The sequence below is a fragment of the Mustela erminea genome, chromosome 9 (genome assembly GCF_009829155.1).
Source record: "Mustela erminea isolate mMusErm1 chromosome 9, mMusErm1.Pri, whole genome shotgun sequence".
NCBI classification, from domain to species: Eukaryota; Metazoa; Chordata; class Mammalia; order Carnivora; family Mustelidae; genus Mustela; species Mustela erminea.
The window spans coordinates 113137445-113272995 of record NC_045622.1 but is presented as its reverse complement, the minus strand read 5'-3'; the positions used below and the strand labels follow the sequence as shown (position 1 = coordinate 113272995).

General features: G+C 64.4%; 3 protein-coding genes across 8 annotated transcripts in view; 2 read left to right on the top strand and 1 right to left on the bottom strand.

Annotated features, from left to right (window-relative positions):
• MUC5AC (mucin 5AC, oligomeric mucus/gel-forming) overlaps positions 1-25255 on the top strand; it is a 29971-nt gene extending 4716 nt beyond the window's left edge. For 2 of the 5 annotated variants that reach the window (XM_032358323.1, XM_032358322.1), the window contains 47 exons: positions 44-161; positions 417-555; positions 746-856; positions 1367-1436; positions 1514-1651; positions 1737-1901; positions 2149-2243; positions 2632-2758; positions 2932-3187; positions 3266-3318; positions 3644-3744; positions 3916-4067; positions 4202-4340; positions 4526-4636; positions 4727-4906; positions 5608-5847; positions 6015-6171; positions 6699-6827; positions 7025-7187; positions 7565-7608; positions 7697-7885; positions 8419-10251; positions 10492-10553; positions 10842-10985; positions 11130-12476; positions 12621-13967; positions 14112-15286; positions 15671-16622; positions 16791-17445; positions 17739-17947; positions 18325-18499; positions 18774-19024; positions 19108-19291; positions 19697-19904; positions 20194-20372; positions 20745-20832; positions 20937-21040; positions 21234-21265; positions 21678-21849; positions 22167-22268; positions 22490-22527; positions 22903-23025; positions 23113-23211; positions 23567-23686; positions 23902-23965; positions 24080-24194; positions 24584-25255. In XM_032358323.1, the coding sequence (XP_032214214.1) occupies positions 44-161; positions 417-555; positions 746-856; positions 1367-1436; positions 1514-1651; positions 1737-1901; positions 2149-2243; positions 2632-2758; positions 2932-3187; positions 3266-3318; positions 3644-3744; positions 3916-4067; positions 4202-4340; positions 4526-4636; positions 4727-4906; positions 5608-5847; positions 6015-6171; positions 6699-6827; positions 7025-7187; positions 7565-7608; positions 7697-7885; positions 8419-10251; positions 10492-10553; positions 10842-10985; positions 11130-12476; positions 12621-13967; positions 14112-15286; positions 15671-16622; positions 16791-17445; positions 17739-17947; positions 18325-18499; positions 18774-19024; positions 19108-19291; positions 19697-19904; positions 20194-20372; positions 20745-20832; positions 20937-21040; positions 21234-21265; positions 21678-21849; positions 22167-22268; positions 22490-22527; positions 22903-23025; positions 23113-23211; positions 23567-23686; positions 23902-23965; positions 24080-24194; positions 24584-24923 (12995 nt within the window). In that variant the 3' untranslated portion in view covers positions 24924-25255. Of the gene's footprint in view, positions 1-43; positions 162-416; positions 556-745; positions 857-1366; positions 1437-1513; positions 1652-1736; positions 1902-2148; positions 2244-2631; positions 2759-2931; positions 3188-3265; positions 3319-3643; positions 3745-3915; positions 4068-4201; positions 4341-4525; positions 4637-4726; positions 4907-5607; positions 5848-6014; positions 6172-6698; positions 6828-7024; positions 7188-7564; positions 7609-7696; positions 7886-8418; positions 10328-10491; positions 10554-10841; positions 10986-11129; positions 12477-12620; positions 13968-14111; positions 15287-15670; positions 16623-16790; positions 17446-17738; positions 17948-18324; positions 18500-18773; positions 19025-19107; positions 19292-19696; positions 19905-20193; positions 20373-20744; positions 20833-20936; positions 21041-21233; positions 21266-21677; positions 21850-22166; positions 22269-22489; positions 22528-22902; positions 23026-23112; positions 23212-23566; positions 23687-23901; positions 23966-24079; positions 24195-24583 lie in introns of all 5 variants that reach the window. The other 3 variants (XM_032358324.1, XM_032358325.1, XM_032358326.1) reach the window with 3 other exon arrangements.
• Positions 25256-39871: 14616 nt separating this feature from the next.
• On the top strand, positions 39872-70989 carry MUC5B (mucin 5B, oligomeric mucus/gel-forming). Its single transcript, XM_032358328.1, has 55 exons — positions 39872-40008; positions 42079-42150; positions 42583-42633; positions 42927-43188; positions 43309-43423; positions 43557-43647; positions 43916-44022; positions 44773-44974; positions 45397-45522; positions 45611-45728; positions 45816-45954; positions 46269-46379; positions 46631-46700; positions 47043-47180; positions 47513-47677; positions 47919-48013; positions 48897-49023; positions 49280-49535; positions 50129-50184; positions 50270-50370; positions 50452-50603; positions 50908-51046; positions 51128-51241; positions 51886-52065; positions 52457-52696; positions 53390-53546; positions 53728-53856; positions 53957-54101; positions 54191-54234; positions 54314-54511; positions 54707-55147; positions 55247-58293; positions 58378-59217; positions 59575-61338; positions 61422-61589; positions 61863-62093; positions 62787-63897; positions 64029-64213; positions 64441-64612; positions 65277-65533; positions 65756-65942; positions 66046-66271; positions 66350-66528; positions 66597-66666; positions 66882-66982; positions 67286-67317; positions 67595-67775; positions 67943-68047; positions 68139-68176; positions 68660-68776; positions 68943-69029; positions 69127-69249; positions 69492-69537; positions 69690-69798; positions 70191-70989. Exons 1-55 carry the CDS (start codon positions 39939-39941, stop codon positions 70393-70395), a joined length of 13992 nt encoding a protein of 4663 aa, XP_032214219.1. The 5' UTR covers positions 39872-39938; the 3' UTR covers positions 70396-70989.
• Positions 70990-83999: 13010 nt separating this feature from the next.
• Positions 84000-100451, bottom strand: TOLLIP (toll interacting protein). Of its 2 annotated transcripts, XM_032358316.1 has the most exons (6): positions 100278-100449; positions 92802-92951; positions 91037-91219; positions 89967-90119; positions 89133-89223; positions 84000-86469 (listed from the first exon to the last, which is right to left on the bottom strand). In XM_032358316.1, the coding sequence occupies exons 1-6, from the start codon at positions 100308-100310 to the stop codon at positions 86255-86257; spliced, it is 825 nt and encodes a 274-aa protein (XP_032214207.1). In that variant the 5' UTR covers positions 100311-100449; the 3' UTR covers positions 84000-86254. The 2 variants fall into 2 exon arrangements, with proteins under 2 accessions (XP_032214207.1, XP_032214208.1); XM_032358317.1 differs by lacking the exons at positions 89133-89223; positions 89967-90119; positions 91037-91219 and having other exon boundaries at positions 86410-86469; positions 100278-100451.
• Between the last annotated feature and the right edge of the window lie 35100 nt (positions 100452-135551).

Here is a 135551-nt window from a genome sequence, read left to right as displayed (position 1 = left end):
CTGCCCGGCACCTGCCCCGTCCATGGCCTGCCTGCTTCTGCAGGGACAGTGTTCGACGACATCGGCCAGACTGGCTGCATTCCGGCATCCCAGTGTCCTTGTGTGTACAATGGGGCCACCTATGCTCCGGGGACCAGCTACGCCACAGACTGTACAAACTGGTAGGACCCCAGACCCTCCTGCCTACAACCCCGGACATGGCCTGGGACGACTCAGGGGCCGAGGCCCAAGGGCTGGCTGTCCTCTCTTCCTGCGGACCCCAGGCGTGCCCAGGGCTCTCCACGCAGACACTGCCAGGCACCGGTCTAGGCGGGGATGCAGGTGGGCCTGGGCCGGACCTGTGTCCTCCGGCCAGTGCACAGGCTGGGGCTGGATGCCCCCAGGGGCGGCACACGCGTGGTCTCTGCCATCCACAGCACCTGCTCCAGAGGCCAGTGGAGTTGCCGGGAGCTGCCGTGCCCAGGCACCTGCGCGGTGCTGGGGGGCGCCCACATCTCCACGTTCGACGAGAGGCAGTACACGGTGCACGGGGACTGCAGCTACGTGCTGGCCAAGGTGCGACCTGGGCCTCGCGCCTACCCGGCGGCTTTGGGCCACGGCCGTGCAGCTGGCCCACCCCTGCCCGGGCTGCTGGGTCTGCTGCATCTGTGCCCCAGCTCCCAACGCCACCCCACAGGGTGTCCAGGGGTTAGAGGCGGCCGGGGGCGGGTGCCTTTGGGCAGGGTGTGAGGACCCGTGTCTGTAGCCCTGTGACAGCAGCGTCTTCACTGTGCTGGGAGAGCTGCGGCGGTGCGGCCTGACGGACACTGAGACGTGTCTCAAGAGCCTGACGCTGAGCCTGGACGGGGGGCACACGGTGAGAGCAGGCCCGGGCGTCGGGGGGCACGGTGAGAGCAGATGCCAGTTGAGGGGAGTCTATGTCCCTCATGGCAAGTGACCTCTGCCTAAGCCCTTGATCCTGGCATGGCGGTGGGTGAGCGGGATGTGGGCTGAGGACCTTCCGGCCCACAGGCCTCTGCATGAGAGTCCCCAGACAGAACCACTCCGGGAGGGGCACCGGGGCCTCCACACCCGCCCCACCAGCCCTGGAGGGAGGGACCAGGGCTTCACTGGAGCCAACTTCCCCTGTCCTGGTTTAGTTTTATTTTTATTTTGTTTTTCCAACTTCCCTATTTCATACAATCACTTGGGTTTTTACCGGAGAGAATGCTCGGCCCTCCAGGGAAATGTGGACAGACCAGCTGAGCCTGAGGCAGAACTTGGCTCCTCCGTCAGCCCCTCCTCGTGGGAGCTTGTGGCCCTCTGGGGCAGGGGTCCCGCTGGCACGTGTCCTGGGGCCACCCTGACCTGCTCCCTGTGCTCTCAGGTCGTCACAGTCAAGGCCAGCGGGGAGGTGTTCGTGAACCAGATCTACACCCAGATGCCCGTCTCGGCAGGTAAGGACGTGGGGCCTGCCCCCTTGGAGGGTCCCGGCCCTCCCAGCCCACTGAGGCCTCGTCCCCTGTGTCCACAGCAAATGTCACGCTCTTCAGACCGTCCACCTTCTTCATCGTGGCCCAGACCAAGCTGGGCCTGCAGCTCGGGATCCAGCTGGTGCCCGTCATGCAGGTGTTCGTGAGGCTGGGGCCCGAGCTCCGCGGCCTCACCTGTGGTAAGAGGGGCTGCCCGTCCTGGGAGCCGGAGCCCACTCCCGGCAGCTGGGGCCCCCGGCGCCTCATGCCGGCCTCTCGCCGCAGGCCTGTGCGGGAACTTCAACCAGAACCAGGCCGACGACTTCCGGACCCTCAGCGGCGTGGTGGAGGGCACGGCCGCCGCCTTTGCCAACACCTGGAAGACCCAGGCCTCCTGCCCCAACGTCAAGAACAGCTTCGAGGACCCCTGCTCCCTCAGCGTGGAGAATGGTATGGGGGTCCCCGCGGCCACAGGCCCGCCCGGTTGCCGGTGACCCCAGGCCGCAACATCCACTCTGGCCTGGAGGAGGCCTTCAGGGGCCAACTCACCAACGCGTTTCCCAGTGTGGCCATGGAAACTTCTGGAAGAAGGGAGCCGTGTGTTGTGGGGGTGGTGAAGCCTGCACCGGCGTGCCTGCTGGCCACAGCAGGGGACGACTGTCCGCCTCGCTGACCGCCCTTGTTGCTCTGTCCGCAGAGAAGTACGCTCAGCGCTGGTGCTCCCGGCTGACCGACCCCCGCGGCCCCTTCGCCCAGTGCCACGCGGCCGTGAACCCGGGCACCTTCTACTCGGTAACGCAAACCCACCAGCCTCTCTGCAGCTGTCCTCGGGGCTTCTCGAGGGTCCGGCCTGGTCCTGAGGTCCAGAGCTCATCCGTGCCTCCAGCCCTGTAACCAGGCATAGGGTCGACGACCCCTGAGGGCTTGTGGCCCACCAGGCCCTGGAGTCCACATGAGAAATCAGTGGTGGCCGAGATGCTCTGGGGTCCGAGGGCCCGAAGGGCTGGCCCCTGCCGGGTCCCCGAGAGGAGGGGCCGTTGTCCTTCCAACACCCGCCTGGAGGGGGCTTGTCTGCGGAGGGCGTGGGGGCCCCAGGTGCGGGCTCGGGGAGGGTCCTAGCGGAGCCGGGGCGGCCGTGTGGGGGACGCTCACGGCGTGTGGGTGACGGCCCCGCCCCCAGAACTGCATGTTCGACACGTGTAACTGTGAGAAGAGTGAAGACTGCCTGTGCGCCGCCCTGTCCTCCTACGTGCACGCCTGCGCGGCCCGGGGCGTGCTGCTCCGTGGCTGGAGGGACGGCGTGTGCGGTGAGTGTCCCCACCCCCCAGCAGAACACGTGCTCCTGGGCCCCTGTCCCCGGGCGGGGCTTGGAGGGCTGGAGTGCCCGGCCTGGGACCCTGACGCAGGGGCAGGGGGAGGCGGGGGTGGGTGATGGCAGCTGCTCCGCCCTGACTGCCTCCTCATGCCTGGCGTCCCGCAGCAAAGCCCATGGCCACCTGCCCAAAGTCGCTGACCTACCAATACAGCATCAGCACCTGCCAGCCCACCTGCCGGGCCCGGAGCCACGAGGACATCACCTGTGGCATCAGCTTTGTCCCCGTGGATGGCTGCACCTGCCCCAACGGCACATTCCTGGACGAGGCGGGCAAGTGCGTGCCGGCCACCAGCTGTCCCTGCTACCACGAGGGTTCTGTGGTCCCCAACGGGGAGTCACTTCATGAGCGTGGAGTCATCTGGTAAGAGCCCCTCCTGGATGGGGCTGGTGGGCAGGGCGGCTAGGCCGGGGAGACCCTCTGACCACCCTCTTGTCCCAGCACCTGCACACAAGGCACGCTGACCTGCATCGGAGGCCAGGTTCCCACTCCAGGTGAGTCTGCGGGGAGGGAGGAGCGCTCGTGATCTCCAAGTTTCTGGGGTGGACGGCCAGACCCCCACGTCAGTGTGGCTGCTGGGTGTGGGGGGTTTCCCTCTTTGGCCTGATCCGCGCCCCCAGGCACGCCACGCATATGCACCATGAACACATGTACACACCGTGGACACACGCGCCCCGCACACACGCACGTGCATCCCGCTGGCCGAGCCCCAGGCTGGCGGCACAGACTCGGCTGCTGGGACACGCCATGTGCGGCCGTGACTCTCAGAGCCAGCCTGGCGGTGGGTGGTGGGACCCTGAGCGGCCTCTAACCCCGCAGTCTGCACCCCGCCCATGGTCTTCCTCGACTGTCGCAACACCACGCCGGGGGCCTCCGGGGCCGGCTGTCAGAAGAGCTGCTTCACTCTGGACATGGACTGTGTGAGTGCCCTTTACGGCCTGGAGAGACCGCGTGGGCATCGGCCCATGTGCCCTCGTGGGGTGGTCCTGGGAAGACCACTGCCTGAGGGCTCCCTGGGCTCAGTGCAGGCCGTGGTGGGGGCTCAGCGGTCGACCCCCAGCCCACTGAGCCGCGTCCCCTGCGCCCCACAGTATAGCCCCCAGTGTGAGCCTGGCTGCGTGTGTCCCGACGGGCTGGTGGCCGACGGCGAGGGCCGCTGCGTCGCTCCGACGGACTGCCCCTGCGTGCACAACGAGGCCAGCTATCTGCCCGGCCAGACCATCCGGGTGGGCTGCAACACCTGGTACGCGGTGGGGGGGCTCCCTGCCGTGGGGGGTGGGACCCCGGCCTCTAGGACTGACCACGGTCTCGCAGGGACCTGCCCCACCCCCATTCCCCACGCCCAGCTCGGGCCTGACTGGTGCCCCTTGCCCCCAGCACCTGTGAGAACAGGAAGTGGCGGTGCACAGAGGAGCCCTGCCTGGCCACCTGCGCCGTGTACAGGGATGGCCACTATGTCACCTTCGATGGGAGGCGTTACAGCTTTAGCGGGGACTGCGGGTACACGTTGCTTCAGGTACATGTCCCGGGGGCTCCCTGGTCCTCCTGTGACCCCGCGGTGCAGCTCGGGGCACCCCAGCTCCCAGCGGCAGGACAAACCCCCACCTCTCGGGGCACCCCCGCCCCCAGCGGCAGGACAACCCCCCACCTCTCGGGGCACCCCAGCCCCCAGCAGCAGGACGACCCCCCACCTCTCCCCAGGACCACTGCCGCGGCAATGACACCACTGGGACCTTCCGCGTCGTCTCTGAGAACGTCCCCTGCGGTACCACGGGCGTCACCTGCTCCAAGGCCATCAAGCTGTTCCTGGGGGTGAGCGGGCGGCCGAGTAGGGCTGGGCCCCCCTGGAGGGACGCCTGGGAAATCGAGCAGGCACAGGCCTGAGCGACCACTTCTGCGCAGAGCTTCGAGCTGAGGCTGAATGAAGGCCGCGTGGAGGTGCTCGAGAGGGGCGTGGGACAGGAGCCCCCCTACTCCATCCGCCAGATGGGCATCTACCTGGTGGTGGACACTGAGGCCGGCCTGGTGCTGCTGTGGGACAGGAAGACCAGCATCTTCCTCAAACTCAGCCCTGAGTTCAAGGTGGGCCCCCGTCGCCCCCCCGGAGGGCCCGCTCTCGCCCCAGACCGTGCGGGGCGGCAGGACAGACGGCAGAGGAGGGAGTCAGCGGGCAGGCAGGAGGCCCTCCGCTGCCTGAGCCATGTCTTGTGGCTCCCGGGACACCCTCACAAACGCGGGGCTCCTTCTCGTGTTCTGGACCCTGGAAGTCCCATCCAACTGTTCCGGGGCCCGCTTCCTCCGGGGGCTTTGAGGGAGGACCCCACCTGCCTCCTCCAGCTCCTTGGGCCCCAGGCGACCATCCAGCCTCGTGTAACTGTCCTCACTCCTGTGTGTGCCCACATGTCCTCAGGGTCACAGGCCCCGTGTCATCAGCCCACCCCCACCCAAGACACCCTCATCTCTGCTGGACGCCATCGGCAGGGGCCCTATTTCCACATGAGGCCACACTCCTGGGTCCTGAGTCAGGACCTGTGCTGGTCTTTGGGGAACACCACGTAGCCTACAGTGCTGCCTCTCCTGTTCCCTTTCCTCCAGGAGGGGCACCACCATGGCCCCGTGGGCTGAGTGGGGCCGTACATGCTGAAGGTGTACTTGGGGACCCCTCCTCCTGGGGGTGGACGTGGGCCCCAGGGGAGCGAGTGGGGTCCCAGGAGGCAGGGTAGGAGGTTCGGGCCCCTCCGGCACATGCCTGAGCCCCCCGTGCCGCCGCCCCCCGTCTGCAGGGCCGGGTCTGCGGGCTGTGCGGGAACTTCGACGACAACGCCGTCAACGACTTCACCACGCGGAGCCAGTCCGTGGTGGGCAGCGCCCTGGAGTTCGGCAACAGCTGGAAGTTCTCCCCGGCCTGCCCTGACGCCCCGGCCCCCCGGGACCCCTGCACCGCCAACCCGTACCGCAAGTCCTGGGCCCAGAAGCAGTGCAGCATCATCAACAGCGCGACCTTCGCCGCCTGCCATGCCCACGTACGTGGCCCTTCCCCGGGGACAGCAGCTGGGGGCCGCCGTTTAGACCAGCCCATGGTCAGCTGCTGCCCTGAGCTCTCGGGGACGCCACCCCAGGCTGGGACATACCACGGGCCTGGCCCCCAGGAGCCCCAGCCCCCGGATCCGAAGCCTCTTTCCCCCGCCAGGTGGAGCCCACCAAATACTACGAGGCCTGCGTGGGCGACGCGTGCGCCTGCGACTCGGGGGGCGACTGTGAGTGTTTCTGCACGGCCGTGGCCGCCTACGCGCAGGCCTGCCACGACGTGGGTGTGTGCGTGTCCTGGCGCACCCCGGACACCTGCCGTGAGTGTCCATGACACGTGGTTGGGAGGAGGGGCCGTGGGGAGGGGCAGAGGAGTGTGGGGTCAAGGCAGGTCAGCCACGGGCTGGGCGGGAGGCCATGGAAAGCAAAGTGGAATGGGGGAGTGGTGGAGGGTGTGGTCAGGGGAGACGTGGCAGAACATTCTGGAACTGAGAGCGCTTAACAGAGCCCCTACCTCCCACGCTGTCGGACACTGGCTGGACTGGGGTGTCGCTAGGGAGCTGCTCCGGCCAGAGCCCCCACCCCAACGGATGGCACCCCTGAGAAACCAGGGGACCTGCGGCTGCCTCTGACCATGGCATTCGAGGCCCCGTCTGGGAGGCACAGTGGAGGGAATGGCTTGAGAACAGCCCATGAGATGTGGGGGAAGGTCAGGGTGCAGGGGGAGCTTGCCTGGCCCGCGTGGGTCCCCGAGGCTGTCTTCCCGAGGGCAGCACTCTGCATGGGGCCGCCAGGTGGCTCGCTCCGGGTGGGAGCTGGCCCACTGAGCCTGCCCGCTGGCCCACAGCCCTGTTCTGCGACTACTACAACCCTGAGGGCCAGTGCGAGTGGCACTACCAGCCGTGCGGGGCGCCCTGCATGAGGACATGCCGGAACCCGGGCGGCCGCTGTCTGCACGACCTGCCGGGCCTGGAAGGTGAGGGCAGGGGCTGATGTCCGGGGGCTTCTGGCTGGGCTGGACGCGTCCCAGCCCCTCAGGGTGCCTTTGTGGGTACAGCTCCACGCGCCCACTGTGCCGTGCGCGAGGCCTGGGGCGGGGGGCTGAGCCCAGGCCACGGTGGGGAGGTGGTCAGGCAGGCAGTGTGGCCGGCACTCAGCCTCTCTGGACCGCAGGCTGCTACCCCAAGTGCCCGCCTGCGGCCCCCATTTTCGACGAGGACCGGATGCAGTGTGTGGCCACGTGCCCGACCCCACCCCCGCCACTGCCCTGCCGCGTCCGGGGCAAGTCATACCGGCCTGGCACGGTGGTGCCCTCCGACCAGAACTGCCACTCCTGGTGAGCCGCAAGCCCACGGGGCCTCCTCCTTCAGACTGGTGGGGGTGGTGTCACAGCCTTGAGGTCCTGAGGTCTGGCTGGGAGCCTCCCTGGTGCAGAGTGGGGGTGGGCAGCCCGACGGGTGGCGGGGGTTGGGATTGAAGCAGGAGCTGAGTCATGACGTGGAGCAGAGGCCTCGGAGAGGAAACGGCTGTCAGAAAGTCACCGGGGTGTGTGGGTGTCAGACGCCCGCCTGCATCACTCAGCGATCGGAACGGGCTCCCGGAGTGGGTGTGACCTCGGGCTCCGTGTGCCCCGGCTGGGCTGCGGGATGACCCCGGCACGGCAGGGGTGCCCTACACCCACCCCCCGGCTCACTTCCTCCCTCCCGCCACTAGCATTTGCACCGAGAACGGCGTGCAGTGTGCCTACGACTCTGAGGGTGAGCGGCGGGGGGCCTTCCTGGGGTCTGGATTCTTGGGGTGCCCACCTCCCCCCAGCCTCTGACGTGCCCGGGCTTGTCCTCACAGCCTGTGTCTGCATCTACGACGGACGGCACTTCCGACCGGGGGATGTCATCTACCACACGACGGACGGCACAGGGGGGTGCCTCTCTGCCCGCTGCTCCGCCAACGGCACCATCGAGCGGGGCGTCTCCCCCTGCAGCGCCACCAGCCCCGCCCCACCAACCACCTTCTCCTTCTCCACGTCTGCACCCGGTAAGGCAGACGCACGGGGGCACCGTGCAGGGCTGTCTCTCTCCCCGAGAAGGCAGGAGCCTGCCGTCCCTGGGAAGGGCCAGCTCAGCCCGTCTCCCTGGCAGGACTGCTGTCCTCAGGGCCACAGTCAGGACTAGGACCCCCGGCAGAGGGCGGAGGCCGGCCTCTGGGAGGAGGTGCGCGGAGTGTCAGGCACCCTGACTCCTCTCCCTCCTCTGGGGCATCCTAGAGCCTCATCGGACCTTCCCGCAGGAGGGCTGGTTCTGCTCAGGGCCTGCGGAGTGGGCTTTCCCTACCTGAGCGCCGTTCACCAGCTCATTCAACTGCTGTGGGCTGCACGTGCGCCCTGTGCCACGCGTGTCAAAGGGACTTGGTGCTCCCACTCCGCCAAGCTCCGTCGCGAGTGGAGATAGCCGCACAGATCGACATGGCGAGGCCACAGGCAGCTGGTGGGTGGGGGCAGGGACAGCGGATGAGGGGAGGTCCCGGGACCCCTCGAGACTCAGCCCTTCCGCCTTCTCTTCTGTCCTCAGTCGTGAGCTCAACACGTCCGCCCCGCACGTGCCACGACTGTGGCAAGAGCACAGTGCCCACGGGCACAACCCCCGGCACCACCGTCCAGCCCCACCAGGCCTGTGGGGAGGAGTGTCAGTGGTCGCCGTGGCTGGACATCAGCCGTCCGGGCCGAGGCACCGACAGCGGCGACTTCGACACCCTGGAGAACCTCCGCGCCCATGGGTACCAGGTTTGCACGGCGCCGAAGAAGGTGGAGTGCCAAGCTGAAGGGGCCCCCGGGGTGCCGCTCCCAGTCCTGGGGCAGCACGTGGAGTGCAGCCCGACGGTGGGCCTGACCTGCTACAACCACAAGCAGACGTCAGGGCTCTGCCACAACTACCAGATCAGGATCCTGTGCTGCTTCCCCCGGACCTGCTCCCCCTCCAGCAGTCCGGCCCAGACCACCCTTCCTGCAGCTTCAGGGAATACAGAAACGGGGCCCACACGAGAGGTTAGCGGGGTCTCATCTGTGCCGACAGAGCACAAAACATCCCCAGCCACGGTAGCTGCAACTGGCACAAGCGTTCTCTCCACAACTAGTGAAACACCTGCTCCGGGTGCTACTGCACCAGTCCAAGCGACTGCTACAACCACCCCAGGTACCCCTACACCTGCCCCGGGGACCACCACGACCCCACCAGGCACCCCTACACCTGCCCCGGGGACCACCACGACCCCACCAGGCACCCCTACACCTGCCCCGAGGACCACCACGACCCCACCAGGCACCCCTACACCTGCCCCGGGGACCACCACGACCCCACCAGGCACCCCTACACCTGCCCCGGGGACCACCACGACCCCACCAGGTACCCCTACACCTGCCCTGGAGAAAACTACTCTCTTGACTCTGACTCCGATGCCAATTTCAACAACACACGAGCCTTGTTTGAAACAGTTGTGCACATGGACCCACTGGATCGACAGCAGCTACCCTGAGCCGGGTATAAACAGTGGAGATTTTGACACTTTTCCTAATTTGAGAGCCAAAGGCTATAAATTCTGTGCAAAGCCCAACAACGTGGAGTGCAGGGCAGAGTTCTTCCCGAACGTCCCACTCGAGGAGTTGGGGCAGGACCTGATCTGTGACAAGAATGTGGGGCTGCTTTGCCTGAACAAGAATCAGCTTCCCCCAATCTGCTACAACTACGCGATCCGCATCGAGTGCTGTGAGCAGGTAGATGTGTGTACGAGCACCCCACACGCCGGCTCTTCGGAGGTCACACACCCAACCCCGAGGGACACGGAGACCCAAACACAGCGGACTCGAAACACCGGAATTCCCTCGTTGCCGACACAACGTGGCATTGCCAGCTCGGCGCCTGTGCACCTGGCAGCCAGCACCACGCCGAACACATACGGGGTATCCTCACCTGTGACTGTTACCTGCCAGCCACAGTGCACGTGGACCAAGTGGTTTGACGTGGACTTCCCGTCCCCGGGACCCCACGGAGGAGACGTGGAAAGCTTCAGCAACATCATGAGAAGGGGAGAGAAAATCTGCCGCCGGCCCGAATACATCTCGCGGCTGGAGTGCCGGGCCGAGAGCCACCCCGAGGTCAGCATCGAGAAGCTGGGCCAGGTGGTGCAGTGCGACCTCAGCAAGGGCCTGGTGTGCCGGAACCGGGACCAGGGTGGCAATGTCGGGATGTGCCTCAACTATGAGGTCCGGGTGTTGTGCTGTGAGCCCCCAGAGCACTGCACGACACACAAAACTGTCACAGTCCCTCACACCCCAAGTATGAGCCCCACCAGCCTAACTGAGACCACTGTCCACCTGGTGACTTCCCACTCAACCTCTGTGCCAACAAGCAGTCCAACCTCAGTGCCAGAGACCAGCTCGACCTCTGTGCCAACAACCAGCCCAAGACCTGTGCCAGAGACCAGTTCAACCTCTGTGCCAACCACCAGCCCAACATCAGTGCCAGAGACCAGCTCAACCTCTGTGCCAACAAGCAGCCCAACCTCGGTGCCAGAGACCAGCTCAACCTCTGTGCCAACAACCAGCCCAAGACCTGTGTCAGAAACCAGTTCAACCTCTGTGCCAACAGCCAGCCCAACCACAGTGCCAGAGACCAGCTCAACCTCTGTGCCAACAACCAGCCCAAGACCTGTGTCAGACACCAACTCAACCTCTGTGCCAACAACCAGCCCAACCATGGTGCGAGAGACTAGCTCAACCCCTGTGCCAACAAGCAGCCCAACCTTGGGGCCAGAGACCAGCTCAACCTCTGTGCCAACAACCAGCCCAAAACCTGTGTCAGAAACCAGTTCAACCTCTGTGCCAACCACCAGCCCAACATCAGTGCCAGAGACCAGCTCAACCTCTGTGCCAACAAGCAGCCCAACCTCGGTGCCAGAGACCAGCTCAACCCCTGTGCCAGCTACCAGCCCAACCTTGGTGCCAGAGACCAGCTCAACCTCTGTGCCAACAACCAGCCCAAGACCTGTGTCAGAAACCAGTTCAACCTCTGTGCCAACAACCAGCCCAACCACAGTGCCAGAGACCAGCTCAACCTCTGTGCCAACAACCAGCCCAAGACCTGTGTCAGACACCCACTCAACCTCTGTGCCAACAACCAGCCCAAGACCTGTGTCAGACACCCACTCAACCTCTGTGCCAACAACCAGCCCAACCATGGTGCGAGAGACTAGCTCAACCCCTGTGCCAACAAGCAGCCCAACCTTGGTGCCAGAGACCAGCTCAACCTCTGAGCCAACAACCAGCCCAAAACCTGTGTCAGAAACCAGTTCAACCTCTGTGCCAACCACCAGCCCAACATCAGTGCCAGAGACCAGCTCAACCTCTGTGCCAACAAGCAGCCCAACCTCGGTGCCAGAGACCAGCTCAACCCCTGTGCCAGCTACCAGCCCAACCTCGGTGCCAGAGACCAGCTCAACCTCTGTGCCAACAACCAGCCCAAGACCTGTGTCAGAAACCAGTTCAACCTCTGTGCCAACAACCAGCCCAACCTCGGTGCCAGAGACCAGCTCAACCCCTGTGCCAGCAACCAGCCCAACATCAGTGCCAGAAACAAGCTCAACCACCGTGCCAGCAAGCAGCCCAACCTCGGTGCCAACAACCAGCTCAACCACTGTGTCATGGACCAGCCCAACCTCCGTGCCACCAACCGGCACAACGTCTGCTCCTACAGCCAGCACCACTCCCGTCCACACACCTGAAGCAACCCACTCCCCTCCTGTGACTGTCACCTGCCAGCCACAGTGCACGTGGACCAAGTGGTTTGATGTGGACTTCCCGTCCCCGGGACCCCACGGAGGAGACGTGGAAAGCTTCAGCAACATCATGAGAAGGGGAGAGAAAATCTGCCGCCGGCCCGAATACATCTCGCGGCTGGAGTGCCGGGCCGAGAGCCACCCCGAGGTCAGCATCGAGAAGCTGGGCCAGGTGGTGCAGTGCGACCTCAGCAAGGGCCTGGTGTGCCGGAACCGGGACCAGGGTGGCAATGTCGGGATGTGCCTCAACTATGAGGTCCGGGTGTTGTGCTGTGAGCCCCCAGAGCACTGCACGACACACAAAACTGTCACAGTCCCTCACACCCCAAGTATGAGCCCCACCAGCCTAACTGAGACCACTGTCCACCTGGTGACTTCCCACTCAACCTCTGTGCCAACAAGCAGTCCAACCTCAGTGCCAGAGACCAGCTCGACCTCTGTGCCAACAACCAGCCCAAGACCTGTGCCAGAGACCAGCTCAACCCCTGTGCCAACAACCAGCCCAAGACCTGTGCCAGAGACCAGTTCAACCTCTGTGCCAACCACCAGCCCAACATCAGTGCCAGAGACCAGCTCAACCTCTGTGCCAACAAGCAGCCCAACCTCGGTGCCAGAGACCAGCTCAACCCCTGTGCCAGCTACCAGCCCAACCTTGGTGCCAGAGACCAGCTCAACCTCTGTGCCAACAACCAGCCCAAGACCTGTGTCAGAAACCAGTTCAACCTCTGTGCCAACAACCAGCCCAACCACAGTGCCAGAGACCAGCTCAACCTCTGTGCCAACAACCAGCCCAAGACCTGTGTCAGACACCCACTCAACCTCTGTGCCAACAACCAGCCCAAGACCTGTGTCAGACACCCACTCAACCTCTGTGCCAACAACCAGCCCAACCATGGTGCGAGAGACTAGCTCAACCCCTGTGCCAACAAGCAGCCCAACCTTGGTGCCAGAGACCAGCTCAACCTCTGAGCCAACAACCAGCCCAAAACCTGTGTCAGAAACCAGTTCAACCTCTGTGCCAACCACCAGCCCAACATCAGTGCCAGAGACCAGCTCAACCTCTGTGCCAACAAGCAGCCCAACCTCGGTGCCAGAGACCAGCTCAACCCCTGTGCCAGCTACCAGCCCAACCTCGGTGCCAGAGACCAGCTCAACCTCTGTGCCAACAACCAGCCCAAGACCTGTGTCAGAAACCAGTTCAACCTCTGTGCCAACAACCAGCCCAACCTCGGTGCCAGAGACCAGCTCAACCCCTGTGCCAGCAACCAGCCCAACATCAGTGCCAGAAACAAGCTCAACCACCGTGCCAGCAAGCAGCCCAACCTCGGTGCCAACAACCAGCTCAACCACTGTGTCATGGACCAGCCCAACCTCCGTGCCACCAACCGGCACAACGTCTGCTCCTACAGCCAGCACCACTCCCGTCCACACACCTGAAGCAACCCACTCCCCTCCTGTGACTGTCACCTGCCAGCCACAGTGCACGTGGACCAAGTGGTTTGATGTGGACTTCCCGTCCCCGGGACCCCACGGAGGAGACGTGGAAAGCTTCAGCAACATCATGAGAAGGGGAGAGAAAATCTGCCGCCGGCCCGAATACATCTCGCGGCTGGAGTGCCGGGCCGAGAGCCACCCCGAGGTCAGCATCGAGAAGCTGGGCCAGGTGGTGCAGTGCGACCTCAGCAAGGGCCTGGTGTGCCGGAACCGGGACCAGGGTGGCAATGTCGGGATGTGCCTCAACTATGAGGTCCGGGTGTTGTGCTGTGAGCCCCCAGAGCACTGCACGACACACAAAACTGTCACAGTCCCTCACACCCCAAGTATGAGCCCCACCAGCCTAACTGAGACCACTGTCCACCTGGTGACTTCCCACTCAACCTCTGTGCCAACAAGCAGTCCAACCTCAGTGCCAGAGACCAGCTCGACCTCTGTGCCAACAACCAGCCCAAGACCTGTGCCAGAGACCAGCTCAACCCCTGTGCCAACAACCAGCCCAAGACCTGTGCCAGAGACCAGTTCAACCTCTGTGCCAACCACCAGCCCAACATCAGTGCCAGAGACCAGCTCAACCTCTGTGCCAACAAGCAGCCCAACCTCGGTGCCAGAGACCAGCTCAACCCCTGTGCCAGCTACCAGCCCAACCTTGGTGCCAGAGACCAGCTCAACCTCTGTGCCAACAACCAGCCCAAGACCTGTGTCAGAAACCAGTTCAACCTCTGTGCCAACAACCAGCCCAACCACAGTGCCAGAGACCAGCTCAACCTCTGTGCCAACAACCAGCCCAAGACCTGTGTCAGACACCCACTCAACCTCTGTGCCAACAACCAGCCCAAGACCTGTGTCAGACACCCACTCAACCTCTGTGCCAACAACCAGCCCAACCATGGTGCGAGAGACTAGCTCAACCCCTGTGCCAACAAGCAGCCCAACCTTGGTGCCAGAGACCAGCTCAACCTCTGAGCCAACAACCAGCCCAAAACCTGTGTCAGAAACCAGTTCAACCTCTGTGCCAACCACCAGCCCAACATCAGTGCCAGAGACCAGCTCAACCTCTGTGCCAACAAGCAGCCCAACCTCGGTGCCAGAGACCAGCTCAACCCCTGTGCCAGCTACCAGCCCAACCTCGGTGCCAGAGACCAGCTCAACCTCTGTGCCAACAACCAGCCCAAGACCTGTGTCAGAAACCAGTTCAACCTCTGTGCCAACAACCAGCCCAACCTCGGTGCCAGAGACCAGCTCAACCCCTGTGCCAGCAACCAGCCCAACATCAGTGCCAGAAACAAGCTCAACCACCGTGCCAGCAAGCAGCCCAACCTCGGTGCCAACAACCAGCTCAACCACTGTGTCATGGACCAGCCCAACCTCCGTGCCACCAACCGGCACAACGTCTGCTCCTACAGCCAGCACCACTCCCGTCCACACACCTGAAGCAACCCACTCCCCTCCTGTGACTGTCACCTGCCAGCCACAGTGCACGTGGACCAAGTGGTTTGATGTGGACTTCCCGTCCCCGGGACCCCACGGAGGAGACGTGGAAAGCTTCAGCAACATCATGAGAAGGGGAGAGAAAATCTGCCGCCGGCCCGAATACATCTCGCGGCTGGAGTGCCGGGCCGAGAGCCACCCCGAGGTCAGCATCGAGAAGCTGGGCCAGGTGGTGCAGTGCGACCTCAGCAAGGGCCTGGTGTGCCGGAACCGGGACCAGGGAGGCAATGTCGGGATGTGCCTCAACTATGAGGTCCGGGTGTTGTGCTGTGAGCCCCCAGAGCACTGCACGACACACAAAACTGTCACAGTCCCTCACACCCCAAGCATGAACCCCACCAGCCTAACTGAGACCACTGTCCACCTGGTGACTTCCCACTCAACCTCTGTGCCAACAAGCAGTCCAACCTCAGTGCCAGAGACCAGCTCGACCTCTGTGCCAACAACCAGCCCAAGACCTGTGCCAGAGACCAGCTCAACCCCTGTGCCAACAACCAGCCCAAGACCTGTGCCAGAGACCAGTTCAACCTCTGTGCCAACCACCAGCCCAACATCAGTGCCAGAGACCAGCTCAACCCCTGTGCCAGCAACCAGCCCAACATCAGTGCCAGAGACCAGCTCAACATCTGTGCCAACAACCAGCCCAACCTCGGTGCCAGAGACCAGCACAACATCTGTGCCAACAACCAGCCCAACCTCGGTGCCAGAGACCAGCTCAACCTCTGTGCCAACAACCAGCCCAACCACGGTGCCAGAGACTAGCTCAACCCCTGTGCCAACAACCAGTCCAAGACCTGTGTCCGAAACCAGTTCAACCTCTGTGCCAACAACCAGCTCAACATCAATGCCAGAGGCCAGTTCAACCTCTGTGCCAACAACCAGCCCAAGACCTGTGTCAGAAAGCAGTTCAACCTCTGTGCCAACAACCAGCCCAACCTCAGTGCCAGAGACCAGCTCAACCTCTGTGCCAACAACCAGCCCAAGACCTGTGTTGGACACTCACTCAACCTCTGTGCCAACAACCAGCCCAACCACGGTGCCAGAGACCAGCTCAACCCCTGTGCCAACAACCAGTCCAACATCAGTGCCAGAGACCAGCTCAACCACTGTGCCAGCAAGCAGCCCAACCTCGGTGCCAACAACCAGTGCAACCACTGTGTCACGGACCAGCCCAACCTCCGTGCCACCAACCGGCACAACGTCTGCTCCTACAGCCAGCACCACTCCCGTCCACACACCTGAAGCAACCCACTCCCCTCCTGTGACTGTCACCTGCCAGCCACAGTGCACGTGGACCAAGTGGTTTGATGTGGACTTCCCGTCCCCGGGACCCCATGGAGGAGACACAGAAAGCTTCAGCAACATCATGAGAAGGGGAGAGAAAATCTGCCGCCGGCCCGAATACATCTCGCGGCTGGAGTGCCGGGCCGAGAGCCACCCCGAGGTCAGCATCGAGAAGCTGGGCCAGGTGGTGCAGTGCGACCACAGCAAGGGCCTGGTGTGCCGGAACCGGGACCAGGGAGGCAATGTCGGGATGTGCCTCAACTATGAGGTCCGGGTGTTGTGCTGTGAGCCCCCAGAGCACTGCACGACACACAAAACTGTCACAGTCCCTCACACCCCAAGTATGAGCCCCACCAGCCTAACTGAGACCACTCTCCACCTGGTGACTTCCCACTCAACCTCTGTGCCAATAAGCAGCCCAACCTCAGTGCCAGAGACCAGCTCAACCTCTGTGCCAACAACCAGCCCAAGACCTGTGTCAGAAACCAGTTCAACCTCTGTGCCAACAACCAGCCCAAGACCTGTGTCAGACACCCACTCAACCTCTGTGCCAACAACCAGCCCAACCACGGTGCCAGAGACTAGCTCAACCCCTGTGCCAACAACCAGTCCAAGACCTGTGTCCGAAACCAGTTCAACCTCTGTGCCAACAACCAGCCCAACCTCGGTGCCAGAGACTAGCTCAACCCCTGTGCCAACAACCAGTCCAAGACCTGTGTCTGAAACCAGTTCAACCTCTGTGCCAACAACCAGCCCAACCTCAGTGCCAGAGACCAGCTCAGCCTCTGTGCCAACAACCAGCCCAAGACCTGTGTCGGATACCCACTCAACCCCTGTGCCAGCAACCAGCCCAACATCAGTGCCAGAAACAAGCTCAACCACCGTGCCAGCAAGCAGCCCAACCTCGGTGCCAACAACCAGCTCAACCACTGTGTCATGGACCAGCCCAACCTCCGTGCCACCAACCGGCACAACGTCTGCTCCTACAGCCAGCACCACTCCCGTCCACACACCTGAAGCAACCCACTCCCCTCCTGTGACTGTCACCTGCCAGCCACAGTGCACGTGGACCAAGTGGTTTGATGTGGACTTCCCGTCCCCGGGACCCCACGGAGGAGACGTGGAAAGCTTCAGCAACATCATGAGAAGGGGAGAGAAAATCTGCCGCCGGCCCGAATACATCTCGCGGCTGGAGTGCCGGGCCGAGAGCCACCCCGAGGTCAGCATCGAGAAGCTGGGCCAGGTGGTGCAGTGCGACCTCAGCAAGGGCCTGGTGTGCCGGAACCGGGACCAGGGAGGCAATGTCGGGATGTGCCTCAACTATGAGGTCCGGGTGTTGTGCTGTGAGCGCCCAGAGCACTGCGGTCACACTTCAGTGACGCCAAGCTCAGCCCCTCCGGAGCATACGTCCGTGGTGTCCAGTGTGCCATGGCCGAGCTCCACGGCTCCGGCCAGCACGACATGCTTCTGCAGCGTGTCCGGCAAGCTGTATCCCGCAGGTATGTGACCCGTGCTTGTGGTGTGGTGTGTGTGCTGCCTTGTCTCCTGCTGTCTGGTCTATGAAGATGCCATTGTTATGGGAGAGGGGTGGGTTGCTTGTCACTGCCTCGGCCACCATCGTCTCTGGGTGCGACCTAGCCATCTTTGAGTATTTCTGCCGTTTACTTCTGAGTAGAAAGGCCTCATACCTTGTCTGCCCCTGGGGTGGATGCCGAGCGTGGAAGTGTCTCTGGGCTGTGGCTCTCCCCGCAGGACGGCTCCGCTCACCCCCGCCTGACCCTTTCTCTCGCAGGATCCATCATTTACCAACAGACTGACCTCGATGGCCACTGCTATTATGCCACATGCAGTCTGGACTGCCATGTGGTCCGGCAGATGGACCAGTCCTGTCCCAGCAGCGTGGCACCTCCTGCCCCGACCACCTCCCAGCCTGGCTCCTCCCCTTCGGCCCCCGTGCCCATCACTACGCAGGGGTGCCCGAATGCAGTCCCCCCAAGAATGGTAACTCCCCATCTGCCCTTCTCAGATGCTGGTGCAGGGACCCCTGGCGCCTTTCCGGGGGTGGAAAGTTAGCTGCGGGTAGGCTGAAGCCGGCTGGCTGTTGGGAAGCAGCCCGTGGTGGTCCTCCAGGGTTGCCCAAAGCGGGCGCCGCCTGGGGAGCCAGGAGTGTGTGCAAGCAGCCGGCGATGGGCGCCCGGCCGGTGGCTGCAGATGGGGCAGCCTGCGGTGGGGTGCGGGGTTGTGTCCGAGCTCCATGGGGCGTGGGGGCCTGTGGGAGAAACAGGGGGGCAGGGGTGGGGAAGGCGGGTCCCATCCCCACTTCGCGTGACTCCTGCTCCCCCCTGGGTCCAAGACTGAGCACTGTCCTTCCCCCACAGAAAGGCGAGACCTGGCCCATGCCCAACTGCTCTCAGGCCACCTGTGAGGGCCACGGGGTCATCACCGTGCATCGGCGCGAGTGCCCACGGGCGCAGCCCCCGACCTGCGCCAACGGCTTCCCCCCTGTGCAGGTGGCAGACCAGGACGGCTGCTGCCCGCGCTATCAGTGCCAGTGTGAGCAGGGAGCCCCTGGCGGGTGGGATGGGCGGGGCTTCAGGGGCGGGCGGGGCTTCGGCGGAGTGGGCGGGGCTTCGGCGGAGTGGGCGGGGCGGACGTGGGTGAGACCCTAGGAAGGACTTCCTGACAGCGAGGCAGGGCACAGAAGGCCCCGGGCCTCCACCAGGGCAGCGAGTGGAATGCTGCCCGAACCCCAGGGCCCCGTGGCCGTGTCAGGTGGGAGGAGGCCCCAGGGGACCGAGCCCCGCGTAAGGCCGGTGCGCGCCCGCAGGTGTGTGCAGCGGCTGGGGCGACCCCCACTACATCACCTTCGACGGCACCTACTACACGTTCCTGGACAACTGCACCTACGTGCTGGTGCAGCAGGTCGTGCCCGTGTACGGCCACTTCCGCGTCCTGATCGACAACTACTTGTGCGGGGCGGAGAACGGGGTGTCCTGCCCGCAGTCCATCATCGTCGAGTACCGGGGGGACCGCGTCGTGCTCACCCGCAAGCCCGTCCTCGGGGTGATGACCAATGAGGTAGGGGACCCCGGGGCGGTGCCCTGCGGACCGGGCCGGCTTGGGGACATGCCTTATTCTGCCTCGTCCTTCACCCTGTGTAGATCATCTTCAACGACAGAGTGGTCAGGCCCGGCTTCCAGAAAGATGGCGTGAGCGTGTCCCAAATCGGCATCAAGATGTACGTGACCATCCCTGAACTTGGCGTCCAGGTCATGTTCTCCGGGCTCATCTTCTCGGTGGAGGTCCCTTTCAGCAAGTTTGCTAACAACACGGAGGGGCAGTGCGGTGAGTCCCGGCCCCACCGGGCTCTGCCTGCAGCTGAGGGTGTCCGTGTGAGGGGGGTCGCACTGGGGGACACCCCTGGGGGCCGCACTGTCCGCCGGGGTGCAGGCTGCCTGAGTGGCCCCGAGCCTGCAGCCGTGTCCGCTTTCCAGCTGCACTGAGAGCACCCGGTCCACACAGCAGAGAGCCCAGCCACACACCTGAGGCTCACACCTGTCCACCCTGCAGGGGAACTGTCTGGCTTCTTGGGGGGAACAGGGAAACGCCTAGGATCAGGTCCCACAGCCAACCCGCCGAGTGCTGCCCTGAGCATCAGGACCCCACTCCCAGTTCAGTGACCCCGCGGCCCACGGGTGGGCTGCGCTCGGCGGTCCCCTGACGGCCCGACACCCGCCCCCCCAACCCTAGGCACCTGCACCAATGACAAGAAGGATGAGTGTCGCCTGCCTGGTGGGGCAGTGGCGGCCTCCTGCTCTGATATGTCCGGCCACTGGAAGGTGACGACACCGCAGCAGCCGTCATGCCGCGGGCCCTCCCCGACGCCCGCCGCAGCCAGGCCCGCGCCCTCCCCAGCCCCATGCTTCTCGTCGCCAATCTGCCGGCTGATTTTGAGCAAGTGAGATTTGGGGAGGGCCCAGGGAGGGCAGCCCCCCAACCTCACCCTCGGGGTGGGCAGGACGCGTGGGCCTGTGGCGGCTCCCGAGGGAGCAGGGTGTTGGAGCGGGAGGGCGGCAGAGAGCCGCGGCTCACTGCTGGGACCCTGGGTGCGGGGGTGGCTGAGTGGGTCGGCTCCTTCTGTCTGGCTGTGGGTCTGGGCCCACGTGCTGTGGTGGGCCGTCCTGCTCGGGGCACGCAGGCCGCGGGCAGAGCCCGAGCTGCCCCCAACCCTGCGCTGCTGGCCTTAGGGTCTTCGAGCCGTGCCATGCGGTGATACCCCCGCTGACATTCTACCAAGGCTGCGTCTTCGACCACTGCCACGTGACCGTCTCCGACGTGGTGTGCTCTGGCCTGGAGCTGTACGCGTCCCTCTGTGCCTCCCGTGGCGTGTGCATCGACTGGAGAAGCCACACCAACCACACGTGCCGTGAGTGCCCACCCGGTCCCGGCGAGCGGTAGCCGCCGGCATGCGGCCAGGGCACGCGGCCAGGGCACAGACGCGCCAGGCGGGCCAGTAGCTGCAGGACTTCCTGGGCCGGGGGAGGGGAGGGGAGGGGCAGGAGGGAGGTGGAGGGGTAGACAGGCCGCAGGGCTGAGTGTACTCAGCTCCGGGAGAGAAGGGAGGAGCACCCCCATAAGGTGCCCGGGGCCTGGAGTGCGGGGCTGGGGGTGGGGCCGAGGGGCCAGCTTCCAGCTGCAGGACAGTGTCCGGCCCTCAGCACGTGCCTGGGGACAGGGCCTGGGAGTTTGCTCTGAGCAGATGCCCTTGGCCTCAGCTGTGGCCTCTCCCTGCACACAGCGTTTGCCTGCCCTGCCGACAAGGTGTACCAGCCGTGCGGCCCGTCCAAGCTCTCCTACTGCTACGGGAGGGACAACGCCAGCCTCATGTACGCACCAGTGTCTCCCTCTGGACCTACCCCGGGGCCCCCAGGCTGGCCTTCTCCTAGCTTGGAGGGCACAGGATAGGCCAGCCCCTCTGCTGTCCCCACAGGGCCTTACAGGATGCCGGCCCCATCACGGAAGGCTGCTTCTGTCCAGAGGGCTTGATGCCTTTCAGCACGAGCTCCGAAGTCTGCGTGCCCACAGATTGCCACAGTATGTTGCCACGGGTGGGGCTGGGGGCCGGCAGGTGCGCCAGCACCAGCTGCCCCCTCGGATCTGGGCTTCCCAGCCAGATGCTGGGGCTTTCTGTCGTGGCCTGGGACTGCCTGGGCCGCCACTATGAGTCCAGTCCCTGAAAGGCTGGGGGCTGCCACTGCCTACCTGTGGCCTCTCTCTTTCCCTCCAGGGTGCCTGGGGCCCCACGGGGAGCCTGTGGAGGTGAGTGTGGCCAGCTGGCGTGGGGGTAGGGCATCCGCTTAGTGCCAGAGCCTCAGACGAGGAGCACAGAGGGGGCTCTAGCTGGATGTGGGGGCGTCCGTACGGGGAGTGCCTGCTCCTGGGGTGGTCCTGCTCCTACGTCCGCTGGGGTCCCTTCCTGCTCCCCTCAGATGCAGGGAGCTAGAGGTGGTCACCCACCTGGCATCCGCCCACCCCATCTCCCACCCCTGAAGCCACTTCCCCCGGTTCCCTCAGTTTCCTCCGGTTCCCCCTGTTCCTCCAGGGTCCCCCAGGGTCCCCCTCTGGCCCTCAGCTGTGGGCTCCCGCACCCCTGTGGTCTGGCTGCTGTTGTGCCCAGACAGGCCAGGGGCCAGCCCCACAGCCCTGGGCTTACACACGTCTCGTCCTGCAGCCCGGCCACACTGTCAGCGTGGGATGCCGGCAGTGCACCTGTGAGAACGGCACATGGACCCTGAGCTGCCGGCCGCAGCCCTGCCCCCTGCCCCCAGCCTGCCCCGCGCCCGGCTTGGTACCTGTGCCTGCGGCCCCCCAGACCGACCAGTGCTGTCCCCAGTACAACTGCGGTGAGCCCGGCCTGATGCCCAGAAGCCCTCGGCTGAGTGCCAGGGGGCACAACCAAGGGGGACCACACACTTCCGCCCCCCACTAAGGCCTCCGCCGGTGACCCCCCAAAAGACAAGCTCTGGGGAGGGTGGGTATGCCAGGAGGACGGGGGCTCCTCTGCCCGGGCTGGCCCAGAGTGGCCTGTGCCCCTTGGAGAGCCTACCCTCTGGGTGCTGGGCCCCGCTGGAGACCCCTGGGTGCAGCACTGGGCTGGGTGGGGGCGGGCGCATGCAGAGCGAGAGCCGGGCCCTGAGGGCCGTCTTCCCGTCCGCCGCAGCCTGTGACACCAGCTACTGCCCCAAGCCCGTGGCCTGTCCCGAGGGCTCCCACCCCATCCTGACCTACGAGGAGGGAGCCTGCTGCCCCCACCAGAACTGCAGTGAGTGCCAGCGACCTCCTGGCGGGCCGGGCGCTGTGGAGGGGCAAACGCACTGGGGGTTCTCTGTGGCTGGGGGGGCGCGGCTGGGGCATCGCTGCCCGGGGCCCGGGGGCCAGCCACCGGGTGACGCTTATGGCCACCGCTGTTCTGCGGGCTGGGGCGTGGTGGGCCGGGCGGAGGGGCGAGGCCGGTCTGTGAGCCCGTGTGTCCCCCTTGCACAGGCTGGAACGTCTGCAGTGTCAACGGCACCTTGTTCCAGGTAAGAGGGTCAGGACCCCGGGGGCATTCGTGAGCCCTCCGGGGACCACAGCCCACAGCCCAGTGTAGCCGAGGCTCCAGGTCGGCCGCCGGCTGGGGCGCTCCTCCGCATCGGCAGGGTGGGCAAGGCCAGCATCCCTCCCTGCCCTCCCGAATGTGATGAGGGCCCCCAACATCAGTGCCCCCGACTGGGCCCTCCCAAGCCTGCGACGTCCCGGGCACCCTGGTCTCCAAGGTGAGGGCTCCGGGGGGCCCCGCCCCCTGCCAGGAGGCGGCACTTAGGGGCACCTGGAGGGCCCGGGCTGCCTAGCGGGGGCCAGGCCCAGAGGGGTACGTTCTGGAAGCTCACCGGCCTCGGCCGCCTGACTCTCCCCAGCCCGGCTCCGTGGTCTCCTCCAGCCTGTGTGAGACGTGCCGGTGCGAGGCGCCCGGCAGCCCCCATTCAGACACGGCGGTGATCAGCTGTGAGACTCAGATTTGCAACACCCGCTGTCCCGAGGTGAGTGGCTGCGGTGGTTGCCCCACACTGCCGCCGGGACCGCTGGGGGTTGGGGGTGCTCAGGCCACACGCCCGCCGTCCCCGCAGGGCTTCGAGTACCGGGAGCAGAGCGGGCGGTGCTGTGGCGGGTGCGTGCAGCAAGCCTGCGTCCTCAACGCCACGGACGGCTCCCCCCATCTCTTCTACGTGAGTTGCAGCTGCTGGGCCTGGCTGGGGGGCCCGGCGGGGGGTTCCGGGGCCACGGAGTGAGTCCTGGGGGAGGGTTGAAGCCACCCTGCCCTGCCCAGGAGCTCTGGGGAAGCCGGGGCGGGGCCAGGTCCCACCCCTGCCTGGACGGGGGAGCTGTGAGGTCCCCAGTGGCCGCAGGGGCGGGAGTGCAGGGCGGGAGTGCGGAACCAGCCGCCCCGGCACACGGGGGCCCCTGGGGAGCCGTCATCGCCAGGCAGGTGCCCGGCCGAGACCGGGAGGACCCCGGAGGCCCACGGGCTGGCGGCCGACACACACCTGTCCTCTCACCGTGCTGGCCGGCTCCTCCTTGCAGCCGGGCCAGTCCTGGCCAGACCCCACGAACCCCTGCGTGACCCACGAGTGTGAGAAGCACCCGGATGGGCTTGTGGTGGTGACCAGGAAGAAGGCGTGTCCCCCGCTCAGCTGTCCTGCGGTGAGCTCCGGGAGCCCATGGCCCCGCCTGGCCCACTGTGGGTTATGGGAGGCCACGGCCAGGGTCACCCGGGGGTGGGGGTGGGGAGCCACGGTTGGCCCTGTGCAGTGGCCGCAGGGGTGCCACTCACCTCTGTGGGGCACCGTCCCCTCCTGTCCATTCCTCCACTCCTGGGCTAGCGGCTGGCCCTCAAGGAAGCCCTCTTGTTGGCACAGGACCAGGCCAGGCTGAGCAAGGACGGCTGCTGTCTGTCCTGTCCTCCACCGCAGCCCCAGAACAGTGAGTGGGCACGTCCACGGGGGGGTGGGCCATCCTGCCCGTCTGGGGGGCCCGGGGGGCCCAGAGGTCCCGGCCAGGCCTGAGCCTTCGCCCGGCCTTTTGTGTCACCCCCAGGGTCAGCCTGCGCCCTGTTCCACGAGCGCCAAGTCCTCCACCAGCAGGGCTGTAGGTCTCCCCGGCCCGTGCGCCTCGCCTTCTGCCGTGGCAGCTGTGGCGACAGTGTCTCTGTGTACGTGAGCCCCTCCCCTGGCCCGCAGGGGTCACAGAGCCGTCAGGGGCACAGGGGGTGGCGATGAAGGGCAGGGGAGGGGGGGAGGGAGCGCTGGGAGCCGCGGGGGCTCTGGGGTGGGCTGAGCCGCTGGTCCTGGGCGTTCGGAGGCCACGGCCTGCGCCCTGGCAGGAAGCAGGCTGTTCCGAGACCACAGACTTGAGGGCCCCACCGGCGGCGTGGCAGGGTTCGCCGTGGCACGTTGGCGGCCTGGTTGGCTGCGGAGTGTTCACACCTGGCCACGGGCGCGGGAGTGTGCGTGGCGATCACACGCTGGCCAGAGGGCCTCAAGGAGGGGTGGTGGCGACACGGGGTGGGGGCCTGGGTCTGACGCGGCCGCCCGCCCACAGCTACTCCCAGGAGGCCAACACGCTGCGGCACAGCTGCGAGTGCTGCCAGGAGCGGCGCGTCTCCCTGAGAAATGTGACCCTGCGCTGTCCCGACGGCTCCCACCGGGCCTTCAGCTACCCCCAGGTGGAGGAGTGTGGCTGCGTGCGGCAGCGCTGCGGCTCCCACGGCGCCCTGGGCCACGGGGCAGACTCGGGGCCTGTGCAGAGCGACGAGGAGCAAAGCCAGGAGGTGGGGGGCACAGGCTGGAGGAGGGGCTCCAGGGCCACGGGCCCCACCAGTGGACTGACCAGCCCTCGTTCTCGGGGCTCCCGGCCACCCCCCTCCGGGATACACCGATAAGGGCATCCTGGCCCCTACAGCTTCGGCTCCAGGGACCCGAGCGCTGGCCCGGGGGCCCGAGGCCATGATGCCCTGCCCACCCACCTTGTTCCTCTTGGGGGTCCAGCGGGCCCTCGGTGTGCGGTGGCCCCGACCAGCCCTCAGGCCACTCTGGCCGTGGGTCCAGCGTGCGTTCCCAGGACTTGTGCATCGCGTGGGGGTCTAACAGGGATGGGCACTTGGACTCGTTGGGCCGGTCCGTCCACCAGGAGGCGCAGCCTTGCTCCTCCCTTGGCCCCGGGCTTCAGGAAATGACCGTCTGGTTCATAAATACACTTGGAGCATTTTGCAAACTGTGGACTCTGTGTGGTTTTTAAGCTGATCTGTGAAATCCAGAGACGGGGTGGGGACAGGCTGCGTGCCAGGGGCTCACACCACACCCTCGGCCGGCCCCAGTCGGGGCACACTGGGGAGGTCCACCCAGGGGCGTCTGCTGCCTCCAGGGGCTGGGGGACGACACCCATCCTTTCACAGAATCGAGGGAGGGAGGGAGTCCTGTGTGGCCCTGCCTATCCCCCAGCTGGACACACTGGACACCAGTAGGCTTTGCATGGCGAAGGAACTTTCTAGAAGAGGGCTCTATCTTTTCCCCACAAGGCATCAGACCCCCTCATCACACACTTGCTGGGTTTGGGGTGTGTGTGAGTGTGTGTGCGGGTGTGTGCGTGTGTGTGCGTGCACAAAAGCCACCAGCATCCAAGCCCTTGCCCCTCCCACGTCCGTCCTGTGACCCCCAGCTCTGCCCTGAGAACCTCCAGGTTCCTCGACACCTTCCTTGGCGGCCCCAGGGGAGCCTCCAGACCACCCCCCTGGCAACATGCAGACCAAAGGCCTGACCCAGCCCCGCAGATGCCCTGGGAGTGTGGACAGGGCTCACCCTGGTCCAAAGACCTGGCCAGAGCAGCCCCGGGGGTTGGGGACCACCCTTTACAGTTTCCATAGGGGACCCACCCGGACAATGCTGCTCTTGCCCCTGGTCCAGGCACACGGCAAGGGGGACCGACCTTGGAGCTTGACCCCTCCTGTCAGCAGTGACCAGCTGGGGGCCGAGGGTTTCCCTCGGCCAGGACCCCGTGACCCCTTGGGCTCAGGAGACCACTTGAGTGTGAGGTGGATGGCCATGGTCCCACAGGGACAGGGTGCGGGCTGTCGACCCCCGGAATGCCCTCCTTGGGCACAGCACATTCTCAGGCCTCTGGCTTTGGGAGCCGCTGTTGCACGGACCAGCTGGCCCCGCAGCAGTGGGCGGCTCCCACGTCAGCACCGCGGACCCCCTGAGCGGCTCGGGTGTCGGAGGGAACTGCCCCTTCCTCGGGGCGCAGGGTGCAGTGACTAATCCTCCACTCCCTGGGAGAGCACCGCCCCTGCCTGGATCTGGGGCTGGTGGCAGGAAGTAACCAGATAGCAGTCCCTGCCGGCCAGTCCAGCCACAGCAGCCCCTGGCCAGCTTATGCAAGCCGTTTCTGGAAAGAGCTACAAGCCGGGTGTGGCCCCAAGGCCACCAGGAGGCTCTTCCCACAGGGGAGGCTCCCCAGGCCACAGCCGGCGGCTACCACCCCCTTGGACCCCAGGCGGGTGTGAGGGATGAACTGTCCTTTCTGGGGTGGGGCTGCGTGACCAGCAGAGGCCCCTGTGGGCATGGGCTGCCCTGGCAGCTTGAGACCCCACCTCCCGTGGCCTCGGTGGAGTCCTGGCCCGGAGGGCCTCCAAGGCTGCACGAGATGCTCATGGCTCTGCCTGGGAAGGGGGTGGGGTGGGGTGGGGGGTCCCACCCTCGTGCATGGGGGGTCCAGACGGGGTGGGCAGCTTCTGCCCAGAGCAAGGGAGGCCAGGGGCTCCGAGAGAAGGACCCAGGATGCTGGGGAGCCTGTGACCACGTGTGCCCCCAAAGCCAGCACCCCAAGGCCCTGAGGCCTCGTCCAGGGTGCGTGGGGGCCGCTACTCCATCTGCTTTGGCCACAGACCTGGGCCCTGGGTGGTGAGTTGGCTTCGCAGAGAGCCCAGGGGGCCCAGGTGGGGGACACAGGGGCCTCTGGGTGGCCGCTGAAGCTTTGGGAGCAGAGACCAAAGAAGGATGATTCTGGGGACAGAATCTGGGCTTGGGGTGAGGCAGGAGGGCAGCGGGCGGGCGCAGCTCCTGCTGGACGTTGGACATACGGGTACTGCCCTGGTCAAGACCTGGGCGCCCATCAGCCCAGTGACACTCTCTGTGGGCAGACGGGTGTCCACCTGGAGGGGAAGCCCCAGGGAGGCAGCACAAGCCCCAGAGGCGACGAGAGCCTGGCTCGGCGGCTGGACCCAGGACGTTCCCTCGGCCCCTCTGGGGACATCCGCAGGGTCGGACCGCACCGCGAACGACCGTCCCGGGGGCGGGGGGATGGCCGTGCCTTGCACAGGGACACGTGGGACAGGGGCAGGACCAGAAGGAGAGGAAGAAGAGTGTGCCTGAGTCCGCTGCCCCAGGGAGCCCGGGCAGAGCCGCCCCGGTGAGGTCCGGGGAGGAAGCTGGCAAACGCATCGTGTCAGAGGTCTTCAAACGTCCGGCACCGTGACAGAGCACAGGGAGGTCACAGCCAGGGTGCACGCGGAGCCTCCCGCTGGCAGGGGCGGGCCCCGAGGGAGAGCCTCCTGTTCCTGGGCCCGGCTGAGCTGGGCAGCGGTGGGCAGAGCACACAGATTGGGGGACGGTCACAGGGGAACAAGGCGGGAAGGGGAAGAGGTGGGGGCTGGGGCGATACGGGGGCCTGCGGGCAGGGGCGGGGGGGCCTGTGTTGGGGCCCGTTGTGTCCGTGGTGGGCCAGGAGAAAGGCGGTCAGGGGGCCGAGTCAGGCCCGAGGGTCAGGGAGGACCAGGCTGTAGTCCTGGGGGGCTTGAGTGAGGGAGCCCTGGGGGCCTGGGCAGAGCTGCCCCAGCCCCGCCTTGTCCTTCAGACCCCACTGCTGGCTGAGGGTGGGCAGCGGGGGTGGCGGCAGGAGCGGGAGGCCAGCTGGGAGTGAGGGCGCGTCGGGGTAAATAGGAGGCCGGCCCGCCGACAGTGGGAAGGAGGCGCCGGGAGGCAGGAGCTCCGCATGGCCGTGCCGCCCGGACCAGGCTGGAGGGGACAGCGGTGAGGGGAGGGGAGGGTGGGCCTCCTGACGGTGCTTCCAGATTGAGGACCCCGGAGGGGACGACGGGGACCTGGGGAGAGGTCCCCGGACGAGAGTGTGCACAGCAGATGTGCCCGACAGCTTGGGAAAACACATGGATGACTTGGGGTTCCCAAGAGCCCTGTTTGGGCCGGGGACGCCAGCCCGCCCAGTGCCTGCCCCCGGGTCTCAGGGGCGGGGCAGGGGCTGCCTGGCGGGGCTGGCAGGGGCTCCTGGAAGGGTTTCCAGGATAGGCTGGAGGAAGACCCACCCCTCTTGCAAGGCAAACAGCTTGGGCGGCCTCGGGGGGGCCCCAAGGGGGCAAACAGCTCCCTGCCTCGGGGACACGTGCCCCACGTCCCACTCCATAGGTGCCCCCGCCAAGTTCAGGGCCACATGGTCCTCCTGTGAGCACCGCCGCCCATCCCCCATGCAATGGCAGAGCTGATCGGGTGCCCTTGGTGGGGGAGGAGGGGGGCCCCAGCCTGTTGACACATGCAGCCCACTGAGGGGCTCCGTCTGAGCAGGGGACGCAGAAACTCCCTGCCTGCCTTGGTCCCAGCCCTTCCTGCTCCCAAGAGAAGCAGTCCCGGGAGCACCCTAGCTGAGCACAGAGCCAGGAGCCCTAGGGCAGCCTGTCCCCAGGGGAGAGGTCCTTCCGGGGCTCCACCCCCACAGCCATTGGCCCGGGCCCAGGAGGCTGTCTAACCTGGTCTGCGCAAGAAGCGGGGGCCTGGGGCTCCTTGGTGGGAGCCTTGGGGGGGGCGCATCTCGAAATAGCCCCAGACCACTGTCCTGCTGTCCCGCGCGGCCTTGCTGTGTCCTCAGCCGATGGCTCCCAAGCTCCCACGGGTCCGCAAGAGGGCCAGTCGGCACTTTGTGGAAACCAACAAGAAGCTGATACCTGTGGAGAGCAGCCCGGGTGTGGGGGCACACCCCCCAGTGGGTCAGGACCTGCCCCAGAGCCCGGTTGGACGCTCTGGACCTCATCCATTGTAGGGAGACCTTGCCTGGTTCCCGAAGCTGACTGAGCTCCCATGGGGATTCTGTCTCCCCACCCATGGTCACCACAGAGAGCTGTCCTTGGGCAGTGTCCACACCTCTATCTCTGGGCATCGGGGATGCTGAGCCGCTCATCTGTGGGCATGTGGGTGTGGGTGTCCCTGTCTGGCCGGATATGCGACATGGGCACAGGTGAGGGCATCAGAGCCCTAGGAGAAGCAGAGCCCCTCCTGCAGAGACACCGTTGCTGGGCACAGCGGCCTGGCTCTGACCCTCACCGCCCCCATACACACAAGTCTGGCTCGGCCTGTGGGCCTCCAGGGGCCCTTCCTGACTGCCCAGACCGTGCTGGGCACTACCCACCACCCCCTGAGCTGGGCTAGCAGTTCCGAGTTAAGGTCACTGACTGCTGACCTGGGGCAGCTCCAGCTTCAGCCTGTGGCCTCATGACCCAAGCCCGGGATGTAATCTCGTGTCCCCCTTGAGTCCCCCCAGGGGCAGCGCGGACGCTTCTAGCCCTGGCGTGTCAGCGGCGCGTGCACCACACCTACTTACCGAGCGCGTTGGCCACATCCCTGACTTTGGGACGTGGCAGGGCCCCGACAGAACACAAGAAAGGAGGGAGCCAGGCACGGGGGATCCCCTGACAGCCTCCCCGAGAGAATGCAGGAGGGCGAAGTCGGGGCAGCTGGAGAGCATTGCGGGCCCTGCGTCCACCGAGAGGAGCGGGCCCCACGGAGGGGCGGCGCCGTGCTGCGTGGCCTCCCAGCTGTGGGGCCTGAGCCAGGACAAGGCTGGCGTGCAGGACGTGGGTGTGTCCCTCAGGCCCTTCTCCAGGTCACTGGTCACTGCTGGGGCCCCGGGGCTGGTGGGGTGGGCCAGAGGGGGCAGTCGGCAGGCGGGCCTGGGTGTGGATGTCCTGGTGCCCCAGCCACCGGGACTGACGTCTCTCTCTGCACGTAGTGGGGGAAATGGGCCCCTTGGCCAACCCTGTGGGCGCTGAGTCAACACTGGGGTTCCTGGAGAGAAGGGAGGGTGTGTTTGCCGACTGACACTTGGCCGTCCGGGCCTCCGCCAGGACGCTGCTGCCCTCCTGCTGTTTGCTCTCCCTCTGCCGTGGTAATCCTCAGCAAACCAGGCTCCGTGGTTTGCCTCTGAACTTCTCTGTCCACACTGGCCCTGCCCAGGCTGGGCCACGCCTGCCCCCCAGTCCCCGGCCGGGCTCTGAGGCTTCCCGAGACCCTGCATGGGGCTGCTGCTTCTCCCAGGGCTTCACCAGGGCCGGGGGAAGGAGCGGGGAGACAGGAGGAGAGGCCCCTGGTGCACTTGCTGTAGGACCTGCCGCAGGGCGGGGCCCCTAGACACCCAGGCTCCCCCAGTGTGCCCACCCGCTGCGGGCTGGCTCTGCCCTGGAGACCGACTGGCCCCCTCCCCACTTCCTCTTCCGCTCCAGGGCTGTCTTCTCCCCGCTGCTGCGGGATGCGTGCCGGCCTCCCTCAAGTCCATGCCCCAGGCGGCAGCCAGAATGGAGCTTTCCGGAGAACCTTTTATTTTGATGTGGTTTCAAGTGTATGGGTAAATCGCAGAGACGGTGTGAAGAGCTCCTGTCTGCCCTTTATCCCGACACACGGGGGTCGGCTGCTCGCTCCCTCGGCCCTGCTGCTGGCCCTCACGTGTGCAGGTGCACCTGCCCACCCTCTACCCACGTGGGTTTAAGAGGCCCCTCACCCCAACGTAGGTGGGTGTGTCCCCTAGAAACAGGGCAGGGGTCACGCTGGGCCGAGTCGGCTGCGACACACGGCACCCTGTAAACCACGGTCCTCAGTCGTCCTGACCCGATCGTGATGGCCGGAGCCGCACCTTGACAGCCCGGGATGGGTTCCAGGACTCCGGGCCCCATGAGCGCCGTCCCTCTTCTCCTTCCGTCGGGGATGTGTCCTCAGCCTTTCGCTGTGTCCCTTGACCTTTTCAAGGGGTGCAGGCTGGGTCAGGAGGTGCAGCACCCCAGTCCGGGTCTGTGGGCCGCTCCTCAGCTGAGACTGGAAAAATGCCCAAGCTGAGGGGACGCTTTTGCTCTCTGTGCGTCACACCTGGAGGGTCCCGACGTCCACTGGACCCACTGCTGGGATGGACGTCCGCCTGCGTCACTGTGGGTGTGTGGGCCAGGTGTCCCCACTGGGAACCAACGTCTCCGCTCGGAGCCAGGCAGGGACTGTGGGAACCATCTGGGGGCCCTGCAGGGGCCTCGCCCTCAGGCTGTCGCCGTGCCCCGTGCCCCGCGAGCCCCTTCCACCCCTCCCGGCTGGCTGTCTTCTGCAGGAGGAGCTCGCGCCTCTTTGCCATTTATCTATTTTTCACCTATTCATTGACAGCAGAACAGGCTCACAAACTTCTATTTTCAGTACAAATCTTCTTAAAAATATAAACCAATCAGGAAACTAGTGGAGTGGGAAGCTCCGTGTGTTTGTTCCCCACAGAAACTGAAAAAACAAGGACAAGTGGTCTGAGCCCACTTGCGGGAGCTCTATCCCAGTCAGAGGTTTACAGAAACCAAGCTTATGTCCGCACAAGGAAAGGCCGTCTTTAGAACGGTCGGGGTTCCCTGCCGCACTCTCTTCTCGTCCTTGACCCCCCCACGCCCAGGGCAGTGGTGGCTGTGTCCTTGGATCGGCAGCCCGGTTCCCCTTCCTCCCCCCAAGCCAGAAGGAGCAGAGACGGTCAGGTCTGCAGACCACTGTGTTCGTCTGCTCTAAGCTGCCTGGTGGGTCCCCAGAGGCTGACGCAAGGAGCTCCCCTCCGTTCGGCTTACTTTGGCACTCAGGTGGCGGAAGCAGCGGGCACTGCTCACACAAGCTGCTGGGGGTCTTCAGACCCGCAGACTCCTGGAGCAAGCAGTCACAGGCGGGGACACACAGTTGTCCCCGTATGGCCTACACAGGGTTGAGGTAGGGCCGTCTGAGGAATTATGACATCTGAAAGCAGGTACGTGCACTCGGGGATTTGGAAAGCCATGACGGAGCTCAGGCAGGGCCCCAGGCTCAGAGTAGCCTACCCAAGCGCTGAAGGACCGTCCCGGCGGTCTCCTCCTGGCCAGGCTGCAAGACCGGGGAGCTCCTGAGAGTCGAGGACACTCTGCCCAGCGTTAGCCTGACACGAGCTAAAGGAACAGAGACTTCAGTGATCACACAGGCAAGGGAGAGTCGTTGTCAACATCATCTGGGAAAGTCTCAAAACAAAGGGACACTTCAGTCCTTGACAACAATGAAAGGAAGGAGGAAAAGAAAAGAAGAAACCAGCAAACAGCAGAGAAGGGGGAGACTCTAACGTCCAGAGCTACCACTTCTAACAGCCACATCCCCAGTGGCTCACAAAGAAACAAGGAACACGCTTATTAAAAGGAACGAAGTCAGCTGACAGACGTCACCCCCGAGGAGGTCGAGGTGTCACAGCTGGCCGAGGAGGACGTTGCAGCCCCTCGGTTGGGAGCGTCCTGAGGGCCAGAGCAAAGCCCGGGCGGCACCGAAGGCCATGAGGACGTCGGCACGTGCACAGGACGGGAATGTCGGCAGACGGACGGACACGAGCACGAGGAAAACCGGACGGGAATTCTAGAGCTGGACCGTGCCACGGCCTAAGGGGGGACTTTGCTCGAAGAGAGGAATGAGGAAGAGGGAACAGGTGGGTCGCCACGGAGGGGCCGACGCACGCATGACGCGGCCCCGGGAGAGACGAGAACCGGGCGGAGACGTTGGAAGAACTCAAGCAGAAACTTCAAGAAGCCAAGGAAACTCCCAGGACGACAAACACAGAGACATCGACACTGACACATCGCAGACGCCCCGGGTCCTGGGTCCTGAAGGCGCCTCAAGACGGGCGGCTGGTCCCCTGCAAGTTCTCCCCAGTGACACCGTCTGCTGACTTGGGGGCAGAGATCTCCGAAGGCAGGTGGCCGTGGATGATCGGATTTGATGTCCTGCAAGAAGCCACGTCGGCCATGGATTCGCCACCTGGCAGGGCTCTCCTTCACAAAAGAGGGGGCGGTTAAGCCATTTCCCTATAAACAGAAGCTGGGGGAGTGATTTATGACAAGCCGTCCCCTACAAGGGACTGAGAGGAGCCCCTCGCGCTGAAAGGAAGGACACCAGACTGTCAGCCAACGCCGTGCGCGGAAGGGAAGGTCCGCGGTAAAGCTGAGCACGTGGGCAAATCCGCAAGTCAGTATTGCCGTGACCTCAGTTTGTCCTCCGCTCGCAACTTCGTACAGGACTTAAGCACAGACGTCCCAAAACAACCACGCAGCTGTGCTGCTGGGCACTCCCCCCAACAGCACGTCTCACAACACAGGGCGGGCGGGGCCGCGTGGGGGTGTGGACAGCGGGCGTCCGCCGGCCGGGTCGGAGCGGACGGTGGAGGTCTGCGGTGTTCGGTGACCCCACGGCCAGCACACGGAGAGGTCTGCACAACAGGCTCAGACGGGAATGGGCAGGGAATAAAAGGACGTCAGTGACAGAGGGAACGGAAAACAGGAGCCAGAAGACGCGCGGGAGACAGACAGACTGTCACCCGGCAGGGCCAGCGTCCTTATCGCTCAGAGATCGTCAGGACTGATTCAAGAATCACCCTCGGAGTCTACACCGTCTGCAGGACACTCGCGCTGGAACTAGGGTTGCTCTGGTCGAGAGCTTAGGAAGCGGCGTCCCCCGCAAACAGTGACCCGGAGAGGCGAGGCGGCCGCGTCTGCCGTGCGAGGTGAACCTCCAACACCAGACGGTTGGGAGAGGCAGAGGAGGGGGCTCCGTCCCGACAGAGACTCAGCTCCCCAGACCTGCAAACACGCGCCCCAGCCGCACGGACACAGCCAGACGCGCCCGGGACAGCGGAGGGGACAGACGGCCATCCCACGCGGCCAGCGACGGGCGGCACGAGCCGGCCGAAGGCTCAGGAGGAAACAGAGGGTGCGCACGTGCGTCTGCCCGTCCCGCCGGCGGCCCACGAGCGCCCTCAACGACGACCCCAGCTCCTGAAGCGCGCGATGGTCTCCGAGAAACTATGTGTTCGGCCCCGAAACAGGTTTGAATCCATTCACAAATACTAAAACCGTGGTGCAGCGCAGGTCAGTCGCGGGAGGGAGAGAGTGGGGGCGCCGGGGGGCACAGCGGCCGCGCGCCGGCTGTCGGCTCCGGCCGAGGCGCGATCTGCGGGTCCCGGTTCCAGGCTCAGCGGGGAACTCTGAGATTCTCTCTCTCCCTCTGCGCCTCCCCTCGCTCCCACTCTCAGTCTCTCCAATAAATACATATTTTTAAAAAAACAAGAAAAAGTGTGAAATTCACAGATATGTGAAAATTAAACAATACAGCATTTAAAAAAATTTTATTTGAGGGAGAGTGAGAGGTAGAGAGAGCGCACAGAGGGAGAGGCAGGAACAGACACCCCACGGCAGGGACCCCACCACGGGGCTCAACCCCAGGACCCTGGGATCACGACCCGAGCCGAAGGGAGATGCTTCACCCGCTGAGCCCCCCAGGCGCCCCGGAACAACACAGTCTTTTTTTTTCCCCCAAGATTTTATTTATTTATTTGAGAGAGAGACAGTGAGAGAGAGAGCGTGAGAGTGGAGACGCAGACTCCCCGGCAGAGTCCCCCAATGCGGGACTCGATCCTGGGACTCTGGGATCGTGCCCCGAGCCGAAGGCAGTGGCTTAACCAACCGAGTCCCCAGGCGCCCGGAACAGCACCGTCTCAACCAACAATGGGGGAAGAAGAGATTTAGGAAAGCTTAAAGTCCGTGAAAACAGCGGAACCCCACACGCCCAGACCTAGGAGGCCCAGCGGGGCGGGTGCTGAGGGGCCGCGGCACAGCCGGGAGCACCGACACGAGGAAGGGTCTCCAGTGACAGCCACACCGCAGCCCCCAAGGCGGCAGCAAGGGACGGGGGAACTGAGCCCCGCGCTTGGGACAGGAAGGCGCTCGCGACGGTCCGAGCAGGGAAAAGGCGGCAGACAGAGCCGCAGAGAAGCGGCACACCCCACAGCTGTTTCCCCGGAGACAGCCCCGGCGAGCGCGTCCACAGGCGAGCAGCGCGGCGTCAGGAGCAGAGCGATGCCGCCCCTGGTGGGACAGCAGAGCGCGTGGTGCTAAGGGGTCCTGCAGACCGTCTCACCAGGCTTGACAACGGGAAGAAACAGACAAATTCCTGGAAACAAAACCTGCTCACGGGACTGAACTGCTTCTTCCCAAACTCCTCCAAACACCGCGGGGGACAGACCCGCTCCCGCCTGGCTCTGTGAGGCCAGCGTGTCCCTGACACCGAAGCCACACACAGACCCGTGCCCGCCACGAACACGGGTGTGCGAGTGCTCAACGAAGCGCCAGCAAACCAATTCAGAAGCGCGGCATTCTGCACCACCACCCAGCGGGCGCACCCCGGAGCGCAGGAACGGCCCCGCGCGCACGGATCTGTCCCCCCGTTCACAGACCGGGGGCACCTGGCCATCTCAGTGGATGCAGAAATGGAATGTGCCGGAACTTCTCGCCTTCCATGGTGAAAACACTCAACAAACCAGAACGAGAAGGAAACCACCGTCGTGAAGGGGCGGATGAGCAGCCGGCCCGATGTCGCTCCCGGCGGCGACGGAGCGCGTGCCCGCGGTGACAGAACGGGACGCCCACGCCCAGCGCCGCCATTCCGCAGCGCGCCGGGAACGCGGGCCGCAGGTATGGGGCGGCGAGATGAGACACAAGGTACCGGGGACCACGCAGAAAACTCTAGAAACTGCACAAAGAAACCGATCAAGCCTCCTGTGGTCTGAATGTGACCTCCCGAAATCCACATGTTGAAGACCGCCCCCCCCCCAGCGATGGTGTCGGCGGGTGGGCGCTCTGGGGGTGACCAGGTCATGAAGGTGGACTCTGCGTGGACCGGGTCAGAGCAGAGCCCCTGGGCCTTGTCCGCTGAGCAGCAGGTCAGCAGTCTGCACCCAGGAGAGCCGTCCTCACCACAGCCCGCCCTTCGTTCACTACTGGGGGGAACACGAAATGCTGTCCGTGTTGTGGAAACTACTTTGGCCATCCCCTAGAAAGCGAAGCACGGGATTAAGACACGATTCGGCGAGTCCACGCCTGGGTCCGTCCCCAACGACACTGGAAGCAGGGACCCAGGCGGATCCTTGCACGGTCGTGTTCCTGTGCCCACAGCAGCCAACAGCTGGAAGCGGCCCCCGTCCGTCAGCCGATGATACGGGAAGTGGGGTCTGGCGTGTTCGCACAGTGCCGTCCTGAGCCCGAGAAACGGGGCCTTCTGACCCCTGCCGCCACACCTCGTGGACATGGCGCTGAGCGGGAGAGCCAGACCCAAGGGGTAGGCACTGTGTGATCCCACTCCTCTGGTCTCTGGAGCCACCGGATCCGGACACAGAGGGGGTGGGCAGGCACCAGGGCCCGAGGAGTTCCTAGGGTTCCTTAGTTCTCTAAGTCCTTAGAGAACTAGTCCTTAGTTCTCTAGTTCCCTAACTAGTCCTTAGTTCTCTAAGGACAGAGTCTTTCTGGAAAGAGAAGGCGATCTGGACAGAGGGCCGCGAGTGTGGGTCCCCCTCACCGCCCAGAACCATCACCCTCTGGTCCCTGCAAAGCTCCCGTGCGGTCGCCAACGGCCACGTGTCCTGAGCTCCATGGGGCAGGACCTTCCTTCTCCTTGTCCAAGTTGCCTCCAGGGCCCGGGGCCGTCCCACCTGGGGCTCAGAATTTGCTAGAAGGAAGGAAGGAAGGACGGGGGACAGAGGACAAGGGAGGAAGGGACCTGCGTGAAGAGGTCGGGGGCTCGCGGCCGCCCCCCGGGGCAGGGCTGTCCTGCGGGAGGCGCTCCACATGCCCGCAGCCTGCCCGGAGGCGGGGGCGGGGGGACGGTCTGTCTCACAGTGGCGATGGCTCCAGGGTCCAGCCCCTTCCTCAGCCTCAGCCCATCCCAGGGTCACTTGTCCCCTCCAGTGGGAGGTCAAGGGCTCCTCTCCACAGCCCAAGTGCCCTGCACAGGGCGGAGGTGCTCAGGGACGTGGGTCAAAGACCAGCTGGGGGCCCCCAGGGCCATGATGGACTCGCCACCTGTTTCTCCTGGACCAGGCTGGTCCCCCGAGTCTCGCGGGAAACACCCTGAGCATGCTGGGGGTGGGGGGGGAGAGAACTCGCCGTCCCAAAGCCCAGGCGGGAGGGGCCTGTTACGCACGTGTCACCTGGGGTCCTTCCCTGCCCCGGCCACCCTCCCCACTGGGGCCACCAGCCTGGACGGTCAGGCTAGTCCAGTAGTCACACCACTGGGCTCTTTGCTCTGGGGAGCACAAGCCCCTGGGGTGTAGTCCAGGGCTGCCAGGGTCCCCGTGGTTGTGGCACACCGCCGTCCGGGGGAGACAGGAGGCAGCAGGTGTGAAAGGCCCCATCCCAGGGCGGTCCGGGGCGGGCTCCGAGCCAGCCAAGCTTGTGCCCCAGGGCCGTGCCCCTGTCCTCCCGCACCCTCCACGGTGCCCGAGGTGCGGCAGCTCGCCCAGCCGCTCCCAGTAAGGCCCGGGTCTTGGTGCCTCTCCTTGCTGCCAGGGTGCAGGGTGCAGGGAGGCGTGAGCTCAGCACCTCCAAAATCCCTTGAGGGGTGGGGCAGTGCGCCTCTGGGCTCTGCACGGCCGGGTCTGTGGGCTGAGCGAGGACAGGGGCGGACCCAGGGCGCACGGGCTTCCTGGCACCGTCCCTGGCGGAGCCTTCCCGAGCTCCGGGGGCGGCCGCTTCCAGGCAGCCGGTTCTCTTCCTTCCCTTTATCTCCGTCCTCGGCTCCGTCAAGTGTGAAGGGGTAAACTCGCTGAGCAAACAGGGCCGGGGCCGCATCCGGGATGTCTCAAGAGCCGTGCCGGCGGCCCCCACCGGCCTCGGCCCGGAGTGCGGCGCAGGGAGGGGCGGCGCTGGGCGGCGCTGGGCGGCCCAGAGCACCTACTGTGTGCCGCGGTGGGCAGCGGGCAAGGCCCCTGTCGTGGGAAGCCCTCCGTCCGGGGTGGGGTGGGGAGGGAGAGACGGCAAACCAGAAGCCCCGAACAGCTCACGTTCAGGTCCCCAGTCCGAGGCTCGTACGGGCAGGGGCAGGGGGCTGGCGGGCCCTGAAGGCCGCGGGGTGCTTGCCGAGTCGGGGGGCCAGGGCGGCACAGCAGAGGCCTGGTGGCCGGGCGCCGCGTGAGGCACGGACGAGAGCCGGAGCTCTCAGGGAAGCCCAGGGAAGCTGCGGGGGCCCTGAGATCTGAGAACCCTCAGGCTAGCCCTCGGGAGGCCCGGAGATCTGCGGACGTGAGTGGGCAGCGCGCCAGGCCCGTCGGCGGGAGCTCCGAGGCCAGGAAGCAGGGCCGGCTCCCGGGGGGTGGGTGCACTGGAGAGGCCCCCGGCAGACCCCGGACCTCCCGACGCACGGCAGTGGCCCAGATGTTGGCCGGAGGGGCCCTCTGCCAAGCAGAGGGGGTGACTGCCAGGCAGGAGGCGTGAAAGCTTTGAGGCAGGTTTGTGCGTGGCCCCAGCAATTCCACTGATGTGAACGGATCCCGGGAAGGACAATGCAGGGGGCCTGGCTGTGCGCATCATAGAGAAGCTTTGGGGGCTTCCCGCACCTCCCAGCCTGGTCCGCCCATGGGCCGCTCTCAGACACACTCTGGCGTGCAGTAAGGGTGCCCAGCGCTGTTGCTGGAGCCAGAGAACGAGACACCTGCGGTGCGGGTCAGAGGGGACAGCGAGGCTGAGCCAGACGCTGGGAGAAGGTTACCATGTGGCCCTGCCAGGCCAGGCCAGCCAGCGAGCTGGGATTTCGTGGCTCCCACTCAGGGCGGCACTGGGGTTGAGAGACCCCCCAGTCTGAGACCCGCTCAGACTGAGGTGACCTCGTCAGCCCTGCCGGGGCCCCCAGGAGCACATCAGTGTGACGACATCAGTCCCTGTGTGGCCTGCCGTCCACGCAGGACCCTGGTGACTCACGGACCCAGAGGGACAGCGGCTTCCTCTGTGCAACCCGGCCTCGGGCCACCTAGCCAGCTTCAGAAGCGAGGGATGGTCAAACCCGCCACGCTGGGGGCTCCTGGTCCTGCCTCGGCCAGGGCAGGCGTGGGACAAAGACCAGCCTGGCGTCTACTATCAGGGCCTCAGTTTCCCCTTAAATCTGAAGTTGGTGACAGAGAGGAGCCCCGAGATCTTCAGGGTCACTGGTCGGCATGGTTAGGGTCTCTGGGCATGGAGCCCCGTCCCAGGACCCCCACAGGCCATGCAGCCCAGGTACCCCGCCCTACACACATGGCTGACCACCCCCTAGCTGAGCAGAAGCCCCAGGGACCCGGGATGAACACCCCCGGCCAGCGCCCAAGGCTACCCGATGGCTGAGGATTTGGCCAGGTTCTGGGGAGGGGCTCGATGTGCGGGATCAGCGTGGGGTCGTGCTGACCACCTCCCTACTGAGTGAGTGAGACACGACCAGGGCGGCTCGGACGGCTGCGTGCAGGGTCCTTGCCCCCCAGATGGGCCGCTGGCCCCAGGCGGTCACCTCTCTCCCTCTGATTCTCAGACGCTGCGGAGGGGCGGGGGAGACTGAGGGCAAGGGTCCTGTGAATCTGGGGCCCAGAGCCGCAAATCCTTCCTCCTCCAGGCGTCTTTCCTGCCTCAGCCCCTCCCCAAGAGCAAACACACGTGGCCACCTTGGGGGGAAGGACGGAGCCCTGCGTGGCCCAGGAGCCGGGCGCCGGGCCAAGGCTTCTTGCTATATAAGCCCCAGGGTCCCCAGGGAGCAAGCACTGGGGCCCACTCCCTCCCGGCCACCAGCCCGCCGCCGTGCCAGCCCCCAGGATGGGTGCCCTGAACGGGTGCCTGGTGCTGGCCTGGGTCCTGGCGGCCCTGCTTTTGGTGCAGGAGACAGGTGAGGATGAGGACCCGGCTCTTTCTCTGCAGCAGGGGAGCCCCGCAGGCCACTCGCCGGGGATCCTCCTCCTGAGAATGGGCAGGCAAGAGCCCGCCCTGTGTGTCCCCACTGGGGCCCTGAGGCTCTCAGCCTCCAGCCAGGAGAAGCTGGGGCCCCCAGGGAGAACCGCCGAGAGGGTGTTGGGGTGGGGGTGGGAGAGAGGCCAAGGCTGGGTGTCTCTCTGGTCCTTGGAGCTCCCCACAGCGGCTCCAAAATTCCTGCTCTGATTAGGGTTGGAACAGCCAACAGGGGAGCCCCATCGAGCCCCCCCCCGGCTCCCAGGGGCTCCCCGGCCCCTCCGTGGCACTTAGCATCTAGGGGAAGCACCACTGGCCCTAATACTTACTGTCAACATGAAAGACACAGCCTCAGGGGCTGCCTGGGTGACACCCAGCAGGGCTGGCCTGGAGCCCTGGCCACTGCAGGCCACCCCGCCCAGTGTCAGCCCTGAGCTCTGCTCCTGTGAGGCCTCCCCACGGTGCGTCCCCCGGGCTCGGGGGGTCCAGGCAGATGGACACTGGCCCACAGCCCTCTCCGTCGGTCGTTTCGTGGCGTGGAGCGGGGCTGGGGGGTGGGGGAGTTCCCCAGAGTGACTCCCAATGGGGTGCCGGGCCCCCAGCCCACTGGGCTGTTCAGGTGCCCACCCGCTGGTTCGCACGGCCCCCACGCGGCCAGGCCCTCCCAGGCTCCGGACTGTGCTGGCCTCGCAGCATGTGCCTGAAGAGTGGCTTCTCCAGCGAGCCACCTCACCCCTGCCCGCTCCTCTCTTGGGGGGTGAACCCTGCTGGGGTGGGCTAAGGCTGCCCGAGAGGAGAGCCCTACGTCGGGGTGTGTACGGGCCGCGGTGCGGTGCACCGTCGGTAGTGGGCGGTCCCCTGGCCCCGGCGGTGCCGACCCGGTCTCGCTGGGTGATTGACTCTGCCCGAGGAGGGCCCCGAGTTGAGTCAATTCTTGTGGAGACGGGGCCTGGATGGGGACGAAACCGGGCCTGGATGGGGAGGCGACGGGCAGGCCAAGCACCCCCGTGACTCTCTGGCTTTTGACAGTGGGGTGCGGCCATGGCTGGCCCCGGCCAGGCTCACGTGGGAGGAGCTGCTGGTCTGGGGTCCAGCGTGGAAAGGGGTAACATCTGTGCCTGTAGGAAACACAGTCCGCTGGGGACCTTGAAAGCCTAGTTCGATACCTGGCCAGGCCCTGTGGTTTCTGTCCAAGGTCCCTGCTGGGAGAGTCGAACAGGAAGCAGAGGCCGTCCCCATGGCCTCCCAGTGCCCCTCGCCAAGCAGGTCGCACCGGGGATGTGGGGACATCGCCCCCCCCCACTCCCCAGGAAGTTCCGTCTTGGGCTGAGTGTGGAGACTCCTGGCAGACCAGAGGGCGGATGTCAGGCCGTGTGAGGGGTGCGCAGCCTGAGCTCAGCAGAGGCGCCGGAACGGCTCGCCGCTGTCTGCCACGGCAGCGAGGGGGCCTGGGGGCCTGGCCACCGGGGCAGTCAGGCTGGTGGAGGAGGCCCCTCCTCCTGGAGGTGCCTGGGCTGGTCTGGAGGTGGTGGGCACACAGGCCCCTGGGGACAGCCACCCTGGCACCAGGGCCCCTGGGCCTCCTGCTGCCATAATGGACTGTTCTAACCCGAATCTGGCTCTGGTCTTGGGTTTCTGCTAAGTCACGCCTAGAAGCCTCCCCAGCTGCGTGTGTCCTTCTCCCCAACAAAGCTGGTCTTTGTCCTTCTCCAAGGGACGCACAGGATGGGGCCGAACCCTCTTCTGGGGTGGCTGGGGTCAGTGGCACCAACGCCTTTTCCTGATTCCGCTCTCTCGCCTGGAGGCAGCAGCGCCAACGGCCGCGTCTGGGCGGGACGAGGCACCACCTGCGTGTGTGGACGGGGAGGCTGGGGGTCAGCACAAGGCTCCCGGCGGAGGCCTCCCAGCCGGCGGAGCCCCGCTTTCCACCCTGTCGCATGTCCATGGGGCCTGCCCAGGAAGGATGGGGCAAGTCCAGCAGCTCAGGGACCCCCATCCCCTTTCCCCGCAGAGACCCAGAGCAGCGTGGAGCCCAGCCAGCCAAGCAGAGAGGCCGCAGAGCACAGCCGGAGGGTGGACGTCGGTATGCGGTCCAGGCTCGGAGGGCGGCGGGTGGCCCTCGGCAGGCAGAAGGGGCTGGGCTCCAAGTGGCCTGGCAACCTGGACGGGGGAGGGACAGACCCCTTTCCACATCGGCTGCATGTCACAGCATGGACATTCTGGATCCCACCTGCCCACAAGAAGGGACGGCAGGGGTCATGGGCCCCGGAAAGCTAAGGCACAGAGCAGAGAGCCCGAAACGCTCACACACGCCCACGCCCACGCGTGCTCACACCTTGCACATGCACGCTCACATGCACACTTGGGGCAGTAGTGTGTCTTGGGCAGGTGGGGAGGGCCCAGGCAGGGCAGCCCCAGTCCTGGGGCTCGATGGGCTGCGTCGGGGCGGCCAGCGAGGAGGGCGGGGGTCTCCGGCCCGGCCATGTCTCTCGTGTGACCTGGCCTCCCTCTCCAGCCTGGAGCATGACCGTCATTCCGCCTGTCTCTGTCTTGCCCACCATGAGCTGTGAGTGGACGCTGCGCACGGCTGGTGGGGGGCGGGGGTACTCACAGATCGGCGGGGGAGCCGCGCGGGCAGCTGAATGGCCCCGGTCCTAGCCGGGAGCCCTCCCTGTGGCCAGCTCTTCTGGGCGCTGACCCCAGGTGCGGGGTCCAGGGGGAAGGGTGCTCAGGGCGGCGAGGCGGGCGAGCGGCCGCCCTCCTGGCTGGCTCCCCTCCTCTCTAGACCCGGGCACGGCCACCGCAGGTGGCTGGCAGGGCTGGTGGTGTCTGCTGGGGCCCCACATGCTCTTCCCGCAGCCCGGAACCCCGCGCACAACGGGCGCGTCTGCAGCACCTGGGGCGACTTCCACTACAAGACCTTCGACGGCGACATCTTCCGCTTCCCCGGCCGGTGCAACTACGTCCTGTCTGCGCACTGCGGCGCCGCGTACGAGGACTTCAACGTGCAGCTGCGCCGCAGCCTGGCCGGCTCCAGGCCCACCATCACCCACGTCATCCTCAAGACCCAGGGGCTGGTGCTGGAGGCCTCCAACGGCTCCGTCCTCATCAACGGGCGGCGGTGAGCCTGGGGCGGGCTGCGGCGGAGCCGGGACTCGGGGGGGGGGGCTCGGGTTGTGCGGGGAGGGCCCCGGACCCTGCTGGACACCCGCTGCGGGACGACCAGAACTTTCCACCCCAGAGAGGAGCTGCCCTACAGCCGTGCAGGCCTGCTGGTGGAGCAGAGCAGCGTCTACGTCAAGGTCACTGTCCGGCTGCTGCTGACCTTCCTGTGGAACAGAGAGGACAGTGCCCTGGTAAGGACGCCCTGTCCCCCACGCCCTTCCTGGCCAGGTCGGGGCGAGCCTCCCAGCCCTGGGGGCAGGGGAAGCAGGAGGTGAGGGCTCGGCCGGGCCGGCTGAGGCTGGACCTGCCCTCCTCTGCCCCTAGCTGGAGCTGGACCCCAAGTACGCCAACCAGACATGTGGTCTCTGCGGGGACTTCAACGGGCTCCCGGCTGTCAATGAGTTCTACTCCCTTAGTGAGTGCCCCCTGGGCTCAGGGTGGGGTCAGGGAATGGCAGGAAGCCAAGCCTGTGGGTCCCTCGGGGGACTGGATGATCCCGAGGAGGCCTGGAGGGGGCAGCCTGGGTGGCCTCACTGAGACACTGGGCGGTACTCAAGCCAGTGGTGCCCCAGAGAGAAGTTCCCGGCACCCCGGGCACGGGCAGGGTGTCCCCCGGCAGCCACTGCCCGCATGGCCCCCAGGGGCCCTCAGCATGCCCCACGCTGAGCACCTCTTGTCCACAGACGCTAGGCTGACCCCGCTGCAGTTCGGGAACCTGCAGAAGCTGGACGGGCCCACAGAGCAGTGCCAGGACCCCCCCTCTTCCCCGGCCAGCAACTGCACAGATGTGGTGAGCCTATGGCCTCTGCTTCCCCAAGGGCAGGGGGCCGCCAGGGGCACAGGCTCAGGCTTCCCAGGCTGGGGCCTGGGGTGTCCAGGTGAGAGAGGGTCTCCTAGCCCCCAGGCGGCCGAGGACACAGCCTCCAGTCTGGAGACCCGCCCTCTCACCGACTCACCTCCACTGACGCACACGCTCTGAGTGTGTGGGCAGCGCACGTGTGTGTGTCCTTCTGCGTGTGCAAATACGTGTCGGCACACATACAGTCCTGCCTGGTGGGGCGGAGCGGGGAGGCCCCGCTTTTCGGGTCTATCTGTGAGCTTTAAGTTAGGATGTGGAGGCTCAGTCCACCCCGGCTGGTGGGGGCGGGGGGCTGCTGGCGAAGGAGGGAGGGTGGGTGTCCTGCTGGGCTTTGGCTCTGCCGGGGCTGCCTGAGGGCCTCCGCCTTCTCTGACTGGCCTCCTGGGTGCTCCCACCGTGAGCAGGTGCGTCCTGGAGCCCTGGCGGGGGCTGGGTCCACAGTCCTGGCTCAGTCCCCAGAGCCAGGCAGAGCTCTGCACCCGGTGGGGGCCAGTCCACGTGGCGGGGGGAGGCTGGGCGGGGCAGACAGATGCACGGGAGCATGGACGGACAGATGGTAGACGGACAGACGGACAGACGGATGAAGGGAAAAAGGAACTTCAGGGGAGGAAGGGGGTCCCCTGGCCTGGAAATGTCTGCAGGGCCCGAGGGTGGACAGTGCCGAGCGTCTGTGCTCCCCAGGAGGGCGTCTGCCGCCGCACCCTGCTCGGCCCGGCCTTTGCGGAGTGCAACAAGCTGGTGGACCCGACTGCGTATGTGGCCGCCTGTACCCAGGACCTGTGCCGGTGCCCCTCCTGCCCGTGTGCCACCTTCGCAGAGTACTCTCGCCAGTGCGCCCATGCGGGGGGGCAGCCCCAGGACTGGAGGGGCCCCGACCTCTGCCGTGAGTGGCTCCCAACAGGGCCAGCCCCCACACTCACAAGGGGTCCCTGGGGGTGGGGGCAGCACCCCTGGGCAGAACATCCGGCCTCTGGCTGGGGACCCGGGATGGGGGGGTTGGTCAGGAGGGTGGGCAGGAGAGCAGAAGGAGATACGTCTGGGGGACCCAGGCTGGGTGCCACGAGCCGAGCTCACCAGAAGCCAGGCGGGCCAGAGGGGGCTATCCGGGAGGCCCTGTGGTCTGGGCTCCCCTGCCTGCCGCCTCACCCAGAGGAGAGCCGCTGTCCAGGCCAGGCGGGGCCCGGCCTCCCAAGATGAGGGGTTCCCCAGGCCCGGATGTAGCACACGAGTGGCTGAAAGTGGAGGGGCCTGTTCACCCCGTGCGTGGGCAGCTTCCTGGGGCCTGACCGCTGCCTCCCCCTGCAGCCCAGACCTGCCCCCCTAGCATGCGGCACCGGGAGTGCGGCTCGCCCTGCGCCGACACCTGCTCCAACCCCCAGCGCTCCCAGCTCTGCGAGGACCACTGTGTGGATGGCTGCTTCTGCCCCCCAGGCAGGTTCTCCTGGCCCCACCCCCCGGCTGCCCAGGTCACGAGGTTCCAGCACCTGACCCGGCCACTCACGATGCCCCCCGTCTCCAGGCACGGTGCTGGATGATGCCACCCACCAGGGCTGTCTGCCCCTGCAGCAGTGCCCCTGCACACACGGGGGCCGCACCTACGCCCCGGGAGCCTCCTTCTCCAGCAGCTGCCGTGCCTGGTAGGCCTTCCGTCTGCCCGGGCCGGGGTGGGGGTGCATGGGATGGGCTCTGTCCCCTCTGCTCACGCCCCCCTGCCCCCTTCCCAGCACCTGCTCCGGGGGGCTGTGGCAGTGCCAGGACCTTCCGTGCCCCGGCACCTGCTCTGTCCAGGGTGGGTCCCACATCTCCACCTACGACCAGAGGCTCTACGACGTGCACGGGGACTGCAGCTACGTCCTGTCCAAGGTGCGGCTCTGGTGGGGTTGGCAGACCTGTCCAGGGACTCTCGGGCCCCCTCCGCCCCCACGCAGGGTCCCATGACGGCCGTCAGAAGGGTGAGGCCCCTCAGATCTCCTCCTGGGGTCTCATCCCCAAGGGAAGCCCCGGGGCTCACACTTACTGGGCCAGGGGCTCCCAGGCCCTGAGACGAGCTGCCTGGAGGTGGCCGCCGGGGCCACGGGCCACCGTGGGCCACCACCCGTCTGCACCCACACGGGGAGTGCTGGGAACAGGCCCCACACGAGTGCGTGCAGCAGCGCCCTGGTGGCTTTGCCCCGCAGACGTGTGCAGGGAGCAGCTTCAGCGTCCTGGCCGAGCTGCGCAGGTGCGGCCTGACGGACAACGAGAACTGCCTCAAATCGGTGGCGCTCAGCGTGCACGGCGGGGACACGGTGAGGCTCCCGCAGGGACCCAGGGGAGCTGGCAGGACGCGTGGGCCCGGAGGACACTGACTCTCGCTCCCTGCTTGCACGCCCCGCCCCCCTCCTGAGTCCCACGTAGCCGAGTCCCACGGAGCCGGAGGTTCGAGGCCAGAGCTCCCCGCCCGGCTCGGCCTCTGCCGGGCTGGCCCCCCGGGGTGTTCCCTGGTCCCCCGAGCAGGCGGGCCCCTCCCTGCACTGACCCGGCCAATTCCTCCCTGCAGGTCATCCAGATCCAGGCCAACGGCGGGGTGTTCGTGAACTCCATCTACACCCAGCTGCCCGTGTCTGCAGGTACGTGGCCCGGGACGGCTGGCCAGGCTGCAGCCGGGCGGCCCGCTCGCAGAGCCTGCACACGGCCAGCCGGGTCCCTTGCTGTTCTTCACGCCCCGGGGCCGTTGCTCAGTATCCCGGCCGCACGCGGGATGCGGTTGGACCCTCGGGGGCCCGGTGCGGAGCACACTCGGCGCCTGGCCTCCCGGGGACCAGGACCGGTCCCTGCCAACACTGCCCACTCCCAGGGCCTGCCGTACACCCGTCTCCTCCCAGCCTGTCCCTGGAGGACCCGCCCCGCCCCGGGGCTGTCTCCACGGCAAGGGCCTCGGCCTGACTGGAGCGCTGTTCCCACCCCCGCAGCCAACATCACGGTCTTCCGGCCCACGTCTTTCTTCGTCCTGGTGCACACGGGCCTCGGGCTGCAGCTGCGGGTCCAGCTGGTCCCGATCATGCAGGTGTTTCTCCAGCTGGACCCGTCCTACCACGGGCAGACGTGCGGTGAGGCCGGCCGCGGCGCGGAGGCACCGGGCCCTGGGCTCAGCAGCAGGCGGGAGGGGCTAGAGCCTGGCAGGAAGTCGGGGCTGGGAGGGAGCTGCTCCTGGGGCTGTGACCTGGGGTGGGCTGGGGAGCGAGCCAGGCCGTCCTTTCGGGGGCAGGCTTTGCCCGTGGGCTGACCCCCTGGAGCATCTGCCCATGGTGCTGGAACCAGGTCTGGGGCCGGCGCCCTCTGGCTGGTCTCCTTGCGAGGGTTTCTGGAGGGAACGCGGGGCCAGCGCAATGGCCCAGCTGGATGCCTCACTAATGCCCCCTCCCTGGGCCTCGGCCCCCAGGCCTGTGCGGGAACTTCAACCAGAACCAGGCCGACGACTTCCGGACCCTCAGCGGCGTGGTGGAGGGCACGGCTGCCGCCTTTGCCAACACCTGGAAGACCCAGGCCTCCTGCCCCAACGTCAAGAACAGCTTCGAGGACCCCTGCTCCCTCAGCGTGGAGAACGGTACTCCCGCCGTCCTACCTGGGCCGGGTCTGGGAGCTGCAGCTTCCATCTGGCCCTGGGGTGGGTGGGGCTGGGGGACCCCACATCTGGGCGTGTGTGCGTGTGGGCAGTAGGGCCTGGGGCCCATAGGCACCGCGGGTCGGCCCCACACGTCACAGCTCTCCCAGGGGCCGGTGCAGGAGGGGCAGCTGCGGGGTGGGAGGCACGGGACGCCACCAGCCGGCTCGCCTTCCCCGCCCAGAGAACTACGCCCAGCACTGGTGTTCCCTGCTCACCGACCCGGCAGGAGCCTTCTCCCGCTGCCACTCTGTCCTCAACCCCGCGCCCTTCCACTCGGTGAGAACCCGGCCCCACTTGCAGCCTCCTCTTGGGGCTCCCCGTCCAGCATGTGCGCGGGTCGCCCGTCCTCCCTGGGTCCCGCAAGCTTGTCAGCTCTGCCACCGTGGGTTCTAGAGAAAGTGCTCTGTCCCAGTCCTGGAGGACAGAAGACGGAAAGCAAGGGGTGGGCCGGGCCACGCTCCCTCCTAAGGCTGTAGACCTTCCTCCTGAGGCTCCTTGGGGCTCCAGGTAACACCCAGGCTTGGGGCCACATCACCCCAACCTTTGCCTCCGTGCCCCTCCCCCGTGTCAGTGTCCAAATTCAGAGCCCATCCTGATGACCGCATCTTAATTGCATCTGCAAAGACCCTGTTTCCAGTAGGGTCATTTTCTTAGGCCCCGGAGGTTAGAACTTCTGCATGCCTTTTGGGGGGACCCCACCCAACCCACACAGCTGGCTCGAGGGCCACTTTCCCCGAAGCTCAGAGCCCACAGTGCCCACGAACGCACCCTCGGGAGTGCATGTCTACGGGTGGAGGGCTGGGCCCGCCTCTGCCCACACTGGGGCTGGCACAGGTCCCCTCTTCTTCACCCCACGTGTGCGCCCCAAGGCGGTGACGTCTGCGGAATGCAGCCGGACTCCCCGGTCCCGTGGAGGCCCCTCCTGACCCTGACCTTTGCTTGGCCTCATGCCTTCTTTCTGCCCCTCCCCAACCTGGCCTGCGCGGTCCCTTAGGGGCCTCTCCTGGGGTCCCCTCCACGAAGCCCCCGCCACTTCCATCCAGCGGTGCTGAGGGCCCTGCGTGTGGCGGAGCGCCCGGCCCCCGGTGGGGGTCCCAGGAAGGACGCACAGGGAGAGGGAGAGGAGGGTCCCTGACGGCCCCCACGGCCCCGCCCCCAGAACTGCATGTTCGACACGTGTAACTGTGAGAAGACCGAAGACTGCCTGTGCGCCGCCCTGTCCTCCTACGTGCACGCCTGCGCGGCCCGGGGCGTGCTGCTCCGCGGCTGGAGGGACGGCGTGTGCGGTGAGTGTCCCCACCCCCCAGCAGAACACGTGCTCCTGGGCCCCTGTCCCCGGGCCGGGCCGGGCCGGCTGCGCGGGGGGGTGGGGGCCCGGGGGGGCGGGCGGACACTCCCACTCCCACGTTCTCAGCGGGCGCTTCACGCTTCCTCGTCTGGGCCAACCAAGGACCTGGTGTCGGGGGGAAACCGTCTTGGACTGTGTGAGCCCCAGCCTGGAGGGACCCTCCGGCCACTGACCGAGTGCTGCCCCCGCCCCAGCCAAGTATGCGAGCAGCTGCCCCCAGTCCCAGAACTACAGCTACGTGGTGGACGGCTGCCAGCCCACCTGCCGCGCCCGGAGCCAGGTCGACGTCACCTGCAGCGTCCCCTTCCTGCCGGTGGACGGCTGCGTCTGCCCCGCGGGCACCTTCCTGGATGACTCGGGCACCTGCGTGTCGGCCGACGCCTGTCCCTGCTACTTCCATGGCTCCGTGCTGGCCCCAGGGGAGGTGGTGCATGACGATGGTGTGGTGTGGTAAGCGGCCAGCTGGGCCCGTGTCCCCAGCCTGCCACTGCCCTGCACGCCCGTGTCCCCAGCCTGCCACTTCCCTGCACGCCCGTGTCCCCAGCCTGCCACTGCCCTGCACGCCCCTGTCCCCAGCCTGCCACTGCCCTGCACGCCCCTGTCCCCAGCCTGCCACTGCCCTGCACGCCCCTGTCCCCAGCCTGCCACTGCCCTGCACGCCCGTGTCCCCAGCCTGCCACTGCCCTGAACACCCGTGTCCCCAGCCTGCCACTGCCCTATACGCCCATGTCCCCAGCGCGCCACTGCCCCCCCCCCGACATCCTGTCCTGAGCCTGCAACACTCTGACCCCCCATGTCTTACCCGACGGTCTCTGGGCCTCCTGGGATGGTTCTGAAACACAGCCGGGCTCCCTGGGAGGGATGCCCGCCCTCCGCCCCTCAGCTGTGCGGTACACAGGGACCCAGCCCCTGGCCGGGGGCAGGGTTCTGAGGGTCCGGTGCCCAGGCGGGATGTGTGTGTTGGGCTCTGGGCAGAGCGCTGGGTGGGGCCCAAGGGGTGGTGGGTGGGCAGTGGGCCCAGCAGGCTGGCCTGTCTCTCGCAGCTCGTGTGTGGCCGGGAGGCTGAGCTGCCTGGGAGCGGCGGAGCAGCGGAGCTCAGGTAGGGCCTCCCGCCGCGCCCGGGCTCAGGGGCTTCCATGGGCCTGGGCTGCGGCCCCTCCCAGCCCAGTGGTCTCCCCCTGCAGGGTGTGTGGCCCCCATGGTGTACCTGGACTGCAGCAACGCCTCGGCGGGCGCGCCCGGGGCCGAGTGTCTCAGGAGCTGCCACACGCTGGATGTGGACTGTGTGAGTGGCCGGGAGAGCGGGCTGCGCCCCAGCGTCCCTGGGCACGGGGGGGACAAGCGCTGACACCATGCCCGTCCACAGTTCAGCACCCACTGTGTGTCCGGATGCGTCTGCCCCCTGGGGCTGGTGTCGGATGGCAGCGGGGGCTGTGTGGCCGAGGAGGACTGTCCCTGCCTGCACAACGAGGCTGTCTACAAGCCGGGGGACACCATCCGGGTGGACTGTAACACCTGGTGGGTCGGGGCCCCCTGCGGGGGGGAGGAGGTGGGGGAGGAGCCAAGGCCTGGCGCTGTCCCCACCCCTGGGAAAGCCCAGGACGGTCCCCTCTGTCCTTAGAAGGTGCCCCTGGGGCCCGACTGTTCAGAGCTGCCACCAGGACCCCTGCCCCTGCCTCACCAGGTGCTGAGGGCTTGGAAGCCAGAGAGAGGCGGGCGGTGGGCCGGTGTCCACACTGCCTCCTCTGCTTAGCCCTCTGCATAGGGTGGCCGGCCAGGGCTGGTCCTGGGCTCGGGGTGAGCAGCTGTCTGTCGTCCTCAGCACGTGCAGGAACCGCCGGTGGGTATGTGGCCACGAGCCCTGCCTGGGCACCTGCGTGGCCTATGGGGACGGTCACTTCATCACCTTCGACGGGGAGCGCTATGGCTTCGAAGGGACCTGCGAGTACACGCTGGTCCAGGTGCGTGGGGGCCCCTCCGTCCCCCGACCCGGCCCACCTGTTCCCGCAGGCCGAGCTCACCCGGACCCCTGCCCATTGCAGGACTACTGTGGGAGCGACGGCACGACCAACGGGACCTTCCGCGTCGTCACCGAGAACGTCCCCTGCGGGACCACGGGCGTTACCTGCTCTAAGGCCATCAAGCTCTTCCTGGAGGTGAGGGGCCCCCGGGAGCCCTGTCCTTTCGTCTGTCCTCCCCTGGACAAGTGGCCACAGCCGGGGCACCTGAAGCCAGAGAAATGCATTCTCTCTCGGTTCTGAGCCAGGAGTCTGCCAGCCTGGGGGGGGGGGCTCCCTCCCGCCTCCCCCGCCCCTCCCCCACGGGCCCGCCCCTTCTCTCCTGTCCCAGGGACGCCTGTGTTTGGGCTGAGGCTCACCCGAATCCGGGTGAGCTCGTCCCTCCCTGACCCCCAGAGAGACCCTTCTTGCAAACAAGACTGCGTTCCCCGCCTCCAGGGCTGGGATGGGGACACACGCTGTGGGCGCCTGTGTTCAGCCCACTACATCGGGGTGCCCAGTTCCAGCCGAGGGAGGTCGGCATTCACCAGGCGGAGAGCCACACTGCTCTCCGGGGACATCACCCCCACTGACCCGTGGCCCCTCCCCAGGCCCTCAGCTCTCCCTGCTCAGGTCCGGCCTCGTGTTCGCCGACAGTGTCGGAAGCCCGCTCCTCCTTGACCCTGGCCTCGCGCTTGGGCCCCTGACCGCCCGTGGGGCCCTTGCCTCAGGCCTCTGGTGGGCTCCAGTCCCCAAGCCGGCCCCTCAGTCCCTGCAGCCGCTGCCCTGTGCGTCCCCCGCAGAGCTACGAGCTGGTCCTGCAGGACGGCGGCTACAGGGTGGTGCAGTGGGGGCCGGGCGGAGAGCCGCCCTACAAGGTCCGGCACACGGGCAACTACCTCACCGTGGAGACCCGCGGCGGCCTCGTGCTGTCCTGGGACCGGAGGACAAGCGTGTTCGTGCGGCTGACGCAGGACTACAAGGTGAGGGCCGGCGGGCTGCGGGCCCTCTGGGCATGGTCGGAGCCCCCACTCCTAGATCTGGCCCCAAGGGGGCCCTCCAGCAGCTGATGAGCCACTGAGGGCTGGGGCGAGTCCGCTCTCCACGCTGGCTTCCGAAGGGCATGTTGAGGCCAAACCGCCCAACAGGCTGAGTCCTGGTCAGAACCCTGCTCATGCTCCGCGTGTCCCCACGCCCGCTAGGCCGGCCCCGGCCTGCCCCCCTATCCGCCTGCCCGCCTGCTGGCTATAGGGCCCTCTGTCCTCCTGCAAGGTCACAGGGCACTACCCTGGAGTCCCCCTGCCGGTCTGGGCTGGGTGTTGTACCCTCAGGCTGCCCCCCTGAGCCCCCCGTGCCGCCGCGCCCCGTCTGCAGGGCCGGGTCTGCGGGCTGTGCGGGAACTTCGACGACAACGCCGTCAACGACTTCACCACGCGGAGCCAGTCCGTGGTGGGCAGCGCCCTGGAGTTCGGCAACAGCTGGAAGTTCTCCCCGGCCTGCCCCGACGCCCCGGCCCCCCGGGACCCCTGCACCGCCAACCCGTACCGCAAGTCCTGGGCCCAGAAGCAGTGCAGCATCATCAACAGCGCGACCTTCGCTGCCTGCCACCCTCAGGTGGGCTGAGGCCCCGGGCTCTGACTTGGGGGCTGGGCCTGCCCCCCACTTCCGGCAGAGCTGGGTCTGGCCTGGGCTGGGCCTCCGAGCTTGGACTGGACGTGGCTGCTGGCACGTGGGAGGTCCAAGCGGTGTGCCACGACACCCCGGGGTCCGGCCGGAGCATCCCCGTGACCGCTCAGCCCCTCCCTTGCAAGTGAGGCTGCGAGACATCCGGACCGCAGGGGCCGCCTCCCGTCCCACCACGTTCCCCGCAGCCGGGCCTCGCGAGCTCCGGGGACTGGCGGTTCTCCTCCGAGACTGCGCCCTGAGGTCCTTCCTGTGACTTTCTCGAGGACGCGGCTGCCCACGCACAAGCGTGATCTCAGGGCGCAGGACCTGCTGCTGACGTGGGCGGCTTAGGAGGGACAGGCTGGTGGCAAACGTGTCTTGGGTCCCCTCTGGGCTCTGCTGCTTGAGGGAGGGGTGTGGTCAGGGGGCTGTCCCCTCACCCCGAGGACACCAGCAGGGTCACGACGGCCGTGGGGAGGGCCGTCTCAACCAGAGGTACCATGTGGGTGTGGTGACGGTGCCAGGCGGGTGGGAGACACGGATCTCGGACGCAGACGTGGGGTGCGTGTGCGGCCGCTCCCGCGCTCATGCAGGGCTGCAGGTCCCCCGACGACGGCTGAGCGGCCCCTCCCCCTCCCCCAGGTGGACCCCGCCAAGTACTACGAGGCCTGCGTGGGCGACGCGTGCGCCTGCGACTCGGGGGGCGACTGTGAGTGTTTCTGCACGGCCGTGGCCGCCTACGCGCAAGCCTGCCGCGACGTGGGCGTGTGCGTGTCCTGGCGCACCCCGGACACCTGCCGTGAGTGGGGCTCTGCTGTGGCACTGAAGGGCGGGCAGGGTGGGGCCTGGGTGCCCAGGGGCGGGCCCACGTCTGGGTGCTAACGGACCAGCCGGGCAGGCCGCCGCGGGACGGCACCAGCGTGCTGAGGGCGGGGCAGGAAGCAAGGGCTGCGCCCTCAGCCGCCCCCCTCCGCGCGCAGCCCTGTTCTGCGACTACTACAACCCCGAGGGCCAGTGCGAGTGGCACTACCAGCCATGCGGGGCGCCCTGCATGAGGACGTGCCGGAACCCGGGTGGCCGCTGTCTGCACGACCTGCCGGGCCTGGAAGGTGAGGGCGGGGAAGGGGCAGGTGGCGGGACGGCTGCCCCGCGCAGTGCCCGGCCCCCAGCCCCGAGGGCGAGTCTCCTCCACGCACTGTGCCTGCCCAGGCTGCTACCCGAGGTGCCCGCCTGGCGAGCCGTTCTTCAGCGAGGACCAGATGAAGTGCGTGGCCCAGTGTGGCTGTTACGACGAGGACGGGAACTACCACGACGTGGGCGCCAGGGTCCCCACGGCAGAGAACTGCCAGAGCTGGTGAGTGGGCGGGGCCCGGGGCAGGGAGCCGGGCAGGGGTGCTGGCGTGGCCTGGCGGGCCCTCAGCGCTTCCCTCTCCTCTTCCCCAGCGAGTGCACAGCCGGCGGCCTCCGGTGCACACACAGCCTCACAGGTAAGGCCAAGGGGCGGCCCCGGGGCTGGGGCCGGGGCTGAGGGCTGCGAGTGAGCCCCGTGCCGGCCCTGTCTCCCAGCCTGCACCTGCGTCTACGAGGGCAGGACCTACCACTACGAGGACGTCATCTACAACACGACCGACGGGCTCGGCGCCTGCTTGTTGGCCATCTGCGGACAGAACGGAACCATCCTCCGGCGGGCTGTGGAATGTCCCGGAACCCCGTCCACAACGCCTTTCACCTTCACCACCACCGCGGTCCCGCTCTCCACGCCAGGTGAGCCTGGCGGACGCGCTGCTGGTCCCGCTCACCCCCAAAGCCTTAAGCCCAGACCCCGGTGACAGTCTGGGCAGAGCAGGAGGTCAGAGCGGGCGTCCTCAGCACAACCAACGGCCCCGGTCACCCCTGCTCCTGGGCATGGCTGGCAGGGGTGCAGAGGAGGCTGACGAGGTCCTCGCCCCCGGCCCACAGGCTCAGTTCCCACCGTCACCACCGTGTGTGTGCGCGAGTTCTGCCTCTGGTCCGACTGGTATGACAGCGGCCCCCCGGAGCCCGGCATGGCGGGCGGAGACTTCGAGACGTTTGTGAACCTCAGGCAGAAGGGCTACGAGGTGTGCCTGGCCCCGGTGAGCGTTGAGTGCCGGGCACGGCGACTCCCCGACACCCCACTACTGCAGCTGGGCCAGAAGGTGGAGTGCGATGTGGCCTGGGGGCTGACCTGCTTCAACAGCGAGCAGAGCCCCCCGCTCTGCCATGACTACGAGCTGCGGGTCCTCTGCTGCAGCTACCTGCCCTGTGGCTCCTCCCCCGAGGCCACGACCACGGCCCTCGGCACCACCACCTCCCCCGGGGCCACGACCACGGCCCTCGGCACCACCACCTCCCCCGGGGCCACGACCACGGCCCTCGGCACCACCACCCTCCCCGGGGCCACCACCACCGTCTCTGGGACCACGCTCACAACCCCCGGGGCCGCCACCTCCCCTGGGATTACGACCATGGTCTCCGGGGCCACCACCTACCCCCGAGCCGCCAGCTGGCAGCCACTGGCCAGGTCCACCCCTGCCACGGAGACCCCGCCGGCAGAGACGACCGTGACAGGGACCTGGGCGTCGAGTAGCTCCCCAGCCTTGGCCACCACCTCCTGCCAGCCCCGATGTCAGTGGACGGAGTGGTTTGATGTGGACTACCCCAAGTCTGAGGAGGCCGGGGGGGACGTTGAATCGTACGACAAGATCAGGAGCACAGGAGGGGCCGTTTGCGAGCAGCCTGTGGACATCGAGTGCCAGGCCGAGAACTTCCCCGGCAGGAGCGCTGAGGAGCTGGGCCAGCGCGTGCACTGCGATGTCGATTTTGGCCTGGTGTGCAGGAATGAAGAGCAGGTGGGCCTGTTCAAGATGTGCTACAACTACAGAATCCGCGTGCTGTGCTGCCGCCAAGACCAGTGCGCGGGGCCCACCCCCGGGACACAGACACTGGCCACTGCGCAGACCACAGGCGGCCCCTCCAGGGAGACCCCACAAACACACACGACGGGAGTAGAGGCCACAACAGGCACTGTCCCCACCGGCCCCCCGTCCAGCCCACGCACAGAGACGCGCACGACCGCAGCAAGAATGTCTCCGGGAACCCTGGGAACGGCCACGACGGCCGCCACCCCCAGCCAGAGCACGGCTGGCTGTCAGCCCCAGTGTGAGTGGACAGACTGGTTTGACGTGGACTTCCCAACCTCAGGAGTAGAGGGCGGGGACTTGGAAACCTTGGACAACATCAGGGCTGCCGGGGGCACGCTGTGCGAGGAACCCCAGAAGATTGAGTGTCGTGCAGAGAACTACCCTGAGGTCAGCATTGACCAGATCGGACAGGTGCTCAGCTGTGATCTGCACACGGGGCTGGTCTGCAAGAATCAGGACCAGAAGGGGCCTTTCAACATGTGCTTCAACTACAATATCCGTGTGCTCTGCTGTCGCCCGAACCCGCTCTGCCCCAGCACCCCCGCCCCTGGGGGCTCCACATCTCTGGGGAAAGAAGCCACAACAGGAGCGTCCACCCCGACCCATGTCCCCTCCCCTGGGGCCAGCCAGGGGGTCCCTGTCTCCACCACCCAGACCCTTCCTTCCCCTGCCAGGACCACAGAGAGGGTCTCCAGCCCCGGTCCCTCTGCCTCCCCGGGGACCCCGACCACAACCACCACCAAGCCCACCTCACCCCGTGCACCCACCACGGTCCCCGAGGTGACCTCCAGACCGTGGACCTCCCCCGGGTCCCCGCCCAGCACGGCCACCTTCGGGACCACGCTGCTCTCCACGCCCCCGCTGCTCAGCTCGGCCACGCACGGCCCGGCCGCCTCATCCTCCACGGGCTGCAGCCCACGGTGCACGTGGACAGACTGGTTCGACGTGGACTACCCCACGCCGGGCCTGGACGGCGGGGACTTCGAGACCTTCTCGGTTCTCCGGTCAGCGGGCCACGACTTCTGCCAGCGCCCTCAGGACATCCAGTGCCGCTCGGAAAGGGCGCCGCACGCGCGTCTGGAGGACCTGGGGCAGGTGGTGCAGTGCGACGTGAGCTTCGGGCTGGTGTGTCGCAACCGGGAGCAGCCGGGACCCCTGCGCTACTGTGACAACTACCACGTGCGCCTGCTCTGCTGTGAGGACGACGGCCGCTGCCCCAGCCCCACCGCCCCTGAGCCCGCCACGCCCTCCCGGGGGACGCCTGTGCCCGAGACCACCAGCTCTCCGCCCGGCACCACCTTGGGCCTCTCCACGGCCTCCTCCAGGGCCACAGTGCCCACGGGCAAGACCGAGACATCCCCACCTGTGACCTCCAGCCACACACAGACCCCTACGTCCCCCATGGCCAAGTCCATGGCCTGTGAGCCCCGCTGTGCCTGGACAGACTGGCTGGACGAGAGCTACCCGGCGCCGGGGGCCTCCGGTGGGGACTTCGAGACCTACGCCAACCTCCGGGCCGCGGGCAAAGCCATCTGCCAGCAGCCGCGGGCACTGCAGTGCCGGGCGGAGGACCGGCCAGAGACACCACTGGAGGAGCTGGGCCAGGTGGTTCGGTGTGGCCTGGAGGATGGCCTGGTGTGCCGCAACCAGGACCAGGCCGGCCCGTTCCACATGTGCCTCAACTACCAGGTGCGCGTGCTCTGCTGCGAGGGCGACGGCAGCTGCACCAGCACCCTGGCCACCACGGCCCTCAGCTCGCGGGGCACCAGCCCGGGTCCGACCCCCGTGCTGCCCACAAGCACCATGGTCCCCAGTCCTCCAGCCCCCAGCACCGGCCGGACCACGAACACCGCCACGTGCCTGCCCACCTGCCGCTGGACCGACTGGCTGGACAGTGATCAGCCCCGGGCCGGCCGCTACGGGGGTGACATCGAGACCTACTACCACATCCGGGACGCGGGCGGTCAGCTCTGTGCGGAGCCCGAGGCCATCGAGTGCCAGGCTGTGCTCTACCCAGACGTGCCCTGGGAGCAGCTGGGTCAGGATGTGCGTTGTGACGTGAACTACGGACTCATCTGCAGGAACAATTGGCAGACGGGGGGCCGCACCTGCCTCAACTACCGCGTGCGGGTGCTGTGCTGCGACGGCCCCGGCCACTGCACCACACAGCCCACCACGGAGCCGGCCACTGCCAGCAGCTCCAGCACACGACCAGCTTCATCAGGGGTCACTAGGCTGCAGACGACGGCAACCATCCCGTCCTCCCCTGAGACCACGCTGGGTGGTCCCACCTCCCAGGCCGGCCCGTCTTCCCCTGGGACAACCCGTGGGGTTTCTGTCCTCACCACCCATATCCTTTCTTCCTCCCCGAGGAACACCCAGACAGGCCCGTCATCCCCTGGGACCACCCTTGGGGTCCCTGTCTCTACCACCAGCACCAGCATAGGCCAAACGTCATTGGGAGTCATTAGGCTGGGGACCACGACCACCCACCCCACCTCCCCTGAGACCACACAGAGATACACTGTCTCCACCACCCAGATCTCTCCTGCCTCCCCCAGGACCACCCAGACGGGACCCTCTTCTCCTGGGACCACCCATGGGGTTCCTGTCTCCACCACCCAGATCTCTCCTGCCTCCCTCAGGACCACCCAGACGGGACCCTCTTCCCCTGGGACCACCCATGGGGTCCCTGTCTCTATCACCAGCACCAGCATAGGCCAAACGTCATTGGGAGTCATTAGGCTGGGGACCACGACCACCCACCCCACCTCCCCTGAGACCACACAGAGATACACTGTCTCCACCACCCAGATCTCTCCTGCCTCCCCCAGGACCACCCAGACGGGACCCTCTTCCCCTGGGACCACCCATGCGGTTCCTGTCTCTACCACCAGCACCAGCATAGGCCAAACGTCATCAGGAGTCATTAGGCTGGGGACCACGACCACCCACCCCACCTCCCCTGAGACCACACAGAGATACACTGTCTCCACCACCCTGATCTCTCCTGCCTCCCTCAGGACCACCCAGACGGGACCCTCTTCTCCTGGGACCACCCATGGGGTTCCTGTCTCCACCACCCAGATCTCTCCTGCCTCCCCCAGGACCACCCAGACGGGACCCTCTTCTCCTGGGACCACCCATGGGGTTCCTGTCTCCACCACCCAGATCTCTCCTGCCTCCCCCAGGACCACCCAGACGGGACCCTCTTCTCCTGGGACCACCCATGGGGTTCCTGTCTCCACCACCCAGATCTCTCCTGCCTCCCCCAGGACCACCCAGACGGGACCCTCTTCCCCTGGGACCACCCAGGGGGTTCCTGTCTCCACCACCCAGATCTCTCCTGCCTCCCTCAGGACCACCCAGACGGGACCCTCATCCCCTGGGACCACCCATGCGGTTCCTGTCTCTACCACCAGCACCAGCATAGGCCAAACGTCATCAGGAGTCATTAGGCTGGGGACCACGACCACCCACCCCACCTCCCCTGAGACCACACAGAGATACACTGTCTCCACCACCCAGATCTCTCCTGCCTCCCTCAGGACCACCCAGACGGGACCCTCTTCCCCTGGGACCACCCAGGGGGTCCCTGTCTCTACCACCAGCACCAGCATAGGCCAAACGTCATCGGGAGTCATTAGGCTGGGGACCACGACCACCCACCCCACCTCCCCTGAGACCACACAGAGATACACTGTCTCCACCACCCAGATCTCTCCTGCCTCCCCCAGGACCACCCAGACGGGACCCTCTTCCCCTGGGACCACCCAGGGGGTTCCTGTCTCCACCACCCAGATCTCTCCTGCCTCCCCCAGGACCACCCAGACGGGACCCTCTTCCCCTGGAACCACCCAGGGGGTTCCTGTCTCCACCACCCAGATCTCTCCTGCCTCCCCCAGGACCACCCAGACGGGACCCTCTTCTCCTGGGACCACCCATGGGGTTCCTGTCTCCACCACCCAGATCTCTCCTGCCTCCCTCAGGACCACCCAGACGGGACCCTCTTCCCCTGGGACCACCCATGCGGTTCCTGTCTCTACCACCAGCACCAGCATAGGCCAAACGTCATCAGGAGTCATTAGGCTGGGGACCACGACCACCCACCCCACCTCCCCTGAGACCACACAGAGATACACTGTCTCCACCACCCTGATCTCTCCTGCCTCCTCCAGGACCACCCAGACAGGACCCTCATCCCCTGGGACCACCCATGGGGTTCCTGTCTCCACCACCCAGATCTCTCCTGCCTCCCTCAGGACCACCCGGACGGGACCCTCTTCTCCTGGGACCACCCATGGGGTTCCTGTCTCCACCACCCAGATCTCTCCTGCCTCCCTCAGGACCACCCAGACGGGACCCTCTTCTCCTGGGACCACCCATGGGGTTCCTGTCTCCACCACCCAGATCTCTCCTGCCTCCCTCAGGACCACCCAGACGGGACCCTCTTCTCCTGGGACCACCCATGGGGTTCCTGTCTCCACCACCCAGATCTCTCCTGCCTCCCCCAGGACCACCCAGACGGGACCCTCATCCCCTGGGACCACCCATGGGGTCCCTGTCTCTATCACCAGCACCAGCATAGGCCAAACGTCATTGGGAGTCATTAGGCTGGGGACCACGACCACCCACCCCACCTCCCCTGAGACCACACAGAGATACACTGTCTCCACCACCCAGATCTCTCCTGCCTCCCCCAGGACCACCCAGACGGGACCCTCTTCCCCTGGGACCACCCAGGGGGTTCCTGTCTCCACCACCCAGATCTCTCCTGCCTCCCCCAGGACCACCCAGACGGGACCCTCTTCTCCTGGGACCACCCATGGGGTTCCTGTCTCCACCACCCAGATCTCTCCTGCCTCCCTCAGGACCACCCAGACGGGACCCTCTTCCCCTGGGACCACCCATGCGGTTCCTGTCTCTACCACCAGCACCAGCATAGGCCAAACGTCATCAGGAGTCATTAGGCTGGGGACCACGACCACCCACCCCACCTCCCCTGAGACCACACAGAGATACACTGTCTCCACCACCCTGATCTCTCCTGCCTCCTCCAGGACCACCCAGACAGGACCCTCATCCCCTGGGACCACCCATGGGGTTCCTGTCTCCACCACCCAGATCTCTCCTGCCTCCCTCAGGACCACCCGGACGGGACCCTCTTCTCCTGGGACCACCCATGGGGTTCCTGTCTCCACCACCCAGATCTCTCCTGCCTCCCTCAGGACCACCCAGACGGGACCCTCTTCCCCTGGGACCACCCATGGGGTTCCTGTCTCCACCACCCAGATCTCTCCTGCCTCCCTCAGGACCACCCAGACGGGACCCTCTTCTCCTGGGACCACCCATGGGGTTCCTGTCTCCACCACCCAGATCTCTCCTGCCTCCCCCAGGACCACCCAGACGGGACCCTCTTCCCCTGGGACCACCCATGGGGTTCCTGTCTCCACCACCCAGATCTCTCCTGCCTCCCCCAGGACCACCCAGACAGGACCCTCATCCCCTGGGACCACCCATGGGGTCCCTGTCTCTATCACCAGCACCAGCATAGGCCAAACGTCATTGGGAGTCATTAGGCTGGGGACCACGACCACCCACCCCACCTCCCCTGAGACCACACAGAGATACACTGTCTCCACCACCCAGATCTCTCCTGCCTCCCCAGGACCACCCAGACGGGACCCTCTTCCCCTGGGACCACCCAGGGGGTTCCTGTCTCCACCACCCAGATCTCTCCTGCCTCCCCCAGGACCACCCAGACGGGACCCTCTTCCCCTGGGACCACCCAGGGGGTTCCTGTCTCCACCACCCAGATCTCTCCTGCCTCCCCCAGGACCACCCAGACGGGACCCTCTTCTCCTGGGACCACCCATGGGGTTCCTGTCTCCACCACCCAGATCTCTCCTGCCTCCCTCAGGACCACCCAGACGGGACCCTCTTCTCCTGGGACCACCCATGGGGTTCCTGTCTCCACCACCCAGATCTCTCCTGCCTCCCTCAGGACCACCCAGACGGGACCCTCTTCCCCTGGGACCACCCATGCGGTCCCTGTCTCCACCACCAGCACCAGCATAGGCCAAACGTCATCAGGAGTCATTAGGCTGGGGACCACGACCACCCACCCCACCTCCCCTGAGACCACACAGAGATACACTGTCTCCACCACCCAGATCTCTCCTGCCTCCCCCAGGACCACCCAGACGGGACCCTCTTCCCCTGGGACCACCCAGGGGGTTCCTGTCTCCACCACCCAGATCTCTCCTGCCTCCCCCAGGACCACCCAGACGGGACCCTCTTCCCCTGGAACCACCCAGGGGGTTCCTGTCTCCACCACCCAGATCTCTCCTGCCTCCCCCAGGACCACCCAGACGGGACCCTCTTCTCCTGGGACCACCCATGGGGTTCCTGTCTCCACCACCCAGATCTCTCCTGCCTCCCTCAGGACCACCCAGACGGGACCCTCTTCTCCTGGGACCACCCATGGGGTTCCTGTCTCCACCACCCAGATCTCTCCTGCCTCCCTCAGGACCACCCAGACGGGACCCTCTTCCCCTGGGACCACCCATGCGGTTCCTGTCTCTACCACCAGCACCAGCATAGGCCAAACGTCATCAGGAGTCATTAGGCTGGGGACCACGACCACCCACCCCACCTCCCCTGAGACCACACAGAGATACACTGTCTCCACCACCCTGATCTCTCCTGCCTCCTCCAGGACCACCCAGACAGGACCCTCATCCCCTGGGACCACCCATGGGGTTCCTGTCTCCACCACCCAGATCTCTCCTGCCTCCCTCAGGACCACCCGGACGGGACCCTCTTCTCCTGGGACCACCCATGGGGTTCCTGTCTCCACCACCCAGATCTCTCCTGCCTCCCTCAGGACCACCCAGACGGGACCCTCTTCTCCTGGGACCACCCATGGGGTTCCTGTCTCCACCACCCAGATCTCTCCTGCCTCCCTCAGGACCACCCAGACGGGACCCTCTTCTCCTGGGACCACCCATGGGGTTCCTGTCTCCACCACCCAGATCTCTCCTGCCTCCCCCAGGACGACCCAGACGGGACCCTCTTCCCCTGGGACCACCCAGGGGGTCCCTGTCTCTACCACCAGCACCAGCATAGGCCAAACGTCATCGGGAGTCATTAGGCTGGGGACCACGACCACCCACCCCACCTCCCCTGAGACCACACAGAGATACACTGTCTCCACCACCCAGATCTCTCCTGCCTCCCCCAGGACCACCCAGAGAGGCCCAACTTCCGCTGGGACCACCCAGGGGGTTCCTGTCTCCACCACCCAGATCTCTCCTGCCTCCCCCAGGACCACCCAGACGGGACCCTCTTTCCCTGGGACCACCCATGCGGTTCCTGTCTCCACCACCCAGACCCTTCCTTCCCCTGCCAGGACCACAGAGAGGGTCTCCAGCCCCGGTCCCTCTGCCTCCCCGGGGACCCCGACCACAACCACCACCAAGCCCACCTCACCCCGTGCACCCACCACGGTCCCCGAGGTGACCTCCAGACCGTGGACCTCCCCCGGGTCCCCGCCCAGCACGGCCACCTTCGGAACCACGCTGCTCTCCACGCCCCCGCTGCCCAGCTCGGCCACTCACGGCCCGGCCGCCTCATCCTCCACGGGCTGCAGCCCACGGTGCACGTGGACAGACTGGTTCGACGAGGACTACCCCATCCCGGGCCTGGACGGCGGGGACTTCGAGACCTTCTCGGTTCTCCGCTCAGCGGGCCACGACTTCTGCCAGCGCCCTCAGGACATCCAGTGCCGCTCGGAAAGGGCGCCGCACGCGCGTCTGGAGGACCTGGGGCAGGTGGTGCAGTGCGACGTGAGCTTCGGGCTGGTGTGTCGCAACCGGGAGCAGCCGGGACCCCTGCGCTACTGTGACAACTACCACGTGCGCCTGCTCTGCTGTGAGGACGACGGCCGCTGCCCCAGCCCCACCGCCCCCGAGCCCGCCACGCCCTCCCGGGGGATGCCTGTGCCCGAGACCACCAGCTCTCCGCCCGGCACCACCTTGGGCCTCTCCACGGCCGCCTCCAGGTCCTCGGCACCCCGCACCTTGCGGCCAGTGACCGTGAGCACCTCGCCCATGTCCGTCCTCACCACCCCGGGGCCGCCTGTGTCTTCCAGTGGGAACCTCACCACGCACTGCTTCTGCCGGGCGCTGGGGCAGCTCTTCTCCCCGGGTGAGTGCAGGAGCCGCCCCCCCCACCCCGTCCTGGGCGCTCCGTCGCTGAGACTTGTGGGTCCGCCCTGTGCCTCCTGAGCTCTCCGGAGCTGACCCTGCCGCGTCGTCTTGGGGACTGTCTCCTCACAGGGGACATCGTGTACAACAAGACGGACGGCGCGGGCTGCTCCTTCTACGCCGTCTGCAGCCCGCACTGTGACATTGACCGCTTCCAGGATGCCTGCCCTACGTCCCCGCCCACGGAGGCCTCCTCGCTGCCAGCCGCCTCGCCCTCCCAGCCTCAGGGCTGCGACCTCATCATCCCTCCCCGACAGGTGCGCCTCCTGCCAGCGGCCCAGTTGGCCGGGTCCTTGTGGCCCCCCTGAGCTCTCTCCGGGTAGCTCTGGCTGGAGGGTGGCACTCGGGGTCGGGGCCGGGACGGCACCGCGGGAGGCGGGGATGCAGGGCCGCACCCCGGGCAGGGAGGGCTCTGGGCCCGTGGCCGGGCTGTGGGGCAGGTTCCGTGGTCCCAGCCGGTGAGCCCTGCGCCCTTCTCTTCCAGGTGAACGAGTCCTGGACCCTGCCAGACTGCACAGTGGCTCGGTGTGAGGGCCACAACCACGTGGTCCTGCTGGGGCGGAAGCCGGTGGCCAGCATCCACTGCGTGAACGGACACCCGCCGGTCAGAGTGTCGCAGGACAACGAGCCGTGTGACTTCCACTTTGAGTGCGAGTGTAAGTCGGGGCACGGTGAGGGCAGAGGGCACTGGGGGACTCGCCGGGGGCCAGGGCCGCGGTGCACAGCGCCAGCCAGAGTCGGTGACATGCGCCACAGCTGGGGGACGGCCCAGGTTTGCGGAGCCCACGCGCACGGCAGCCTCTGTGACTGGATGGGGGCACTGGGTTGGGGGGCTGTGATCCCTGGGTTTCCTGAGTGTCCCTCCTGGAGCTTCCGTGGGAGCACTTCTGGCCCAGCCCCTGGATGGCGCGGGGCTCGGGTTCCCAGAAGAAGCGAGGGCCACACCCGGGGGTCAAAACACCAGCAGGGACCGACTGTCCCTCTGGAGGCTGCAGGGCGGCCTTCCCGCCTTCCCAGCTTTGGGGCTCCAGGGTCCCAGGGCTTGTGGCCACTCTGCTCCTGCAGGGACACCTGTCACTAGGTCATCCAAGATGGCATCATCCTGACGTCCTAAACCTACTGACAGACATGAAGGTCTTTTCCCAGAGAGGGCTCGTTCCCAGGGTCTGGGTGGGGCTGGGGACTTGCGTTTGTGGCCACCAGGCAGCCCACTCCAGGCCCGTTCATAAGAAAGGCAGATGGGACCCCGAGCGGCCGGGGCGCCGCCCTGAGGCGGCTGTTTGCGGTGGCGCCGGGTGAGGGACCGTCCACACCCCACAGGCTCCTGCAGCGGCTGGGGGGGCTCCCACTACACCACCTTCGACGGCACGACCTACTCCTTCGCGGACAACTGCACCCACGTGCTCATGAAGGAGATCCACCCGCGCTACGGGAACCTCAGCATCTCCATGAACGGCTACTACTGCGGGGCCACCGCCGCCGCCGCCCCCTGCCCCCGTGCCCTCAGCGTCCACTACAAGTCCATGGAGGTCATCCTCACCACCCACACCGGCGCCCGTGGGCAGGAGCAGAGCCTGGTGAGCGGCCCTGTCCCGGCATCACCAGGGAGGGCCTGCGGGCGCCGAGGGCAGCTCCCAGAGGCCCCTCAGGCAGGGCCAAGGGCACGCAGGATGCCTCGGGGACCCCAACGTGGCCGACTGGGACCCCAGGCTCCAAGGGGAGCATCTGCCCTTGGGGGGAGGGGTGCCAACGACTCAGGGCCCCAGCACCCCCTCACAGATCCCCCAACATGTCCCCAGATCCTGTTCGACCAAATGCAAGTGGGCTCGGGCTTCAGCAAGGAGGGCGTGAGTGTGTCGGTGACGGGCGCGACCACGATGACCATCGACATCGCTGCGGCTGGTGTGAGCGTCACCTTCGACGGGCAGGTCTTCCACATCCAGCTGTCCTACAGCCGTTTCAGCCACAACACCGAGGGCCAGTGCGGTGAGCGGGTGCTGGGGCGCCTGGGCCACAGCTGCCCAGCAGGGGGGCGGGCAGGGGGAGCAGGGGAGCGGCGGAGGGGTGACTCCGCTGTCCTGCCGCCCAGGCACCTGCACCAACAGCCGGACGGACGACTGCCGCCGGCCGGATGGCACCATGGCCGCCACCTGCCAAGACATGGCCCACCACTGGCTGGTCCCCGAGAGTGGCCGGGAGGGCTGCTTGGCGCCTACCCGCCCGCCCCTGACAGCGGGGACCTCGCCCTCCGCGCCCACCACGCCCACCTCATCCCCATGCCCCCCCGCGCCCCTCTGCGAGCTGCTGCAGAGCCCGTGAGTCGCCCCTGAGGGTCTGGTGCGTGTGGGGTGCTGCCCGCCCGCACCCTGGCCTCTGACCGCCCCTTCCCGCAGGCTCTTTGCGGAGTGCCGCGCCCTCATCCCCCCGGACCCGTTCGTCAGCTCCTGCGTCAGTGACGGCTGCCAGGCCGACGACCCCCGAGCGCCTTGCCGGAGCCTGGAGGCCTACGCGGCGCTCTGCCGTGCCCGGGGCGTGTGCAGCGACTGGCGGAATGCCACCAACGGGCTGTGCGGTGAGTCGGGCCGGCCCCGGGGGCTTTGGCCTCCTCGGCCCACCTGACTCCGGTCTCTGTGTCCCCAGATGTCACCTGCCCGCCCGACAAAGTGTACCGGCCGTGTGGCCCTGCACAGCCCGCGTCCTGCGACTCTAGGTAAAGCCTGCCTGAGGGTCTGGGGCAGTCCAGGAGGGCGTGCGAACCCCCAGCCTCAGGACCCTGGGGCCTTCTGCCCCGTCCCCGCACCCCCCCCAACTCCGGGCCCTGGGCAGCGGGTCAGCCCCAGTCCTCTGCCACGCCCTCTGCCCTTCCCCCTCGGACGGCCACTTCTACAGATCGAGGGTCCCAGGTCCGCCCACCTTGTTTTGCAGGAGCCAGAGCGGAGGGGGCAAGGGGCTGGCGGAAGGCTGCTTCTGCCCCGACGGGCTCACCCTCTTCAACACGCACACGGATGTCTGCGTGCGCGCCTGCGGTGAGCGCCGGCCACGGAGGCCCCACGGAGGCCCCACGGAGCCGCGGCAGAGCCGGGGGCAGGCGGCCGGGGTGGGGGAGGCCCGAGCCGGGAGCCAACCCTTCCTGGGTGTTCACTCTCCCGGCCTGCGCCCGGCCTGAGGGGGCTGTGTGGCCTCGACATGGGGCCCTTGGCAGGAAGAAGAGCCCTGGCCGGGGGTGGGGCGGCCTGGCCTGCAAGGACAGGTCCCAGGGCCCGTGGCCTCTGACCGCTGGGTCTGGGACCCCAGCATGCCCACGGACCCCCTTTCTCCTTCCCTTCCAGCCTGCGTGGGACCAGATGGCTTTCCCAAATCCGTGAGTGCTCTGCCCCCTAGCGTGAGCGGACGCAGGGAGGGCCCTATCTCTGGGCAGCCTGCTCTGCCCGGGCAGCCCCTGTGGGGGACTGGGGTGGGGGACCCCGGTGTGAGACACATTCCCATTACGGGGGTTGCGCCAGCAATGGCGGCTTGAGTGGGAGGCCGAGAACTGACCAGGCCACGCTGAGGGGGGAGCCTTCCCTGCTGCCGGATGTGGCCCCGGGGGCCCCGGCCCAGTGCAGGAGTCTCCAGGGACCCCCACTGCTCTGTTCCAGCCTGGGGAGCGCTGGGTCAGCGACTGCCAGGCCTGCCTGTGCCACGAGGGCTCCATGTCAGTACGGTGCGCCCCCGTGCCGTGCGAGCCCCAGGAGCGGCCCCCACAGTGCGGACGGGCTGGCTTCGTGACCGAGACCAGGCCTCTGGCCAACAACTCCTGCTGTCTGGAGACGCTGTGCGGTGAGCCCTGGGCCCCCCTCCCCGGCCGGAGGGTGACCAGGGGAGAAGGGGGGGCCTGCGGGGCCGAGGATGGGCTGCCGCCGACCTCCGGTGCGCCATGGCTCAGTGAGGGGACCCAGCGGGGACACGGACGGCTCAAGCCCTGACACACCCCGACCGCCCCACAGTCTGCGACACAACCACGTGTCCCCAGAGCCCACCCAGATGCAGGCCAGGAGAGGAACTGATTCGCACCCAGAAGGAGGGTGACTGCTGCCCTACCTTCATCTGCCGTGAGTGGGGCTGGGGGCTCAGGGCGGCGGGAGGGTTGGAGCCCTTCCTTCCCCGCAGCCGGGCGGGTGCTCAGGCCCCCTTTCCTTCCAGGACCTCTGCTGTGTTACTACAACCAAACCGCCTTTGGGGTAAGGGCTCAGCAGCCGGGTGGCTGAGTGGGATGGGTGGCCGTGGCGGGGGGGTGGGGAGCAGGGGCGGCTCGGCCACAGGGGACCTCCACCCCTATCTGCACGGGCCCGGCCCCGCCTGCACCCTCCTCCAGGACAGTGGAGAAGCGTGTGGGGGCTCCAGGTCCTTTCAAGCCACATGGGGACACAGGTGAGGGGGACACGGGGACAGCCCTGTGCATCGAGCGCCTGGTGGACTGTTGGCTGCCCCGAGAAGTTAGCTTCGTGTGTCCCGGGAGCTCCCTCGAGACAAGAGTGTTGGGGTGAGGCCGTGCCCTCCCAGCCCCTCCAGCCGGCCTGGGGTCCTGCCTCTGCCCTGGTCTGTGCTCAGCCGGGGGCACAAGCACAATTCCATCTGAAGAAGAAGAACCCGCTCTCTGTAGGCCTCCCCTTCCCCTACCCAGCAGCAGGGGGGTTCACCTCCACCCTCCCCGTCCGCCGCAGATCGGGGCGACCTTCCCGTCGCTGACTCCCTGCCACACGTGCACCTGCCTGGCTGGGGACAGCCAGGGCCCAACCGTGCAGTGTGAGGAGGACCCCTGTAACAGCACCTGCTCCCCGGTAAGCCCTCCGGGGCTCACCCAGCCCTGGGCAGGGACACGGCGTCGCAGGGGTGGGGGCTGCCAAGGAGGTCGCTGGGTCGTAGGGTGTAGATGGGAGCGCAGGGGGGCCGGGGGCAGGGCCGGGGGCGGGGCCGGGGGACGGTCGGAACCCACCCCTCCCTCAGGGCTCCGAGTACCGGAAGGTGGACGGACGGTGCTGTGGCGGGTGTGTGCAGACGGCCTGCCCCACGGAGGACGGCCAGCTGGTCCAGGTGAGACGGGGCTCGCTCTCAGCCCCTCAGCCCGGCACCCCTTCCCTTTGGCCCGTCTCTGCGAGCCTCCACCCCCCCCCCCCCCACTGCGTTGCAGCCCAGCGAGACCTGGGTCACCAGCCTGGTGGACAACTGCACCGAGTACCGCTGCCAGGTCAGGAACGGGCTCCACGTGCTCATCACCAGGGCCACGCCCTGCGCCAACATGTCCAGCTGCCAGGTGTGTCCTGCTGCTCGGCTGCCCCAGGGCAGGGGCCCCGCCCGGCGCACCCCAGATCCGCGGCCGGAGCCCCCACCGTCTCGGAGGCGGCGCCCACATCGCCTCCCCTGGGAGGCCCCGTCCTTCCCAGACCCACCCCCCACGCCCCCCCAGCGCAGGCACCCCGCCGCCTCGGAGGCCACGCCCACCCAGAGCCCCCACCCCGCCCCCAGCCCGCCCTCTCTCTCCCCCTCCCCCTTCAGGGCATCCTCAGGAAAACGGGCTGCTGCTTCTCCTGTGAGGAAGTGGGTAAGTCGAGGCTGGCCCACCTGCTCTCCGAGCCCCACGCTGCCCTTGGCCCCGGGGACCCCACCCTGAGCGCAGGGCTTGGCAGGGTGGCGCGGGGGCGGCCCTGGCCCGGGGTCCTCAGAGGTGCCCCCACCTTTCCTCTGTCCGCCCAGACCAGTGCCAGGTCCACGTCAACAGGACCATCCTGACACACCAGGGCTGCGCCACCCAGGCCCCGGTCAACGTCACGTTCTGCGGGGGCTCATGTCCTGGACTGTCCAAGTGAGCGAGCCCCGGCCCCTTCTGGGACGCCCCTCCCCCCCACCACTGCCCTGGCTTTGGGCAGGAGGGAGCAGTGGGTGAGGAGAGCCGGGGACGGCGGGGGGCTGGCTCAAGCCCGGGGTGGGCTCCTCCCGGGGGAAGAGGGTCCTGCCCGGGTCAGCAAGTGCCACGAGTGGTTCCAAGACAAGACGGAGCCTGGCGGGGGCAGGTGGGAGCTCAGAGACCCCGAGCCCTGCCCCAGGCCAGGTCAGACACGCCCCTAGTGCTCTGAGGATGAGCTCGGGGCTGCCGGAGCAGGTGGGGGCCATCAGCTCTAGCCGGCCCCGGGAAGCCAGGAGCTTGGGGGCTGGGGCTGGACCGGGCGGGTCCTGATGGCGGCCGTGCGCCTGTAGGTACTCCGCGGAGGCCCAGGCGATGGAGCGCCAGTGCACCTGCTGCAGAGAGACGGAGGCTCACGAGGAGGCGGTGACCCTGCGGTGCCCCGACGGGACGGCCGTCCGCCGCACCTACACCCACGTGGACAAGTGCAGTTGTGCCCCGGCCTGTGTCCACTCGCCCAAGGCGCCCGAGGACAGCACCCCCATCCTCCTGACCTAGGGGTCCACCACTGTCCGTTGCCATTCTGACCCCCTCCCACCAGCCCCCCCACCCCACCTGGAGCCGGGACACACACCGCCCAGCCACCGAGAGCGCGGCCAGCCTGCGGCAGGGGCCCGGGCACACCTGCCCCCTGGGCGCTCACGGGACCTGTGCCTTGGGGGTGAGCCCGGAGGGTGAGGGCACAGTGAGGACCTGCTTGACCGGAGCTCTGGGAGGAGCCTTGCCCTCAGAGCCCCTCCAGCACGTCGTGGCCGCTGTCTGGCCGTCAGGACCTGCCCCTCACCTGAGACGAGTGTCTGCACCGCCCGGACTCGCCCTTCTTCGTGCCGGGAGCCACCGTGCCGGCCGCCGCGGCAGGTTCCTGCTGGCCGCCTCCTGCAGCAGGGTGTGGGCTGGCGGCCGCCGGCTGCCTCTGGGGAGCAGCGTCAGGTCCAGCGTCAGGTCGGAGGGCTGGCTGTCCGTGCCCACGTCTGAACCTGGGCCTGGGGTGACCATGGCTGCTGGGAGGCAGGCCAGGGAGGGGTCGGCGCTCCGCACTCCCTCCGCCCACCCTGTCCTCGTCCTGCAAATAAACACTGAGCATCGTGTACACTTCTTGGTCCTGGTGTCTTTTCTGCCCACGGAGCCCCCTGGGCTTCTCCTCCATCAGGCTGTGCAGCACCCCCAGGACCTGTGTGTCCCTCCCCCCAGGAGTGACAGGTGGGATGAGGGGCCCGGAGGCCCTCAGGGTCCGTCTCAGGCTGTGGGGCTCTGGCTGAGGCCGGGGATGAGCCCGGGGCTCGGAAACGACCCTCTCCATGATTTCGCACGCAGGGATTTCTAAGGAAGCTGGTTCACGGATGTGGAAAGTCTGGGGACCCCACGGGAGGCATGGCCACGGCCCAGTGTGTCCACGCAGGAAGCCGCTGCCTCACAGGCTGGGGGCGCACGGGGAGGAGGGCACCTGGTGCCGCTCGGGCCCCGGGGAGGCTGTCGGGTGCCGCCACGCCTGCGCTCCCCGCCGCGGCTCACACACCACGGCTCACACACCCCCTCAGCTCGCTCTAATTCTGGCCGCCTTTTCTCATCTCCCCCAAGGGCGGGGACTTCTCGCCAGAGAGCTCTACGCACACGTGCTGGGGAGCAGCAAGACGTGGGGAGCAGGTGTGGGGTGTGGCCGACAGGACCCCACACACAGCCCCGGACGCAGAAGGCTCCCTGGCTTTACTGGCAGGAAGGATGAGACGTGGCCCCCGTGGGGAGGGGTGGCTTCGGGTGCGGCTGCCACCTGGGGAGGCAAAGGCGATGCCTTTGCTGGTGGAAGCTGCTGGGGCGGGGCGTGGGGGCGCGTGGGGGGGTCTTCTCCCCTCCCCTGAGTCCCACGACCTGCCTCTGCTCTCAGTGTGGTTCCCATCGTGGGGCCGCTGCGGGGGCTGAGCGCGGAGGGCCTGGGCTCTCTCCAGGCCACGGCCTGCCTTTCCCACCCAGCCCAGGAGCTCTGGGCAGGGCAGGCCCCCTGGGACCTGGCCGGGCTGGCCAGGCAGGCCTGCAATCGCGGCTGGCCGCCCCTCCCAGGGCCGCCTTCTGGAAGCTGAGCCTGAGTCTCCCAGTCTGGTTTCCTGGGGGCTGGGGCCGCGCCCCCACTGAGTCTTTGTGAAACCAGGTGCAGGACAACAGCCTTCCCCAAGCCTCCCTGCCATTCCCTGGCACAGCCGCTCTGCAGACTCATGCAGCCCTCTCCAAACTGAAGTACATCCCTAAGGCCGCGGGGACACGAGTGTGACGGGCCACGGACCAGGGTGTGCACATACCACGTGTGGCCCGTGTCCCGGGGGAGCTCTCCTCCGACCCTGACAGCACCCAGCACACCCATCGTGTGCCATTATTTCTCCCGCTTTACAGAGGGGAAACTGAGGCATGCCATGGCGAAAAGCCTTGCTTCAGCCAGGAGTGAAGCCAGGCCCCGTTGCCCTGGAGAAGGGAGCTATAAAAACCAACACGGGGCATAAAAACAAAACAGTCACTAAACTTCAAATATTTTTAAAAAGAGATTTCTGGTGTCCAGATGGAAAAGTGGCATGTCCTCCCCCACAGGCACAAAATTTGCCATGATAAAGATAGAAAGAAATTTGAAAATAGAAGAGCGAAAACAAGAAAGTGGACCCGACAGACAAGCCGGAAGAAGGGAGGTTTTGGGGGGTGTGCCAGCGGCGAGCAGGGCCCGTGGCCTCAGGGCGACATCTGGATCCACGCGTGACAACAATGACCTCTCGGAACTGAAGGCCTGCGCTCCACCGAGTCCTCGGCGAGCGCCCGGGAAGGTAAAGAGGGTCACGCGTCCTGGAGGGGAGACCCAAGGGCAGCGAGGCCGGGAAGAGCTCGGAGCCGCCAGGGTGACCGGACTGTGTGCCTGCGCCAGCGCGAGACAGGACCGGCGCCCGGAGGCTGCCGCGGGGCACCTCCGTGGCGCTGAGGGCACAGACCTTGAACGCTGAACTCCACAGTCAAGTAAACTATCACTTAAGAATGATAATGAAGGGACGCTGGGTGGTTCAGGGGGTTAAAGCCTCTGCCTTCGGCTCAGGTCATGATCGCAGGGTCCTGGGATCGAGTCCCGCATCGGGCTCTCTGCTCAGCAGGGAGCCTGCTTCCCCCTCTCTCTCTGCTGCCTCTCTGCCTACCTGTGATCTCTGTCTGTCAAATAAAATCTTAAAAAAAAAATTGGTAATGAAAAAAAGGCATTTTCAACATGCAAGGACTCAGAACGTGGGCTCCCATGACCCTGTGCGAGAGACACCGGCGAGCCAGCGTCACCTCTCAGGCACGCTAAGTTCGTGGCTCTAGTGGGCCGCAGCCCACTTCACAGCTAGCGCTTCCCGGCCCTATTTCACAAAACCAGAAATATGGTCTCCCGGGTTATTTCCTAAAAGCTTGACAATTTTGCCTTCCACCTAACTTTTTTTTTTAATGGGTATAAAATAAACACAACATAAAATTTACCATCTTAACCATCGTTAAGTGCACAGATCAGTGGTATAAAGTACACTCGCACCGTAGTCCGTTCGTCCGCGCGTCCACCCGTCCATCCCCAGGATCCCTTTAACTTTGCAAGATGGAGACTCTACACGGGAGGCAGTACCTCCTCATTGTCCCTCCCTGTGGCTCCTGGAAACCAGCCTCAACTCTCAGTCTCTATGATTTTGGTGAGTCTAGGTAGCTCAAAGGAGTGGAATCCGGCAGCATTTGCCGAACGGTGACTGGCTTATTCCCTGGGCCGCATGGCTGGTGGGTCCGTCCGAGTCGAAGCAGGCGTCAGTCTCCCTCCGTCTACGCCGGGCGTCATTCATTCCAGGGCATGTGTGGATCGTGTTCCACTTACCCCGGTCGCTGGGGTTGCTCCCACATTTTAGCTACTGCGAATAGCGCTGCTGCGAACACACGGGTCTCGTCAAGACCCTGATTTCAGTTATTCTAGGGTCGTGCTCAGAGGTCGAATGGCTGGACTGTACGGCAGTTCTCATTCTAATTTTTTGAGGAACTGCGTACTGTTTTCCGCAGCGACTGAATAGGTCTACATCCCTAACAGTGAACGGGGGCTCCAGTGTTCCTACCTCGCCTTGCTGGCTGTCGTCACACTTCGTGGCACCACAGTCAGCCGAGTGGGTGTGACTCGCACTCTCCTGATAGCCAGCAACGCGGAGCATCTTTACATGGCCCTGTTGGCCCTTTCAGATCGTCTTCGGAGAAATGTCTGTTCAAGTCCTTTGGCCATTTTTGAATTGGATTGTTTGGGGATTTTTGTTGTGGAGTATTTTCTGGATGTTCTCTTATCAGATATATGATTTGTATATATTTTCACTCATTATGTGGGTTGATTTTTATTCTGATAGTGTCTTTTGATGCACAAAACTTTAAAACTTTTATGAAGTTCAATTTATTTATTTATTTGTTTTCTTTGGCTAACCCGAACCCTAACCTGTCACTTTGGTGTCCTGAGAATAAATTGCAAATCCAGGAGGAAGAGAGGCACCGTGCAGGTGAAAACTGCTTTACTACCCATCCGGAGAAAGGAATTTTCCTCGCAGAGAGACAACGGCCCGCCGGTGAGCAGCCCCGCCCAGCCCGGGCCCAGCCGGTGAGCAGCCCCTCCCGGCCCGCCCCTTCCTCTAGGAAAGAGCCTCCTTCTCCGCTGTGCTCAGGACTTGCCAAAGGCTGGTTTTGCGGTGGCTTCCTTGTCTCGGGTTACAGGCCTCTGCTACTCCCAAATAAATCCATTTTTTGCCGGTAAAACAACTGGCAGTTTTATATTTTAAGGTTAACAAGACTTTTCTTAGGTTGGGGTAGTTTCCATCTATTCCTGGTGTGTTGAATGTCTTTATCAGGAAAGCGTGTTGACTTTTGCCAAATGTTTTTTCTCCCTCAGTTGAGATGATCATGAGTTTCCCCGCTTTGTGCTGCTGCTGTGGCGTGTCACACTGATGATCTGTGTGCGCTGGACCGTCCTTGCGTTCCACGAATAAACTGCACTTGGTCGTGGTACGTAATTTTTTGACATGCTTCTGAACTGGTTTGCTAGTATTTTGCTGAGGACTTTTGCACCAGTGCAAGTGCTAGATACTGGTCTCGGTTCTCTTTTCTTCCAGTGTCTGTGTCTGGCTTTGCTGTCAGGGGACCGCTGGCCTCACAGAATGAGTCAGGAAGTATTCCCTCTTCTTCAGTGTTTTGGAAGAGTTTAAGAAGCACTGGGATTCTTCTCTACGGTTTCTCTTGGTTGGGAGAATCTTGATCACTGGTTCAATCTCCTTCCTAGTTATAAATCGATTGAGATTTCCCATTTTCTCATGATTTAGTCTTGGTAGGTTTGTTTCGTTCTTTAGTTTTTATTTAAATTCCAGTTAGTTACCATGCGGTTAACTAACGATATAGCAATCCAGCCTGGTAGGTTCGGTGTTTCTAGGAATTTGCCCATTTCACCTTAGTTCCCCGTTTGTTGGCATATAAGTGTTCACGGCACTCTTAGCATCACTTTTGTTTCTGTAGAATCAGCAGTAATAGCCCTCTTTCATTATGATTTCAGTAGTTTGAATCTTTCCTCTTTTTCTTAGCCCATCAAGCTAAAGGTTTGTCAAACTTGTTGATCTTTTCAAAAAAACCAACTTTTGTTTTTCTATTGTTTCTCCATTCTCTATTTTATTGATCTCAGCTCTAATCGGCATGATTTCCTTCCTTCTGCTACCTTAGGCTTTTGTTAGCTCTTTTTTTCTAGTTCCTACGGTTGTAAAGTTAGATTGCTGTTTTGAGATCTTCCTTGTTTTCTAATGCAAATGTGTATGGCTATAAATTTCCCCCTTAGCACTGTTTGCCCTGTGTTCCTCACGTTTTGGTATATTGTGTTTTCATTTCTGTTCATCTCTAAGTATTTTCTCATTTCTTTTGGATTCCTTCTTTGATCCATTTGTTGTTTAAAAACCTGTTGCTCTATGTCCATAATGTTGTGAATTTTCCAGTTTTCCTTTTCTTATTGATCTTCAACTTCATCCCATTGTGGTCAGAGAAGATACTTGTCTTATTGCTAGTTTTTAAATCTGTCAGGACTTTGTCTGCTGCCTCACATATGGTCCATCCTGGCAAATGTCCCACATGCGCTTGAGAAGAATGTGCTGTTGGGTGGGTGTTCTGTGTATGTTGCTAGATCTAGTTGCTTTGCTGTGTTATATGAGTCCTCTGTCTCTTAATCTCCTGTGCGGTTGTTCCGTCCCGTCCACTATTGTGAGTGGGGCACTCAGTTTCCAACTATTATTATAAAACTTTATTTTTCCCTTCAATTTTGTTAGTTTTTGCTTCATATAGTCTGCCACTTGGGACAAAACTGTTCACAATTCTTGTATGTTTTCGCTGTATTGAATCCTTTGTGGATACATACCGTCCTCCTCTGTGTTGTAAAGTTTGAAGGTTTCAGGTCTCCTTCGGTCTGATGTTAGTCGTCACTCGTGTTGTCTTTGCAGGGAAGGTGTTTCCGTCCTTCCCTTGCCGCCCGCTTGTGCCTTTGGCTCTGAAGCAAGATTCTCACGAAAATACAGTGAGTTTCTCATAGACAGCCCATAGCTGGACAGTGTGTTGCTGTCCATTCTGCCCATCTCTGGCTTCTGAAAAGCTTCAGCCATGTACAGTGTTTACCGGTAAAGTGCGCCTTCTGCCGCTGTGGTATCTCCTTCCTGTTTGTCCTTTGGTCTCATTTTGTTGTTTTTGTCCCCTGTTCCCTGCACTGCTCTCTCCTGTGTTTGGCTGATTCTTTGTAGTAAAACATGGGAACTCCCCAGTTCCGTTCATGTATATTCTATAGTGATTTTCTTTGTGGTGACCCTGGGGAAGCATTTAACTTGCTTCAGTTGTCACACTCTAATCTGCGTTTATACCAGTGCCACTTCGGTAACTCACAAAACTCTTCTCCTCGGCAGCCCTACCCCCACCTCCTTCTGGTTGGTGACGTCACAAAGTTACATCTTCATACAACATGTGCCCCCAGCCAAAAGTAACTCTCAGAATGCATTACTTTCTTCAATGTTGTAGAAAGCAAGATTTGGAGTTACAAACTAAACTCAGAGTGATGCTAGATTTTACACTAATATTTTTTCTTTAAATGTATTAGCCTCTTAAATCATGCAGGAACAAAAACCGCGGTTACCAACCGTTGTCACAAAACTATCTTTTTGACTGGCCGTGTGTTCACCTTTATTGAGATCTTTGTCTCTCCATATAAAGTAACTAACATCGTTTTATTTCAGTTTCCGGAACTCACTCGAGTATTCCTTGCCGGGCACGTCTAGTGGTCATGAACACCCTCTTCTGTTTATCTGGGAACGTCTTACTTTGTCCCTCACTCTTGAAGGAGACTGTTCCTGAATATAGGATTCTTGGTTGACAGGTTTTTTCTTTTAGCATTTGAATGTACTGACCCACTGCCTTCTGGCCTCTAAAGATTTTTCATGAAAAACCTGCTGATAATTTGTTGAGGATCCCTTGTATGTGGGGATTCCCTTCTCTCTTGCTGCTTTCAAATTCTTTGTCTTTGGGCCTGGAAGTTTGACTACAATGTTCTTGGTGTGGATCTTTATGTTCATCTTCGTGGATGTTTGTTGAGATTCCTGGGTGTTTATGTTCATGTCTTTCCTCAAACTGGGGAAGTTTCCAGGCATTATCTCTTCAAGTCTTGTCTTTGCCCCTCTCCCTTCGCCTTCTGGGACTCCCACAGTGCGTGTATTGGTCTGCCTGCTGGGGTCCACAGGTCCTTCAGGCTCTGTTCCATTTTCTTCCAGCTTTTCTCTTTGCCGTCCTTGGGCTTGATAACTTCCCATCCTATCTTCAAGTTCACTAATTTCTTCTTCTGTCTGCACAATTCTGTCTTGGAGCCCCTCTAGTGGACTTTTCATTTCAGTTATTGTACTTTTTAAGCTCCAGAGTTTCTTTTTGGTTTGTTTTTTGGTTTCCCATCTGTTTATCGTATCTTCATTTTGTTCAGACATGGTTTTCTTGACTTTCTCCACAAATTCTTTTAGTTGTTTTCAGGTCTCTGTCTGGTGTAACTGAGATCAGGTCTTTTTCAGAGAAGAGTTTCATTGATTTCTTTTTCCTTTTTATAAACCACACTTTCTGGTTTCTTTGTATGCCTTGTGATTTTTTCAGTTCATTTATTTGGGAGGGATGTAGGGAGAGAGTGAGCACAGAGGGAGAGTGATAAGGAGAGGCAGACTCCCCAGTGAGCAGAGAGACTGACATGGGACTTGATCCCAGGAACCCGAGATCATGACCTGAGCTGAAGGCAGAGAAGTAACCGAGTCACCCAGGTGCCCCTGCCTTGTGATTTTCTTAGTGGACACTGGACATCTGAGTTGAATAATGTTTTTTTTTTTTTTTTAAAGATTTTATTTATTTGACAGAGAGACAGAAATCACAAGTAGGCAGAGAGGCAGGCAGAGAGAGGGGAGAAAGCAGGTTCCCTGCGGAGCAGAGAGCCCGACGCGGGGCTCGATCCCAGGACCCTGGGATCATGACCTGAGCTGAAGGCAGAGGCTTTAACCCACTGAGCCACCCAGGTGCCCCCTGAGTTGAATAATGTGGTAACTCTGGAAATCCAATTCTCCCCCTTCCTCAGGGCTGGCTTTTTAAATTGTTCACTTTTATTGTTGCTCTGCACTGTCTCTGTGCAAGGACCAGCCTGACCTGCAAATATAATGTCTGCTCAGGTCTTCTCCGAGCCTTTTCCCAGGCATCCAAGATCATGTTCTAACTTTCCTCCTATCTATAGCTGTTTTTGAACATTCTAGTCTTTAACGTCTGGCTCCCAAAAAGGCAAACAGAGAAGAATGAAGGGAAATATGGGCACTCACCCTCTAAATCCTCTGGAAGTCACTTCCGCTTACGGGGGAGGGACATGTGACGGCAGGGGTGGGCTGCAACACAGATACCTAGCTGTTTGCCCTTCTGCGATCAGAGTGCAGACCCCTGAAATTTGGAGGGCAGGGCCCCTCTTGCCCACCTGTTGCGTGCTGGCTGCTCCAGGAACATGTGCATGACTGCCTGCCCGGGGCCAGGGCTCTGGTGAGTGGCTGCTGCTGTGAAAGCTAACACTGACCAAAACAGACTGTGACGCGCTCTCCAAGCACTGCCCCTGAAAGCTGCACGCCTTCGACAACAGGTCCATCAGAGTCTGCCTGTGCAGCTGTTGTGAGGTCGGGAGACGGCTTCTCACCTGAGGCCCTTCCTGCTTGGCCACCTTCCGGAATCTTCCTGCCTTTGCATTTGGAGTCTGCCCAGAATTGATGCTTGGACGTGGCGCGAAGCCGGGGCCCGATTCCACGCGTTTCGCGTCTAGCCCCGGCTGACCGGCCTCGCCGCCGCCCCGGCCTCCCGCCCTGCTCGGCCGCACCGCGCGCTCCTCGGCCATCCTCGTCCGGACAAGCTGAGTCTCGCTTCCTACCTGAGCAAGACGCCCACTCGCCTTCCTTTGACAAGAATCCCTGACTCTTCTTAGCCTTCTGGACGTTCGTATGCTCAGAATCAACCTCCCTGGTCTCACGAACAACAAAACGCAGGACCCGTGCGGAAGGAGGTCACGGCGAGGGAAACCACCATGAGACAAACCAACGGCACGTGCCACTTCGATCCACGCACACCGTCCGGCCCTCCGTCCCACGGAGCTGCCCGAACGGCTCAGACTTGCTGGAAGCATCTCTCTGAGTTCTCCCTTTTCTTTGTCATGTTTTCAAACATTTCAGAAAGAATTTTTAAACACATATTATCAGCATTTGGGGGACTGTTTTCAGTAGGGATGCTCCTGATAAAGCCAACTTGCTGTGTTCCTGTTCTCTCTCAAGAAGGGCCACACTCTGTCCTCTTCCCAAAGGGGCCGCTGTGCTGTGACTCATCTCGGAGCCGGCCCAGGAGTCTGTGCTGGGTGGGCAGCAGCACAGCCCCTGCCCTGACCACCTGAAGCCTCACACAAAACCCTCCTGTGGCTTTTCTGCCATGAAGACTGCTCTTCAGAAACTAACAGTTCAAACAGGTTTGGGATCATTCTCGAAAGTAAAGATCGAAGAGGTCATGACATCTCAGCTCCCTCAGCACCAGGAAGAGGCCCAGTCCCGGGGTCTGTGCGCCCCCAAATGCTGGGCACCCCGTGCACTCGCATTCCGGAGGCAGCTGGTGGGGCCTTCCCAGTGATGCCCCGGCCACAGCAGGGACATGAGGCTGGGACCGAGCGCTCCCTCCCTTTGTCCACAGGCAGACCGGGCACAGAGGAAATGAGCCGCAGAGCCCGCTCTCCAGAGTCCCCAGGCGAGTCAGCACCTGTGCAAAGATGGTGAGACGACCAAGGACAACGCGTGTCCGTCCAGAAGGTCTAGGAGGTGTGGGAAGGAGCAGGGAGTTGCCAGGGTGGCCAGGGAAGCTGGCCCAAAGAGGGGACCTTTAGGAGAGGCTGGACGGAGCTCAGCATCTATGCAAAGTCCCTGGGGCGGGGCTCACCGCAGTGGCTGGAGCTGGGTGGGGACGTGGGTGGGCCCCAGCCTTGATCCCAGCAGGACAGGACCTCGGGCCATTCTGAACACAGGTGGGACGTATCTCGCCTGAGCAGACGTGAGGCAGACAGAAGGGAGCATGTGGAGGGGAGAGCAGGCCTCCCCAAGCCCTTGCACCCCAGTCCTGCCTCAGCACACGCGCCCCACTCGTGCCGCATCAGCTTCTCCTGGCTGTCCGTCCAGCTGCACCTTCTGCCCCCGGAACCGGAGCCCTCCGGGCTGTGTCCAACACGGCAATGGTCCGTGGGGTGGGGCGCTGCAATCACACACTCCGCGTCCGCGTCCCAGCTCGCGTTCTGCGTCTGAGCTGTCCGGGCCCCCAGAATGCAGGCGGGAGAGTCCTCCCGACCGCCCTGCGCCCCCTCTCCTCCTGCATCTCTGCCTCAGCCTCAGGGTGTGCACCTGCAGGGACGCAGGACACCGAGGGAGCAGCTCAGCGGGGGGCCGGCCTCGTCCCAGCCGCTGGGCGGGAGGGTCTGTTCCGGACCTCTCCTCTCTCTCGGGCACGCAGGTGCGAGGGGCGCAGCACGGGGAAAGAAGACGAAAGCCCTCTGCTTGGATCCGGTCCCCCAGACTCATGTGTGGTGCTGTCTGGACACGTGGCTGTTGGCCAGGAAGTCCCCAGGAAGGGATGGGTGCCCTGTAGAGAGGCCCCAGGGCACCACCTTGCTCCCTCTGCCAAGTGAGGACGCAGAGGGGACGCCCAGCCTCTGCAGCTGTGAGGCGGCAGCGCCCGAGGACGCCCGAGGACATCAGCACGTCTACGGGACACCCAGAACCACCGATGGAAGAGGCAGAGCAGACAGTGGAGAGTGGCAGACGGCGGCCCGGCCCACCAGCCAGGGGCCTTCAGCCGCCCTGACAACAAGCGGCGACAACAGCCAATGCCACGTGTCCAAACAGCTCCGAGGACGCGTTCTGGGCGGCAGCACGGAGGCCGGGGCTGCAGCATGACTGCGCACCGCTGGCTTGGCTCTGGGGTCGGGGCCCCCGCAAAGGACCTCTGTGGTGCTGGGGGAGGAACTGGAAGGTAAGCCCGTGTTCCCAGGACGGCACGCACGAGGGCATCTGCACCGGGAACCTGGGAGTTGCCGACACTGGGACGAAACCGGCCTCCAGAGAGCAGAGGCAGGGGTGACAGGAACCTGCGGGACAGGCTTCAGGCACAGCGGCTCCCGGCGTGCTCCCACGGAACAGCACACGGAGCAGCCTCCTTGCCAGAAGGCCGGCAGCCTCCCCGTGTCCAGACCTGAGCCGCCGGCCGGAGGATGGCCCTGCGATGCTGTGCCGCCAACAGGGGGCGAGGACCCCGACCCTTCCCAGAGGTGCCCTGGGATGAGAGGGGCCACCAGCGTCCCCTTCAAATCGGGGCTGAAGGGGGAGCCTGGGGTGGCTCCATCAGTTGAGTGTCTGACTCCTCGTCCTGGCTCAGGTGGTGGCCTCAGGGTCCTGGGATGGGGCCCCGCGTCAGTCTGTGCTCAGTGGTGGGGGGGGGGGCGGCATCTGCTTGGGGATTCTCCCTCTGCCCCCTCACTCACACACGTGTGCGCTCCCAAATAAGTCAAACTTTAAACAATAAAGTGGTCACGTCCCCAAGCCTGGGACGCGGGACTGGGGTGGAGAGGCCCACCCGGGCTCCCCTCACTGTTCAGTAGCTGCTAGTGCGACAAGGGGGGAGCCCAGCCGTGTGTCCGAACCACGGTGCCAGGGCGCGGCAGAGCCCGGCAGAGCGCAGGCCCTGAGCCCAGGCTGCGACCTGCACATCCCACACCAGGACCACAGGACCACTGGGCTCGTGGTAACAGGCAGGAAGACTCACACGGAGCGAGCCGGCGTCACGCACCCTCCCCATCACCGCCGTCCCCAAACCAGAACCTGGGCGCCCTGCATCACACTCTTCCCACCGGTGCAGGTGCGTGTCACAAGGGGGATGGACGTTTAGCGCCACACCCCGTGCGGCTCACTGGGACTCCTGAACCGAGCCAAGCGTCCCCCCCGCCCCGCTGGGCAGTGTCCGGTCTGCCACCGATCTGTTCAGAGGCCCACCCTGGGGGCCGCGTCCTCACGCCAGCGGCTGTTGGGCTCTGTCCTGTCTCTGTGCAGCCTCCTGGTCTCTCCTCGCACTTGAGGTTTTGTCGGGTTCTCACATTTTAAGTCCCCGCGTGGCACTCAGTTGAGTCTGACACCGTGGCCCAAGGCCTGGTTCTTGGTCATGGCCGCTCCCTGCCTGCACGGTACATCCACCCCAAGCACGCACGGGGCCTCGGAGGCTGAACCGACACCGCGTTCCTCCAGACAGGATGCGCTTCTGCTTCCACCACCCCTGACGGTTCTCCCCCTGCGGGGCTTCCTGGGCCACGACCTGTCACCTCCTTCTGTGGCGGGCTCTTTGCTTGGAGCTCATCGCCGCCAGCGGGACGCCGGCCCCTGGTGGGAGCCACACTGGAGACTGGGCGAACAGAACCAAGTCAGCTCCGTCCGGACACCCAGGACCTCAGCGAACACGGCCTGGCACCTGCCGCGTGCACGTCCGCGGGCGTTATGGCAGACGGACAGACCCCCACGGCCCCACGCTATTGTCCCGCGCAGCCCCGCACCTGCCGGGGGCACTCAGAACTTGGCTCTGCCCAGGAGCTCGGCCCCCCCGGTGTTCAGGGCCCTCCGTCTGGACATGCAGAACCGGAGGCCCTGCTTCCACCCAACGAGCACGCCCGCTTCGCTCTGCTGCTTTGAGCAAAAGAGTCATGTCCAGGGAGCCTGGGCGGTTCAGTCAGCGACACGTCTGCCTTCGGCTCAGGTCGTGATCCCACAGTCCTGGGATCCAGCCCCGCATCGGGCTCTCTGCTCGGCCAGAAGCCACCTTCTCCCTCTCCCTCTCCCCCTGCTGGTGTTCCCTCTCTCACTGTGTCTCTCTGTGTCAATGAAATAAATACAATCTTTTTTAAAAAGTAGTAAAAAAAAAAAAAAAAAATTAAAAAACACCAAAACCCATTCATGGCGACACACAGCGAGCGGCAGCAAGTCGCGGGAAGGAAACACACTGCAGAACCCCACCTTGGGGTCGGGGGTGGTGGGGCACGCAGCCGCCTCCCCTGCTGGCTCCGGGCCACGACACTGGTCCCCGCAGCCCTTCTCGGGCGTGCACACCGGGCGAACGTGCTGGCAGACTCACACCAGCAGCCCTAAGCCTTCTCCCCCGTCTACTTCACGGAAGATTTTATTTGAAAGAGAGAAGCAGAGAGGCAGAGAGCACGTGGGGAGCAGAGGCACAAGCAGGGTCCCCACTGAGCAGGGGGCCCAATGTGGGGCTCGATCCCAGGACCCCGGGATCATGACCTGAGCTGAAGGCAAACACTCAGCCGACTGGGCCACCCAGGAGCCTGTCTCTGTCATTTTAGTCGAGAAATGAAACCCATGCTTAGTATCAACGCTTCGGGTTCCCTCCGGATCCAAGCGGTAGATCGCACCCTGCCTCGCGCAACTGTGCGCGCTCTGCTAGCGACTGTGTTCTGAGCGAAGTTAAAAGCCACTCGGGAACAAACACGGTAAAGATTTGTTGGAGAAGTTTAATTCTCTACTTTTATAGATATCATGTATTAAATTAGAAGGCCAAAAAGCAAAAATATACTTTACAATTCAAGATCAATCCGGACACTGGACCCGACAGAAGCATTGGAAACACAGAGCTCTGAGAATTGTTCCCACCGGCACGCAGGGCTGCGGCCAGAGGGCGCCGCTACAGGGAGGGGAGCCTCCGGAAGGCTGACGGGGAGGCGGGAGGAGTCCCGGCACACACCCACGTTCCGTCCTGGCTGACAGTGTGGCGGGGCTGCCTCTGGTGGAAAGGCCACCGGCCAGCTCACGAAGGCCACCGGGGTCTCCGCCTGGCGTGCACGGGGCCACAAGGCACAGCGGCCCGGCACCAGCAGCCACGCTGGCTCGTGGGAGTGCGTGGTGGCCACGCTGCGGCATCATCGGCCTGTCCCAGGCCTGCTTCAGAGGAACTGCCACGGGTCCCCCTCCTGCCCACAGAGCAGCCACAGGCCACGACCCACAGGCAGGACAGCAGGGCGTGAAGAAGGGAAAAAGGGCCTGACACAACCAGGGAAGGCCTCGCAGGGCGTGGGCTCTGACGTCAGTGCTTGCGAGGAAGGGGAGCACAAGTGACAGGTGGGTCGGTCTCCCGCCAACCGAGGCCCCGCGAGTCCCACCGCGGCTGCTTGCTGCGTTCTGCGGGCGTCCTCACAAGGAGCACATTCCCGACGCGCCCAGACGGCCCGGCAACGGAGAGGCGGAAAGCGTCCGCGGGGCCTCCTGGACACGGGGTCCCGAGCTGCGCGTCTGTGGAGGTCGTCCCCACAGGAGTGCGCTGCATGCCTGCCTGGTGCTTTTGGGTAGAAATGTGCTGTGTGGCCCCCAAGCTGTCCAAACCCGGAACTGGCGCTCCACGAGAAAGCAGGGCTCCCGTGTCCGAGCCAGCGGCCGGCGCCCATCCCCCGCAGCAGTCTTCACCGAGAAGCCTGGCCGGTGCGGTCATCGGGCAGCCTTTCGCGTGTGGATCCCTGATTGTCCCGCGCCTGCCGGCAGCAGCAACATCCTCCAGCTGATAGGAAATGCCCCTGTGCAGGGGGGAGGCGGAACGGGGGTTCACCCCCATGCCGAGCCCTCGCAGGTCCGCGCCATCGGAGCCCATCGCACCCATGGCGGAGACTCCATCTTCGAAGGCAAGCGTGCCGCGTGTGGGCTACGGGCTGCACCGAGAAGTGGCTCATGCTGCTGATTTCCACGAGGGGCCCTACCCGTCCCAGGCCAGGGGCCACGGCCGCCACGCAGCCCACAGCACGGTCCACGCACCTCCTGCCTCCCGAGAGGACTCGGATGTCCACTGGGCGGCCGCTCCTTCCACCCGAAGGGAATTCACGGGACTGCTACAGCGGTTACTTAAATCAACGTCAGTAGTAAGCCAATGGTTCCTGAACACCCTTTAATAAACAAATACAAAGTACTGGAACTACCACTTTTACCCCCAGTTTTAAGGTTCTGTTCCAAGAGTCGGTCAGAGGGGAGCGGCGGCCTCTCGGAGGCCCACCCCACGGAGCTGGCAGGACACACAGCAGGAAAAGGCCTCATGGGGTCCCCAGGCCCGGACAGCCCTGCTCCAGAGCCTGCGGGCGGGGCCGGGCTCGGTGCACCCCGGACCCCGTGCGTTCTGCATCCGCGCCGACCCTGCCGCTGGACTGGCAAGACAGGAGCCCGCCCGCCCAGGACACGGGGGAGCAGCCCAGAACCACACACAAGGAACATCCACGGGAAGACGGGAATCGTACGGTTGCAAGTTGTGAAAATAACCCCAAATCAGCTGTGCATGTTCTACGTGCCTGAAGGAACAGGTCTAGCCCGGCTAGGGAGAGGAGCAGCATGCCACGAGCCGGCCGGGGGGCGGCCACGCGTTCTACAGCGCTGGCAGAGGCGGCGGCTCGCAGAGAGCCTGCTTGCGACAGCGTGCGAGGAGCAGCACGCAGCACTTGAAGACACTCGTCCCCAAGCGGCGGGAGGGCGAGCGTGCGTACAGAGGACAAGCCCCCCGGGCCCGCTTTGCTCCCAGCGAGGCCAGGAGGAGAGCCGCCCACGCCTGAGTGCCGCTGGGCTCGGCGGCCGGCCGGGGACCAACCGCCCACACGCACCCCACACGAGGGGAGGACTGGGACTCCAGACGTCCGAGCAAAGGCTACACGGGGCTCCTTCACAGGAATGGGGGAGGGGCTGGGCCGGCACGGCGGGGGCGGGGGTGGGGCGAGGCTCTAGGACTCCTCGCCCATCTGGAGCAGGGAGTTGATGGCTGCGTCCCTGTCCCCTCTCTGGGCTTCCAGCACGGAGCGGATCACCTCCCGGTCCATGTTGGGGAACATGTCCTGGATGGCCCTCAGGGTCTCCTCGCTGTGGCGGGCCGGGGCGCTCACGGCCGCTGGGGGCAGGGCCACAGGCACCACGCCGGGGCTGCACACCGCGGGCACACCTGCAAGCACAAGACGTGGTTTAGGGAACCCATGGCGGCACCAGCGTCCACGCCGAGTGCCGGCCCTGGAAGCAGAGACACGGGCCCCCCGCCGCGGCCCCAGGCACAGGTCCGGGCCTGCAGCATCCTCCCCTACACGGCACTCAGAGCCCGCGCAGCTGCTCGCGCTGTGGTCCCTTCACACTCCGGATGACGCCACAGAGGCCAACGTTCGCTGACCGGAGGCCACAACGCAGTTCTCTGTCAGAGAAGGCACAGCACGCAGGAGGCCTGAACTGTCCCCTGCGGGCTGGTGACGGTGGGCCAGGCTGCGCAGCCGGTGGGTCCCTCCAACGCCGACCAGCACGGGATCTCCGAGGGCGAGGCGCACACCCAGAGCATCTCTCATGGGCCACGGTGGTGAGACGCCAAGAGCCCAACTCTCCAGTCCGCGGTCTGCAGGGTGGGCGGAACCACGGGGCAGAAGAGCAGCCCAAAGGCTTCCCAGCCACTGTCCAGTGGGCACAGCTGACCGCCACACACCACACACCGGCTTCATGGCCTCCGTGCCGCCCACGCACCGCTCGGCGCACAGATCCCGCTGCACACTTGGCAAGAGCTCTCGCCCCCAGCCCAGGGTTAAGTCCACTGTGGGACGTCCCCCTGCTGGGGGGCAGCACCTGCAAGCAGCCCCCCTTCCACAGACGCACACACATACAACACACGTGCACACGCACACATCTCAACAAGGCTGGGGACGTGGGATGTAAGTTATTCACAGCGGAGGTCACTCTGCAGCACAAGCTTCACGAAAACACGGCGGCGAGCGCGAGTCCCTATTTTTAGGAAACCCGCTGGAGCCGGTGGGCGGCTTGGCCTTGGGGTCCAGGCAAAAAGCTCCTTCCTCTCCCTGGTGACCTCCTGCGAGCAGCTGACTGTCCCACAGCTTACAAGTGTGCACTGAAGAGAACTTCCAAGTTCCCATTTACGCAGAACTCGCCTTTTCCAGAATAAATGTTTTAGGACAAACTCTAAAGGCATTTACGGCGCAAGCTAAGGAACCAAAAAATACGTGTCCTGACAGAGTAGACTGCTGGTTACCCACGGGGGTCCCGGAGCAGGCACACTGTGGCTACGGCGCCCCTAGAAAGACGTCTGGTGACACCCCACCTGGAAACGGGGAGAGCCAGGCCGTCTGGGGCCGTGTCCTGATGAAAGGGGTGCCTGGGGCACAGGCACAGGCCCCCAGGAGGGGCCCTCGTGACGGTGGGGGCCGCGGGGCTGAACCGCGCTGCAGCAAGAGGGTCTGGGAGGGTCCGGCCGTCCCTCCTGTGCCTCTAGGGCCTACTGCCTGCCCACATCCTCATTCTGGACTTGGCGTCCAGAAGGGAGGGTAGACCTTCCTGCTGTTTTAAGACGCCCAGGACATGCGCCCCTCGGCCCATCGGCTGCCTGTTCCTCCTCAAATCTCCAAGGGTGGGCAGTGAAACCCCAATCTCATCCAGACCCTGCAACTGCTGCAGGGAAGGGGCAGGGAGAGCCCCCAGGAAGGTCCTCCGCTGACCTCGCAGAGGTCACAGGCCAGCTCACAGGTGAGCGAGCGCTCTCCCACTCAGGGGGCTTCCGAAGCCGACGACGTGCGCTTGGCTTCCTGAGCGGCCGTGTCCCTGCCGAGACCCCCGTCTCCCGCTCAGCGCGGCATCCTTCCTTTCTGTGAACCTGCCCAGGCTGCTCCGGAACTCCTGGGCCACCAAGGCCACTTCTTACTGGCTGGCTCTGTCACGACCAGGGCTGACACTTCCCCCGTGTCTGTGGGATGGTCCGCGTGGAGATCGGAGTCCACGGCTCTCCCCTCCGAGTCCCGAACCCGTGCGGGCTCCTTGGACGCAGAGGCAGCCTCCTCGCCCACTTCCTTGTGGGGCACGTCTAGGCTCCGGGTGACACGCTGGTCCTGCACTGGCCACAAGTGCACAACGACGAGACCTCTCTCGTCTGGCTCAGTGGACACGGCAGGGCACCCCACACCACCCCAGCCCTGGGCGGCACAGCCCCCGTGCCCCGCAGTGTGCCGCCCCAGCCTGGCCCCTCTGGCACAGCGGGGGCCACCACACCGCCTCGGGCAGAGACCGCGGAGACCCGGGCTCCTCTGTCTCTCTGCCCTCGGCGCTCACGGTCCCGCAGAGCCGGCCCTCGGACGCCCGCACACAGCTCAGCTCGGCCGTTCTGCCCGTTTCCTGGCTGCTCGCGGCGGGAGCTGGTCGAGCCCAGTCACCATCGTGGCCGGAACAGAAGTAAACTGAGGCCGACGGTAACATTTGGAAATTGAAAGACACGAAAGCAACCCCAATGCCGTCACGAGCTGCTACTCTACAGAGACGGACGCGCACGACAGGGCGGGGACGTTAGGGCACCCGCTCACTTCACCTCACAGGGCAGGATCTCTCGTGACGGTAACTACGCTAACGCGTTCAGAGACTACGTTTCTAAACTTCCACAAAAGTTCAACTTGCCAACAGTTTGGGGGTAAAATATTCTGTATCCTAGAAATGTAAAAAATAACTCATGCCTAAAACCAAACCCTCGCACTCGGAAGGATCCTGTGACGAAGAATGGACTTAGCCTGCGCACTGTGCTGCGAGTCCCCGAGGACCGAGGACCGCCCTGGGGAGGGAAAGGACACACACCTGTGATGGGCACGTAGCCGACGCCCTGCTGGTACACGGTGGGCATCAGGACCACGGGCTGAGGCGGCATCATCACGGTGGCCGGCAGCGACTGAAACACACGGAAGACGACCACGGGGTCACAGGAGAACCCAGCACACAGGGAAACGGACACAGCCTGGGGGCAGGCCGGGGCGAGTGCCTGGGCTACGGGGCTGTTCCAGAGTTGTGGCCGACGGACACATCAGAAGGGAACGTGGTCCCCGGAAGCAAACAAGTACTTTCAGGCCCTACAGGGGTAACGCTTCCCGACTGCCTCGAGCACGCCACCCCTCAGTGAACGCAGTCGGGGCTGTGCATTCACATGAAAACGTCAGTCGTGTCATAAAACGTCTGAGAGTAAAATGACACAAATGCTACTACTGCTTTCAAACAGCCCAGGACTAAAGAGGGGGAGCCAAGATCTGCTGGGCTCGGACACCTGCAGGGACCCTCGTGCAGGCAGATGTACAACAGCAGAGACACCACCACCGCCTCGGGGACACAAAGTCCCAGAACCCCACCCTCCCCGAGAGTAGTGGGCCGCGGACCGGATCCGGCACGAGCCAGGGGACCCGAGGACCCGAGGGCCAGCAGCTGTTCCCTCAAACCCCACGTGGTCCTGAGACCCTCCCCACCCCGACCCCGGACCACAGGGCAGGCCCTCTCCGGCCCTGGGGGAGGCCATACCCCGAGGAACAGGCCGCCACACCATGCTGCTCCCCCCACCAGAATGCACACGGTCCCAGTCCCTCGGGAGCAAACGGCCCCCGAGCCGGAGCCGCGCGTCCGCCCGCCGTCCCGCCCCGTGCTCACCGCGTACGACATGACCAGGTTGATCATGCCCTCCTTGTCGTCCCCCTGCCGGCCGCTCAGGCTGTACCACTCGTCCTCCACCTTGCCCTGCCGCAGGGACTCGGGAAGGGTGACGTGCGTCCAGGCAATGCGGTCGTCCGTGGAGAAGGCCCGCTGAGGGAGACGGGGGGCACAGGTGCTGCCGCCGCCCGCTCCCCAGGCGCCCCCACTCCTGAGCCCCACCCACAGCCCCACCCCCCACCCTGCGGCCGGGGGCCCACCTCCTCCAAAAGTCACCCCCCAACCCCACCCCAAGGCCTGGTCCTCCCCGCAACACACACAGGACCCCCAGCCCCAGCCCCACGAAGCCAGGAGGGCCTCCGTCAGCATCTGGAAGGTGCAGTCTGGCCTCTGCCCGCCCCTCGGGATCCCCTGCAGGTCCAAAGCTAGTGGGCACGGACAGAGGAGAGAAGGCCCTCTCCCTGCGAACAGCAGGCCCTCCCTCCTACCCCCGTGTTGAGAAACGGGGAGAAGAAGGAGAAAAGAGGGGCCTAGAAGGCAAAAGAGAGCAGAGGGCACCGTACTGGGCGGGGTCCACCTCAGGCCCTGCTGCCCAACCCCCAGCCCTCCGACCTCTCCCCCTGCCAACCAAGCCCCTGGGGCGCCCTGGCCGGCCACAGCGGGCTGGGCGGCCCCAGGCACATGCCCAGAGGACCAGACTCAGGACGAGCCCCACAGCACCCCTCTGACCCTCCCAGGGACGCCTGGGGGCCAGCAAACGGCACAAGAACCCTGTTCTACCTGGCGTGGGGTCTAAGCCACTCGATGCCTTTGGCTTGGGGACGTGTCTGGGGCTTACGGAAGGGGGTGCGGCCAACACCGTCTCCTCAGAGTGCTGGGTCCCCAGCCCCGGGACGCCGTTTCTGCAGGCAACTGGTCAACAGACCCGTATGGGGCCATGGACTGTGCGCTGCTGCTGGGGACACCAGGACGCCCGTCACAAAGCAATGACGGCCCTGTGTCTGGGAGGGGCCTGCAGCTCCCGGGCGGCCCACAGCCCCGGGCCCGCGACGGGCGGCCGGCCCTCTCACCTCGTCGAAGATCTCCAGGTAGAAGGAGTCCACACCCGGGGGCACCGTGCACTGGATAACCTTATTCCAGCGGGGGTTCTTGGCGCCGTTGTGGGCGGTGGGTGTCTCGTATACAGCGTAGCCCAGGCGCAGGCGGCAGTACGGGTCCATGCGGGTCATGCCGTAATTCTTTGCCAGCTTGGCCTGAAACACAGCAATGTCACTGAAGGGGCGGCCGGTGTCGGAGTGGAGGACACGTGCTCACCCACACTGTTCACCCACTCCGAGTTCCCCAGGGAACCAGGATATGGCCGCCACTGTGTTCCTGGGCTCTGGGTGTCCGGTCCCTGCTCAGGTCAAGGGAGCCATGGCACCACACGGGGCGGCTCCTTCTCCAACGGCCCCGCAGAAGAGGCTGCGGGGCAGGGTGACGGGCAGGCTGTCCTGGGCCCCAAGCCAAGGGCCAGCCTGGAGCAGCGGGGCCGCAACCTCAGGCCACGGGACAGCTGTCGCCAGGCTCCCCATTCGGCTCCGTCCACTGCCAGGGGCTCTGAACCCCGAGGAGCCTGACCTTCAGCTGGACAGGCTGCCTTTGCAGGAAGAAAGTGCGGGCACTGACGAAGAGCGACGGCTTCGGCTGCCTGGGTCTCTGTCCGCAAACAGCCTTCCGAGCGGATGTCACTGCTCCAGCGCCACCGCGGCCCGGGAGAGGAGCACGGCGGCCGCCGCCCACCAACACTGACCCTTCAGGCCCGGACGTGTCTGCCGAGAGGGGCACGAGCAGACACACGTGGGACGGAGCGCCATGCCCAGGACAGAGGAGCCTCTCAAACCTCAGTGACGAGAACACAGCCCAGTGGGATGCGGGCGAAGACCCGCGGGGGAACGTGCTGGCTCTGAGCCAGCGGCCGTCACAGGGACGGCAGCTCAAACCCCAACGAGCCCAAACCAGACCGACCCTGTGCTGAGCCGCACAGCACCCATGCCCCATGCGCGGGCGGCCGACGACACACCCGCCGGGCACCCATGGAGCCCCCGTAGGCTGTGCCATGGACGCTTCCAGCTACAGCGGGGTGGAGGCCGGGCGCGGGGAGAGGGAGGGGAGAGGCGGGGCGCTCCATGGACAGGAACCACCAGGAACGCGGGCGCTGGGGGGCCCAGAAGCACAGCGGGGCCCCCGCGGACAGGGGAGAAAGGTTTATCACGGAGGAAGTGGGATGCCACGGGCCATGCTGAGAGGCCCAGCAGCTACACGGGGCTGGGAGGACAGTGAGCAGGTCGCAGACCTGCTGCTCGTGCAGGCGCACGAGAGGGAACTTTCAGAAACACCTGAGGATCTGCGGTGACCCCGAGAGTGTGGCCAGGTGTCTGGGAGACACTTCCCGTAAGACCCACGGTATTCGCGAGCCCTGACTGTGACTCTGCCTGCCTCCCAGTGACTCCCCTTTCTCCCTGGTTTCCACAGAAAGCCACGGACGCCAAAACCACTTTAGGCCCTGACCATGCCTTTGGCTCTCCTGAGGGTCCGTGCCCCCACCTCGCCAGCAGCCGTGGGGGGCGGGAGAGGCACGAGTGGCAGGAGCACGGCCGGCACACGGCACGCGCCCACCCGCACCCCTCCCTGGTGACCCCGCTACTGCTGGTAGAAGCCTGGGGACTCAGCCGCATCTTTCATCAGATACGCTTCCCGAAGAACGGAGCAGAAAAACCACCCGTCCCCACGGAAAGTGCGGTCCCACCGCCCCCCTTCCCGCCCCCCGTCGCCCTGGGGAGCCCCGGCACGCACCTGCACCACGGTGATGCTGAGACGGCCCACCGTGCCCACCGCCCCTCCGTACTGCAGCTGCTGGGCCGCCTGCGCGTCCAGTTGCACCTGCTGCTGCGCGGCCGTGGGCGTGATGCGGAGGAAGTCCTGCGGCAGCTCGCCGACGTACACCTTCGGGGAGAGCACACCGTCAGTGGGGCGGGAGCCCAGCCACATCATCACCAGGGCCGGGGGCCCACGGGGTCTCCAGCCCAAGCACCTCGAACCAGCCCCCTGCCCTCTGGCAAGGAGCCCTCTCTCAGTGGCCGGAGATGCACACCGGGCCTCTGCGGGGGCCATGGTCGGGGTCACACACGCTAACCCACGTGTCCGCCGTTGGCTTGCTCCGCAGCCACTGGGACGGGCTGCGAGGTGCCGACTGACGGCAGCGGGGAGACGGAACCGGAAGCCTGGATTCTAGCTGTATGGAATCCCACAGCTCAAACCAGCAACGGCCCAAAAGACCCCACAGAGCCCCAACACCTCCCCTTTTTGCCTCCTGCTGATCCCTTTGTCCACGAGGCTGCCTTGCCTCGGAGAGGAGGGGCCAGGGATGCGCCAGACGGTGGACTGTGCGGAGGCCCCAAGGGTTCCCAGGAGCCAGTCGTCCAGGAAGAGGCAGCAGCTACCGCGGGAGCTGGCTGCCACACGTGGTGGCCGCCGTGGACGGGGCCTCCCCTGCGAAGACGAGCAGAGCAAAGCCCCGCGGGGTGTTCGATGCACGGCGGCCTGCATGTCACTCTTCCCAGGCAGGGCAGGCTCAGGCTCAGGAGACTCAGGGCAGAAGGACAGACGGCCCAGGGGGACACAGTGGGCGCAGCTGCTGGGCACAGAGCCCCGTGGGAGGGGGCAGCAGACCACAGCGCAGGGGGCCCGGGTCCTCCTCGGCCGCCCCATGGGGATTCAGGGAGCCTCGAAGGAGTGTCATTTCCAGGAAAGGCCCCGGCGCCACAGCGAGTTGTGGCGAACTGCATGACTGACGGTGGCCACTAGGGACCGCACGCGCACGCACCAAACACCCTAAGGCCTGTGTTGCTGAGGTCCCAGGTGACTCGGTCGGGCAGGATCCCAGAAGGTTCTGCACCCACTGAGGTCACAAGCACCAACGGGAAAGCATTTCTCTGCTGTTTCCCGTCAAACGTCCCCAGAAAGGTCTAGACCCTCTCCTTCGTGTCCCCATCACGGGCCTCGTGTTGAACCTGAAGGAAAGCCACTCCCAGACGCCCGTCTCGGGTTCCCCACGGCCCCCAGCTCAGCACCCGGCAGCCTGGTGCTCCAACTGCTTCTCTCTGCGAAGCAAGCCCCCCTTCTCCTGGCCGCAGCCCACGCGGGGCCGTCTCAGGCGCCCGGGGAGGAGGGCCCCTCGCACGGTCTCTGCGTTGGGAGTGGGCAGCCCTGGGGGCTCATGTACTCGGTCCAGACACAAGGGGAAAGCAGTGGGGCCCGGGAGGCCCCGGGTTGCCAGGTGAGGACGGCTCCCAAGGGGCTCGCAGGTGCCCTTCCCCCAGCGTGCTGCTTGGCTCACCAGCAGGGCCCAGGGCTCGCCCTGGAAAGGAGGCCGCGTGCCCTCCCGCACGGCTGAGACGCTGCGGCTGCCCTGGTGGCTCTCCGACTGACGCCCACGGTCACGCTGGGTAAATGTGCGTACATGCGAACCACACTCCCAGCCAGAGCTCTTCCCAGAGACCACAGGGCCGGACGCCGCCTTGCCAACCGGCCACAGGCCTCCCAGCCTCCGCCCGCAGCGGCCGCGGTGAGCTCGGCCCACTCCCGTGAGGGCCACCTGGCGCACAGGGACTCTGGCTAACCAAACGCAAAACATCAGTGCACACAGGCCGAATCCTCCGTTATTCTGACAGATGACCGCTCCCTGCGCACCACACAATGCAGCTCGGGTGGTCCTGTGGGGACACGCCGTGCCCTCGGGGGGCACAGCAGGGACGGCCACGCAGGTGTCGGCAGTGACAGCGGTGACAGGCCCGGGATCTACTGCTACTTCCCGACCTCCCGTCCCCAGACTGGGGCTTGCAGAACCGCGCCCCTCTCTGCGGCACTCATCTGGGTTTTCTTCCAGGAGAACACACCCTAGAAGGGGCGGGTAAAACCACACTACAGGTCAGAGATCGGGGTGCCCGGGGGCGCAGCCGGCTGAGCCTCGGACTCCTGATTTTGCCTCAGGTCCTGATCTCAGGGTCCCGGGATCGAGCCCCACGACGGGCCCCTGCTCAGTGTGGGATCTGCTCAGGATTCTCCCTCTGTCCCTCTGCCTGGCCCGCCGCGCCCCGGTCTGCTCGCTGACTTTCAGATAAGTCCACCTCAAAAGAAAAACAAAAAAGATCAAACTACTGCTCTTTCTCAACCACTTCTCAACTTTGAAAGCATAACCATGAAATGAGGGTTTTCACGACATGAATTAACAGGGCAAACCAACCACGGGGAGGGACAGACGCTGAGCGCCCCGCCAAGGCCGGCACGGACAGGACAGGGGACGCCAGCTTCCGGAAAAGCCGCGAGGAGGACCCCAGGCCCTGGGGGCTTCTTCCTGCCTGAGGGACAGGCTACAGCGTCCCTGACCAGCAGTCCTCAGACAGTCCAGGTCCCCCGAACAAGGCAAGTCCGAGACGGGCCCAGAGAGCAGGCCACTGAGGGTCCATGACATCCAAATAAAGCCCAGGGCGAGCGGTCGCGCAGCAAAGCCAGTCTCTGGTGACATCAGTGGTGCCCTGCTGACGTCCCCAGTGGGGACCTCCCACAAGGTGCAGAGGCGCAGGAGCTCTCGCACTCTCACAGCTGCTCTGCACCGCGAGCGCGCCAGGTCAGGAGCAAACGTCAACCTCGCTGACGAGGAAGGAAGCCGGAGCACGGAGCTCCTGGTTACGCGGGCGGGACCGCTGCCCCGGGAGCCACCACCAGCTCCGTCCAGTGAGCGGACGCCCACACCTGCCGTCGCCACGAGCCCGTCCACGCAGCACACGCCGGGGACCGGCCCGGGGCCCACACGGGCCCGACCGCTTCGGAGACCAGCGGGGAAGGTCGTCGGGAGCGCCTGCCTTACGCACGGGCAGAAGCTCCGGGCTAATCCCCACACTGAGTCCCGCCGCACGGTGACGGACTCAGGCCCTGCGCTCATCCCGCCTCGGAGACTAGAGAACGCTGAGTCCTGCTCAGAGACACGTAAGGGACACCGGCTCACGCGTACAAGGCGGTACACCGACTCCGAAACGACGTCAACCGCGCACCGGCCGGGGCAGGTGGCCCCCTGGGCCCGGATGTCACCACGGTCCCCGCCGGGTGCAGCTCCCCGTTTCTCCCACGCACACAGTCCGCAGGCGGCGTCTGTCAGCCGAGGAGCCGCAGAGCCGCGCGTGCTCGGCGCACAGTCCCCAGTTAACGCACGGCCACGGCAAGCTGCTTAGGGGCGTCTGGGGGGCTCAGTGGGTTAAGCCTCTGCCTTCGGCCGAGGTCCTGGGATCGAGCCCCGCATCGGGCTCTCTGCTGGGCGGGGAGCCTGCTTCCCCCTCCCTCTCTGCCGCCTCTCTGCCTGCTTGTGATCTCTGTCTGTCCAATAAATAAATAAATTCTTTTTTAAAAACTTGAAAAACTGTGTTTTGTATACATTTGTTAAACAACCCTGAATGCGTCTATTTATAGGTTATAACGTATTAAATGACACACACACAATCAGCGACTTATATAAATACTGAACCAACAAAATCACAAATTCAAAAACTCATTCAACCGTTACTTTCCCAGTAACACATCTGGAAAGTTTTCTTAGTATTTTTAACGAACTTCTAACTTTTGCTTCACACGCGGAAACAGTTTTTAGTGTCCTGCTGGACGTTGTTTCGGCCCCCGACAAGGTGACGGGGTGGAGAACTGTGGCGCGGAGACAAACACGGGAACAGCAGCACCGGGCAGAGCTCCCGTGTCCGCGTCCCCCACCAGGTCCACGGCCACGCGACGCCCAGGGAAACAGGCAGGATGACGCCACGAGGAGGAGGAGCCCCGGCGCAGGCCGCCAGCCGCTGCGAGGCCGGCCCTCGGCTCTGCTCGTCTGAGACCCTGCTCCGCCCTCTGGGGCCAGCATCACCCCTAAGGACACTGGCACTCAGGGCTCCAGAAGCCCCACCGTGGTCCGAAGAGATACCCCAACACAAACGCCTCCTCGGGCCACATCACTCACGCTGGAACCACAGCTGAAAGGGACCAAGAAGGGGGACACCAGAGACAAAGAGAAGCCCTTCGGGCCCTGAGCTGTAGAGGGGCCGAGGGCCAGGCAGTCACAGCTCACAAGATGAGGCGCCCCAACCGCAGGGCGGTGTCTGGCGGGCCAGGAGTCCCAAACCGCCCCGGCATCGCAGGGGCCAGTCGCGGTGAAGGCCCTGAGGGGGACACGTGTCACCAGACTGACCAAGGCCACAGCTCAGCAGGGTCCTATCTCCCAAGCGACTGCATGAGGGCGCGGCTGTGACCCCAGCCTGGCTGGGACAGAATCCTCGCTACACCCTGCAGGAGGGGGCCCGGGCGGCGCAAGAGCCGGGCACCTGCTGCAGGGTGACAGCCGATGGGCCGCGGGGACAGCAGAGGCGTGTGGGCGGGGCAGACGCTGAGAACCCCACTCTGCTCAGAAGGCGGGGCGCCCTCACGGCCCATCCTGACGCCGGGGGAGACCGCAGCGGGGTCCGCGGGAAGGAGGGCCCCGCTCTGTCCGCGAAGCCTGGAGCCTTTCCGGGGCCGGCGGCAGCTGAGCGCAGCGACCTGCGGCGCAGGAAGGAGGCTGGGAGGAGGCGGAGTCACGGCCATGCTGGGCCCCCGAAGCCAGGCTCCCAGCGGGGAGAGGACACCCAAGGAAAGAGGAGGAGGAGGAGCTGGGGAGGAGGTCCAAGCGCAGACAGTGGTCGCAGAGCAAGGAGCGTCTGCGGTCACCTGGCTCACAGGGGACGGCCATTTCCAGAGGGCCCGGGAGATGGGACGCGGGGTACGGCAGCGCTGACCCTGGGCACACCCGTGCCCAGCTCCGCGAGGCCGGAGGAGGGGCTCGGCTCTGCAGTGGCGGGGAGGGCCGGGCCGCCGGCAGGGCGAGCGAGGGGGCCACGGCGGCCGGGGTGCGTGCAGGAGCCCACGGGCCCGCCACGGTGCTCGACAAAGGAGACGCCGCCACACGCAGGCCTGAAGGGAAAGCCGAGTCCTGCCTCCGAGGCCTGGGAATGGACGGGCAGGAGCCGAGCGCGTCCTGACCTCCCTACACAACGTCTCAGGACCAGCGGATGGCGGACCGGGGAGGCCGGCTCTGCAGACCGCTCAGACCGCTCTGGTCAATCCGTGCAAACGGCCCTAAGACACCCGATGCGCCCTGCGCGGGCCCCACGTCGCCGACCCGGCCGTCCCCACCGACATCCGCAAGTCCCACGCGCGTTCACGGCTCACTTGAACTCATACACACGCGAACGCGTGCACCTGAGTCCAGGCTCGGGCGCCCTGGAGCCCAGCGGAGCCCTGTGTGCCACGCGCAGGGATGTGGCCCCCCATCCCCAGCCCCACGCACGCAAGAGCGCGCCCAGCCCCCACCCAGCCGCTGAGCGCTGCCCGGCGCTCCATCACCACCACCCGCTCCCGCTGGGACGGCCGAGCGCCCAGTCCTCTGCCCGCACAGCACCCGGCACCCAGTCCAGGCGGGGCACCCCGGCTGAAGGACAAGGCCCACCAGACTCGAACAACTGCCGCAGTCCTCACAAGGACCGCTGGGCCCGGGGGGGAGCGGGGCGCTGACGCGGCTGTGTGCGGGGCAGGGGCTCTGTCGGAAGCGAACACCGGAGGGACCGGGTGAAACTCGAGCGCCCAGTCCAGCTGCTGCCTGCTGGTCTTTCATCGGGAACGCACCCGCGGGCCTGCTGCTCCCGCTGGCACAGGCACCCCCCCCGACCCCAGCAGCCCCCAGCCCCTCCCCACCGGCCGGCCGGGCTCCTCCTCCAAGTGTCAGGTTAGGTGCCAGGTCCCCCCAAGAACCTTGCCCACCTCAACCACGGCCCCTGACAGGCCACCCCCACGTCTAAGTCAAGAGTCGAGACCCACAGCTCTGGGCATCTGCGTGGCTCCCTCGGTGGAGCGTCTGACTCCCGGTTCCAGCCAGGTCAGGGTCATGCCATCGAGCCCCACATGGGGCTCCACGACCCGCAGAGTCTGCTTGCCCCTCCCCCTCGCTGCTCCTCCCTCTCTCTCAAATCAATAAAAACTTAAAACAAAACAAAAAAAGAGCCACAGCTCTGCGCCCGCGGCTCCCTCCCGCGCTGCACGGTAAGACCCTGACTGGGGCACCACACCCGGAGCTCCCTGTGTCACGCTGCCCCAAACACCAGGACCCGCAACAGCGGCTGAGCACCACGGCACGGGTCCTGCGCCGGCACTCACGACCCCAGCCCCAGACGCCACCTTCCCGGAGCCCCCAGCCGCTGCCGCCCAGCCCCGACGTCACTGCGCGCCTGCAGGTCAGGTCACCGAGGGCACCCACAGCGCGCACCACGCGGCCGCGCAGAGCCCCAGCACCGGCACTAGCGGCGCACGTCGGGCAGACGGGCCGCGCCGGCCGCAGGCGCAGACACCGGCGCCCCGGCCTGGGGCTCAGCGCGGCCGCAGAGCGGAGCGGCCCCGCACACAGGACGGGCGAGCCCCGTGCAGCCTCCCTTCCCAGCAGACGCGGTGCCCGGCTTCGTGCGCGTCTGCGGCGGGACCCGCCTCCGGTGCAGCCTCGGCTCGCGGCGCGCGGCGCGGGAGGCCCGGGAAGGAGCGGCTGGGCGGGCTCCCTCGCTCCGGGCTCGGCCAGTCGCACCGCCGGGGACGCCGCCGGGGACACCGCCCGTAGCTCGCCGCCGAGTCCGCAGCTCTCCGCACGCGCCGCGGGGCCCGCCACAGCCACGTCCCGCGGGCAGCGGGGCCAGCTCCGCGTCGAGCTCCCGCGCGGCCGCGTGCCCGGGGCTCCCCTCCGCCTCAGAAGGGCCGTCCCTCGGCGAGCACCGGGCCAGCAGCCCCGCGACCTCCCGCCCCGCGGCGCGTCCCGAGCGGCTGCTCCCGCGGACCTCGGTCTCCGACGCCCCGGGCGCGGTCCGGGCTGCGGGAGGCCCCCGGCCCCGCGCCACCGAGCCGCCCCCTGCGACGGCACCGCGCGGGGACCACGCCGGCCGCCGCTGCCGCGCTCTCGTCGGCAAACCGAGAGGCTGACGGCGGGACGAGGGGCCCGACGGGGCCGGGGAGCGGGGCGGCCGCGGCGGCCCGGGCCCTGCACCGACGCCCGCCGCGGCGGCCCCACGGGAGGCCCGCCGGGGCCCGCGGGACCCTCCCCGGTGCGGGGACCCACGCAGGGAGCCGGGCCTCCTCGGCCGCCGCAGGCCCCGCCGCCGGCCCCGCCGCCCCGCCCGGACGCTCCGGAGCCCGCCCCGCCCGCCCCGCCCGCCCCCTCACCGGCCCGCGCTGCGTGCTGACGGTGGTCGCCATGGTGCCCCCGCCTCGCCCCCCGGGAGCGGCCCCGTCCGCGACCCTCGGCGCCGGAGCCTGCGACGCCAACTGCCGGTCCTGGCGAAGCCGCCGCCGCCTCGGTCAGCTGACGGCTGGCCCCGCCCCCGCGCCGCTCACCGCGCAGGCGCCAAGTCCGCCCCGCCCCTTCCGGCGCCGCACGCACCCACGCCCCGGCAGGCGCCTGCGCAGTCGCTCTCCACGGGCCGCGGCCCTGCGAAATGCCTCCCGAGCTGGCCGTGTGCGCATGCCCGCAGTGGCGGGCCCGCGCCGGTCACGTGGCCGGGTGGGGCCCGCCCCCAACCCCCTCGAGGCGGCGCTGCCGCGGAGCAGGCGGGGCGGCCGCCGGGTTCCCCACCTCGGAGGCAAAGCGACGGCGTAGCCCTGCCGCTGCCCCAGGTGCTGGGAGTGCGGGAGGCCTCGCGCGGATGTGTGAGCGCTGCCGTCGGGGCGGCGGCGCGGACCGTCTCGGGCAGCACGAGCGCCTCCGCCGCCCCGACGGGCGGCCCCGCGTCCCTCCACCCCCAGGGTCCCCCCGGCCTTGACGGGCGGCGCCCCCACCCATACCGCCGGGTCTCCCACCCCGGGCCGTGGCGGGCGGCGCCCCCACCCCCCGGGGCCTCCACACTCCGCTCCCGCCCCGAGGCCGAGCCCGCGTCCGCGCCCGCTGCGGGGCTCAGAGGCTGCAGCTCCGGCCTCCCCCGGCCTCCGGGGCTCAGAACCGCGTGGGCCGCCGGCAGCGGCCGGTCAGAGCAGAACCCGCCGAAGCGCAGCCCTCGGCGGCCCTGCGCGTTCGTCGCCGGCCTGCGGAGGCCGGGGGAGGCTGGGGGCCCGCGCGCCGCCCCCGCGTCCGCCCCCGCGTCCGCCCCCCGGGCTGTCGCGAGCGGCCGGCCCGCCGCGTGTCGGCGGTCCCCGTGTTCGCCGGAGCAGCCGGGAGTCCCCGCCGCCCGACGACCCGTCTGTTTGCCTGCGGGCCGCGGCGCCCTGGCGCGAGGCGGAGGCTCGGGGCGCCGGTGCAGGACGCATCCGGAGCGCTGAGATCCCCGACGCCCGGCCAGGAGTGTGTCCTCCGACGCCCCGCACAGACGAGCAGCTCGGGCCCGGAGCCCGCGTCCTGGGGCCACTCCTGGTGGCGGTGACCGTATGGTCAGGGTCCCGGCAGGAAGCAGACGGCAGCGCGCGGAGACAGCGGAGTTTAGGGAACCGGCGCTTACGCGGGGCACCGTTAAGCGAGGGAGCCGGGAAGAGGCCCCGTCAGCAGAAGGCGCGGCCTAGCCAGAGGAATGCGCCCCGAACCCCAGGCCTGGGGAAGTAAACACTCCCACCACCCCCAACACGCTCATCTGCAGGTGTGTCCCCTAGCCCAGCCAGGCCCCGGTTCGCGGAGGTCTCCTTCCTGGAGCACAGACACCGCCGGGGGAAGGGGCCGGTGCGCCCGGAGCAGGTGCAGACCGGCCGACGCGCGTCCGAACACGCTCACCGCGGACGCACTTCTCTAGAACAGGAAAGACACGGAAGGAGACTTCCTAGAGGTAGTTAAGGAAAAATTAGGAAACTTTATTGACAGACGCTAAAGAGTCCTGGAGTGCATAGAGAACGGTGTACCGTGTTCATGGATAGGAGCTCAGCCTCAGAAACACGACAACTGTTCCCCAAATTGCCCCTCAAAAGAAATTTTCATTAAAACCTCAGATGGGGGGACACCTGGAGGGCTCCGTCGGGTGAGCCGCTGCCTTCAGCTCCGTCATGATCTCAGGGTCCCGGGACTGAGCCCTGCGTCCAGCTCCCTGCTCAGCAGGAGGCCCACTTCTCCCTCTCCCTCTGCCCCTGCTTGGGTTCCCTGTCTCGATGTCTCTCTTTGTCAAACAAATAAATAATCTTAAAAAAAAAAAAAAAAAGATTTGAAACCCCAAATGGGCTTTTTAAAAGAAATTCAACAAACTGATGATAAATGTGTATGGAAAAACAAAGGCTGAGTAACAGCCGGAACGTTCCAGAAGAAGGAAGAGAAGGAGGCGGGGGTGGAGAGGAACTGTCCCGGGAGATGTGGACACACGGTAAAACCAGCGGTCAAGGTCCTGGTGCGGTGTGGGGGGAGACATTCGCCAGTGGGGCGGAGTATGGGGATGATGCGCGAGACGCCGGCCTGGCTGAGCAGATGGGGGAGCAGAGTGTGGTCCAGTGCGTGTGCCGACCCGGTCCGCTGTACGCGGGGACCCCGCTTCGTGCCGGGCGAGAGAGCCCTCCTGGCTGGGTGGAATCGATCCAGTGCATACTTGATGGAGCCCACGTCTGTGTGACGTTTGGAAAGAGTAACAAGGGGACAAGCTGTCACTCTGCGCTGATCCTTCTGGAAAGACGGGTGCGGGAGTTGGGAGGTGGCCCTTACAATGGGCGGGGAGCTCGTAGCAAACCTCACGTGACAGCAAGGTGTTCAGCAGGCCAAGCAGGCTGGATCGGGGCAGGAGCCAGATGTCCCTGAGAAGGAAGGGCACAGGGATCCAGCAGGAGAGGGAGGCGGGCCAGAGAGGGGGTTTTCAAACCCAGAGTGGGATGTTAGCTGGAATAATGAGCCGTCATCACGGGCCCTTCATGAGCAGAGTGGGGAGGCCACAGAGTGGGGCCGAGAACACGCCTTTGGCTGAATTAGAGGCCAACTGTATTTCCATAGAGAGCACAGGCTGTGAAGGGAGCACAAACTGGTTCCCCTTACTGACGGCTCACGCTGTCTCACAGACCCAATGCTGAATTCGGAGCCTCGGCCCTGTGTGTCCCCTGAGTGGTGTCATTGCCCGTGGGGTCACTGCTCCCAGGCCATTTCCACGTTGTCACGGGAGTCCCACCCTCCCTGGCCTTTCTATGTCCGGGTGTCAATGGCACACATGGGTCTCAACATTTGTGGGGTCCTCTAATGTGTCCAGGAGCCCCAGACAGGCTTTCTGGGGGTGTTGGGTGGGATTCTTGAGAAATAATAATGTTAAAAGAACATTTGGAGTGCTCAGTCTGTGTCAGGCCTCGACCACACGCTTGACACCTGTCACCTTGTGAGTTTGTCCGTTGGTCCCACGGATGGCGCGCCTTCCTCCCCCATGTCACAGATGAGGTTACGACTGAAGGACACATATGTCTGTGCTGTCCACCTCCAACAAGTGACTAGTGCCGACAGCGTACAAACACTTCCCATGAGTCACAAAACTCCCGTAACATGAGACAGACCAGGCAGGTAAGGGAATGGGTGTTGCGAGCTGGCGAGTCAAAGCTTTGACAGGTGTGCGGAGATGCGCCCAAGCTCAGGAATAATAAGGGAGATAATACGACCGTGAGACACCACTTGACATTTACCAGAAGAGTAAAAATTCGGAAGGAAGGGCCAGAGGTCCTGTGGAGGACTGTGCTGGGAAGCTCCGGGGCGCTGGTGGGAAGAGGGGCAGCAGGATGTGCTCTGGAAAAGCGGCGCCACCACACAGGGTAAGCTGTGCTGCTGAGCTGTCCCCGGGGACCCGTTCTGGACGCACGCCACACGGATGCACAAGGGAACGCGTTCAGGCTGTTTGCTGCAGGTTGTTTGTGCGGTGGAAGTGGCCGGCCTCATCGCCCACCTCCAGAAGCGCGCAAAAACCAGACGTGATGGGTATGCACCGAGAATGCTGGGCCACGGGCGGGTGTCCACAGGATGATCCCACACGCTTTTAAGTCCACACGAGTGCTTTAGGCGGCAGCTTTCAGGACCCTCCCGTCAGGCGGCCAAGGCAGCATTCCCGTGACACAGGAGACCAGAGGTGAGCCCGAGGACCGCCCCTGCTTGCCACCTGCAGAGGGTTTCAGGGCCGCTGGGCAGGGAGGACCAGTGGTCTCCCTGAGCTAGGAGACTCAGCCCCGGCAGTGCGGGGCACGGGGGGGAACTGCCCAGAGAAAGAGCGATGGCGTCTGCAACGTGTGCCCTGCGGTCTCCCGCTGAGGACACATCAGCAAACACATGGGATAAACTGCCCATGGCTGGGGAAAGAGCGGCTTGTAAGAATTACAGAGTGATGCCAGCAGCCCACCCAGGGCCTGGACCAGTTCCTCTTCCCAGCAGTCAGAGCAGAAATTCACATGACCGACGGGACCCTGAGTGGACCACCCGGCAGGGTCTGCCTTAGCACCACCAAGGATAAGGCTGGTCGCTTTAAAATGTTAAAGGGATAAAGAAATCAAGGGGATGTAAAAGTTCTACAAGTTTACATGTCCAGTTATAACCCTCCCCTCGATGTGCGGCAGGACAGATGGGGACACAGTAAGGGCATACACAACCCGAACAACACTGCCAAACAACTAATCTGATCGACACAGAAAACTCACGTAACAGTTAAATATGCATTCGTAAGCACACACTGAACATTTACCAGTATAGACTGTATCGGGGGCCAGAAAACAGTCTAAAAGATTCAAACCATACAAATTACATTGCCTGGCCAAAACAGAATTACATTAGACATCAATAAAGATATATATAGAAAATCCCCCCATTATTTGGAAACCAAAAAACTAGCCCACGTGTCAAAGAAGAAATTAAGAAGAAAATTAGTGTTTTGATCTGGGTGAAGATTAAAAACTCGGCCCAGGGTGTTTTGCGGGGGCAGCTAACATGGCATATAGGGGAAATCCATCTCTACATTAGAAAGGAAGGAAGGTCTGAAGTCACTGACCTCAGCATTTACCTTGAGACACGAGAAAAAGAAGAGCAAAGTAAGTACCTCCTAAGCGAACAGAAAAAAAAGAGAAAATAAGCGTCATTGAATAAATCAATGACATAGAAAATAGACCACAGAGAAAATCAGAAAATCAGAAAAAAAAAAAGGTTCTTTTTTTTTTTTTTTTTTTTTTGGAAGACCATAGAATTGATAAGCCTCTGGTCTGGCTGATCAGGAAAAAGAGAGAGAAGACACACATTGCCAATACCAGGAATGAGAAAGTTGGTGTCACTTCAAATTCTACAGATGGTAAAGGAGTGGCGTGGGCCAGTGCAGTCTGAGAAGGAGCAGAGTTCGCCAGAAATCTATAGTCCTCCCCACACTGTGGTGCCGGCACAAAACCAGACGCAGAGGCCAACGGTGCGGAACAGAGAGCCCAGGAACACACCCGCACACACAGGGCGCATTTGTCCGCGCCCGGAAGGCGAGCACACACGATGGGGAGAGGACCGTCCCTTCCACGAATGCTGCTGGGGACACGGACAGCGCCGTGCGGAAGGATGAGACGGACCCCTTCCTCACACCACACACGGAAATCCTCGATGGAGGAAGTAAACACTGGGACCTCCGTCCTAGCGATGCGCGTCTGGACACGTGCCCTCAGGGGAGGCTACCTGACGCCAGAGAAGCCTCGGCAGAACGAGAGGGCCGCCCACGGTTTGGGGGAGGATGTTTGCGAATGACATCTCTGACAAGGGGCCACTGTTTGAAACGTTGGAAGAATTCATACAACTCAACACCAAAGCAAACAACCCAACTGAGAAATGGGCAGAGGACCCAAGCGGACACTTTTCAAAGAAGACGTGTCGACATGGAGAGACGCCCCGCGCCCCGCGATCGACACGATGAGACGCTGCCGCACTCCGGTCAGAACCGCGAAAATCAAAAAGAGATCCCACGTGTTGGCGGGGGTGAGGGAACCTTCGTGCACGGTTGGTAGGGGCGCAGACGGGTGTAGCCTCTCTGGAAGCGGTACGGAGGGTCCTCAAAAAATAAGAAACAGGGAACGCATGTGACCCAGCAATTCCACGACTGGGTTCTTAGGCGGGAAATGAAACGCTAACTCAAAGAGATCCCTGCCCCGTGCTCACCGCGGCATCGTTGACAGTAGCCGAGATACGGAGGCTCCTCACGCGCCGACCGGTAGATGAGTGTGTGAAGAGGATGTGGTACCCGCGCAACGGAACATTATTCCGCCACAGAAAATGAGTGAGATCCTGCCATCTGCGACGACCTGGGTGGACCTAGAGCTTATAGCGCTGAGTGAGGTCAGTCAGAGAAAGACAAACAGCGTATGGTCTCGCTCATGTGGAACTTAAGGGACGAAACAACAAACAGAACAAAACAGAAACGGGCTCCCTGACGCAGAGATCAATCTGGTGGGCGCCGGGGGTGGGGGCGCCACGCAGGGCACAGGAAGCGGTGACACGCTAACCCACGAGGTGACAGGTGGCAGCGGGACCGACTGTGGTGACCACGTGGTATGTCTGCAAATGCCAGGCCACTTTGTCGTACGCCGGAGACAGCACGACCTCGTCTGTCGATGACGCGGCGACTTAGAGGAGGGACAGTGAGCGGGCGCTGTAGGGGACCGCGCTGAATTTCAGTGGAAGAGAATGTAGTGGGAAAATCCCCAGAAGACAAAAATCACCAGAGCTCCCTCGAAAAGAAATAGAGAACCCAAATTGTTCCTTAGAAAAAGAAAAAAGATTTTATTGATTTACTCAGGAAAGAGAGCGTGAGAGGGAGAGAGCGTCTCCAGCAGACGCCGAGCGAGCGCAGAGCCCGATGCGGGGCTCGATCCCACGGCCACGGGACCGCGAGCTGAGCGGAAATCACGAGTCGGGTGCTCCACGGATCCAGCCACCCAGGCTGCCCCCAAATGGTTCTTTAAAAGCCTTTCCGGTGGCTTCGCGGGTGAATTCTGCAAGCACGTGAGAAGGAGGCAGCCTCATCCCTACCCAGACTCTGGGGAGACAAGACGAGGAGGCTCTCCCCGGCCCAGTCTGAGGCCGGCAGCACACTCGCCGCAAAGCCAGATGCGGACGTTGCGGGAAAACTCCTCGGGACCACGATCCCACACGGTTTTTAGCCAGCCGAGCTCGTCCGCAGGCGGACGGGACCGTACGTCGTGACGCCATGGCAGCCTTCTCCGGAACGCAAGGGCGAGGGAACGCCTGGAAATCGTCCTATCGTGTGACTCCCCACAGTGACAGGAGAAGAGCCAGACGAGCACCCGGAGTCGGGAAAGGCATGGACGGCCCCCCAGACCCCTCCTGGATGTCAGCTTTTGGCAAGACAGGCGTAGAAGGGGCGCGCCCACAGTGAAGGACGTCTGTGAGGTGCCCACGGTGGGCATCGGGCCGGCCCAGGAGCCAGGCGAGGGTGCCTGCGCTCGCCGCGTCTATCCAACCTCGTGCAGGGCTGAGTCCAGGCCAGTCGGTCAAGGAAAAGCAACAAGGGGCATCCCCAAGTGAAAGAACCAGTATTTGCTCATAGACAAGATGGTGCCCCCTTGACCCACGAGTCAGTGGTCCCACGGTCCCTGGCCATTCTGCTGGGTTCCGCTCTGTCTCTGTGAAGGCAGCCCATCTGCTGTGCCATTGGGGTTTCTCTTCGGGGGTCCCCCAGCTCCGAGACTCCTCCGTCGGCCGCGTCCGATCTGCGGATGATCCCACCGATGACGGTCTTCGTTTCTGTCCCGGTGGCGCCGCTCTCTGGTGTCTCCTTCCCGTTTTCTTAGGACTGCCTTCTGGCCGCTCGCAGTGCCCTCTGTTCTTGCCCACGGGCGGCCTGGTGCCCTGGAACCCGAGCGTGTTCGTCCTGGTGGTTTCCGATCCCGGGATCCCCGCCACGTCTGGTTCTACGGCTGCCCCGTGTCTTCCAGGAGCGGCTGTGCCTGGGCTGGGGACGAGGTGGAGGCTGCGGTGGCCGGGGTCGGGGTGGGGGGCGCCTGTTCTCAGGACAGCGAGGGGAGGTCAGTCTCCAGTGAGCCGGCCCCCTGGGCCCCGGCGGTCACAGGAGGCTGGACACACGCCGGCCACATCATGGATCAGCAAAGGCCACAAGGTGAGGAGGGACAAACGACCTCTAGAGCGAGCGCAGTTACGATTTTCTGCGGTGAAAGCTGCCAGGCCCGGAGAAGCACGTCTGAGCCAGAGTGGGCCTGGAGGGCCCTCCCTGCTCTGGGGTCCCCGAGCACGGTAGGGGGTGGCCCACCATCTCCGGGTCGCGGTCCGCCCGGCGGGGGAGGCAGAAGGAAGCGGCCGCACACCCCGTACTCTCCCGGCGGCTGGAACGTGCTGGCTTGTGTCCCTGCATCGGTGCAGCCTGGACGCAGGTGAGGCTGGGCCGCTGCCCCCTCCGCCCCCCACAGCCGGCGAGGTCCACCCGGCCTTAGTGCTCCGGGACCGCCTGCACCAGGCCGCACGCCCCGCGGCGCACCGCCTGCCCGGCCTCTGTGCCTGGGGCCTGCTCTGCTTCTGCCCCAGAGAGGAGACTGGGCTGCTTTCCGAGGGCGCAGGACGTGACCCACGCATGGTGCAGAACTTGGTGGCTGGGAAACGTGGTCCTGGCCAGTGGGCTGTGGGTCTGGTGTTGGAAGGAGACCAGGACAGATTCTGGGGGTCGCCTCTGCAGTCCCCTCTGTTCTGCGTCCTCCACGTCCACCACCCCCACCTGTCCTGCTCTGGGTCGCCCCAGTCCTGCTTGTCCCCCCGCCGCCGCACACAGCCTGGGCTGCTTCCCTGCCCCTGCCCCTCCCCGGGCCGCACACCCCGCAAGCCTTTCACTCCGTGCAACTCCATGGCGGTCAGGGCATCAGAATCGTGCGCCCATCCCCCCTCCAACTTTAGGACACTCCTAACCCCGCAAAGAGCCCGCACCCCCTTCGCCCTCACCAACCCCCCGCCCAGCGCCCACAACCACAAATCCTTTCTGTCTCTCTAGATTTGCCTCATTCGGACATTTTCTTCTTGGTAATATCTCATCCTCCAGGGCCGTCCCTGCTGCGGCCAGAGTCAGCGTGTCCCCCCTCGTTCAGGCTGAGGGATCGTCCCCTGTGCAGACAGACCACGTGGTCTACGGCCATGGCCACGGACACCGACCCCAGGCTGTTTCTACCTTTCCCCTGCCGTGAGCGGGGCTGAGCCAGGCGCTCCGAGCTCCCGCTCTCACCCCCGCCTCATTTCTTCCCACCGGCCCAACAGCTTTCCGCGGCTGGAGACGGCACCTCACTTGCCCCTTGTTCCCATGTGCTGTCGTAGGAATGACGTCGCCGTGGCCATGGCAAGTGTCTCCACTTTGGCCTGGACGTGTCTCCATGCTTCTTGGTTTTCCCCACGGCCCCACACCCTTCCCGGGCACCGGCTGGGTGTCCTACAGGGTTAATTCGACTCTGACCGGAGTCTCTGGAGATAGTGTCAGGCCCCACGGGTACGGCCGGGTCCCCCAAGATGGCCCCACTGCAGACGCTGGTCTAGGCTGCCCCTGTGCTTCTGACCCACTGGCTACAAATCGGAGGTTCCCACAGGTCCCCTTGGATTCAGGTAACTTGCTGGAGCGGCTCACGGGACGCAGGAAACCAGCCAGCGTACTAGGTGACGGCTTTATTACAAAGGACATTAGCCGGTACAGAAGAAAGCTGGACGAGAAGATCCGCGGGTGAGGCCCTGCATGCTGAGGGCGCCACGCGGCGGGTTCTCCCGCGTTTGTCCACCTGCTTCTCCGCCTACGAGGCCCTCTCCACCACCCACTGCCTAGAAAACTCCTCTTCCGCCGTCAAGACCAGCTCCACGTCCCCTCTCCGCTCACACTCTGGGCAGCTTTAACGGCTCCCTGGGACCTGGGCTCAGGCAGACGGGGGAACCGAGCTCAGGGGAGCCTCGCACGACGAGGCTCCACGGCAGGTGCGTCCAGGCAGATGCAGGAAGTCGGCTGCCCAGGAGGGAGACGGCGTCAGTGGGTCAGGAATGGCCTTTCCAGAGAACCTGTCAAATCCCGAACTCCTCCCAGAGCCCTGGGCATCAGCTTCCAAAGCGCTAACCGAGTCAGAGATGTTTGGAGGCGCGAGTTTGAACCAACACGACCTTGGGGGACAGAACAGAGAGGGCCGCGGGGACAAAGCCCAGGTCTTCGTTGTTTGGTGGTTTTGTTCCCTTATCTCAGCGATCTCCACCCACGACGTCCACGCAGGCCCAGCGGAGGCCCCGAGATGAGGAGTCACGGGCCCTTGGACTGAGCCAGCCGGGCGCCCCGTTGTTCCTGAGTCACATCCTCACGCGTGGCCCAGGGGAGCTGACCCTCTGGCCGCTTTGTCCCGCTGCGGGGCCGCCCGGCTGGCCCGAGCTCCCTCAGGCTTGCGGAGCAGACGGCTGACTGCCCGGGGGCGAGCCCGCCCCGAGAAACAGCCCTGCTAGGAAGGAGCGTCCCTAAGCTTCCAGTGAAACACGCTGGACCAGAGACAAAGGCAGCGAATACTCAAAACTCAGCACCTCCCGGTCACCGGGCGGTGTCCCCACGGTGCGCGGGGTGCGCGGAGACGCCCCAGATGCAGCCCGAGTGTCCCCTTGCCCCCTCAGGCAGCCGAGGGCCGCAGAAAGAGCCGGAGAAGGGTTAGTGATGCGGATTAAAACACGGAGCAGACGCTCTTCCGGAAAGCACCTTCCTCCAGCCGAGGCGCGTCCATGGGAGCAGGCACGGCGGGATCAAGGGGCCTGCTGCAGGCGGGGGGCCCAGCGGCATGGGGCCCACTAGGACCTCTGGCTCCCTCTCTGCGGCTCCCTGGAAGCTGGGCTCGGCACCCCGGGCTCCAAGGCTCTCGGGGCCCCGCCTGCCACGCTGCTCCCGCCTCCCCGCCCCCCGGAGCGGATTCTCCCCACCCAGGCTTGGGGGACCTGCGGTTGGGAAGATAGTGAGGGGGGAGACTCCCCAGTCCCACCACTTGCGTGTGCGCCTGCCCCCCCACCCCGTCCCTGGAGGTCGGCGGCGCCCTCTGGTGGCGACCCATGGGCACATGCACTGTCCGAGCGGTGCCCAGGGTGACCTGCGGGGACACGCGGCTCTGGTGCAGACAGGCCGTCCGCGGGGACACGAGGGTACATGCGGCCTCCGTGCGGGGAGGTGCCGTGGGCTGGACTCGCGGACCCGGCGGCGCCCACACCACCGTTGGTCCGTTCTTCGGGTGAACGAGGTGTCCCTGGATTCCATGACCTTGTCCGCAGACTCCACTGTCCCCTACGGACCCATGATCCAGCTCCAGGGCGTCCCCTGGGGCGGCCTGTCCCTGTCCCTGTCTGTCTCGCTGTCTCTCAGTGTCTCAGTCTCTGTCCGTCTCTGCGCACCCCCCCGCCCCGCCCCCGACCGAGGTTCTTCCTGGGCAGACGCTCGTTCCCCGGGGGCTGCTGCACCTTCCTCCGGATCTGCCTTCTGAGCCGGGGGTCCCTGCGCTCCTGAGCCCACCCACGGCCGAGGGTCCCGCCTCCCCTGCACCTGTCCTCGCCCTCCATCTGTCCCTGTCCCCTGTGGGCCCATTTCCAGAGTGTGCCCCAGGGCTGGCAGCCGGGAGCCATCCCTGCACTTACGCCCCTCGGTGTCCGCGGGCTGCTGGCCCGCCACCAGCTGTGTGGCCTCCAACGGGAAGCCACGTCCTGCCTGCGTGGCTGAGTGTCTGCAGACTCCCAGCTCCCGCGAGGGCCACGCCACGCCCGTGCGAGCTCCGGCGCGGTCTGCCTCTCGGCGCGCCGTTCCGGGCGTCTCGGCAGGCCTCACTCCTGGCCTCCCGGCCCTGCCCCGTGGGGCCCACAGGACAGTACACGACGTGTGCGATGGGTGCGTGCGCATAGGGGTGCCCGGGCGTGTCTGCACATGCGTGTGTGCACACACACGTGTGGGGGGTTTGACGGGAGCCTTTCAAATCCAGTGTAAGAGGCTTCTCTGTTTCCGGAGACGGCAGAGAGCCCCCACACTGTGAGGGTGAAGGCCACGGCCCAGGGTCACGGGGTTCCAACCTCTGTGCTGACCAGCAGGGCAGATGTCCCCGCGTCCCTCGGCGTGCTCTGACCCTGCTCAGCAGTGACCACGGCACAGCGGTGCTCCCCTGCCCACGGTTCCTCCGGATGCCCCAGCAGGAATTTAGAATTCAGGCAGGATGCAAACCACCCAGCAGCCTCGGGGACCAGGCAAAGCCAGGGAATGCGGTGAGAGACGTGAGAGAAAACGCACAGCCCTCGGCGGTCCCAGAGGAGTGTGCCGGGCCTCGGTTCCGGGGAGGCCTCCAGCTCTGCGGTCGCCGCGCAGGCGACAGACGGCATCGGGACCTGCGCAGAGAGCGGGCTCCCGACAGGAGGGAAAGGACGGTCGCGGCCCCACGCGGACGATACAGACAGTATCTGCGGCACAGATGTCCATGTCAGGGGCTTGGGACGGAAAAGCAGGGACGTCCATCTTGACCGAAGGGGAGCCCTCCAAGAGGACCCGGCTCTCGCAGCCCACCGCTCTGTGCTCCCCCGCGGCACAGAAAGCAGACCGGGGTGTGGACCAGATGCGCTGTCCCAGCGAGCCCCCTGGGACTCTCCGGAAGTGAGGAAGCAGAGAGCAGGTGCCCGGGGCCGGCTTCCCTCACTGCCGAGTTCGACCGTGTGCGTGACCGCGAGAAGGGGAGAAGCAGGCAGAACCCCGTCTCCTCAGGCGTGCAGGCACAGGGCAAGCCGGTGGCCCTGAGTCCCAACAGGCCGGTCCTCCTAGGCCTTCCCCACGCACGGCATCAGGGCGCCTGCTGTCTCGTCACTGCTGTTCCCAGGGGAGGACAGTGACACAACGTGCGGTACCACCCACATGTGGGACAACCTCGGGACCCGGCTGGGCAAGTGCATCAGCTCTGCGCCTGCCCCACGGACAGCCACCGAAGGACCCTCTGGAAAGAAGATGAGTCCGGACTGTTGTCTGAGGACCCGCTTCGCATCTTGCAGGAGACTTTAAGTGCTGGCAATCCAAGTTGCAACACTGGTGTCGACCCTTAGAAGGACCCTGGGGACCACAGCAGGAACGCCGCAGGGAAGCCTGGCCGGGCGAGTCCGCGCCTCCCAGGAGGCCCAGGGCTCGCACATGGGGGAGGTGCCCGGCCTTGCACAGAGCTCCATGCTTCCTAAACGAGCCCACAGGTTCGGAGGGTCCCCTGCAAAGACCCCAAGACGCCATTCCATGCCGACCAACGAGCTGGCGACGAGGTTCTCTCAGGAGAGAATCACGGAGCAGGGACGGAAGCAGCCACCGCGGGGCGTCCTGACAGCCTCCCAAGCCCCCCGTGAGCAGCGGAGCCGGTGCGGCTTGGCGGCCGGTGCCGACCTGGGGGCGCTGGTCGCCGTGGGAGGCCCATCTGGGACGGGGCGGCCTCGGGAACCATGGGGTTCTCAGTAAGCAGCGCTAGGGGACCCCAGTGGCCCTGTGGACGGAGATGACCTTGGCTCCGCTCCAAGCAGATTAGACAGGGAACCAGAAAGGAAGCCACAGGAGCCGATGAAACGTGATGGGGCCTCTTTGTGCACTGGGTGGGGACGGGTGTTCCAGCCTGAGGCAGAACCAGAGGCTGCGGAGGAAGATGACACAGAAGTCTAACTGTATCAGCAAATGCTTTCGCTGCTGGGCAAACCCACCGACAAAGCAGCCGCTGCGGCTTCCCACCGGCGGAGGTTTCCCATCGGCGGAGCTGCCAGAATGGGGGCCAGCGTCCTGTGCACAAAACGTCCCTTCTGAGTTGAGGGAAATGAGCTCAAACACGGGAAGACCAGGCGGGGGGTGGGGACGACACGAGCAGCTCACACACATGGTGTAAAAAGATATGTCTCCAAAGGCAAAGGAAACAAAAGTGAAAATGAACTTTTGGGACTTCATCAAGATCAAAAGCTTCTGCACAGCAAAGGAAACAGTCAAGAAAACAAAGAGACAACCCACAGAATGGGAGAAGATATTTGCAAATGACAGTACAGACAAAAGGTTGATATCCAGGATCTATAAGGAACTCCTCAAACTCAACACACACAAAACAGACAATCATATCAAAAATGGGCAGAAGACATGAACAGACACTTCTCCAGTGAAGACATACAAGTGGCTATCAGACACATGAAAAAATGTTCATCATCACTAGCCATCAGGGAAATTCAAATTAAAACCACATTGAGATATCACCTTACACCAGTTAGAACAGCCAAAATTAGCAAGACAGGAAACAACATGTGTTGGAGAGGATGTGGAGAAAGGGGAACCCTCTTCCACTGTTGGTGGGAATGCAAGTTGGTGCAGCCTCTTTGGAGAACAGTGTGGAGATTCCTCAAGAAATTAAAAAAAGAACTTCCCTATGACCCTGCCATTGCACTATTGGGTATTTATCCCAAAGATACCGATGTCGTGAAAAGAAGGGCCATCTGTACCCCAATGTTTATAGCAGCAATGGCCACGGTCGCCAAACTGTGGAAGGAACCAAGATGCCCTTCAACAGATGAATGGATAAGGAAGATGTGGTCCATATACACTATGGAGTATTATGCCTCCATCAGAAAGGACGAATACCCAAGTTTTGTAGCAATATGGACGGGACTGGAAGAGATTATGCTGAGTGAAATAAGTCAAGCAGAGAGAGTCAATTATCATACGGTTTCACTTACTGTGGAGCATAAGAAATATCATGGAGGACAAGGGGAGATGGAGAGGAGAAGGGAGTTGGGGGAAATTGGAAGGGGAGGTGAACCATGAGAGACTATGGACTCTGAAAAACAACCTGAGGGTTTTGAAGGGGCGGGGGTGGGAGGTTGGGGGAACCAGGTGGTGGGTATTATAGAGGGCACGGATTGCATGGAGCACTGGGTGTGGTGCAAAAACAATGAATTCTTTTACGCTGAAAAGAAAAAAAAAAGCGGCCCCTGGTCAGTCACAGAAAGACTCCGGAGTCTCCCGTGCTAGCAGAAGTGCCGACTGAAGGAGATCAGAGCCCCCTCCTCCCCCAACAGGCTGCAGTCACGGGGTCGGGGGTGGCAGCCGTGGGCAGCCTCCAGCTCACGGGGCAGGGTCTTCTGGCCGCTGCTGGGGGGCGGGCGGCGCTGTGTCTGCCCAGGGCGCAGGGTGGTGCCCCCAGGTCGAGGCTGAGGGAAGAACTCCCTGGTTGGGGGCGGAAGAGGGCTGGTGGGCCGGGAGAGGGGTCCGCTGCCTCGCCCAGCCCCTCCCTCAGCCAGAATCAGCCCAGAGAAGAGGTGGCGGCACAAGCCTAGAACCGTCCAGGGAACGGCCATCCGTACCCTCGCGGCCAGCAAGGACCAGCCCGATGCTGCCGGAGACAGGCCCTGGCGGCTCTGCAGGGGCTCCCGGGTGAGCCCTTGTGCCGAACTCTGGAAACCAGCTTTCTAAGATTTTGTTTACTTATTTGAGGGAGCGAGAGCCGGCAGGCACCCGGGCGGGGGGAGGGGCACAGGGAGGGGGGAGCCGACTCCCTGCTGAGCGCAGACCCTGACTGCACTCGGGGCTCGATCCCAGGACCCTGAGATGGTGACCCGAGCCGAGGGCAGACGCTTCACCGACTGAGCCACCCAGGCGCCCCGGAAAAGAACATTTTTTAAAAAAGCAATTCTTTACCGAAGTGGATTGGAGGGACCGCGGGACACCAACGCTCCCCAAACACAGACGGGCCCACGGGGCTCGCACCCGCTTCGCCCCATCCCCCCTTGGGAGGCCGCTCCGGGCCGCTCCAGGACGGAGCCCCCGCTGGTTGGAGGCCCGCTGACGAGCCCGGCCGGGGTCGCTGGGCACAGGGGCGGGGGCGGGGCCTTCAGAGCCTCTGACCCGGGGGAGCCGCGAGAGAGCCGGCCGTCCTCTCCCTGCGCGCCTGCCACGGGGGCCTGCGCCCACGGCCCTGCCCCGGGGCTGCCACCGCCCAGCCTCCTGCCTTCCCTTGTCTGTCCACGTCATTCCTTCCCGGGACACCCAGCGGCCGCCGGGACGCCTGTCTGGGAGATAGGACTCGAGGCTTGCTGCCAGTGGCCCCTGGTGGCTGGCAGACAGCAGGGTGTGAAAGGCAGAGATGCTGTGTGGGGACAGCCCGGCCCGAGGGTCCGCACACTTTTCCTTATACGTCTGCCGGAAGACGCATTTCCCGAGCTTGGGGTTTTCTGATAGGGCTGAACACAGGCTGCCGTCCAATGGGTTGTTTCCAATGACTCTGATTTGGACAGTGAGGCCCCCCTGCTCGGGGCTCCAGTGAGCCCCGGACACTGGTCGGGGACAGGCTGGCGGTGGGGGAGGCAGCTCCTAGGAGACCGGCCTCTGTCGGTGTCCTCACGACTGTGTGCACCGGAGGCCCCGGAGAGCACGGCCCTTGCAAAGCACTCGGTGCCCACTGCGGAGGGGGATGTCGCCCCCTCGGGCAAGACCCCGGGGGCAGCTTCCCCGCGGCGTAATAACAAGGCACTGCCTCCCGGACCCGCGGCATGACTGGGCACCGAGTCTGTGCAACAAAGACACGTGTGCTGTCGGGCGAGACGCTCCCACGCCATGGGATCGCGGAGAAAAAGGAGCTTTTCTAGGTGGGCGTGTCGCCCAGTGAGACGGCGTGGGAGCCAACCGTCAAAGGTCATGCTAGGACGTCTGTCCGCTCCAGCCCGTCCCTGAAGGGTATCTGTCCGAGTCAACCAAGCCTTTGTGTCGAGACCAGGGGGGCTCACCTTGCCTGCCTTCTGGGGCCCTTGACCCCTGAGTCTGTATCCCTTCATCTCCGGATGTGGACGGGAATCATTGCTCCGTCACAGAATCACTACTGGGATTGATGACGCATTTAACACGGAGAAGAGAACCTCGCGCGTGGCCGTGTCCCACAGGTTGGCCTTTATGGCTTTCACTGCAGCGGCTCGTGTTGTCAGGACCCCCCGAGCGGGCGTCTGCAGCTCTGGCTTCTCCCCAGGGCCCCGCGCTCCCCTCCACACCATCCCTGTGAGCGGACGGGCCACCAGCCGCTGCACGGGCAGAAGGAGAGCCGACAGTCTCCGCAACGTTCCCACCAGCCTCACCCCATTTCCAGTCTACGGCGGGGTCCGGCGAGAGGGTCTTCCTAGTGATCCGTCGGACACTCCCTCAGAATGAAATGCCAAGTCCTGGCTGTGCCCACCGGAACCTGCTCGGCCTCTGACCCCTTCCGCCTCTGTCCGTGCCGCCTTCCCCAGCGTGCGGCAGCCTCCGCCCCCCGGCCCCCCGGCCCCCCGGCTTGTCGCACATGCTGTGGGGTTAGCTGGCACCCCCTCCACTGCCCCTGCCCGCACCAAATGAACGCACAGGCACGAGGCTGAGCTGGACGGCCGGGTGGCTGGGCCTGGGCAGCGGTGCCTGTGGCGTGTGTGCCCGCGTGGCGCCGGGGGGCGAGCTGCGTCCTAGCACCAAGGGAACAGGCGTTTGTAACTCCGGCAGACGAGATGCCAGCCGGACTGACACCTCCTCCGAAAATCCAGCCCCTCGTGGGACACACGTCTGTCTACCCGGAGCGCTCAGCCTGGGCCCCGCCACCAGCGTCGGGGAGAAGCAGCTCTGCGAGCCAGCGGGGCAGCTTCCCTTCTTCCTGCGGCAGGTGGCGTGATTCGGGGGGTCCCTGGGAACGCCACCAAGAGCACGCGTCCTGAGTTTTCCAGAGGAAAGCCCCCCACTTCTGTGTGCCTCTCGTGGGGCCGTGCGACCCCAGTGTGGACAGCCCTCGGCGGACGGTCAGCGGAGCAGACAGGGAAGGCAGCCCCAGGGAAGTCCGCTGCCTCCTGGCCCCCTCCCTATTAGAATTTAAATGAGGGTCCTTCAGTTTGATGGATGGTTTGTGGCTGTCACTGGACCAAGGGCACAAAGGCCCTGAGTCCCCAGGGGCCCGGCTGCTCCGTCTGGCCTGACTCTGGGCGGGCAAGGCTGGCCGCGTGGGGACGGGCCCGAGCTTCAGCTGCTGTCTTGGTTGCCTTTGTCCTCCTCCAAGACCCAGGCTGGGAGCGCTCGCCCCACCGGCCTGCCGGTGACGGTCGGGGCTTGCCGGGTGCTCGGCCGGATGGCTTTTCAGGTAGAGAGACACCTGTCCGGAGTGCCCATGGCCTGCTGTCGAGAAACCACAGAGTCCCTTGGGTGTGGGGTTTGGGCCTGCATGCGGCCCAGGCTCAGATCCAAACCCAGGCTGCTGTCCCTGGAGCAAGCCTGCCCGTGTCCTGCTGGCCTTCCAGAACCTTCCGTTGGCCTCACTTCCTGCCATCTTGGTGCTTCACCCTGGGCTGTCTGGGCTGACTCCCCTGCCTGTCCCGACACCCAGCCCCCTCCTACCCACAAGCCATCTGCAGTGCCCGTCGCATCCGACCTGCTTCCTGCCCCGGGGCTGCGCCTGACTCGAGGGCTCCACGGTCCTACCCGAGGCAGTTGGAGCGAGGGTCACTCCGTCACAGTCTCCAGGCGCCCCCTCAGCCCGCCGTCGCTGCACAGGCTGCCCCTGCTGTCCCGCCAGCCAGCCCTTGCTTGTATGCCCTCACTTCCCGGGTCCCCTCTTTTCTCCCAGGAATGTCTGCTCTCCTCCGTTCCCAGGTTCAGCTGGAGGCTGGCCTCCTGCGGAAGCACCCCGGCCGTCCGCTCCCGAGTCGGCCAACATTCGCTGCAGAACTTAATTGCTCTCAGAGTGCTTGTCTGAGGGGCTGTCGTAGCTGGGGCAGAGCCAGAAGGTCCTGCGCGGTGGGGAGGGAGCGGCCAAGATGGTGCATGGCCCGCGGAACGGGTTCTGGTCGCACGGAAGCCTCTGTCCTTCCTGTCATGCCGCGGCCGGTGCCAGCTGCTCCCGTCACAGCTCCTCCCGGGCGGGCGCCACCTTCCACACTGAGGCAGAAGCCCCTTCACACTCTTCCTCACGTACCCCGGGTCCCCGGCCCGGCGCTGTGGCCGCCCGAGGGCGTCTGCGACCTGCTCCAGCCGGACACGCCGAGAAGCTTCCAGCGCTTCCCATGGGTTCCCGCGTCTCTCGAGCTGTTCAGCACTCGGCTGTCCCATTGGTATAGCAACAATCCAAAGCGCGACGGCGGGCAGAGCAATTGGAAAGAATTAAAGAGAAAAGGGTAGCAACAGAGTGTGGCAATAATAAAGTCCAGGAAAACCAGTCAGCTGTCCGAGGAAGGAGCCCTGCGTTGTCTGCGCGCGGGGATGGGTGGCACTTGGTCACGGCGGCATAGATACTGACTGTTCATTCAGATAAGTTTTCTTTATCCTGAGGGTGTGGGAGAGGACAGGTGGGTGTTGTGGCAGAGCTAGTCCTCCTGTAGTGTGACGGAAGTTAGCGGGTAACGTCCGACAGTGACCAGTTAGGAGTCAGTCGCGGACAGCAGATGATTTCCCAGCGTACGAGAATGCACTAAATGCCACCAAATCGCACGCTTGAGAATGATTAAAATGGTACATTTTGTGCTATGTATATTTTACCAGAATTTACAAATTTTGAAGAAGTAAATAGCAAATAAAATTGTGTGCGTCTGGGAAGTATTGCTGACGCCTCTGTGCACACGGCAGATGAGACCCCAGCCTTGAGGAGGCGACGTGGAGATGCAGAAATACATGTCAGGTTGTACATGATCCCGCTGGGGGTGGACAGTACAGGGGGAGTAAGGGAGGGAGGGGCTGGCGGTTCTGGTGTGTGTGGGGCGAGTGGCGCTTTAAACAGGGAGAAGTGAAGCCTCCCCTACCCTAGAGGCCCTGGGACCTGATACCGGGACACTCGTGTGCATGTTCAAGAGAGGAGGATTGCAGGGAGTGAGAACAGCATGTGCCATGGTCCTGGGGCACAGTAGGCCCAACACGCATGTGCAGCCTGCAAGTAGGCCAATGGGGCCAGGCTTAGGGGTGGCCGGGAGGTAGGCAGTGGTGAGGCCAGGAAGGTGGCAGGCGCCCAGTTGATGGGGAGTCATTTGCTCACTGGAGGGTCTGAACAGAGGGTGATGGTACTGGGTGCTTCGGCTCTGGCTGCTGGAGCATCTACCCAGGGTTGGGTCACAGCACACAAGTGAGCGAGGAGAAAGCTCCTTGGCCAGCCAGGGGAGGAGAGCTGGTGTCAGGATGTGTGCGGAGGCCGGGGCTGGTGGCTTGGGTCGGAGCGCCCCGGGGTGGAGCTGCCACCCACGGAACTGGGTGGGGAAGTTCCGCAGGAGGCCGCCTTGGGCAGGGACCGACCAGGAGTGCAGTCCTGGACACGGCAGCTTTAATATGCCTGCTGGATGCCGAGGGAGGCGTGTCACGGTGCCCGCTGGTGGATGGCCTGGACGTCGGGGACCGACAGGGACGTGGAGGTAATCACGAGCGAGAGACGCAGATGAGGCAGGAAGGCCAGAACGGGCAGGAGCTGCCCGGGACCCGGCATGGAGGGAGACAGGCGCCATGGAGGAAGCCAGGCAGTGTCACCCAGGGTTATCTGGTGCCACGGAGAAGGAGGTTGGCTGGACGGGACCTTGGGTTTGACCAGAGGAGCCAGCATGGAGGGTGTCCTGCGGCGGGGTGCGGGGGGGGCTCGGGCCAATGGGGCAGAGCATCGGAGAGCTGGGAGGTGGGTCGGAGCGGCCGGTTTGGTGTGTGGATGGACGGCGGCAGGTACGCGCCTGCTCCCAGGCGGGAGGGTCGGGGGAGGGGCTGAGAGGCAGGAAGCCTGCCGTCACGCTACTTGGAGAGCTGGGATAGGGCTTTAAAAGACTAGGGGACCCTCCTGCACAGTCCCCTCTGTGCTCCCCAGACAGAGGCAAACGGAGTACAGAAGGTCCTGTGCCCACCCCCATGCCAGCGTCTCCTCCGAGGTCCAGGCCGGAGAAGGCACGTTGTACCCAGATGACCCCGAAGGCTCCAGGCCCAGGTCCACCCCAGAGCAGGGGGCTGACAATGTCAACCTGTCCCCCTGGTGACTGGCCTGTCCCTCTGGGGAAGGGTCTATTCTGGGGCTCAGCCTCGGCTCTGGTGTTGGTGAGCTGGGCCCTCTGTGGCGGTGACCACACAGCCTTGTGGAGGGAAAGCCACGTTTGAGGCCACGGTAGCCTCCTGCCTGCCGCGGGGACGCCCTGCTTGTGGGCCTGTGTGACATCCCCCCTCCTGGTGTGAAGGGCCAGCTCCCAGCCGCCCTGCCCGCTGGACACGCCCTGCCCGTCCCGACCTCCTTGTCGCCAGCCCTCCCTCCGGAGCAGCCGCTTCCAAGCCTGGCGCCATCAGAACAAACCGCCAGTCACCCCCGAGGAGCAGGGCAGCCTTGGCCACTTCCTTTCCGGGCTCTGCCCACTGGAAGGTGTGTCCTCTGGGGCACATGGTGGCTTCGTGGCCCCCCCACCCCCGTCGCTTTCAGCACGGGACGCAGAACGGTCTGAGTTTACTCCTCCGTACCCTGGACATGGGATGCACACAGAGGGGAGACGCGTCTTAGTTTGGGCGGCTGCCCCGGAAGGGCGCAGAGGGGCCCTTCAACACCCCGCGTCACCCCGGGCACCTCTGGAGTCTGGACAGCTGAGATCCAGGTGCCCGCAGATGGGGCATCTGGGAGGACCTGCGTCCGGTTTGTAGACGGCCGTCCTCTGCTGCGTCTTCACGTGACGGAGATCGGGGGACGAACAGGTGCACAGGTGCGTGGATCTGGAGACGGTGACGGGCGGTGGCGGAGGCTCGAGGCGGGGCCCCTCCTCCCCGCGGTGTCACCGGCGAGGCCCTCCCAGGGTCCTTGGGTGCAGACATGCCTCCTCGGGTGGGCAGAAAGGGCTGCATCTGCTGGCGAGGGCGGTTCGCTGGGACCCAGCACGACCCGCTCCGGTTCTCGTGCCCTTGCTCCTCCCGAACGAACGCCCTTTGGCTGAAGAGCGACCGGAGAACCGCGACTTCTACGGCAGCTGCAACTCTGCAGCCGCGACGTAAGTCTGGGGTCCGCTTTGTACGCGTGGGTTTTTCTTACACTCGCTGAAGTTTAAGAAGGACTTTCTTGGGGCACGTGGGTGGCTCAGTGGGTTAAGCCTCTGCCTTCGGCTCAGGTCATGATCTCAGGGTCCTGGGATCGAGCCCCGCATCGGGCTCTCTGCTCAGCAGGGAGCCTGCTTCCTCCTCTCTCTCCGCCTGCCTCTCTGCCTGCTTGTGATCTCTGTCAAATAAATAAATAAAATCTTCTAAAAAAACAAAAGGAAAGAAGAAGAGGAAGGACTTTCCTGTATCTGATTCTCGTTCGCAGGCACACAGCGCAGTGCCGGGTTCCGGCGCGAATTCGGGGATTCCGCACCGACAACAGCCGGTGCTCGTCCCTCGCCCTGCGCTCCTGCCCCCGCTCACGGCCGTGCGCCTCCTGTCTCAGACCGATCAATCGATCGATCAATCAACAAGTAAAATCTTTATTTGAAAAGCCTCTCGGGCTCCACGCACGTCACCGCGAACGGCGAGCGGTCGTGCTTTCTGACGGCCGAGGGATGCCCCGGACATACGGACACACCCCGTCTTCCTGATCCATTTGCGGTCCTCTTTTCAAAAAATTGCCTGAAACCCACAAGGGGTCATTTTTTTTTTTGCAAAGGAGCCTTGGAAGCCCGCTGGTTCCCTGGCTGTGCCTCGGGCTGAGAATGGGGCTAGTCTCTTCCTCGCTGTCCCCCCAGTGCACGCAGCCGCGTCTCACAACCTTCCATTGTCACGTCCTGCTGCGAGAGCCCCTTCGTCACAGACAATTAGAGGTGATAATTTTGTTGGTAACTATATTCACAGACTATCTGTATCCCAATTTTTTAAACAAAGATTTGTTTATTTATTTGAGGGGGAAGGAGCAGAGGCGGAGGGAGAGAGAATCTCAGCTGGATCCCTACCGCGTGCGGGGCCTGGTAAAGACTTTGACCTCGACCCTGAGATCAGGACCTGAGTCAAAACCAAGAGTCGGACGCCTAACCTTCTAAGCCATCCAGGCGCCCCCGTATCCTGCTTTATACTGGTCCTAAATTCATTACTGACAGCAAACTTAACCTGATCTGATAACTAATCCCAGATTCCTAATTTTTTTAAAGATTTTATTTATTTACTTGGGAGAGAGGGAGTGAGACAGAGAGAGCATGAGAGGGGAGAGGCAGAGGGAGAAGCAGAGCAGGGAGCCCGATGCGGGACACGAACCTGGACTCCAGGATCATGACCTGAACCAAAGGCAGTGGCTTAACCAACTGAGCCCCCCAGATGCCCTTCAGATTCCTATGTTTAAGGTTCGATACTACTGGAAGTGCTGCTGGTACGTGGGAAGGTCAGAAGAGGGTAGTTGGTCAGAAAAACTGAAGTCACGATAGAAAGAGATTTATTGTAGGATATTCCGGGCTTACATAAACAGTGGGAAATTTGGAAATTGCAGGAGAGGAAGGTCGGTTTCGGAAAGGGCAGGGGGGCTGTATCTGGGACCTCAGGTGAAGCTAGAGGCTGCCCAGTGACCTCAGCCCCCTGCAGCACTCAGGGTGGGTCTCACACTGACCCTGGAAGCCGAGGAAAGCCACCGCCACCAGCTGCAAGGGCCCCTGTAGATGCCACGGCGAGGAATGGCCGCTCCTTCCCTCTGCCAAATCCTGCTCAAGTGTCCCTCACTGTCAGAACGTCCACTCAAGGGACTCTGGGAGCCCGGCTACTAGCTTTCTCTACAGAGACACAGAAGAGAATGCAGAGGGCAGAAGACGATGCTGAGCTGACGACAGGCTGGTACCGAACGTTTGTCTTCGCTTCTAAATATATGAGTACTTTTCTGCTTATCTTTGCTCTGTCGGATTCTAGTATAATTCCACTGTGGCCCGAGAACAGGCCCTACACACTTCCAGTCCTTTCCAGTTTTTAAAGACTTGTTTTATGGGCTGAGATAGGATCGGCTTTTGTAAATGATCCACGCGCTTAAAGAAAAAAAACAAAAAAGGAGCGACGCCGTCGTCAGGGCTAGCGCTCTGCACACCCGTCAGGTCACGATCGTTTTGGTCTTGTTCGTGCAGTCCGCGTGCTGGTCGGTGTCCTCTCTAACGCTGGATCGAGTGCTGCCAGTTCGACGTCAGAAGTCCCACTGCGGTTGGGGGTGAGCCTCCTGTCTTAGAAGTACTACGCATTTTTGTTTTATGTATTTTGAGGTCATTATGAGGTGCATGAAATTAAGACTCACACCTCCCTGGTGAAACAGTCCTGTGTCCATTATGAAGTGACGTCCTGTCTCTAGTCGTGCTTTGTCGCCTCGGAATTCACTCCCTTCTGGTGATGTCGTGGCCCACTTCCTGCTTCCGGTCAACGTTCCCGCGCTATCTGCTTTTCCAGCATTTGTTTTCAGTCTGTGTGACTGAGGCACGTTTCCTGTGCACATGATGGGGTTGGGTCCTGCTTACTTTTATCCGATCTGACAATCTTCCTCTTCCAGGGAGAACCTTAGTCCACTTACGTGCAGTGTAGACACAGACACCCGGAAGGGCTGGGTCCCCGCCGGTTACATGACTTCCACTGGTCCTGACTGCCCCATGTTTCTTTCTCTCCCCAATACTGATTTCTGTTGAATGGGTTGCATCTTTCCTGTTATTTCGCGGGTTTCCTTCTGTTCGTCTGTGACGTATGTAGAATGTTGCGATGACTCATCAAAGAACCAGTCACTGTCCCAGACTGGAGGGAGGGAAACACTTTGCAAGGCTGGGTGCTCTCCCGGAGGGCCACCTGCCCAGCACTGGTCCACGGTGCCCTTCCTGGCGCTGGCAGCGTCTTAGCTGGAGCAGAGCCAGAAGCCCCTTTGGTAGCCAGGACTCTTCTGGGGTTGGGGGTTGTTTCTAGAACAATGATTCCTGAGGAATTTTTGTGCGTTTTTTGGACAAATGCTTCTCTGTTTCAGTTACCAAGAGTGGGTTTTGTTGTCTGTAATTAAGAACCCTGATCAACACAGACTTCCATCCTCCATTTACATTTTTGAGTGTCCTAAGTGCCCTTTGTCAGACTACTCTACAAAGTTAATTTTATATGATCACGTAACTGATAAATAATTAATATCCTGAACATATAAATGGCTCTTACAATTCAACAACAAACAGACTGTACTACTTTTACATGGGCAGAGGACTCGAGTAGACATTTCTCCAAAGATACATGAACGGTTATCAAGCACGTGGAGAGACGCCCAACTTCACTAATGACCAGGGAAATGCAAATGAGACATCACTCACACCAATTATGACACCCACCTGATGACTGCTGTCAGAAAGACCCACACGCTAACAAGTGATGGTGACTTCATGGAAAAATTGGGATGCCATGCACCGTCGGCGGGCATGTAAGCTGGTGTGGCTGCTGTGGAGAAACAGGGGCGGTTTCAGAACCACTGTATGATCTGACTCCCAGCCCTGGGTACTTCTGCCCAAGAATGAAAGCAGGGACATGAGCGGACGCTCGCACACCCGTGTTCACAGCCACTGACCCACGGGAGCAGCCCCTGCGTCCATCGACGGACACACGGACACACTCAGTCTATCCACATACCATACTGTCCCTCAGCCCCACGGAGGGACACGCTGACACCGGCCACAGCTGGTTGGAGCCGGGGGACATGATGCGGAGTGAAATAGGGCAGACGCAGAGGGACAAATACTGCAGGATCCCACCCAGATGGGGTCCCTGGAGTCTCTGGATTCGCAGGGACAGAGAGTGGACAGAGGGCACCGGGGCCGGGGGAGGGATGGGGATCCAGGTCTCAGGGGGACGGAGAGTGGACGTTGGGTTCAGGGCTCAGGGCGTTGGTAGGGATCACTGTTTAATAGGGACCGAGTCTCAGTTTGGGAAGATGGAAAGTTCCCGAGATGAACGGTGGGGAGGATCGCACAGCATGAATGTGCTTAGTGCCCCTGAGCCACGGGCTTACAGGTGGTGACGGCAATAAATGTTATACTGTGTATATTTTACCACAATTTTAAAATATCAGTTTCTCTGGAGCGCATTCACTCGCTGGCTCTGTTTCCATCACTGGTATTTTGGTTGTGCCTCCGTCAAGCTGTGAAATCCTTTCAAAAATAAGGAAATTTAAAGCACGATTATGCGTGGAAGAAGCCAGACACAAAAGAACGTGTCCAGTTTGATTTCATTTATGTGAAATTCCAGAACGGGCGCGGCGTGTGTGGGGCGCTGGAGGGCGGAGCCGGGCTCGCCCACGGTGAACGGGGGGCCCTGCGGGGGCCCGCGGGAGTGTCCAGGGCCGCAGCCCGCCCGCCCCCAGGGAGAGTGTCGACCGCACACACACGTGCGCCCCCAAACTCCTGAAATCGAGCTCGCTGAACATCTTCCCGTTTCTCCCAGGTCGAGAAAAACGGGTGATCTAAATGACAAGTGGGCAAATCCGTGTTCGTTATTGGCTATCTTGGCCCATTCCCTTGGTAAATAATAAAATGGGGAAAATCAGTCACTCTACGGGAGGTTTGAGTCCCACGATAAACACGCTAGTGCCCTGAGATGGCGCTGTGGGGACATCCCTCTTTCCAGTGTGAATTCAACGTCCGGAGTAACACGCCATGTCCGCGTCCACGGAGCAAAGGCGTACACCACGCAGCGTGTGCCCGAGACTTCACCAGGGAACGCTGCGTCCGGGAATCGGGACATGTGCTCCGCACCGGGGACGCTCTGTGGGGCCCGCAGCCGCCACTCCGCCTCGCCTCGCCGCTGCTCACCCGCCTGACCGACTCCGGATTCTGCCCCACCGCATCCTCGCGCAGTCCCGGCGCGCCCAGCCCTCCAGTGTCACGCGGAGGACTGACTGGAAGGGACCCCCTCCTTGCCTGCAGGGCTTCTCGGCGTCCCCCACGTCCCCTTGCCGCCGCTCACCTCCTCGGCTCTCTCCCTGAGCGGCGGTGGGCTCCCTCTCCTTGGGGACGGGTCTGTCCCCCGCACGGCCGCTGGGAGGGTGAGAGGACCAGACGAGTGTGTTTTCGAGACTCAGAGCTCGGCTCAGGTACAGTCACTGGTCTCGGACCCGCAAAGGCCAAAGGAAGGAGGTGACGTGTCCCCAGTGTCTCGGGGCTTGCGCCCGAGTCGGGAGAGCAGCGGGGACCCACCCAAAATAAACCCCACAGAGGCGTGGGAGGGGCTTTTGGTGAGCAGGAACGTGTGCGCTGAGGTCCGGCCGTGGCCGAGGAGGCTCACGTGACGCGCTCGCCTTCCCGCACCCACAGCCTCTGGTCCCACCGGCGGGGACCCTCACGCGCACTCAGGCTCAGCAGTGCCCCGGCCCCAGGGCTGGTCCCCTGGGGACAGGTGGGGACTGGCAGCTAGGGGTCCCAGACACAGTGTCCTGGCCTCACGTCACGTTTCCTGCCGATCTCAGGACCCCGCTGGGTGCACGCGAGGCCCCAGGAAGCACCTGGAGGGACCCGTGGTCCAGCGGGAGTATCTGGGAGGGCTTCCAGGAGGAGCTGACACCTCCTTACCAGCCCAGTGGGAAGTCCCCATGAGTGACTTCCTGGCCAGCAGAGTGAGGGGCCCTGGGCGGACGGTGAGCAGCGGAACAGCGACAGGGCCACGGCAGCAGGACGTCCCTCTGGACCTCGAGGGGAGGGGGAGGGGGAGGCTGGGCCAAGGCTTTGGGTGCTGCGTGCCTGGGGCCCGTGAGCAGTCCGGCAGGGAAAAGCAGGTCATGTTGGGGACTGGCAGCTGGGGCAGCCGCGAGGGGACGGGGGTAGCAGATCAAGGCTGGCTGAAGACTGAGGCTGGCCACTCTTCGTGTAGCGGACCCTCGTGCTCCCCCGAGCCCTGCAGGCTGCACGCTGCTCGCCTGCCCTTAGGTCTGCATGGACTTCTGAGTGATCTCTGAGGCCAGGACATTCCTCGATCTTGGAAGCCAGACGCCAAGTGCCGAGGACCATCAGAGCGTGGAGAGGCCAGTGACAGCTGAGGACCCCCGAGAAGCTCCGAGCTGGAAATGGGCAGAGAGAGCACCAGTCAGAGGAGGGTGAGGAGCTTTGGAAGGTTCTGGATGATTCCAGAGCCTAGTCCTAGCCCTGCAGGCTCCAGCTGCGGCCCCAGGCATCAGGCATGGCCACCGGCTATGCCTGCCATGCCCTGGCTCCTGACTCGCAGGCTCGTGAGCCGAACGGTGGTTGTTGCTGCCACGGAGTTCTGGGGAGGTTTGGTGCACGGCCGTGGAGCCGCAGGTTTGAGAACAAGCCTGGGGCATGAGGGGGTGGAGAGGTGGGGGAAGGAGGGGCCTGAGCACACGGCACCCACTGGGCAGGCCCAGCGGCCCTGGGACCAAGTTGGGCTCCGGAGTGACCACAGTGACAGGGGACGGGCAGGGCTGCCTTGCACACTTGCCCCGAGGACAAGGGCACCGGGAACCCAGAGGGAGACCCATATCCAGGAAGAGAGGCCCACCCCCCAGAAAGAAGACAAAGCAGAATCCCCAAGACTTGAGCAGGTGTGAGGGCCCCAAAAGCCGATACGCAGGGGTCCTGATGTTCTCCTGCTGTGGGTTTTTCCCCACAGGACAAGCCCTGGGCCTACAGTGTGATGTATTTGGAGACTGGGCCTTTGGAGATGATTCCGGTTAAATAAGGTCACGAGGGTGGGGCCCTGGTCCCATAGGACCCCCGTCCCTGTGAAGGGCCCCAGGTCCTGCTGCCCCTGCCCCAGACCCTGTACCCCGGCCCGAGCCTGGCTGCTGTCTGCGCCCCGTCTGTGGTGTTTTGTTACCTCCCACCGCCCGTGCGTCCCTCGTTCTGGGGACGCTTCCCCGCTCCTGGCCTCCATCCTGCCCCTCGTCAGCTGCCCCAGAAACACTGCTGTGCCTGCTGCTACTCCCACGCGGGATGGTGGCCGTGAGCCCAGGCAGAGGTGCCCCGCCTGGGCTGGACCGACGTCAGGGCTTGTGGCTCGGGCCCCGGGCCCCAGCCTTGCCTCACCGCCTGCACACCCCGAAGCCGCCCAGCCTGTTCTTGTGGGGGCAGCAGTGAGGGCAGACGCTGCGGCAGACCCAGACCCCTCCCCGGCACAGAGAAAGGCCGGGACTCCCGCCCAGCAAAGCTTGTGCCTACATGGGGCCCAGAGCCCTCTCTGGAGGCTGCTGCCTGGGGACCAGCCAGGGGTCCTGGACTAGCTGTGCTGGTCTCTCCCATGTGGCCAGACCACTGGGCACTGTCCCCGGGACAGGCCCAAGAAGAGGGCGCTGCCAGGACCCCAACGCACTCCTGCCTGGGTGCCTGCCCCCCCGGGAACCACTGCCACCACCTCCCTCACACACAGGGGAGGCCAGGACAGGGGAGGGGCCCCGCCATTGTTGGGGGGGCAGATTGAAGCCGGGGCGGGGCGGAAACCTGACCTGGGTCATGTAACCACTGGACCGTCCTGGTAGACTGGCACCCGGAGTCTCCTGTTCTCAGTAACGCTGGGGAGCTGCGGGTGCACCCGGCGGCGTCCGGAGTCCCTCAGAGCCCAGAGCCTCAGCCCAAGAGGAGCCCCCCTGGCCGGCAGCCGCCCCCTGCGTCTGGACTTGATGCCACGAGCAGCCGGGCCTGCCTGGCTGTCTTCTCGTCCTCACCCTCTCAGGGGACTTGGACGCTCAGACCCGATGACCCCGGCCGCTTCCGTTTCTCCTCTCCCGTGGCTGTGTCCACCTCATCCAAAACCAAGCAAGCCCACAGGCTGGGTTCTCCCCTCTCCTCGGGCAGCTGCCCCGGCCAGCTTCTGCCTCCCCTGCTGCAGGGCCCTCGGCGGCATTCCGACTCGGGTCTGGACGGACGCCGGCGCTCAGCTGGGCCACGAAGAGGCCAGTGCCCGTGTCCCAGCCCGGGATGTGTCTTCACAGCGTAACCGTCCCTCCAGAGCACGCCACGGTCAGTGCTCAGACTGCAGCTCCACTCCGTTCCCGGCCCGCCAGACAGGTCACCCCTATGTCCTCCCGTGGCCCAGGTGGAGAGAACAGATGACCTTCTGGAAACAAGCAGAAAGCCCCAACCAGACTTAAAAAGAAGGGACCAGCTCCTTTGTGGGCAGAAGGCCTCTCTGGGCAGCTGTGGTGGTGGTGGCGAGAGTGTGGGTAACGCGGGGTCCCGCGCTGGCCCACACGCCCGCAGCCCAGTCCCCCCGCATAGGCTCTCTGACGACACCAGCTCCCAGCAGCTCTGGCTGGCGGTGGCCCGTAGGCCCCAGAGGCCCATCTGGCCTGGGCTCAGACAGCAGCCACTGAGACCAAACAGGCTGACCACCCCGCCCCTCCCCGAGACCTCCCGTGTCATTGGTCCCACGTTCCGGATGGGGATCACCAGGCTCCCCCGCCCCCACCAGCAGCTGGGCCATCTGTAGGACCTCCTGGGCAGGGCGCTCCGTCCGCGGAGTGACCTCAGCGGCGTGGCCTGTGAGCATCTTCGTGGGATCTCGTGTCCTTGTCGTGGGTCAGGCCCTCTTGGCTCCTTGTAGGCGCTCGGGCCTGGGGCCCTGGTGGAGCCTGGTGCTGTGACCGACATAGGCGACAGGGACGGGAAGCCCAGCGCTGGGGCAAGAGGCACGTGCAGGGGAGTGAGCTCCCCGGCCCCTCAGGGGGGGCGCAGAGCGGTGGGAGCCTGCATTCCTGTGCCAGTCAGTCCCTGCTGTGAAGTGGCACATAACAAAGAAACCAGAACGTGTGTGGCCCAGCCGAGCCATGCCTGGCTCTGGGGTCAGTGGCTATGGCCACGGGCTGTGGCCTGGTGTCAGCCTGCTCCCTGGGTCCCCTCTGGCGAGGCCTCCAGGGACAGGAGGGGACCCACATGTCCCCATTTGTGCCCACACTCCACGGGCAAAAGCGAGTCGTGTGGCCATGTGGCACGGACACCCGTGCCATCAGAAGGCACCTGTCCATGGAGAGGGCGTCCTGCTCTGTGATGGGGCGGAGGGACGGCCTGAGTCAGGAGCTCTATGATGGACGGGCCGTGGCCTGTCTCGGGGGGAGCTCTCTGACCCCCGTAGCCTCAGCAGACTCAGAGCGAGGCCTGTGTGAGACGAGGCAATGCGGAAACAGTGAAACACCACGGCCCAGGGCTTATGCCCCTGTGTCCCCGGTGGCCCATGCCCAGGATGCTGGAGCGGGCAGGGCGGGGTCCCCCCGAGGCCTCTCCCCTCATACGCAGACGGCCGCGTGCTCCCTGGGTCCTCACAGGTCATTCCTCTGTGCGTGTCTGTCCTGATCCCGAATTCCTGTAAGGACCCCGGTCCCCGGGGACCCCGTGGTCCCTCCAGCACCTCCTAGAGGCCCGAGCGCCAGATGCGGCCCCATCCTGGGGCACTGGGGTTTGCCTTCAACGTATAAATTTGGGGCACACGATCCAGGACACAGCAAGGAGGGGGTCAGCGATACAACAGGGCTCTGTCTCCTCCAGGCATGACCATCTCATGACTGGGGCGTGACCAGACCGCGGGGACCATCCTGAAGTCAGTATCTCAGCAAAGGCAGCAGCCTCGTCTGGAGTGGGCACCTGGCCCCACTCTGGCCAGTCCTCCTGGGGGAGAAGGCCAGCCTCCAGACCACTCTCTACCCTGGACCGCGGGTATTTCCCTCGCTCCCGCCCAACCCATTCATTCATTCATTCATTCGTTCGTTCAGAGAGGGGCAGGCAGGGACAGAGAAGCCCGGGTTGCCTTTAGGACCAGTGGCTGGAGGAGTAGGGGGACATGGACACCACGTGCTGATGGGGCTACCGGGGGGTGGGGGGTCCGGGCTGGGTCCAGCTGGGCTCTTCCCTGACAGGAGCTGTGGACCGAGGACCAGTACCGGCGAGGCCAGGAGACTGGAAGACAGTGACCCGACGCCTGCACGCGAGGGCAAGTGGCAGAAGGGGAGCCCCGGAGCCTCTGGAGCGGGTCGAGGGGGCCACGGGAGCCACGGAAGCCCCAAGCACAGAGAGTGCTGGGTAGGACCCAGCCTGCTCAGAGGGGCAGCAGGTGCAGGGCGAGTGCAGAAGGAGCCGATGCCCGCGGCAAAGAGCAGCTCCGAGAGTCGCCGTCAGGGTCAGGCTGGAGGGCCGAAGGCTCCTGGAGGCAGGTTTTCCGCTGCCCCGTTGAGGCCGCCGCATGCGTGCACCAGAGCCGAGGGGCAGGGAATCCTCGGGAAGAGAGCAGGTCCGGCCAGGCTGTCTTCCCTGACCAGGGCGGCTCCAGCGCTCCCCTGTCCTCCGGGATGGGTCCTCCCCGGATGAGCCGCTGGCCACTCTCCGCTGCCCTGACCAGTGGTACCCCAGTCACCGAATTCCTGACACGTGGCACAGAGGCACTGACCCAAGAACGTGGTCTCTGGGACTTTACACGGGCCTCCAACAGCCACACCCAACCACAAAGGGTCCCCTTTAGGTGACCAAAAAGAACTCCAAATTCTAACCCGCAGTCTGAGAAACGGGGGTGGGAACCGTCTTCCCAGGGGCTGCTTCCCCAGAGCACCTGCCTTGCTGGGGCTCCCCCAGCTCCCGCCTGGAGCTTAAGCCTCCTCCTGGGCCCTGGGCAGTGCACCGGAGGACCCAGCGGGTGAGGGGGGTCTGGGGACCCAGAGATCAGGGCTCTACGGGATGGTGGGACAGGACGGTGAGCACAGGCGCCTGGGAGTGTGGGCACATGTGAGTGTGTGCACAGGAGTGAGTGTGCGTCAGAGCTCACGGCGGCGGGACCCTGCTCGCATCAGAGGCGCAAACACCAGCGCGCAGCCTCACACCCACACGATGTGACTCGGGAGATGGGTCGGCTCAAGGGACCCATCGTGCTGTGGGTCCGGAGAAAAGTGCGGACACAAATCCCTTCTTCAACCTGAGTTTCGGCGGAAACACTGATGTGCGCCGGATGCCGGGTGGAGCAGACACCTTCCAGGAACAGACTCTCCGCTGACTTACAGGAAGTTTAATTATTAACATTCATCGTAATTACGAGATATTTTTCTTCCGCTCCCATCCGAGGAAAGCTGTCTGCCCGCCCTTTGGAGACCTGTGACCCGCTTCTGGGGCGAGAGAATATCTGATGGATTCTAATTCTGAAAAACAAATAACAGTAATGATAATCATAAGAAAAACAAAATGAAAACATAAATAACTGGCCTGGTCAGCGGGCGCAGAGCTGCGGCTCCCGGGGTGCGGTGGGGCTGCCGGGGCCTCTCCGGGGACAGGAGCGTGGTTTGCACCGACAGCGGTTCCGCGGTGCATGGAGGACACAGTCCCGCGGCGCTCAGCCGTCCTCACCTCCCAAGAGGCCACCAGCCGCCCCCGGGGACTCCGCGCTCCGTGCTCCTGCGCGCCGGGTGCGGGGCCTCTGCGCGGGCTCCCAGGGCGCGGGGCGGAAAAAACACGCACTCCCCCGCCGGTGCGCCGGTGCTTCCCGCTCGGAGCCCTTCACCCCGTGAGTGCACCTGCAAGCTCGGCCTGCTTCCTCCTCCTCCACGGCGGGAGGAGGGGGCGTGGGGCTGGGCTGTCCCCGGAGGAACCGGATTAATGCTCCAAAAATATCCGGCCTGCGCAGGGCAAGCCGCTGGGAAACAATGCCCCGCTTCCACCCCTGCCCCCAGCGCCCTTGGGCTGCCTGCCCGCGCTGTCGCCCCCGCTCCCCATCCGGGGCCGAGGGGGACGGAATGAAAGCCCCTCGCTTTTAAAGAATATGACCCCCATCTTCTTTCCAGCCTATTTTTTAAACGTTTAATTGCGGCTAAAAATATAGGTAAGATTTCCCATCTTAAGCATTGTTAAGTGCACGGGCGGCTGCTGGGTAGTGGCTGTGCCTTCCTGCGGTCCTGCGGCTTGTCTCCAGCAGCCTGGGCCTTCCAGCTCTGTTTCTTATTCCGCCGCCCGCGGAAATACACACGTGGGGGTGTGCATCACGCAGCTGCCTCCCCGTCCCGGCCCATGACCTCTAATGGGCCCGGTTGCAAGGCCGTGTGCCCTTCCCCTTGACCTGGCAGGTCAGAGGTCCCTACACTCTCAAGGCTCCTCCATGGCCACCTGCTGATGGGCAGACTCCCCACCTCCCTGGGAGGGAGCTCACAGCCTCCTGGGGCCCCAGGGCAGCCGATTCCACCCTTGGTTTACTGGGCGTCTTTCTGTGCCCTGAGGCCAGATCCTCGGCTCTGGACCCTGTGCCTCTGGTCTGGACCCTGTGCCTCTGGTCTGGACCCCATGCCTCTGGCTCTCGAGCTCACCTGTCTTTCCCCAGGACAGCCCTCGCCCATCAGAGGCAGGCACAGACTCCTGAACTCTCCTCGCTTTACTGTCTCCCTCTCTAGCTCTTTCTCTTGCACCCAAAGATGGGGAAGGAGGCAGAGCCTCAGCGGCTGTGGCAGGGGACTGGAGCGGGGCGGCCAGAGGAGCTGCCGTCCTCGGCTGCAGGGTCTCGGCCTCTCCCCCATCAGGCAGAAGGAACGGAGGCATCGCCACTGGGACCCTCTGCAGAGCCACTGGGAACTGGCGTATCCTAGCACGGCAGAGCAGGGAGGGCACCTGGGGCTGGCTCTGAGGGCCTGAGCAGTGAGCTGTGTCCCAGCACCTGCTCCAGGCCCCTGCTTTTGTCAGCACTCCCTCCCCCATTCTGAGCTGAGCGGGGGAAGTGGGGACCCCGAGTGGGGACCAGCCCAGCAGCCCAGGAAGCAAATAGAGCTCTTAGGTTTGCCTCCAGGGCAAGGCGGGGAGGAGTGACACAGGTGGGCAGGGCTTGGTAGCTCTCCAAGGGTTTCATGTCCATGTTGACAATGACCGGTCAGGCTGCCAGACACCCCTCCCCCCAGCCCTTGTGTCTCTGGATGAGCTTGGTCAAGGATCTCTCTTGGTAAGTGGCCTACATCACTAAGCCAAGAATAAGTGGAAAATGACCTCAAGGACACAGGACAGGGGGCTCCTGGGCCAGAGGGAAGGCCGAGGGTGCTGTCTCTGTCCCGGCCCTGTCCCCGTCCCCTCAAGCCACTCCAGCCCCGCCCTCTCCTCCTCCCTCTCTTTTTTTAAACTTTTATTTTGTTTTATTTTTTAAGTAGGCTCCGCACCCAACATGGAGCTTGAATTCACACGACCCGACCCTGAGATCAGCAGTCATGTGCTCTGCTGACTAAGCCAGCCAGGTGTCCCTCCTCTCCTTTGTCATCTGAATTTGCCGGCCTCTCAGGTCTCCTGGGGGCCACCCCACCCTCACAGCTCCCAGACTTCTGTGTCCTCAGGTCGAGTGGGCAGCACCGCCTGTCGTGAGTGTGGGAACTAAACCACTACACGAGGTGGCCTTACAAGAAGAGATGTGGACATGAACATGCATGAGAGAGGGCGCCTGAGGACACAGGACCCGGGGAAGGTATGTGCAGACAAGGAACGAGATTGTACCTGCATTCTCAGAGGGTCCCTTGTGCACTGCAGTTACCCCATAAGAGTAGAGAGTAAAAGCCAAAGACCACCAGGGACTCTGAAATATGAATGTGCCTGTACACCGACACATCAGATAACCGGGGCGGGGGGGGGGCGGTGAAGTCCTAGAGAGACACAAAGCGCCAAAGCTGACTCAAGAAGAA

Excerpts from the sequence above, each read along its gene's own strand:
- MUC5B (XM_032358328.1), top strand. The coding sequence starts at position 39,939 with ATGGGTGCCCTGAACGGGTGCCTGGTGCTGGCCTGGGTCCTGGCGGCC. Across the intron at positions 68,048-68,138 it reads CTGCCCTACCTTCATCTGCC|GACCTCTGCTGTGTTACTAC; the intron begins GTGAGTGGGGCT and ends CTTTCCTTCCAG. Across the intron at positions 69,538-69,689 it reads CTTCTCCTGTGAGGAAGTGG|ACCAGTGCCAGGTCCACGTC; the intron begins GTAAGTCGAGGC and ends CTGTCCGCCCAG.
- TOLLIP (XM_032358316.1), bottom strand. The coding sequence starts at position 100,310 with ATGGCGACCACCGTCAGCACGCAGCGCGGGCCG. Across the intron at positions 92,952-100,277 it reads TCAGCACGCAGCGCGGGCCG|GTGTACGTCGGCGAGCTGCC; the intron begins GTGAGGGGGCGG and ends CTCTCCCCGAAG. Across the intron at positions 90,120-91,036 it reads ACCTGGAGATCTTCGACGAG|CGGGCCTTCTCCACGGACGA; the intron begins GTGAGAGGGCCG and ends CGTCTCCCTCAG.